This window comes from Mus caroli, unplaced genomic scaffold, assembly GCF_978045245.1.
Source record: "Mus caroli unplaced genomic scaffold, Mus_caroli_1 scaffold_2, whole genome shotgun sequence".
Lineage (NCBI taxonomy): Eukaryota > Metazoa > Chordata > Mammalia > Rodentia > Muridae > Mus > Mus caroli.
Window position 1 is genome coordinate 66,326,139 of NW_028227257.1, and position 144,179 is coordinate 66,470,317.

General features: G+C 41.2%; 2 protein-coding genes and 1 pseudogene across 3 annotated transcripts; 2 read left to right on the plus strand and 1 right to left on the minus strand.

Moving 5' to 3' along the window:
• The first annotated feature begins 3,525 nt into the window (after positions 1-3,525).
• Znf770 (zinc finger protein 770) lies at positions 3,526-11,767 on the plus strand. 2 transcript variants are annotated; one of them, XM_021154960.2, is made up of 2 exons: positions 3,526-3,611; positions 7,438-11,767. In XM_021154960.2, the coding sequence occupies exon 2, from the start codon at positions 7,479-7,481 to the stop codon at positions 9,594-9,596; it is 2,118 nt and encodes a 705-aa protein (XP_021010619.1). In that variant the 5' UTR covers positions 3,526-3,611; positions 7,438-7,478; the 3' UTR covers positions 9,597-11,767. The 2 variants fall into 2 exon arrangements, with proteins under 2 accessions (XP_021010619.1, XP_029330393.1); XM_029474533.2 differs by lacking the exon at positions 3,526-3,611 and adding an exon at positions 3,621-3,759.
• Positions 11,768-24,404: 12,637 nt separating this feature from the next.
• Aqr (aquarius intron-binding spliceosomal factor) lies at positions 24,405-100,555 on the plus strand. The gene is made up of 35 exons (XM_021182080.3): positions 24,405-24,628; positions 27,002-27,058; positions 29,690-29,730; positions 33,558-33,593; positions 38,287-38,407; positions 40,992-41,132; positions 42,323-42,391; positions 43,494-43,594; positions 44,796-44,872; positions 48,225-48,289; positions 49,341-49,457; positions 50,830-50,943; positions 52,887-52,990; positions 54,143-54,245; positions 56,795-56,915; positions 58,889-59,030; positions 62,860-63,038; positions 65,238-65,405; positions 66,917-67,086; positions 70,720-70,961; positions 73,779-73,925; positions 74,430-74,499; positions 75,473-75,583; positions 80,247-80,356; positions 81,261-81,396; positions 82,405-82,614; positions 84,741-84,878; positions 86,779-86,850; positions 88,034-88,221; positions 88,991-89,162; positions 91,603-91,773; positions 93,492-93,577; positions 95,727-95,901; positions 97,573-97,686; positions 99,974-100,555. The coding sequence occupies exons 1-35, from the start codon at positions 24,554-24,556 to the stop codon at positions 100,283-100,285; spliced, it is 4,455 nt and encodes a 1,484-aa protein (XP_021037739.1). The 5' UTR covers positions 24,405-24,553; the 3' UTR covers positions 100,286-100,555.
• LOC110309437 (ATP synthase F(0) complex subunit C2, mitochondrial pseudogene) lies at positions 68,532-68,953 on the minus strand (annotated as a pseudogene).
• Positions 100,556-144,179: the final 43,624 nt, after the last annotated feature.

Consider the following 144,179-nt stretch of genomic DNA (forward strand, 5'->3'; position numbering starts at 1 on the left):
TGCAATCTCCAGAGTTCAGGACAGGTAGAAAGAATGAATCAGACTTTAAAGGAGGTCTAACCAAATTACCCCTAGAAACTGGTGGTATCTGGGTGTCCTTCCTTCCCTTCACCCACCCCCATGAATCAGGAACACCCCCTACTTAAGGGGAATGACTGCTGATGAGATAATGTTTGAAAGAACTTCTCCAATCCTTCCAAATACTAGAGCAGACCCACTAACAGATATCTCTAATCATGCTATTTTTAAATCAATTGAGGCACTTCAGAAAGTCCAAATTGGTCTCCACACTTAGGTTCAACATTTGCAGAAACTGCCATGGGTCAACCCCCATTGATTCCAACCTGGGACCTGGTCCTATCAAAAGACATCAGAAGGAAGCTTTAACCCCTCACTGGGAAGGGCCTTACATCATGATCCTGACCACACCCGTGGGTGTACAGCTTGGTGGGCTCCAAACTTGGATCCACCAATCCTACTTGAAGTTCAATCCCCGAAAACACTGGAACCCAGAGCATCGATGGATCATCAGGCCACACCCCCGAGGACCCAATAAAGACTAATTGTCAATGGCTCACCTCGATCCTCTTTTCTTGCTTGTTAAATCTGATGTTATGTCAAAACATAAGGCCTATAAAATCAGGAAACTGTAGGCCAAGGATATGGAGACATTCAGACACTAAAACAGGCAAAATTATTGCTGAATGTGACCACCACTCTCACCATGAATCTCCCTGGTGTAAAATAGACATCTGCCATTTATAGCCAGGCCCTGGGATGCCAGGGTCTAGGCTCGCCACTGGGTGTCTATAAAGAGAACATCTTGTATATTACATGGGTGCACCACCTGTCAATTAAAAAGCCTATAGCCTATGGCTTAGGTAGGAAATAGAAGGTGGGACATGGGAGGAGAAAGAATTCTGGGAGAGAAAGAGGCAGGGAGATTCACTGGGGAGAGGTGACAAGTCAGACACATGGTACCTGAGCACAGGTAATCAGCCATGTGGCAAAATATAGGCTAGAATAAATGGGATATTCTAGTCAGGGAAGAGCCTAGCTATATGGCCAAGGTGTTTGTAAATATATTTTGAGTCTGAGTTTTATTTGTGGGCACATGGGATTGGGAAGAAGAACTGGTGCCATTCTTCAACAGTGCCAACCTAGAAACATTGAGGAGGGAAAACTGAGGAAGATCATATTATGCCTGTCCCACTAAGGGAGCTGAGGTACCCTACTGTTTGGATGAAGAAGAGACCTATTGTCTCTTCTGGTCTTGTGTTACTTGGGCTAAGGGCTGGGAGCCCTATAGAGCTGATGAGTACTTAGACACAAATTTTGAAAGAAATCTTAGTTGTAAGATAGCCTGCACTTGCAACCTGGTCACCATCACCTTGAAGAGATGAGACTTGCTTCCCCCTTATGCCTACTGGGGACTTAGAGCATACCTGACAGGCCAAGATCCAGGAACCGTGTTCGCCATTCAAAGGTAAGGCAAAGCATCTCTCTTTAAATCCATAGGACCTTTGGTGGAAATCCCTGAGGCTCCCCTTCCCAACCAGTTTTCTTCTGTACCCCCTGGATCAGGAACCACAAATTTTACTTCCAAGACCCCTTCTGTAGGACACCTCAGACTCCATTCAACACTCAGATTCCTGTCCATAGACACCTTTTTGGCTACCTTTAAGTTCCTAAGCAGTGCCCAGACCAATATGAGAGATGACTGTTGGATCTGCCCAAACCCTAAGCTCCCTACTGTATAAGCATAGCAACAACAGATGCCAGACCATCAAGCTGTTTTCCCTCAACAATAGCATATCATGCCCCTGAGATACTCCCCTCACCTTAGGGTATATAAGGGTAACTGGAATTTATTTTAGGTCAAAAAGATATCCCTATCTACTCGATCTTATTCTCAAGTATGTCATGATCCTGATGTGTGTGCATTTGATAAAGGTCTTTAATACCATCAGGCTAAACGAGAACAATCTCCTGGCTGCACCCAGAGGGTTTTGGGTTGCCTGTACTCCAGGACTTACTCCTTTCTCTCTATTAGCCATTTTGCCATTGAGCAAAAACCTGAATTTTGCATAATGCTACATATTCTACCCCCGATTTCCTATTATGAAAATACTGCAGGATGCAGTCACAAATGTCTCCTGCAACAACTAGGTAGTGCCCCTATTCTGATACCCACACTAGTAAGACTGGGGATAGCAGGCTCTGCTGCACATGATAGGGCAGCTCTAGTCCCAGGATGCCAGCATTTTAAAAATACCTGAGAGTACAAGTTGATAAAGACTTAGCCCAGCTTCGCTCAGCCACCTTCTTCCTACAAAATCAAGAAGACTCCTTAGCTGAAGTAGTCCTACAGAGTCAAAGGGCTCTAAATTTATTGTTCTTAAAAGAAGGGGGGTTATATGTGGCCCTTGGAGAGCAAGGTTGTTTATAAGTTAATCACGCTGGGGTAATCAGGGACACTCTGGCAAAAATTAGAACTAACATCCTTGATAGGGAACAACAGAGAAAGCAGTCAATGAGCTGGTATGAATCCCTTTTGAATTGGTCCCCTGGGTTAACTGCACTCATCACAGCCTTGGTTGCGCCCATCCCCCAGCCCCGGGTGCTTATGTTTGCTAGCTAAACTTTGGGCCCTGCATTATTAATGCCTTGATTTCCTTTATCAAGAACAGAATTTCCCCTCTAGACCTAGTCTATCAGCTTAAAGGTCAGTCAGCTCTGCTTTGTCTAGATAGTCTATATGTTGCAAATGTTGTAAATGCTGCAAATGCACCTATTCCATAGAAAAACTGGTTCTGACGCTTGCCCCCATCACAGATTTGTATTTGGAGTGTGTATTCAATAAATCTTACTGAGATTGATGTCTGAGTCGTTTGTGTGGCTATTCCTGGACCCTAGTAAGGGTTCTATCATTTCACAAAGCTTTTGTATTTGGTATAATGTCGAGTATTTTACATGCATGTTGTCCAAAGACATCTTACATAAATCATCAAAGAAGACCCAAAATGCTGGGCAAAGAGTTTTCTATATTGTAAATGTCCAAAATACATAGAACTAGTGAAATCAGCAAGACCAGCCCTTGGCAAGACAATGGATAGGGCCCCTGAGGGAAGTTGATTCTGTATGCCTTCACCTCTTGGCCGTATTTACAGAAATATGAAATGCTGAGAACAGTCATGATCTAGAATGTACCTAATACTGAGAGTTTTACCAACAGCCCCGAGCTTACAAAAAAATTATGAGTGGGCTTTGAACTCTAATCATGGATTCCAATAAGAGCTGGCGTTTTACAGTCCTTTCTGGGACTTCCACAATGAAGGGTCGGTAACAGTAGGGTAGAAAGTACATGCACCCATTTAGAGTCTTCCTTTTTCTCTCCTTGGAAATAGCAGCACTGGGTGGATAAAAAGCAAGCACGGGCCCAAAGATCGTGAGAGGATGTTTCCGGACGGACCACATTCAGAGCGCGCCTGAACGCCGCGCCTGCGCACTCAGCCAGTCGCCGCGCCGACCCTGCGGACGTGAGCCTGCCTGCGGTCTTGGCGAAACCCAGGCTCTGAGATGCGTCCCTGCCCGGCGTTTGCCAGCTCCGGGTGAGTGAGTGTGGAGGACCCCAGAAGCCTGCGTGCGAGGTGGAACGAATCCCGGAGAGGGTCAGGCCTGCTCAAGTCCCGCCGAGGTTCCTGGGGATCTGAACTGGGTGCCACGACCTCGGCTCCTTGCATGTGCTTCGTCAGAGCGGTAAACTCAAAAGAGCTGAGCCCCACGCCCCATCTCCTGGGGTCGAATCACTTATTTTCCATCTTTCACTCAGCTCTTCCACTGCACCCCATCTTCTGGCTGCAGTTAGTGGAGCTTTCACCCTTGCCCTTCTTTTCTAGGCATAGGATAATCACAGTCCCTGAACTCCGCTCGACCCCTGCAGACTCCTTACTTGCACAGCAGATGAGGCTAAACACGTAGCTTCCGTCTAGGGAAAGGTGATGGATGGATGGTTCAAGGCCAAGAGAATGGGCCATGGACAAAAAAAAAAAAAAAAATAGAAAGAGGCGAAAACTGTTGTAAATGTTACCATAGATAATTCTCCAGTTGGAACTCTACGTTTCTCTACGGTGTTTTATTTCTTTCTTGTAATTTATTTTGTATTTTGTGATTTTCTTTTAAAGAGATATTTGCAAAGACAATGCTACTTTCAACCTTGAAACAACATTGGATTTTATCGATGTCAGTTTTTATAGTTACTTGGCTTAAGGTTGTGTGAGCTCCTATCATGATAATGTCTGGATAGAGTCATTGAGGCACATCCATTGGTTTGTAATGTTTCACTTTAACGTGAAAATTAGCTTTTGTGTAGTTTTTAAAAAGTTTAAAAATCCAATAGAAAGAAAAGAAAATCAGGTGAATGGGATTTAAACCTCTAAGTCCACAGGGGGCATTGTGCTTGGAGTGTGGAAATCCCTGACCTTTTACTTATAAATAGGAAGTGAGATCACCACTTGCCACAAATGATTCTGACAAGGTAGGGCTCGCAGTAAGTGCTTTCCCAAAGCAAGTGACAGGCGTATCCAATCCTAATACTAGTGATAGCTACTTGACCACAGACCCTTTTGAGTACAGGAGCTAGAGGTAGCCAGTGCCTGTTATTTATAATCATATAGTGGCCTTGTGTCGTTTTAGTGCGAGACTTTTTGTTTTTTGAGAGAGGGTGGTATTCTGTAGTAAGTGAAAGGAGAAGTATACAAAAAGATTGGAGAAGTTCTTGAGTTCTCCACACTCAAACCCTATAGTTTGACCTTTGGCAGTTACAAGGTTTTGCCCACCAGCTTCCTGGGGAGGAGCTGCCTTCCCATTGCATACTTAGTATGGAGTCAGTGCAGTACAGAGGTTTTTTTCTCCCTTTAGTCCTTCACCAACCCTCTCCTGGCACATTAGCCCATAGGAAAAAGGGAAAGCCCTTTGTTAGAAGCTTTCCTCTTGTGCACTTTATCCATTAACACTCGGTGTCTGTCTGTTTAAGAGAACACTGTTGCAACAAGTGAAGGAAGTTTGATGATTTAAGCTTGGCTCCTTGTCCTGATTGACGACCATCTTGACAGTTGTGGCTCAGCAGGAATTCGATGAATTGCCTGACAAGAATTAAATACATTTCTGAATTCTTTGCAGTCTGCTGGGTTTATGATCATTTTAATCCTCCTAGCGCTTAACTCTTTGCCAACAAGTTTGCATGTTTCATTTTTAGGTTTTTTGTTGTTGTTGTTGTTGTTGTTTGGGTTTTGTTGCTTTGTTTTGTTTTTCAAAGCTGAGAGAAATAGAAATACCCATAACCCCAACAGGTGTTTGTTGCTGGGTTATATGATATATTTTATAAATTAGTAGAGTGTTTTATGGTCTAATTGTTTTATTTCATTATGTAAATGAATTTTTTCATTTGACTACTAATAAGATAATTTTGCATGCATATTTTAAAATAATTGAACCAATGGGAAGAAAACAGGACTCTCTTGTGTTCCTTAGAGCTCTTGCCTGGGGGCCCTTACTACATGGTATATATATTCTGGTACTTCATTATCTATTAAACCAATTGACCTGACTGATCCATTGAGTTGACTTTACAGCTAATAATGAGGATGGACCTGTATGTCGGAAAACACTGTTAAAAGCAACTAGTACAAAATAGTCTCTCAAATTGTATTTGTTTCTATTCAGATGCACAATGCGTGTATTTGGTTTTGTGTTTAAAGTGTCGCCTAGGAGAGATAATAACCGTATAGGTTGACTGTTTGCCAAGGTGGTAGACAAAAGAAGTCTTAGTTTCTTGTATAGTTAGACATTCCGTATACAAGAATGAAAGAAGAGGCGTAGCTTCGGTTAGTTTGGTTTTTATTTTAATTGCTGGCTTATTTAAGGCTAGTAAAATAGTAATGGAGAAGAACCTTGTCTTTTCTGGGTGATCATGAGAATTGTGAAATGTTTGCTAAGTTTTAGTTTGTCTCAAAGATACAAGTAATGAGTACATCTTAGACCAGAATGACCTATTTTGAATATTGCCTGACAAAGGAACCACATTCAACAGTCTGTTCTTTGTTCATAAATACACATGTGAGTGTGCAGGATGTCAGCCTCGTTCTTTTGTACTTGTTTTTGTCAGGAAGTCTTCAACAAAGCAGAAGGGAGAAAAGAACTACATTTTGTGTGTCTGTCTAAGGAACCTAAAATATTAATACAGAGATAAGAGTCACAACATAAAATTTGGCCTCTCCTATTTCTGTGTTGCTTCAGGATTTCCTGACATGTGCACATACGTTATTGCCATTCATGTGTACAGCATTGCTCCCAGTTTAAAGAATCAAAATTTGGCCTCTCCTATTTCTGTGTTGCTTCAGGATTTCCTGACATGTGCACATACGTTATTGCCATTCATGTGTACAGCATTGCTCCCAGTTTAAAGAATCTCAAATTCCCCTTTCTTCCTGACACACGAACTATACAGGAAAAAAAAAAAATCTAGGATTAAAACTCAGGTCTTCTGGGAATATTCTCCTTGTTGATCTTAAATATTTGAGGAGAGAGAAGGAGAGTGCTTTGTGGGTTTTTATTTTTTTGTTTTTTGTTTGTTTGTTAGTTTGTTTGTTTTTGGAGACAGGATCTCATTTTATAGCTGTGGCTGTCTTGGAACTCTGTAAAGCAGGATAGACTTGAACGCACAGAGATCTACTTGCCTCTGCCTGCCAACTGCTGAGTTCAAAGGCATGTGCCATCAAGCCCATTGAGAATAGTTTTAATGTTGTGTCAACCATCTAAATCTAATTAAATGAAACGGTTTATGGTCAGAGCATGTCTGCAGTATTGCTGTAATTCAATGGTAATGTCTTGTTCTTAGTATTTTATATTTTTACCTTTTTATAATCAATTTACAAATATTTATTTATTGTTAGGGCAGGAGTCTCACTAGCCTGAGCCTGGCCTGAAATTGCTGAATAGCCCATATTGACCTCAAATTCATGGTCTTTCTTGTGTTTAACTTATGATGGGTAGCTTTAGAGGTGCACCACAATAACAGGGTTTTTTGTTTTTTGTTTTTATAATGACAAAGCAACTTATTGGCATATCTAATAATGAAGAAAGTTGGAACTGAAAGGGTTATTGAATGTTAAAAGTTTGGTCATTTTTCAGTCTAGCTTATCAAGTAAAAAAGTACTTTAAAAACATGTTGAATTTTAGATATTTTTAAGACTTAAATCTGTCTAAAATTAGTTCTATGATTCTAAAGAATTCATCTAAGATGGTTGTTATAGTACTTGAAAACACAAGAAAAGTACAAATTCTCCCATACTTTTAATCTTTAGCCTAAGGAAATTACTTGCTTTTATACAAATCTTAAAATTAATACTTCGTTGTTTTTGTTTGTTTAATTTTTAGAACTCTGTGGAACTTAAGAATGCCATGGAACTCATCAGGATATGCCACTGAGGAATGTGATGGCTGAAAACAACTTTAAAATGCTGAAGATTCAGCAATGTGTAGCCAACAAACTACCTAGGAACAGGCCATATATTTGCAATATCTGCTTCAAGCACTTTGAAACACCATCAAAATTAGCTAGGCATTATCTCATTCATACCGGTCAAAAGCCATTTGAATGTGATGTGTGCCATAAAAACTTTAGACAACTCGTTCATCTGGAGAGGCACCAGTTAACTCACAATCTGCCTTTTAGTTGTAATATTTGCCAACGCCACTTTAAAAATCTGAAGACATTTGTGAAGCATCAACAGCTTCACAATGAATCCTACCATAATGATGTTAAAGTCAGAAGACTGCTTGAGACCAAGCAAGAGAAGCCGGTATATGGAATGTGTAATACTTTTACTGCAGATGAGAGACGGGCACTACACCCATGCTCTAAGCCTGATGCCACATACAGCACCACGAAGAGAAGAAAGAATATTCACGCGTGTACGATCTGTGGCAAAATGTTTCCATCACAATCAAAACTTGATAGGCACTCACTTATTCACACCGGGCAGAGGCCTTTTAAATGTGTCCTGTGCAGTAAATCTTTCCGACAGTCAACCCACTTAAAAATCCACCAACTCACACATTCAGAAGAAAGACCTTTTCAATGTTGTTTTTGTCAAAAAGGATTTAAGATTCAAAGCAAACTTCTGAAGCATAAACAAATCCACACTAGGAATAAGACTTTTCAGAATCTTCCTTTAAAAGTAAAAAGTCCTGAATCATGTCCCCTACCTAATAAATTAAATGCAAAGCAGGATGCTTTTGAAAGTGGTGATATGGGTGACTCTGAGGAGAATAATCCTCTTGATGTCCACTCAATTTATATTGTCCCTTTTCAGTGTTCGGAGTGTGAAGAATGTTTTGAGTCAGAGCAGATTCTCAATGGACACAAGTGTCTTCCTGCCAGAGGTGGCAGAGGTCCAAGCAGACTCAAAAGAGGCTGTAACTATAAGACCATTGTTAAAAAGCTCTTGGCTAAACTTAAACGTGCTGGGGGTAAAAAATCAGATAACCTTCAATCAGAGAAAAGAACATTTAAAAGCAACTACTTGAAAAATTGCGAACATTCTTCTGGTAAGCCGAACATAGAACAAACTCAGAGAACATTTGTGGGTTCTCTTAGCAGACATGGTTCATACAAGACAGTTAGCAAAAAAAAGAAGAAAACACTGGCTTTGCCATTTTCTTGGCAAAAGCAATTCCAGAGCCAAAATACGGGTAAGAGTTTGCAAGGCATCCTTACAACGGGAAGCATATTATCTATGGATGGTTCAGTCAATAATAAAGACTTGTCAATCTATGGTTCGTCAGGTGAGGAATACTTTAATAACTGTGACATGCTTCAGTGTGGTTTTTCAGATTCAAGTGAAAATGTAAATACTGGACATAAGATGTGTCCCTGTGATAAATGTGACAAAGTGTTTCCTTCTATTTCTAAGCTACAAAGGCACTATTTAATTCATACTGGACAGAGACCTTTCGACTGTAATGTTTGTGGAAAATCTTTCAGACAGTCAGCTCACTTAAAAAGGCATAAACTAACTCATATTGAAAAGATTCCTTATAGTTCTTTTTGGCAAGTAGACTTTGGAAATGTGAACCAACTTTTCATCCATCCAAGTGATGATGTTAGCTACAATGCCTCCCAACAGTGTGAGGGGCTTGGTTCCCAAAGCTGTGAAAGTTCAGAGTCCAGTCAGGTATCAGAAATTGAAGTCAAGGTAGAACCAGAGGATTTTCTTCTTGGTTCCCACTGTAGGAGCAGGCAGTCTTACCTTGCCAATGCACTGGTGGAGTCAGAGCAGAGCCATCATTGTTACAGTTACTTAGGCCGTCCTGAAAGAAGTGACGGACTCCTTTACCAGTGCAGTGTTTGTTGTAAACATTTCCGATCTCCGTCCAAACTAGAAAGACACTATTTAATTCATGCAGGGCAGAAGCCATTTGAGTGCTCAGTCTGTGGCAAAACATTTAGACAAGCACCTCATTGGAAGAGACATCAGCTCACTCACTTTAAGGAGCGACCTCAAGAGAAAGTGGTTCTAGATTCAACTGTGTAACGGAAAACCACTAATGTGATATAATACCCCATATGGCATTTTTGCCAAAGGCCTACATTAGGTGACTTCATAGGCAATTGCTTGTCATGCATAATCAGGAGTAAGATAAATAAAATCGGTGTTTTAGACACAGTTGAATGACTTGAGAAGGAATAGCATGGCCTGATGCCATCCATAGGACTCTAAGGTTGTCAGCATATAACTCTGGTTGTATGAAAAGCTAGGGATCCATCATGTCCAATTTGGCCTCATGTGTTGAATTACTCAAGACCTTGTGTGTCTTTGGTTTTATGCGTATCTCCCAGAAGGAGGCCAGAATTGCCATTCAGCTGCATCTAACCACCCTGCCCTATTTTCTTCTACATGGAAGCGCACATTTTATTGCAAAACGGTTTTCTTACAAATTAAAAGAGTAATAGATACGGAAATAGGTTGGAGAAATTATAGCATTTTTACTTTTCCATAGTGGTTTCTCCCCTCCCCCCCCCCCCTTTTTTGAGACTGGTGATTTTACCTTCTAAGACAAAAGTTTTACCACCACCCCCCCATCCCAATCTAGGCTACTATTTTCCCTAAGGAATTTTAAAGTAGCAAGAAGCTGGGTTGTACCCATGTGTGTTTACCATCCACTAATGTTTACATTTGCATGGTGCTTTCCAAGGGCCATGAATCTTTCATCTATGTCTGCAGTTGTATCTTTTTAGTTAAATGCAGTGCACCTGTTTGCTTATTAGTGGTTGACAGCAGACAGCAGTGGCCAGGGGCAAGATTTTGCTTTAACAACTCTTTGGCCATAAGACTTAAATCTCTTATGCTAAATTCAATCAAATGGCAATAGCTATGTAGTTTCAGACTTCACTCTTCTGTGAAAGACACTAATGTTACAGTATTTTTTTTTGACCTTTGTTGTTCCTTCAGTTAGTAAAAATGTTGTCCCTATATAGGAATATGGTGCTTAGGGAGCTCAAGGCAGTATTTGTTTCTAAACCGTATTGTCATGACTTGACAAAAATATTTCATTTAATCCTAATATGAAAGAAATGACCTAGTCACGAGTCCTTCACATTTGTGGCAGTTTGTAAAATCTTTGACTAACATATTCTCGCAATAAAAAGGTTAACTGTTGTTTCTAAGGTGAAAAGAAACAGGTGGATATTTCACATGCTTAAATATAGTGAAAAGCCCTCTGTTGGCAGTATGGGCAATGGAGTAATTGTAAGTTTTGATCATGGTGTAAGAGCTGTACTTTGTGAGGGGAAGGAAGGAGGAAAGCTTTCAGCCCAAGTGAGCCTTAAGAAACTTGGATATAATTTACACAGATAAAATGTGATGGTATGAGTAAAATAATCCAGATGATAAATAAATGTGCCTATTCTGAAGTAGAGAATCTGTCTAAAGAGGAGAGCCGCATGCTCCAAGGAATAGCTTCTGTTTCTTTAAGACTTGAGGTGTGTGTTTCCTGCACAAACAAGTTGTGGCTCACAGAACTGACTTTGCACAGAACTCTTAAAGGATGTGTCTGTTGGTTAAAAGCAAATCGTTCATGTTTTCCAAGAGTAAAAGTTCAAGAGTTACTTAGTGTGTGAAATTGTGGATTTGGGCATTTCTTTAAGTAATTTATATAATTTTATTTGAAAAGAAATGCCTGATGTGTTTCTTTCCCACCTAAACAGGGAAAGTTCTGAATGTTGTGCTTGTATGACCATGAGTCTTTGCCTGAATGATAAGATACTTTTTTTTTTTTTTTGGCTCATGCCTTTTGAAGCTGTTTCATATTGAAAGTTGAAATATTGTAAAAATTTTGTCAAGAGATGTATTGTAGTGCTATTTGAAGTACCTGTAACAAAAAAACTTACCTTTATTACCATTGCAAGCTTCTTATGGGAATTGTAGGAGTGGAAATAAAATAAGAATTTATGTTAAGATAAACATGTTAAATGATGGTTTGCTGCATGCTAGAACTGTACTTACTGAGTCAATTATTTTGATTTTTTTTAAATAAACTTTATAAATATCTTTTAAGAGAACTAGAGATTTTGTTTGGTGATTCCAGGTTTTGATTAGCTAAGTTAGGACAATTTACTATCCATGTTTCATGCTGCAACAGTGTCTGATTTAATATATATATTATATGTTAATGGAAAGTAGATGATGGTTAACATTCTTGAAAGTCTCACATTGCAGAATAAAGTTTCAAATTACACAGTTTGCATTTTTTTAAAGGACAAGAAAATCACATAATATTTGAATAAGCTACCAGTGCCAAGCACTTTATACACTGAGCTTACATGCCTATCTAGACATACAGTTCATTACTCAAAGATTTCTTCTTAGTTGTGTATATATCTGTATGTGGGTTTGTGCCTGTGAGTGCAGGTAAACATGGAGGACAGGACAGGGCATTAGGCCCTCTGGAGCTGGATTTCCGGTAGTGTGGTCTTAGCTCCTCCACCATCTCTCCAGCCTCATATCTATTATTTGTGATCTCTCTTTATCACTTCTGAAAGAATGGTATTCCATTGCTTGTCCTATGATCTACCTGTTCTTTGACTTTGTCATATGACTCTACACTTCTCTTTGACTTTGTACTAATAGAATTGCCTTTTTCAGTATAATACCACGATTCTTCCTGCATCTGCCTTGTCTGTCCAGTGTTAGCTTAAATTAGATACATATTCACTCTCCTCAAAGAAACAGCTGAGTCAGGCTTTATTCCTTTCTATTTCCTTAACAGTTGTTGGGTGGGGGGGCCTAAAATTAATGCAGGAAAATGTAGATTCTATTATGTGTTATGTAAAACAGCACATCAGAATGAAAGATCCTTTAGGGCAGATCAACAGGCTTTAGGCTTTGAAGTAAAGGGATCTTACAAGAATACTTTGTTAGAAATACTTGCAGGATCTGTTTTATGATGTTGAATCATGTCTACCTTTAGAAGCTGCAGGAAGAGAGAACAGTTAATCCCTATCTTGTGATTTCTTGTCAGTTAGAAGAGCTTTGAATTTCCATACTACGTGGAATTCTCTTCACACTGGGGGAAACAAGAAAACAACCAGAAAGAACAGTGGAGCAATGGTATTAAATAGGATACAGGCTGGCGAGCTGCTGCTCAAAGATGAGCTTGGTTTCCCTGGGAGCCTTTTTGATTTACCCAGGCTTTCCAGTCTCTGTGCTTCGACTGCTTACGCGGCATGTTAACTCTCTGTTACTGTTAATACGTGCCTGAAATTAACACCTTTAAAAAAGGACAAGTTAACTGTGGCCCTGAGTCTTGGAAGCTTTAGCCCTGTGTAGTGTGGTCAGTTAGTTGCTTGTCTTTGGGCCTGTGAGAAGGTGATAGATAATAACAGGAAGAATGTGGTTGAACAAATGTCTCACCCTTGGACGGGTGCAAAGTAAAACAGAGTAAGCACAAGAGACACTGTCCTACACTTGTTCAAAGGCCCAACTCAACCTTAAATGTCATATTAAACCCCATCTCTTGAAGGTTCCCATCACCTAATGGTACCAAGCTGAGGACCTGTTGTTAATATTAGGCCCTGGGGCAATATTCCAGATATAGATCGTTGTCACTGTTAGTAGTCACTACAGTTGCCAGGCTTCATGTGCATTGGTCTTGTTAGCGATGGCTGCCCTGTAGGTCAGGATTTCTGATTCACTAGATTTGATCCCAAGATACATTTACATAGGTTAGCTGTTGCTGTCTTGAGACTGTATTTTAGAAATACAGAGGTGAACTGCTTGCTTCTGGAAAGAAAAAAGGAATATCTTTTTAATGCTTAATACAGTATCTGGAAAACACATTCTCTAATGCAACTAGAGTGTGTAAGATGGCAGTTAGGGAAGAATCTACCTCAAGCATGTATCTCTAGATAGTTTGATTTATCTTTTTACTGAAAAGGCACCTATAATACACAATCCAAGCAGCACAGAGATTTCTAAAGCAAGTCAAGTCTCAAAAGGAAAAATGTCTACATATATTTATATATACTCACACAAGACATCCTTGGTGGAGAAGAAAAGGCCGACCTGTGCAGTTCATTTTGGGAAACCCACGGTGGAAATTGAAGAAGAGGAACTGGGAGAACACTGGCTCCTCTTGTAGTCTTGGTTCCCTTCCCTTGGGTTTGCAAATGCTTTGACAGTCTTCAGATAGAATTAGTGGGGTGTGCTCACCAACTGGAGGAAACAGGGTAGGCAAATGGCAGGATGAAAGCTGCTGCCCCACCTACCTCCACACTGCTGCCCCAGCCTTTGGCCGCATACTGCAGCTCAGCCTGTGTGAGCCTGTGTATGCACATGCTGCAGCCAGCCCCAAAGGAAACAGTGCTTGATCTGGCCAAACAATGGCCAGATAAATTCTCTCTGGATCTGTAGCCTCATTTAGACCTTTTGCTATACTTTCACAGGATGAATTTGCCTTTGATTGTTTTGAGATCAAAGCCAAATCATGCAGTCCATACTGTGCACTCACAAATGTCTCTACTCTTTCTGTCATCTTTCTCAGAATGTTCCTTCACCTCTGCCTCACCCTCTTTTAGAATCTTCAGTTGTTCCCTTTTTCTTGATGTCTAGTTTTTTACTTCTCCATTGGTTCTTTTTAACTTTTATTTTTTTACAGTCCACGGATTACCCCACTCCTGATCCTCCCTCCCTCAGCTCCTCATCCCATTTCTCTTTCCCCATCTCCAAGAGGATGTGCTCCCCAACCCCCCACCAGGCCTTCCCACTATATGAGGCCTCAAATCTCTCGATTAGGGTTAGGCGCAGTCTTCTCCCACTGAGGCCAGACCAGGCAGTCCTCTGCTGTATATGTGGGGGGGGGGGGGGGCAGGTGCCTTGGACCAGCATGCAGCCTGTATGCTGCCTGATTGGTGGATCAGTGTCTGAGAGATGTCAAGGGACTGGGTCGATTGAGACTGATAGTCTTCCTATGGAGTTTCCCTCCTCAGCTTCCTCCAGCCTTTCCCAAACTCAACCACAGGGGTCCCCCCACCCCCACCCCCAGTCCATTGGTTGAATGTAAGTATCTGTGTCTGTCATAGTCAGCTGCTTGTTGGGCCTCTCAGAAGACAACCATGCTAGGCTCATGTCTGCAAGCACACCATAGCATCAGTAATAGTGTCAGGTCTTAGAGCCTCTCCTTGAGATGGATCCCAAGTTGGGCCAGTTCTTTTACCTCTAGATAACAGACTTTTTTATTTGGTTTTTGGTTTTTTCGAGACAGGATTTCTCTGTATCACCTGGCTGTCCTGGAACTCACTCTGTAGACCAGGCTGGCCTCGAACTCAGAAATCCACCTGCCTCTGCCTCCCGAGTGCTGGGATGAAAGGCGTGCGCCACCATAACCCGCTAATAACATTCTTGAATCAGTTCTGCTTTCTTCTCTCTGCTCTGCCTTTCATGGTGACAGACTATTTTCCTTGTAATTTTAGAATGCTTTGTAATATACCTCAGCTCCTTCATGGTAGGGAGAGTAAGGTAGGATATGAGCGATCGATCTTCCTCACAAGAGCAAAGTACAACTTTCTGAGAATCACAGCATACATTACTTCTGCCATCTGCCTCCAGGCATGTATATGAATCAACCACAGACACAGAAAGACCTGGCAGGTAGGATTGCCTCCGTTTGTATTATCATTGCATATATTAGGATGATATGGGAACTGGTGAGATTTGAAGGTGTATTTGGAGAAAGAAAATTTGGACAATCAGCATCATCCTTGTTCCTAGCTTTAAAAGAGGTTGTGGGGATGGGGAAACAGTCCACTGGATAAAAGATGGATAAAAGGATTAGCTAAGCAAGCCCAAGTATCTGAATTTGGATCCCAAGCAGCCACAAAAGCTGGACATACACACCTGTGTAGCCTCCAGCACTGAGGTGTGGAGATGGCTGCATCCTGGGGACTAAATCGGTGTCCAGCCAGTGCAGTTCAAATAACAATCTCCATATTAAGTAAGAGATCCTGTTTCAAAAACTATGGAAGAGCATGATAGAGAAAGATACCTGATGTTGATGTCTTCACATGCACCTGTATGGTCACAGCATGCACCCTCACATGCATAGTATACATTGCATACATGCAAACATGCAAGGGGGAACCAGGTTATGGAGATGTCATTTTTCTAGCTACTGTCATACTTCTCTTTTCCCACTTATGATTAGAACTGGAATGTATCCCATCCTTACTGCCTCCTGGGCGTCCTCACTCACTCATTCACTGATTAGTCTTAGATTGCCTGCTATCTCCCATCCCCACTACATTACTTGTGATCTGTCCTCTCAGTAGCTATTGAGTAGGTATTGTTATTTACAATGACATCCTCTCCTGCACTGTGATCTGGGGCAAACTGTGACTGATGCAGCACATCAATCAGGCATGATTTCTCCAAACCTGTTCGCTTATTCTGTCACTCATTTGAGTCACACAAATTGACTCGGGTAAACCCTGACCTAAGGAGGTGATCAGAGTAGATGCTGGTACTTCATTCAGATTGAACACAGTATGCACAGAGATTCTCCACGTTACTGTTGTGAACTAAAGTTCTGTGAACTGGTTAGTAAGTCAAAACAGAATTGGAAGAGGCCAAATCAAAGAGTCATGGAGAAATGGAAGCAGAACCTTCATAAACCAAGCACCTGATACCTACGTTGACACTAGTCTTTTTATTCATTCTGAAGATGTCATTTTTCTAGCTACTGCCATACTTTTCTCTTCCCACTTTATGATTAGGTCAACTTTAATTTTATTTTTTCTACAACAAAATTTCCCAACATATGTTGATCTCTAAAATTCTTTTTTTTTTTTTAAGATTTATTTATTGATTATATGTAAGTACACTGTAGCTGTCTTCAGACACTCCAGAAGAGGGAGTCAGATCTCGTTACGGATGGTTGTGAGCCACCATGTGGTTGCTGGGATTTGAACTCCGGATGTTCGGAAGAGCAGTCGGGTGCTCTTACCCACTGAGCCATCTCACCAGCCCCCTCTAAAATTCTTTATCACCCAGTTGGTGGTCTTTGTGAAATTCTTGTCATATTATTTCACTGAAGCATTTAATACCAATGACATTTTTGCCTTCTTTCCTTCTTTGTGCTTCTTTCCTGATTTTTTTTTTTGAGAACGTGTTATAGAAAACTTGTAAAGCAAAGGAAAAGATTTATTATACATTACATATTATCTCAACCTTTCTGTCAAAATTTAGACAAGTGAGACTGAACAAGGAGAGCTAAAGATGGCTCCGCAGTTAAAAGCCCTTGCTGCTCTACCGAAAGACTTGAGTTTGAATTCCAGCACCATCACAGATGTTTCCCAACCCTCCAACTCCAGGGAATCTGACTCCCCTTCTAGCTTCAACAGGCAACTGCATACACATTCTTATACACATACATACATATGTACATACATAAATATATCAGTATAATTTTTTTTACTGTTGACTTTCTATTAAGTTATTTATTTACATTACATCTAATTCTCAGCTTCACCTCTAACCCTTCCTCTCAGTCTCTCCCTCTCACCAACCCTCCTCCCCTTCTCAGAAAAGGGGAGTCCTCCTATGGATATTAATCAGCCTTGGCTTATCAAGTTCCAGTAAGATTAGGCTCATCTTCTATTGAGGCTAAACAAGGCAACCCAGTTAGAGGAAAGGATCCAGTGGTAGGCAATTTAGTCAGAGGCAGCCCTTGCCCTGCTGTTCCACATGAATACCCAGCTGTACAACTGTTACATACATGTGCAGAGGGCCACTCATGTTCTCTGGTTGGCAGTTCAGTCTCTGAGCCCCTGTTGACCCAGGTTAGTTGATTCTGTAGGTTTTCTTGTGGTGTCCTTGACCCTCTGGCTCCTTCAATTCATCCTTCCCACTCTTCCACAGGATTTCCCAAGTTCCACCAAATGTTTGGCATTGTGTTTTTGCATCAGTTTCCATCAGTTGCTAGGCAAAGCCTCTCTGATAACATTTATGCTAGGCTCCCATCAGCAAGTATAGCAGAATATGTTTAATAGTATAAGGAGTGGGCTCCCTCTCGTGACTTGGGTCTTAAGATGGGTCAGTCACTGGTTAGTCCTTCCTTCCAATGCTGCTCCACCTTTTACCCCTGCACATCTTGTAGGCAGGACAAATTGGGAGTCTAAGGTTTTGTGACTGAGTTGGTGCCCCAATCTTTCCACTGGAAGTCTTGCCTGGTTACAGGATATGGCCAGTTCAGGCTCCATATCCCCCATTGGTAGGAGTCTTAGGGTTACTTTCTCTTAGATTCCTGGGAGTTTCCACTGTCTTAGGTTTCTAGCTCATCCCAGAGATGCATTCCCCAATCCAGTTGTCCCTCATCCAGTATACTCTCCCCTCCACCCTCCCTCCATTTCATTCCTCCTGCTCCTGTCCCCATTCTCTCTTCCACCCATTTCCCTCCTTCCATCCACCCCAATGTCTAATCTATTTCCAGTCTTAGTGAGAAATTCAAGCATTCCATTCTTGGGCCCTCTTGTTACTTAGCTTATTTGGGTCTGTAGTTTGTAGCATGGTTATCTTATATGTTATGACTGATATCTACTTATAAGTGAGTACATACCATTTTTATCTCTCTGGGTCTGTGTTACCTCACTCAGTGTTGATATTTTCAAGTTCCATCCATTTGCCTGCAAAATTTATGATGTCATTGTTTTTAATGGCTGACTAATACTCCACTGTGTAAATGAATCACATTTCCTTTATCCATTCTTCAGTTGAGGGGCATCTAGGTTGTTTCTAGTTTCTGGCTATTACAAATAAAGCTGCTATGGACATAGTTGAACAAATGTCCTTGGAATATGGTGGAGCTTCTTTTGGGTATATGCCCAGGAGTAGTATAGCTGGGTCTTGAGGTAGATCTATTCCCACTTTACTGAGAAACTGCCAAATTGGTTTCGAAAGTGGCTATACAAGTTTGCACTCTCAACCAGCAGTGGAGGAGTGTTTCTGTGCTCCACATCCTTGCCAGCATGAGCTGTTGTTTAACTTTTTGATCTTAGCCATTCTGATGGGTATAAGATGGTGTCTTAGTCGGGGTTTCTATTCCTGCGCAAACATCATGACCAAGAAGCAAGTTGGGGAGGAAAGGGTTTATTCAGCTTACATTTCCACATTGCTGTTCATCACTGAAAGAAGTCAGGACTGGAACTCAAGCAGGTCAGGGAGCAGGAGCTGATGCAGAGGCCATGGAGGGATGTTCTTTACTGGCTTGCTTCCCCTGGACTTGCTCAGCCTGCTCTCTTATAGAACCCAAGACTACCAGCCCAGAGATGGTCCCACCCACAAGGGGCCTTTCCCCTTGATCACTAATTGAGAACATGCCTTACAATTGGATCTCATGGAGGCATTTCCTCAACTGAGGCTCCTTTCTCTGTGATAACTCCAGCTGTGTCAAATTGACACACAAAACCAGCCAGTACAATTGACCCCTTGTCAACTTGACACACAAACACATCACTATCAAGCCTCAACCCTTACATTCTTATTCATCCCCAAAGTCCAAATAACTTTAAACATCCCACAGTCTTTACATATTCTTAAATTTTCATTTTCTTTCCTTTTACAATTAAAAGTCTCTTAACTGTGGGCTCCACTAAAATAGTTTCTTCCTTCAAGAGGGAAATTATCAGGGCACAATCACAATCAAAAGCAAAAATCAATCTCCAACCATCCAATGTCGGGGATCCAACTCACAATCTTCTGGGCTCCAACAAGGGCTTGGGTCACTTCTCCAGCCATGCCCTTTATAGAACACTTGCCATCCTCTAGGCTTCAGGTGCCTGTACTCCACTGCTGCTACTGCTCTTGGTGGTCATCTCATGGTACTAGCATCTCTAAAACACTGCATGACCCCTTCAGTCCTGGGCCGTCAATTGCAACTGAGGCTGTACCTTCATCAATGGCCTTCCATGGCCTCTCACAGTGCCAAGCCTCAGCTGCTCTTCATGACCCCTTCATGCCTTCAAAACCAGTACCACCTGGGTGACTCTTACACATTACCAAGTCTGCTGCAGCACAAAGTAGAACCTTGGTTATCTCTGGAACACAGCCTCTTTGTGTTCTCAGAAAACACTTCCCAGAAGAAGTCACCTCAATGATGCTGCTCTCTTCTTAATCACCGCTAATTTCTTAGCTTCAGCTAACCAGCATCAATAGTCCCAGTAATACAAAGATTGCACTTTACTAGTTCTGGTATCTTGTTAATCACAGCTGATTCTTCAGCCCCAGCTAACCAGAACCACAGAATCTTCACAAAGTAACAATGGCCCTGAAAAGAGTCTTTAATTTTCCCTCTGAAATTTCACAAGCCAGGCCTCCATTTTCTGCACTGTTCTCAACATTATCTTCCAAACTCCTACACAACATCTGACAGAGCTCTTAACACGGAATGGATCTTCCGGCCCAAAGTTCCAAAGTCCTTCCACAGTCCTCCCCAAAAACATGGTCAGATTTTCACAGGAATACCCCACTATGCTGGTACCAATTTGTCTTCGTCAGGGTTTCTATTCCTGCACAAACATCATGACCAAGAAGCAAGTTGGGGAGGAAAGGGTTTATTCAGCTTACATTTCCACATTGCTGTTCATCACTGAAAGAAGTCAGGACTGGAACTCAAGCAGGTCAGGGAGCAGGAGCTGATGCAGAGGCCATAGAGGGATGTTCTTTACTGGCTTGCTTCCCCTGGCTTGCTCAGCCTGCTCTCTTATAGAACCCAAGACTACCAGCCCAGAGATGGTCCCACCCACAAGGGGCCTTTCCCCCTGGATCACTGATTGAAAACATGCCTTACAATTGTATCTCATGGAGGCATTTCCTCAACTGAAGCTCCTTTCTCTGTGATAACTCCAGCTGTGTCAAGGTGACACACAAAACCAGCCAGTACAGATGGATTCTCAAAGTCGTATTGATTTGTGTTTCCCTAATGACTAAGGACGTTGAGCATTTCTTGAAGTGTGTCTTACCATTAGAGACTCCTCTGTTGAGAATTCTGTTTAGATTTGTACCCAGATTTTTAATTGGATTATTTGGTTTGTTGACATCTAGTTTCTAGGTTTCTTTATATATTTTGTATGTCAGCCCTCTTTCAGATGTGGAGTTGGTAGAAATCTTTCCCCATCTTGTCCTTTTGATGTTGTCCTTTGCCTCATAGAAGCTTTTCAGTTTCGTGAGATTACATTTATTAATGGTTGATCTTAGTGCCTGAGCTGTTGGTGTTCTGTTTAGCAACTTACCTCCTATGTTATTGTATTCAAAGCTATTTCCCACTTTCTCCCCTATCAGATTTAGTGTTTCCAGTTTTATGTTAAGGTCTTTGAGTCACTTGGACTTGAGTTTTGTGCAGGGTGTTAAAGATGGGTCTATTTGCATTCCTCATTCTTTTTCCATTGTATAGTTTTGGCTTCTTTCTCAAAAATCAAGTTCCATGGGTGTGTAGGTTTACTTCTGGTTCTGAGAAGGCTAGGCTGAGTCCATGACAGACTTCAAATTGGCATTCAAGGAGACAAATTGCCTAAAAACTGGGTAAGTCCAGGCAAGCCTAGGCAAGTCAAATACTAACAGAAAAAATATCCCAGGCTCCAGCCTTTATGCCCAGGTAATGGAATGCCCCAGCCATTTGGCCTAAAGCAAGGACAATGGGACAGCAACAGTTTCCAGACTTCCTCAGTTACTTCCTCAGTAACAGTTCCCAGACCTCCCCAGCAAGTTTCCAGCCCCCACATCCTAGTAATGGAATGCCCGTAGAGAGGGACCCAACAGATTAACATAGAGGTCACCTACTCCCGAATTCCCATGCTTTAATCAGGCCTGCAAGCTCACTTGGGTGTCTCTCTGTCTTGGAAATGAGGCAACCCCAGGATGCTGGAAGAAAACACTCTTTGTGTTTACATACTGTTTGAGTCCAGGGTGTCATTCTTCCATGAATCACAGACCTTTACAGCTCCTAGATTCAATTCCATTCCATTGATCAACCTGTCTGTTTTTATGCCAGTACTGTGGCATTTTTATTCTTATTGCTCTGTAGCTAGAAATCAGGGATGGTGATGCCCCCGGTGTTGGCACAGTTCTGCTTCAGCAATGCAGCTTGTCTGGGCAGGTGTTTCAGACAGGGATCTTTGCAGGAACTTGTTTGTCTTGAGCTAGGGGAGGTGGAGGACAGGGACTAGAGGTGGGGCTTGGGGGAGGGGACATGATGACACAATTTCACTGAGACAATTTTCAGTGTTACAGCTCTCTTAATTTGGGGATAGTGGGGTCTATGTAAGACCCTGGGGAGTGAGTAGGGGTTTTTGGGGTGAGTGCACATTACTGGCTGGGGCTGAGGTCTTGGCAATTCTTCATTTACATAAAAGGGAATCCTTATAGGGAGAGAGGAAGTTAAACCTGTAATTTTCCCATCAGGCTACGTGACCTACTACCTCAAGAATGGTGGAGGTGGGGGTATTAGGTCTATGTGTCCCAAGCTTGCAAGGCCAGATCAGGGCAGAGATTTGGGGTGTTGCTGTATATTGCCTTTATAATGTTTAGATACACACCTGTATCCCTGATCTCTCCAAGACTTTTAACATGAAAGGGTGTTGGATTTTGTCAAAGGCTTTTTCAGCATCTAATGATAGCTACCTCAGATCTATTTTCTATTCAATGGAACCATTTTCCCCCTTAAAACTCAGCCTATTTCTGTATTTTTTGATTTGTGGTTCTTTACACCTTTTAACTACTTAGAATAGATTTATGTCTTTTCTGTTTGCCGAGTGTCTTCACTGTTTGTTTCTTTCGTTACATCGGTCCTGCCAGAGCTCATCCTTGGCTCTTTTGACCCTTTCATTTTGGTACTTCAGCAGAAATCCCCACCTCTGTGTTACCTACTCCAACCTCTCTAATACACCACTCAAAAGGTGTCATCCCCAAATAACCTCCAACCGCTGTTTCCACACTGTCTTTACAAGGTCTTCCCTCAAGATTTAAAGACTCAGGAACTCAAGTCTCATTCCTAATTCCTAATGTCCTTCCACCATGACCTGCATTCAAGGCCTGATGGGTAGTTTTGGTGAAGTACAAAAATAACAATTTCGGCATCTTAAGATTCATCATCAAAGCCATTTGAAAGCCTACCCTACTGTTTTCTAGATGCCATAGTTGGCAAAAACATGTCAGTGGTAATTATATATTCAGAATGCTTTACATTTAAAATTGTAATTGAGCAAATTTTTATCTATATGTCTACAAACCATAAAAGATCGAGGGACAAAAGCTACATGTATATACTTGATGGCCAGACCTACAACTATTTTCTTTCACAGTCCTCATTTTGGGCAGATGGGTATATATCACAAAATTAAGAGAGAGAATGGTGTACCAGTCTACTGCCTATATTCCTCTAGAAAGGACTTACTAGAGATAACTGTTTAACCTATGTATGAGTTTGTAAATGGTAGGGGTGTGCTAACCCAAGAATTATGAAATAAGTGACCAAATAAGAACCAGGCAAAAGTTTTAAACAGTTATTTCCCTAGTGAGGATATAAGCATAAAACTCACAAAAAGTTGTGAGTTCAACATTATTAACCATTGGAGGAACATGAATTATACCTATAATGTGATGTACCACATACCTATTATGCCTAAAACAACTGTGAAAACTATCCATATTAAAAGTCAGTAAGGGAAAGAAGACAACACAAGTCTCAAATGCTAGCAAGGTACAACTGCTTTGGAAAGACAGATATTTCTTAAAATGGCAAACACACACCACATATGACTGAGCCATTGAATGTGTTGCTTCAGAGGGAATGTATGTCTACATAATGACTTAGAATCGCCTGTAGAGGATTTTCTTGTAGTAATCAGCAACTAGAAACAATCTAAACGCCTATCAACATATTACTAAATTTATGGATTGTAGTATGTCTGAAAAGTTGGCTATTATTTTGCAATACAACTGAATCAGTGACTGATACGACCAACAACACAGATGCATCTCAAAATAATTTTGAGTGACCAAAAAAGAACATATTCTAAAATGTATGTAAAATAGTTTCTTTTTAAATTTTATTTTTACTTTTATTTCATGTGCATTGGTGTTTTGTGTGCGTGTATGTCTGTGTGAGGGTGTCAGAGCCTCTGGACCTGGAGTTACAGACAATTGAGAGCTGCCATGTGACTTCTGGGAATTGAACCCAGGTCATTTGGAAGAGCGCCTGGTGCTCTTATCCGCTGAGCAATCTCTCGTTTATTCCTCTGGAAATTTGCATAAAGTTTATATAAAATTCTGTAGTTAACAGTGACCCAGAGAATCCATGGTAGTAGAAGACTGTGTGAGAAAAAGGGGTGATAGGCAGAAGGCAGAAGGACACATAGTAACTTTTAGTGGCTTTGGGTAATCTCATTGCCATGATTCTGATGATACAATAATAGATAGACAACTATTTCAAAGTGTATTAAGTTTTACACTTGGTGTATGTTTAGTATATGGCAATCAGTACTTCCAGGCAGCTTTTGAAGTCACACGGTGCCTTAAATTCTAAGAGTATGGGTTTTGCTTTTTTACTATATTTTTCTTTAGCGTTCAAATAAAGTCGACATCCTATTCTTCCAACTCCCACCTTTATTAATCACATTCAACACCATCTTTCAGCCCCCTCTCTCCCTGTGACCTAATTCTACACGCTGTATGTTATCTCTCTTCCTTCCATTAGGGGGCAATAAAGAGATAGGTAAAGGCAGCCTACTTTCTAGCTCAAGATTATCTCTTGCCTTGACTTCCGGGCCCACTAGTTCTGCTTCCGGGGAACGCCGGGACTTCTCAGGTTCCGGGAGGAACCGTGGGAGCCCAGCGTGTCTGTGCCGGGCGCTTTGGCACCTCGGGGCTGGGTCGCCGCCGCTGCTTGAAAGCTTACGAGAGTCGCCGCTACGAGCCTCTCGACAGCTTCAGTGGCGATCGCTGCGATGGCTGCTCCTGCGCAGCCCAAGAAAATCGTGGCCCCCACGGTGTCCCAGATCAACGCGGAGTTTGTCACCCAGGTGAGCCCCGGCGTGCCCGCTTGTGTAAGGAGGGATGCCGAGGACCTAAAGCCCGGCGTTGGGATTGACTTTGATATCTTGTGTACGTGCAAGTTGCTAGTTAAACATTGGAAAAGCTGCAGTGAAAGAGGCCGCTCCGCGTTAGACCACAAAGCGTGCTTCTGAATTGTATTACTCTGACAACACTGTCTACAAGTAGATCGCTCTATGGCAGTTAATTGTCATTATATAAACTTTCATTTAGGAGACAACAGAGCCAATTCCGGGCCTATAGCCTTTCACATCATTGTTAATTCTTTGGAAATTATTGAGAGTGTAAGTGCGGGAAAATTTAAGCCCTCCCGCGCCTCTTCTGGCTCCGCAGATTTGTCAGGGCAGAAGCCTAGAAACTGTTTCCATTCGCTTAGCCCCAGCATATCTACACAGTGTTTGTCCGTATTTCTGGACCTCTCTCGCCCAAAGATGCCTTCCCCACTAAGACTTATTGATCTGCCATATTTCCTCCTGCCCTCCTGCAGCCTGTTCTCAGATTGCTCCAGAGTGCTCACTGGTGCAAACCTGCTCACATTACTTGTCTTCCTACAGTGTCCCGTAAACAGTTCTGATTGTCCCTGGGATAATGACTGGAATCTTTGAAAGAGCCGTGATCTGGCCTATGCTTTTACCCAAAGTGCTCAATATCTTTCCCTTCCTTCCTTCTTTCCTCCCTTCCTTTCTCTCTGTGCCTGCCTGCCTATCTGTCTGTCTCTCCCTCCCTTCCCCCCTAATTTTATGCTTTTATGGCTATAGCTGCAGTTACTTGAATATGCCATGGTAACTAAAAAGTGGATCCACTTAACTTGGTTTTCTTTATTCTCATCCTTTTATACAATATTAGAGAGGGTATTCCGACTTCTTAAACTGCATTAAAGCTAAATGCTGATAAACTGACAGTTTGAGAAAGAACACAAAAACAGTCCAGGCAAGTGCTGATACCTTAAAGTTTGAATGTAAAGAAAGAGCTAGAATGACAGGAACACATGAACAGAGAGGGAAAGTGGTGGAGGAGAGATAGTGCCTGTCTTTCATTCCCAGCATGTGGGATGTGAAGACAGTGGGGAATGGATTCAAGGCTACCCTTGTTTGTTTTGAGGCCAGCATAGGGTTCACAAGAAAGTTTTCACATTGTAGAAGGTCTCTTATAAAGTCTGCTGACTGTAAGGATTGAGCTGTAAATGAAAAGAACACACAGGTACCATCTTCTGTGTTTCACTTCAATGAGGGTGAATAATTAATGAAATGATTATAATACAGAAATATAAGAATATATTGAAACTGTTTATAAACTGAAAGACAGAAGCGTTAGTTGTCCGTTAGTGTTGCAGAAGCTTTTTGGAAGAGTTAACACTTCAGACTTGGCTTCATTTGTCCGCTCATCTTTCCATCTGTGTGTCTGTCTAGTGATACACCAAGCATTGAAGTCTACCAGACAGTGCCGTTACCTATTAAAAAATGTGCTCCCTAGAGTTTCTGGTTTTTTAAAAAGAGATTTTGTTTTGTTTTTAAAAATCAGTAAGAACTATTTTGTTTTTCAATTTTAATTTTTAATTATGTGTTTGGGGTGGGGTGGTATGTGCTGGTGAGTGCAGTTACCTGTGGAGGACAGAAGAGGCTGTCAGCTCCCTAGAACTGCAGTTGGAGAGAGTTGTAAGTCACTCAGGATAGTACGAAGAATACAGTCAGGCCCTCTGGAAGACTAAGTACACTTAACTGCTGAGCCACTTCTTCACTCCCAGTCTATGTTTCTTGACAGTTGTATAGTCCACTTCAAATTCTGGAGGGATTTTATATATATGTATTTAAATTTCTAAGCGAAGCTTGACCTGCTAAAATATACAACACCAACTTCTATATTCTTTGTTATAATCAGCCTTTATACTCCATTTCTTAATGATTTTTGTCTATTTATGTCTGGGTATAGTAGTCATTTAAACGCTTATTTCTTTACATATTAACATTAATGAATATTTTGAAACTTTTTAAATATTTAGTCAGCTGATGACTAACTAACCATGGGCAGCTTACTAAATCTCTTGAGCTCTGGATTTCCTTATGACTGAACCAAAAAATGGTTTACTCTGATTATAAACAAGCCAGGGGCTTGGGGTGTTTGGGTGTTTTGACCATCATGGTGGCCAGTTACCACACTAAGCATCACTGGTATTTATTGGATTGTGGCCAAGGACGATAACTAAATGGTATGCCTGTATGGTACCTTTAAAATTGCCCAGTTAGTTCTCCAGTCCTAGGTCTGCTTTAAGAAGCAGCTTCGCATGTCTAGGTGGTGCAGTGTTGTGAGCCTGGAACTTACATTTATGCTGTTTACTTTTGCAGCTAGCATGTAAATACTGGGCTCCTCATATCAAGAAGAAATCACCTTTTGATATAAAAGTAAGTAGCTTTGTTTTACAATATATTTGCAAACAGCTGCGTTCTTGGTATTGTTTTAAAAATTAATTCAACAAAAGCTTTCAATACATTTTTTTTTTAATTTATTCACTTTACATCCCACTTACTGCCCCTCCTTCCAGTGACCTGCTCCAAAACTCTCCCCTCTTCCCCCACTTTCTCCTTTGAGAGGTTGGAGTTCATCTTGGGTATTTCCCAACTCTTGTACATCAAGTCTCTTCAGGGCTGGGTATGTCCTTTCCCACTGAGGCCAGACAAGGCAGCCCAGCTAGAAGAGCATATCCCATCTACAGGCAACAGCTTTTAAGATAGCTTCCACTCCAGTTGTTCAGGACCCACATGGAGACCAAGCTGCACATCTGCTACATAGCTTCAGGGTCCAGCCTGTGTTTGCTCTGTGGTTGGTGGTTCAGTCTCTGAGAGCCCTGGGGTTCCAGGTTTGTTAATTCCCTTGGTCTTCCTGTGGAGTTCCTATCTCCTTCTGAGTCCACAATCCTTTGCCCAGCTCTTTCATAAGAGTCCTCAAGCTCCATCCACTGTTTGGCTCTGGATCTCTGCATCCCTCCGAGTCAGCCGCTGGGTGGAGGTTCTCAGAGGACAGCCGTGCGTAGTCTCCTGTCTGGAAGTATAACAGAGTATCATTAGTAGTGTTAGGGATTGGTGCTTGCCCATGGGTCTCAAGTTGGGCCGGTTGTTGATTGGCTGTTCCCTCAGTCTCTGCTTCATCACCCATCCCCGCATTTCTGTAGACAGGATAAATTTTGGGTCGAAAGTTTTGTGGGTGGGTAGGTATCTCTATTGTTCCACTGTGATTCCTGCCTGGCTACAGGAGGTGGCCTCTTCAAGTTCCATATCCCCAATACTTTGAGTCCTAGCTAAGGTCACCCACATTGATTCTTTGTGAGCCTCCCTTATCCCAGGTCTCTGTCACATCCTGGAGATGTCCTCCCCCTCCCCAACCTCGTCAGTTGCAGATTTCCATTCATTCTTATAGCCATCTGGCCATCTTTCTGTCCCTCCCCAGACCTGATCCTGAGTCTCCCCCCCCCCCCATTCCCTATCCCCTCTCCCACTCAGTTCCCTCCCTCCATCTGCTTCCTGTGACTATTTTATTCCCCCTTCTAAGTGAGATTCAATCATCCTTGCTTAGGCCTTACTCCTGTTTAGCTTCTTTTAAAAAATCGAAAACTGTTTTTCATTACCAAACTAATAATTTCTTATGTCAGAAAATGTGGAATCTTTAGAAGTTACACATAAGAACATAAAAATCATTACCTAGAGATGACGTACATTGTCATTTTGTTTTATTTCTTTTAATCCTTTCCAAAAGATGTGTGTGTGTGTGTGTGCAACAATTTCCCCTCCGTGGATTCTTAGATTATCTTAAATATTGTATTATTACAGATGAGCATTCAACAAATATTCCTATTAATATATGGACATTTTTTATATAAGAGTTTTGGCTGTTCATTACAAATAGAATCTTTTGTTTCCTGATTGACCTTAGGTTGCTAGCCTGAGGAAAAGAGTGGAAAGACTGGAAACTGTTTGGGGTAGAATAGATGAAAAGACGAATATTCAGTGGTCTGAGGGGTTCATCAAAGCAGTTGTCAAACGAGTATATGACAGGCTTCTGCCTGGAAGAGTCTTAGAGGGCTAGGCAGGCCTTGCTGCAGAGTGAATGCTGACGCTGCAGAGGGCTGAATGGGTAAGTGATGGAGACTCAGACCTTCTGCTCTGCCGGTGTGCAGAGTTGGATGCTTTAGGTGGCTTTGCTAAAGCTGCACAGAGTGAGTTTTGCCTCTGCCTCCCGAGTGCTGGAATTAAAGGTGTCTGCTACCACATCTGGCCTCCTGGTCAAACCATATCTTAAATGAGGAAACCAACATTAGAAAGGTCAGACACTTGTAGCAGGGTCACAGCCTGCCACAGTGATGGTTTGAAGCAGTCTTCCACTCGAGAGGCCAATTTCTATGTACCCTAGATCAACTGAACAGAAAGCATGACGTTATATTCATTTGGATATAGCAGTTATCCTTTGTTTCTGTAATATCCTCACACTTTTAATTTATTGTTTGCCTGGCTTTTGGAATGATTATTAGAGTCTAATAGCATTTAAAATAATTTAAAATTAATTTTTGAAAATATGACTTATGAAGTTTGCTTGTATAGAAATGTTATAAGCACATCTTGTTTAAAGAGTGGATTAAAGAATATTGATGATTAGGTTTTTTTTTTTTTTTTTTTTTTTTTTTTGGTTTTTCGAGACAGGGTTTCTCTGTGTAGCCCTGGCTGTCCTGGCACTCACTTTGTAGACCAGGCTGGCCTCGAACTCAGAAATCCGCCTGCCTCTGCCTCCCGAGTGCTGGGATTAAAGGCGTGCGCCACCACGCCCGGCATATTGATTAGTTTTTATGTGAACGGATTTATTACCTCTGCTACTTTATTTTCTGTTATTCTATACGTGAGACATATAATGTCATTACTAAAAAATCTCCTGTTAGGATAGTTGATCTTTCTTATTTTATGTAATCTCTGTAATTGAAAACTTTCAGTTTAGATTGGAAATCAAGGTGATTAACATATTAAACATTTTTATACTTTTGGCAACAGGTAATTGAAGAAATATATGAAAAAGAGATCGTCAAATCACGGTAGGAGTGACTTTAATTGTGGTACCTTGGGATTATATAGACCATGTGGGTGTGTCTGAATGTCTGGATCTGGTCTTAGCTTGAAAGGATCTTTTTGTTTTCTATTCAAAGTTACAGAGATTGTTTTGATTATTGCATAGTTTCTCTGTGTCTTCTAGTTTCAGAGTCAGATCAGAGGGATTAAACCCACATGCCTTATTTGGTTCGTGAAGAACCAAGATATAGATAGGTAGTTAGATAGATAGAAGATAGATAGATAGATAGATAGATAGATAGATAGGTAGGTAGGTAGGTGATAGAACAGAGCAAGCATACGTTTATTTCAAGTTAACTAATAATTTTCTTACTATTTCTGGTAAATCTTCTAAAACACTCTTAAAATTACAAAACCAAGATACAAAATATCTATATCTATATATTGCATAAAACCAAGACATATTTTTAGTAATGTACATAAAGGAGTAACTTAAAGGCTCTGCCAGCGTCTGACTAATATAGATTTGAATGCTCATAGCCAACCATCAAACTGAACATGGTGACCCCAAGGGGGAAGAACTAAAGGAGCTGAGGGGGTTTGCAACCCCATAGGAAGAACAACAATATCAACCAACCAGACCCTCCCTACCCCCCAGAGCTCCCAGGGACTATACACGTGGAGGGACCCATGGCTCCAGCCGTATATGTAGCGAAGGGTGGCCTTATCTGCCATCAATGGGAGGAGATGCTTATGGTCCTGTGGAGGCTTGATGCCCTAGCATAGGGGGATGCTAAGGCAGTGAGGTGGAAGTGGGTGTGTCGGTGGGTGAGTACCCTCATAGAGGCAGGAAAGAGGGGATGGGATAGGGGGTTTGTGGAGCAGAAACCAGGAATGGGGACAACATTTGAAATGTAAATAAATAAAATAATCAGAAAAAAAAAACCTCACCCCCAAACAAACAAATAAAACCAAAAACCCCTTCCCTGTTCCTAGTCATCAGGGTGTCCATCTTCATATGGAGTTTTTATCTTCCCTTGCCTACCTCACATGGAAGGGTTTAGGCCCTCATTCTGTCATGAGATGCCTTAAAAGAAATTAATGTGTATTGGTCATCATTTAATGTATTTACTTGTAGATAATGTATGGCCAGTTAATATTTTTCAATGATATTTGTTTAAATGTTGTAATTCTATAATTATTTTTGAGATAAAGTCTTACAGAGCTCAAGACTGGCCTTGATTCCTCCTGCCTTTTAGCCTCTTAGGTGCTAGGATTACATGTGTGTACCACCATGCAAGCTCAAGCTTTGTAGAGTCCTTTGCTTGGTATTTTAATGTGCTAAATCTTTAAGAAGTAAATTTTCTAAATAATTTGAAGGCAAAATAAGGTAGTTGGTTGCGCACACCTTTAATCTCAGCACTCAGGAGGCAGAGAAATGCAGATCTCTATGATATCAAGGTCAGCCTGGTCTACATAGTGAGTTCTAGAACAGCCAGGGCTGTTACACAGATAAACCCTTGCTCAAAAAAACATGATGATGAAGAAGAGGAGGAGGAGGAATAGGAGGAAGAGGAGGAAGAAGAGGCAGGGTCAAAATAGGGAGGTGACCCCAACGTTTAATGGTTGGTTTGTGCGGCTGCTAAGAGTTTTTATAACAAAAATTGCCATCTACATTAAAAGCTTTAATCAACAGTGTTTTAGACTAGTGCCTGAGGAAATTATTTTGCTGAGCAATGTGCCATCTTCAGTATCTAGGGAATGGCTTGATGTAATATTTATTAAATGGTTATAATATACTCCCAAAATAAGCTGTTTTAAAGTCCTGAGAGACTTTTAATATCACAGTACTCATTTATTCAGATCTTAATATACTTGTGGTATAAAAATAGATACTTCTAGGATCTCAAAATTAATTCTTAAAAGACTTTTTTGCCTAGTCAAGTGGGTAGTGTGTCATGTTACATAATTTGTTCATTTTCATTATTTCTTGCAATGTCAGTTTTGGAAAGCTTCCCTTACTGCATTTTTATGCAACTTTCATTTAAAATCGGAGTTGTTACTGTCTGTTTCCTGTGTGCTGGCTTTGCTCTAAGCATTTTGCATACAGTAGTTCATGTACCCCTCCCCTAGGATTTTGAGATACTCTTACTGCATATGGTCTAGGAACTTGATTCAGGCACTGCTCAGTAGTGAGGTACTGGTCTATTCCCTTGGCTCTTGTCTACTACTTAGTTTATTATCAGGAATGGCCTCCGTTTTCTTACAGGACTTACTAACTTATACCCTTTGAATTATTCTTAATCCTGTTGTGAATCCATCAGGTGAGTTTTATGGTAGAAAAATAAAACAGTGACTTATAAAATACTGTATCTTGCTACTTTGTGTTTCTGTCTATTTGACACTGAAAGGGTGCGGTAGCCCTTACAGGTTAGAATGCTGTATCTGGTTCGAAACAAAGGGAACTTGGATTTTGTCTGCATACCAGAGGCTGCTGCTTGTTGCTTCCTCTAACATCTTAATTCATAAGTGAAAACTAAAGGAGATGAAAAGTAAATATGATAGGCTCACATGATTTTTGGACGTTAAATAAGCAGGCAGGCCAGCCAGACACCTCACCAGGTAAAACACTTGCCTCCCAGTCCTGGAGGTTCAGCCTTCTGACTTCCACACACACTGTGCTGTGTGTGTGTCCACACATATCATGTATTCATAAAGACATGGCCCTGTTTAGCATTTGAAAATGCTTTTTTCTCCTTATACAGTTTTCAGTGTGGGTGTGAGGGTGATGTACAACTCCAGTTCCCATGTTTTTGCACAACTACATCCTGGGAAGTTGTATGGTAGCATAGCAACTTACATATCTGCCTCCTGATTTTATCAGCTTTGGGGATGTGGATGCCGGTAGAGTTGGTGCACCTAGGTATTATACACAAATTGCCCACCTTTCGATGAATGAATGAAACCTGTGTTAGGTTATGAGCACAGTGTCATGCTTAATGCATGTTGTCAGTCAATATTGGCATCTTAGGAAAGCATAAAGACTGCTTCCGACATTTATAGTTGTGGTTGTTATTTGTAGCTATTCATCTCTCCAGAACTCTTCAGTGCGAGGACAGTTGCTGGGTGGTTGCTCTATCTTACACTCGCCCTTTAGTAAAGCTGCTGCCCAGAGTATCACTCAAGCTGTCAGATCCACTCTGTAGCCTTGCTGAACTGTGGGAGCGGATGTTTGTCATTGTTCTTTCAGACTTCTGCTTTTATAGTAAAAGCATTCATTTCATCCTTGTGAAAGTTCTGTGACAGTGTGCGCTTGGTGAAACTGTTTAAGAGATGAGAAAGCAGTGGGGTAGGACTTTGACAGGGTAATGATCTCCTGAGGAGTGGTAAGTGTGATTTTCGAATCTGGAAACTATTACCTATGGCAGTGTTCAGGTCAGGCTACTATTTTTCCCAACTTAGAAAGTAATTAAGAGAAAATTAGCCATTTGAACTGACTTTGGAGATATATCTCATTGGTAAAGCTTTGTTTATTCATATAAAGCCACCTCTATTATAAAGGAACAGTGTAACAAAAGAAATATCTAGTATTTTCCACAATCAAGACTCAAAAGCATGAGACACATTGGATGTCTGCATTTGGGATGTAGGCAGCCCCTGTGCCCTGTGACGATGAGAGCCTTAGAGCTTTCCAAACTGCCCTAGGCCGGCTTTTAGCACCTGTGATCTGATGTTATAAAGTTTGATTTGTCTTTTTTAATTTGTTTACAGAAGACTCCAAATGAGTGAGAATTACGGTCTCTGAAATGTTTCTATTTTCTATTCAAAGTTGTTTTGATTTTTATGTTTTTAGGTTTGCCATCAGGAAAATAATGCTGCTGGAATTTAGGTGAGTGACATCATTGCAAGGGTGGTGATGAGGATGCCCATGAGTCAAGTGTTCATTTCCAATCAGAGCAGAGTTCTGTAGGCTTCAGGAACAGCTATGGATACAGGTTGCATTTATTTAGTTGTTTTTCACTACTTATAAGTGGTCTATGGGAATAAATCCGGGTATACTCTATATCTATTTTTCTTCCTTCTTAGCTAAATTTTTGTTACTAAGACATCATTGTTCCAACCTAGTTATAAACCTAAATGTTTTATACAGAAGAAAGTGTAATATTCTTCCCGAGGCCATTACACACGTTAGGCATATGCCACCCCTCTGACCTTTATCTCCAGCCGGAGAACAGGGGGGGCTTTTTGGTGGTGGTAGTGGTGTTGAATTTTGTTTTTCGTTGTTGTTGTCGTTATTGAGTTTGTTTGTTTGCTTGTTTGCTTGAGGAAACATTTCTCTATGATGCTTTGGCTGGCCTGAAACTCACTGTATAGACCAAGATGACCAGGAACTCAGAGATTCACCTGCCTCTGTTCCTGAGTGCTGGCATGAAAGGTATATACCATCATGCCTTGTTCACACACAACTTTTAATTATAAAGGTAGAAGAGACCATGCCACGTCCAGGTTTATCTAGCTTATAAAAATAGAAATAGTAATACTGTTCAGCATAGACTGAACATGTCTTAATCAATGTTAAGTGCTTTGTATACATAGCACACCTAGCCACCCTGAAATAGAGGTATTATCCACTCTAATTACTGAACAAACAGAACTCACAGACATTAGGTAATTTTTTTCAAGATGGTGCAGCAAAGTTATTGGTACAGTATTTGCTGCCAAAGCTCAAAGCCTTTCTGTGTTTTTATACTTCCTTGAATTCTGGTCTGCATCAGAGATAAGAGCCTCTGTGTTAATTCCTTATTCCCTACTCTATGCCTTTCATGCCAGACTCGGGAACAGACACAGGTTAGGCTGCCAGCACCAGGTCAAACCTTGGCTTCCTTTACACTACAGCTTCTGTGTGCAGAGCTTGAGCAAACCCTTCCCAAAAGGTTTCACCTTAGTGATGCCGGTCTCTTCTTAGTCCCAGCTCCTTTCCTGGCTCTAGGAAATCAGCATCAATTATCCTGATTAAGCAAAGCTTTTACTTCAGTGGTGATGGTCTCTTGTTAATTACAGCTGATTCTTCAGCTCTATATGACCAGAGCCATAGGTTATTAATTAAAAACATTAAATGGCCCCCGTCCTCCATCGTGTTCATAGCTCTCAGCATTAACCTTTAATCTTTCAAATTCTCACAACAGCTCACTAAGCTTCGAATACTCAGTGGCTTTTCTAGTATAAAGTTCCAAAGTCCTTCCACAGTCCTCCTCAGAACCTGGTCAGGTCTGTCCTGAAAATACCTCGCTCCAGGTATCAGCTTATGTATTAGTTGGGGTTACTATGACTGTAATGAAAAGCCATGAGCAAAAGCAAGTTGTGTTGGAGAGGATTTATTTTGCTTATACTTTCATATCACTGTTCATCACTGAAGAGGTCGGGGGGGACTCAGACAGGGTGGGAACCTGGAAGCAAGAACTGAAGCCATGAACAAGTGCTGCTTACTGGCTCGCTCCTCATGAATTCTTCAGCCTGCTTTCTCACAGCACCTGGGCCACCAACCCAGGAATGGTACCATCCACAGCGAGCTGGGCCGGCCCGATACTGGTCATCAATTACAAAACTGCACTACAGCCTTGTCCTTAGGCCAATCTAGTGGGGCATTTTCTCAGTTGAGATCCTCTCTTCCAAAATGGTTGTCACTTGTGTCAAATTGTCAGGGAACTACATAGGACACCGATGTAAACTAATTCAATCTTCATTAAAAACATGACATTAACTAACTGATCGTTTTTTAGAAGGAAATTGTAAAGTTTATGGTTGTAAATTAGCTAGGATACCCTAAGGAGTCAGTTTTATTCTCACAATAATCTTAGAAAGATCTTTCTGGATTATTGTGCAGAAAACTGAATCTGGGAAAGAGTCCTTTCTTGTCGTGGGATAAGTACATATTTTCTACTATAGCAGACCACTTTTCAAGCAGAACATTAGGTTGTCATTACCATAACAACATACCTGAAGTAGTCAGAAAAGCTTTGTTTTGGCTAGTGGTTTCAGAGGGATCTGCCAGTGGTAATTTCAGCTTGTTGTTTTAGGCTTGCAATAGCACAGTGTATCATGGTGAGAACTGTGTTCATCTCATGGCAGCCAAAAGCAAAGAAAATTCAGGAAGGGCTAGAATTCCTTTCAGGTGCATATACCTAGGGACTTCTCTTCTACTAGTCTCCACTTCCTGATGGCTCTTCTGCCTTGCAGTAGCACAACCAGCCAGGGATCAGGCCTTTAGTTCATCATCCTCTGGGTGACCCTCACGATCCAAACTCTGGCAAAGACATAAAAAAGAAGATGTTGGTATGCAGTTAAGGTGAATTGAGTCTTCTTAGTGTCAAGAAACCAAAATGTTTTAATGACTGCATTAAGGATAGTGAAACATTTTTAGTTACTGAAAAGTGTTAATTGACAGTGTGATAGGATCTAGAGTCACCTGGGAGATACGCCGCTGGGTTTCCTGTGAGGGCTTGTCCTGACCAGGATTAGCTCTGGGAATGTCTTCCAGAGATTCTCTTGAGCAGGTGTCAGTTAGTGTGGGAAGAACCCTCTTACCCATTGGCAGGGCCAGATGTGGAAGACGGAGAAGCACTTGCATTCATCATCTCCTGATTGTGACAATGAGTTTAAGATATTTTATCTGAGGAAATTAATTAGAAAATAGTAAACATGGGAAATAAGAAAGTAGGAAATACAGTGTCTAGAATGTCAAAGCCTGATGGGACATTTAGGAGGTATGGATAGAAAATGGGAAAGGGGCAGTACCCCAGACAGACTCTTTCAGTTTTCAAGAAGTGCACAGCTTCATTAAATTCCAGAAACACAACAAATAACAGTGCCGCTACCAAAAACTAAAATAGAACAAAGATTTAAAATCTGCCAGAGCAAAAGTCAGCGGGACCTAGAATTCTACACCGAGCTAAACTGTCAAGAAGTAAATGTCAGCTAAAGAATGATCCTCACCACATTATAGCTGACAGAAACTCTAAGACATGATTTAAGAAGAAAATATTCACATAAGAGATAAAACAAATCCTCGCTCATGGACTGGATAACAGTCTGGTCTCTGACTTGATTCTTTTAACTAGCGTTTGTTTAAAATCTCATCGGGCTTCCTAAGTTATTGCAAATTAACCAAGAAGGAATTCTAGAACTGGGCTCATGGAGATAAATACCAGCTCTGGTGAACTCCTAAGGCACAGACGAACATAGAAGTAGAAGAGTATAACACACACACACACACACACACACACACACACACACACACGCGCGTGTGTGTGTGTGGAAATTTATAGCTGCAGTCGTTTAACATGCAGGAGCACAGAGTTCTTCTGTTTTCATGAATGCTTGACAGTATCTTGTAGCCCAATACAATTTGTGTTCTGTTTTCTTTAATAAATAGTAACTTATGTTTAGAAGGTCAGAAATACTTAAATTTCATATGTTCACATTTCTGTAAGTCTAAATTAAGACTTTTAGTATCCAGAGGGGAATTATCAGTTACCTAGAAAATTATGTTGAATTACCTTTTTTTTTAAAAAAAGATTTATTTATTTATTATATGTAAGTACACCGTAGCTGTCCTCGGATATTCCAGAAGAGGGCATCAGATTTCATTACGGATGGTTGTGAGCCACCATGTGGTTGCTGGGATTTGAACTCAGGACCTTCAGAAGAGAGAGCAGTTGGTGCTCTTAACTACTGAGCCATCTCACCAGCCCCGTTGAATTACCTTTTAAGCTGAGTTGTAAAGCCTCTTTTTGATGGTTACAATATGTTATAAGTCTTTTTTTTTTCTGATAAGAACTAGTGCAAATATCTGAGTTATATTTGTTTGTTAAAATGCCTATGATATCATTTTGGTTTAAAGTTAATGTTTGTTAAATGATTTTATTTTTACTCCTGTGTGCCTTCAGGTCAGAGAATATTCAGAGGTAGAGACTTTGTATGTTAGTGGATTAGTGGCTTCTCTTGTTGCTGTGATAAAGTACTTGTCATTTAAGGACAGAAAGGTCTGGTTGGGGTCACAGTTGAGGGTACAGTTGTCCATATGATGGTAGAACCAGTGTGAAGTTAGAGCAGCTGGAGTTGTGGCAGCAGAAACCAAGATGACTGGTCACATCATCTCCTGTCAGGTCATGGAGAGCCATGAGGACTGCTCAGCTGCCCCTGTACTGTCTCCCTTTTCCTTCACTCCAGGATGTCTGCATTCAGGGTTAGAAGTCCTTCCTCACTTAAATATCTCACGGACACACCCAGGGTTATGTCTCCTAGGTGATTAAACTCACCTTACCCGTAAAGATCTGACCCTAACCCTCCTTTGATAGCGTCTTGCTTGGAAGTGTGGCTGTGTCATTCTCTGAGCCATGGTTTCTACATCTAAGGGTCCAGCGGCAGCACTGGGGCAGAGCACAGGGAAATCCAGGGAAGAAGACATGTCAGTCATAAGTAAGGATTTTAGAAAATAGAAATACTTCTCTTTCAGGTGAGTGAGGCAGTACAGTGTCTGGTGATAACTAATGAAATATTCTATTTTTAAAAATCCTTTACAGCCAATATCTTGAAAATTATCTTTGGATGAATTATTCTCCAGAAGTTTCCAGCAAGGCCTATTTAATGTCCATCTGCTGTATGGTGAATGAGAAGTTCAGAGAAAATGTCCCAGCCTGGGAGGTAAAAACAACTAAACTACTTCACAGTTCTCATGATGGTCCTTCTTAAGGCGTTACAGAGTAGCAGGATCTTTTCCTGGTAGCAGTGTCCTCTTACTGCCAACACTTACGCAAGGGTGAATAGAGTACTGTGAAACAAAGTATGGCTGTGTAAAAGGTAGTGGGAGTTTTCTTTTGATTGTATTACTTCCAACTGATTTGCTAGGACCTAAGTAATATGAATGTAGAGTTATTTTTCTCTGTTGTGAGTGAAAAAAGGGCTAATATGGATTATAATGACTTACATTTAGAATTGGCAGAGTAAAGGTTACATTGATAACTATAAGAGGTAATATGTGAGCCTTGACTGGTGCTTATACTGTACTTGCAGGTCCATATCTTTTTTTCCCCTTTCAATTTGGGACTGCTTTTGCCATTTGAAAATTTCTAATGAACTGAAGGTTTCTTTAGAGTCAACAGAGCCTTCCTCACAGTGTGGTGCCCTCCATAGATGGCCAGTTCACTAAGAGTTTCCTTAAGTCATGAAAAAGCATCGTAATGGCCATCTTTTTGATGAAGTGGTTTACAACGTGATAAAGTGTTGAAGATAGAGTTTAGAGCTGTCGAGATTAAAGCATGGGCATTTCACTCAGATACTAAGTGACTGTCATCTCAGGGCACATTAGAGCTCAGGTAAAACTATGGACCATAAACCTTACTGAGACATCCTAGGGCTCTCCGGAAGTTGCTTCAAGCCATTATAGAGAGTAAGAGGGATTTATTTTAAAGCCAGGTAATACTTTCATCAACTCATTTATTATAGAGACCACTTTAGTAATTAGGATTTGAAACAGAGGAGTGACAATGCAGGGATCCCCCATTTTGTACAGGGATACATTCTAAGACCCCAGTAGGTAGCCATATATGTGTGTGTTACTCCATAGTAATATATACAGTATATATGTTCATAAATTATGTGTTCATGTATATCCTTTCCTATAAGCATTAGCATTAAGTTCTATGTAAGTTGGGCAGTGTGACAGATAACAGTGATTAATAATAAAATAGAATTATACTATACTGGACATGAATTGTCAGGAGTACTTTTCTTGTATTGTGGAGTGATTATTATGGAAAATTAAAGTTAAATCAGCCTGCTGGCTGAGATGAAGAGTCTAGATGGCAAACAGGTTATATAGACTGGATACTAGGGTGTGATTGATATGCTGAGATCCTAGGGTGCCATTGATACCCCAGGCCAAATCAAACATGGTTTCAGCACACTCCTCAAAACCCTGTGCAGTTGAAAACACAGGAGTTGTTTCTTTCTAGAATTTTTCCTTTCATAATTTTAGACTAGTTGGTGCAGGTAACTGAAATTACAGAAAGCAAAATTATGGATAAAGTGCAGCTATCATAGATTCAGAGGACAATATAAGATTTTAAAATAAACAACTGACTGGATTTGATCATTGAAGTGGCGTTAGGGAAATGTATTATTTTCAATAGCTTACTAGATGTAGGCAACTAAAAATATTAGGTGACGGTGCCGTTTACCATAAAGGTAAGAAGAGAGGAGGAGTGGAGGAACTCATGAAAGGCTTTTTGTTTAGGCTTGAAGTTTAAATTGCCTTGTGATGAGAGGTAAAACGGACAAACGCAAGGACCAGGTGCTAAGGACCCGGGCTGGAGGTGCATCTTCAGAGTCATTAGCATCGGAAGAACAGTGGGCCAGAGCCTTAGAACAAACTGCCTCTAAGTAACAAGTAACTGTGATAACAAGCAGCTGGGCTAGGATGCGGTTCAGTGAACACTTTCTTAGCAGGAAAAGAAAGAAATGAGAGGGTGCGGGTCCTGTAGGCTTGGCTGCCGTTAGTGTCATGGGGATGTTGTTGGTAGAGGCTGATTTAGAGAGTTGAGTGGAAACACATACTGTAATCCATACATCTCCTTCACTTGTCTGCAGGGCCTTAAAAAAAAAAAAAAAATATATATATATATATATATATATATATATATATTTACATTGTAAGAGTCACGAGCAGAATTGAGCAGGAGAAGCTGTCTTGAGATTAATTACAGCATGAAAACTATAGATTTTGCTGGAAATATAGTTGTTTTGTTTAAATTAAAGGAATTAAGATACTCCAAAATCTTAATAAGAAAACAGAGCTTTATCTAAATAAAGTATAACTGGACAAACACAAGAACAAGTAAGAGAATTGAAGCCTCTATTCTTGAGCTTGAGGTCTCTCATAGTCCTGTCAGGAGCTTCCTGACTTACTGTCAGTGATGAGAGGTCTGCAGGGTTTCTTTTATCACATACACACATCACATGAAATGACTTGTGTTAATCTATTCCTAAAACCCCCACCAGGGATTCTAATAAAGAAAATGCAAGCAAGACTCAAAGTGAATTTTTTGTTGCTTGTTTGTTTCTGTTCTTTGAAACAGGATGTACCACTGGCTGTCCAGGAACTCATGCTGTAGACCAGGCTGGCCTCAAACTCAGAGATCTGCTTGCCTCTGCCTCCTGTGGTGCTGGGATTAAAGGCATGCACCACCACCTCCTGGCTCAAAATGATTTATTTTTTTATCCTTTGCAGACCTTTAAGAAGAGACCAGACCACTTTCCATTCTTTTTTAAGTGCATCTTGAAAGCGGCATTAGCTGAGACTGACGGCGAGTTCTCCCTCCACGAGCAGACAGTGCTCCTGCTTTTCCTGGATCACTGCTTCAATAGCTTGGTAATTTTACTCTGTGCTCACATTTTCAGAGTGAGATTAGAGGAGCACCTGACGGCTGCCACTTCCTGCGTAGTAGTAGTAGAGAGCAAAGCGGATGCTGGGAACTTTCAGTTCAGCATCTCTGCCAGAGATCGATAAGCTTTGTTGCCTTTAGAAGTTTGGACTTGATTCCTCCTCTGTTACTGAACTTAAAAAATGAAAATGAGAGGAAGAAGGGAGAGCATGAATGTGAGGGGGAGCCAAGGGCCTGGTTAATAAATACTTTGAACAATGAAGTCTGCACAGTGTTCATGCTAACATACAGTCTTCCTTTGTGTGGTGTGTCATGTGCAGGCTAGCTAGTCAGCGGGAGAGCTGTGCTGGTCAGCGGGCGAGCTATGCTGTAATTACATTGATTGACTGGATGATCTTTGCGATGTCTTGTTTTGTTGTGATACATTTTCATCCTTCATGAAATCATCTTGTAAAAAAGGAAATGAAATATTTTTAGTAACTAATATTTTACCCCAGCTTTCTCCCTACGCATATCTGAAAGTGTATACATACTTGTTCAAAGACAGATGCTTCTGAATCAATCACCCCTTAGACGTGTGCAGGAAATGTAGTCCATTCTTAACCTGAAGACAAGATACTGTTAGATGAGTGGTTACTAGGCTTCTATCTGCTCCCTGATGGCTTGGCCCTTATAAAGACATAGAAGAAAGTCTATGATGTGTTGTGCTCTCTATGATTACTACAGGGAGTATTAATTTGGAGGTTACAAATACAATTTGTGAATAAGTGATTTTTTTAAAGCTGAAAATAATGAAAACTGCCGTTTTAAATGTGAAAAATTTTAAAAGACTGATTTCTGTGTGTGTGTTTATGTATATGTGTGTGTGTGTACCAGCAGAAGGCAGAGAGGATGTCAGATTCCTAGAGTTGGAGTTACACACTGTTGTGGTCCTCACAAGGTTCATGCTTGGAACCAAACCCTGGCCCTCTCTAAAAGAGCAAATGCTCTTAACCATTGTTACCACTGAACCATCTCTAGTCCCTTGTTGAACTTGTAAATAGTAAAATATCACCAATTTTAAAGTACTGATGACCTCTTTTTCTCCCAGGACTCTAATAAAAGGAAATCAACTATGTATGTAGGAACTTGGAAATGTATATCAACTATAAACGTGTTTTCTTTGTGCTTTAAACAGGAAGTGGACTTGATAAGGAGTCAGGTGCAGCAGCTTATCTCCCTCCCTATGTGGATGGGCTTGCAGCCTGTGAGTACCCATTTCAGAGCATCTCCATGCAGCTGATAGATACAGTTTCTGACTGATGGTGTTAACATGAACTCAAGTGTGTCAGCTGACATATACTTCCTCTGTAGGAGTCTACTTTGTAATAACTTCCTATAAACGGAGCTTTGACATCTGTAAGGGTTGTTTGCATCCTAATGTACTTAATTTTAGTACTGTAAGGTGAAATGAGGGATTTTATTTTCCTGGCTGTGTATGCAGCTGTAGATGGTCTGGATCATACTTAATATTAATCACTTCTGTTTTTCTATTCTCTTTATTAAATGCTATGTGCATAATAGATTAACATATTTCCTGTGTCAACTAAACATGACCACTTTTCAGCGTAATGCTTTGTTTAGCATTCTGCTTCCTACTCTTGTTTCTTCACACACCCAGATGTGCAGACCAGTCAGTCATTGGTACAGGTTGGCTGAGTGAGACACATATAAACAATACTAATGAGAAAGTGACAGGTAGAGAGGAGAAAGTGTGCTGGTGTGAGCACCTTTTGTTTCTTTTGTGTGTTTGATGAGATGGGATCTTGTGCAGCCTAGACTGGCCTGGAACTTGCATTTCTTTATCAGACTGAACATATGGGCACGCCCCTTGCTCAGACAACTACTCCTTATTTTGGCAGAAGTTTCTCCCTCCCCCCTTCCACCTCCCACCCCAGTTCTAGGGATTGAACCTAGAAATTTGTCATGCTTAGCAGAGCATGTATCACTAAACTCCAGGCCCAGCCTTGACAATTATTTTAATGTTTATTGTTGGAGACTCAGGTTTTTTTTTTTATTTCAGTAATAATGCTTGTAAACATTTATGCTATTTTTCAGATTTTTAAGTTTAAAATGTTAATTTTAGAAATAAATTATTAGCTTATAATAATGATTATTAAAGGTAGTTTATTCCACTTTATTTTTATTAAAATATAGAATAGTGTTTTTAGAATTCCATAGTTTTCATACTTTGTCTTATTGTTTTCAGATTATCATAGGCCATATATCTAAAGAGACTAGCTAATGTTCACTCTCTGCATCACATCTGTTAGTGTTACTGATTGCTGTGTATCATACTTCTCTTTTAGGCACGATTGGAATTAGAATTGAAAAAGACACCAAAGCTAAGAAAATTCTGGAACCTGATTAAAAAGAATGATGAAAAGATGGACCCAGAAGCAAGAGAGCAGTATGTGGGCAAAGCTTTCTTCCACCTTAGGCTTTGGGTCGTGACACTGTGGTTTATTGCTTCCTTTTATGTAGTGCTAAATCCAAATAAATTACCAGCAGACGCTTTCTCTTAGATTAATACGAGTATTTTACAGAGATCTGCAGTGTGTGCTTGGAGGCCAGAGATCAGTGTCGGCTGTCTTTCTCTAGTGCTCTCTCCCTTGGTTTTTCAGTTGGTTTTTGACTGTGTAGCCTCCGCCCCCTGGTTCCTCCTGTGCCTCCTGTGTCTGGTACGACAGAGAGATGCACAGCCCCATGCCAGGCTTTTGACACGGCTGCTAGGGAACAAGCTCAGGTCTTCGAGCTTGTTGTACAAGTGCTCCACTGCCCACTGATGCACCTCTCTAGCCCCCAAGTAGATTTTGGTCACTCACCGTGCTTTGTATTTCTAGCAGGGTTTATTTTACATGATCATTTGCAGCTATCTATTGGTCATGTTTTATTAATTGATGGTTAAATCAGGGAGCAGGAATTGACTTTTAAACTGATGTTTAAGTCTCTAGCCATTATAATCCTCTCCCTGTATTTGCTACCTACCTTAACCACATTAGGGATTTGTTTTTTAGGATAGTCTCACTCTGTAGACCAGGCTGGCCTTGAACTCACAGAGTCCCTCATGCTTGTGCTTTCCAAGTACAGAGATTAAAGGCACCTGCCACTGTGCCTAGTTAAACTTGAGATTTTTAAAATGTTACTTGTGTGGGGGTATTTTGCCTGTATGGGTAGAAGTATACCACATGCGTGTATTGTCGTGAAGGCCTGAGGAGTGCATCCCATCTCCTGGAGCTGGAGTTACAGATGGTTGTGAACCACCACGTAGGTTCTTGGAACTGAACTCCAGTCCTCTGGAAGAGCAGCAAGTGCTCTTAACTGCTGAGCCACCTCTCCAGTCCTTAAACATTAGACTTTTAAGGCTAGTAACAGTATAGATAAAATTTTGAAATGTCCGATGCCGCCCTGACCCCAGAATTTAGGTAGAAACTTATAGTAACTGGAGGAGGTCCTTAGTAGGGAAATGGGGCCAGTGATGAGGCTGCTCCTTTCTTCCTGTGAATGTATGAGGAGGACACTGTATCAACGACAGCATTTGAACAGCTCAGTGTTTACATTTGCCTTTTATAGCTACTTCAGAAATAATTGGGTTATTGTTTGATCCTTAGGGCCTACCAAGAAAGAAGGTTTCTCTCCCAGCTCATCCAGAAGTTCATCTCCGTGTTGAAGTCCATCCCGCTTTCTGGTAACCAGCTGCCTTTCCTCCACTCGCTGTGTGTTATTACGTAGTTGCCCTCCTGGACTTCACTTTTGTCTACTCTAAACACCGCTCCTAGAATGATTTAAAACTCTAATAACAGGCGTGTGTCCTTTCCATTTCCTGTATATTGCCGGCCTGAGAGTTGGTTCTGCCTGGGAGGGTTATTAAAGCACCAAACACAGTTATTGAAATGTTTGTTTCGTTAGTAAGTGTTTGTATTTGCTTACCAGGTCTGAGTTCTCTGCAGGAGGCTGGGGACAATAGTACATTAGGTGTTTATGATCTCATTTGCTACTTTATAATACAGCACTGAATAGTGTTGTCACGTGATAGGAGTTGGGTGGGAGGACCAGCAGTGTTTTTAAGATAGTTAGCTGCAACATAAGATGGGGGAAGCTCATCTTTCTTCATATACCATCTGTCTTTATAGATCCTGTTTTTAAGTTAGCATACTAAGTAATGGGTCTCATGGACTGTTTGTTTATACTTTATTCTCATTCTTCTCCCTCCCTCATCACTGCCCTCTCTCATTCCATCCCTCATTCCTCCTGTCCCTAGCTTCTGATCCATCTTCCTCCCGACAAGTACCTTCCCTTCAGATTTCATGTCCTGTGTATTCAGTTGGCTACCCCTCCAAAGATCTTTTCTCTTCTCAAGGTCACCTTTTTAGTCTCATGACCTAAGCACACATAAGACTCATGGTCACATGTATGCACATACACTTGTCTGTCTGTCTGTATGTATGTATGTACGTAAGTTTAAGCTTAGGTTCTGCATATGATAGAAAACATGGTAGTTGTCCTCCTTGTCTTTCTGCATCTGGCTTATTTCCCATAAGAACTTCTAGTTTTTTTCCATTTTCTTGCAGATGTTGTGACTGCATTTTTCCTTATGCCCAAATACATTTCTTTTATGCATATTATTACCATTTTCTTCATCTATTCATCTGTTGATGGATATCATTGATTGTGTTTCTTAGCTTTTGTGAACAGTGCAGCTGTAACATCCACTTGTAAGTGTCTCAGCAGTAGGACTTACAAGTCCTTTGGATATGTGTTCAGGGCTGGCTGAGTTAGGGTACTTCTCTTTGCAGTCTTGAGAAACCTCCAAGTGACTTCCATAGTGGCTGTAGCCCTGTACATGTTCTCTAAGTAGTGTAAACATACACTTGTCTGTCTGTCTGTTTGGTACCATGTCCAGCATGGCGTTAGGGACTAACGTGACTGGGGTGGCAAGGGAATGAAGAAAAGACAGACATATGGAGACACAGTAAAGCTGGAGTCAGGTGGAGAAGCCACAGTACCCAGAAGCGCGGTGTATTTTTGTATACAGTTGAACAAGGAGATGGGTTATGGTGGATAATTGAATCGAGGAGGCAGGTTTAGTTCATCTCAGTAGGAGCAGTCTCAGGAGGGGTGCAGTCTTTAGGTTGTCGTCATCCAGAAGGTAAAGACCTGAGGAAAGCTTAACCATGCTTCTGAGCTTCACCAGGAGGACTTCGCAACTTCCGTGAAGTTGAGGCGTGGGAGTCCTTGATGTGGCTGTGCCTTTGGCAACAGTACACACCCACTGGCATCTTATTTTGTGTATTTATATAGTTAGTTATTCATTAATCTTGTGTATTTAAGTATTTATTTGTTTATTGTAGATTAGATCTTTCTGTATAGAACATAGTGGCCTAGAACTCGCTATCTAGCCCAGGCTAGCCCTGAACTTGTGCTTCTCCCAGCGTGCTGAGAGTGTATGAGCTGACCTACCTGGTTTCATTTGTAATAGCCTTTGGCCTAGGATAAGGTTAGAAAACCAAGTTCTAATTCTCCATCCTTGGCTCCTTGCTTTCTCTTTCCCTCAGTTTATCTCTTAGAAAATGAATTTCTAGAAGAGACATTTAGTGCCAGCAGGTATGCCAGCTGGAAAAGTCTGTGAGGAAAACTATAGATAACATTGTCATACAGTAGAGAGAAACTTTCAGATTTTTGTAACATTTGACCTCCATTTTCCTGCAAATTACAGATAAATAAATGCATTCTAAAGCATTTGTGGGGTGGCTGTTATAGATATGGTACTGGGTTAGTCACTGTTAGAGTCTTAGCTAAGCAATGGATAAAAAAAGTTGTGTGTCAATTGAAACAATGTTGACACCATGATTTTAGGGGGTAAGTGGTAGGCCATTTCCTGACATTAAAAAAAAAAACAAACCAAAAACTTACACCCTAAAAGTATTTTATTTCACAAGACTGTAGTTATTTTAAAGTAAATTAAAATAAATAGTACATTGTGTTCATGAATACCATAAATCAGTGTTAGGATTCTTTAAAAATTTGTATTTTTCAATATATCATTGAAAGTCAATGTTCATACACTCTTCTAAATCAATATAATCCACCCCCCCACCCCCCCACCCCCGCCTTTTAAGTTTTTTTTTTTTTTTTTTTTTCGAGACAGGGTTTCCCTGTGTAGCCCTAGTCATCTGGCTGTCCTGGAACTCACTCTGTAGTCCAGGCTGGCCTCGAACTCAGAAATCTGCCTGCCTCTGCCTCCCAATTGCTGGGATTAAGGGCGTGCACCACCACTGCCCAGTATAATCATAATCTCCTTTTAAGATTAAAAAAATCGATCAAGGGACAGTGGAAGAATTCTTTCTTTGGTGTATATATTTACTACTTCAAAGTTAGCTATAAACATTGTGTGTGTGTGTGTGTGTGTGTGTGTGTGTGTCTATCATGAATAAGCACAATCATATGTAGGCATTCACATGTGTTTGTTTATTCATGAGAATATTTAGGAGTTTGGTATATCATGATGCTGAAAAAAGCAAATAAACTCTGGATAGAAAACTGCCTTTCGTTAAAAAGAAAACTACCTTGGATTTTTAAAAACACTATTTTTTAAGACTGAAGAGATGGCTCAATATTTAGGACACTTGCAGCTCTTGGCAAAGGACCCAGATTGTGTTCCTAATACATACATGGCAGTTTATTTTCTATAACTGGGCCTAGAGGATCTGGTGTCTTCTGTCCTCTGCAGGCCATAGTAGACATACATACATGTACACTCATACACACAAAATAAATCTAACCCTATAAAATAATTTATTCATCATTTTTTGTGCATCAAATTAATAAAACACACTTCTGACCCAGTCTAAGTACTTTATAATAGTAGAGCTAAATAATGATGACCTGCCTTTGAGAAAATATGAGATCTTACTCTGAATGATAGTCCCGCTAGAAAGAACAAGACAGAATTTTGTCTAGATTATTAAATAGCTGTCAATCTTAAGAACTAGCACATAAAATGGCTTGGTAAAATTCTGACATGTTTCTCTCACGTTTAGAGCCTGTCACCATGGACAAAGTTCATTACTGTGAAAGATTCATCGAACTGATGATTGATCTAGAGGTAAGAAATATGTGATGGCTTGCTGTATATTCAACAGTAAGATGAAGCTGTTGACTACATCTGAAATACTTACCTGAGATGTCCCTTGGTCTGCTTCTACTTCAAGCTTTTATAGACAAGCAGGCCTGGGTTTGATTCCTTGAGGGTTTGTACTAACTATCCTATTGGCATGGGTCATTATTGCCTTTTAGAATTATGGTTTTTAAAGAAAATTCCATATAGTTAGGTGCAAGATTCTTATGGAAGTTCAGATCTAAAATTGATGTAGTTCAGAGTAATCCATTTCCTTCTCCCTGATAGAGGAAATTGAAAGAATCTGTCCTTTGTCTTCAAGTGAGTGTTAAAACTATTAGACTAACAATCATTCATGAGAATTTTGTTCATGTATTTACTCTACCAGGTGACTAGTTTATATGCTCTCACCATGTCAAACCTGAGAGACTTTGTCTATTAGATGATGTCATTGATTAGATAAGTAATTATCCAGCCATCAGTCTCAGTTTCTCCTCACTGTCTGTCTTATTGCCATCAGGGAATTGGGGACAGGAAATGGAAAAGATCTTTGCTTTTACAGTTAAACATGGAACATGTACTGGCATTCCATGCAGATTTTATGTAAAAACTACAAAATGAAGACAGGCAGTGAGTGATAGCACATGCCTTTAGTTCCACCACTCAGAAGACAGAGGCAGGCTGATCTCTGAGCGCCAGCCTTGTCTACAGAGGGAATTCCAGGGCTTCTAGGTCTACACAGAGAAAATCTGCCTTGAAAAACCAAACTAAGCAAGCAAACAAACAAAAAACCCAACTACTAGAAGAGATGGTCTGTGAGGCTCTTCTGTATCATCCTTTGTAAAAGGGAAAACATTGCCATTGGATGTTTCTTGTTTTCATTTGTTTTACAGCATGGATGACACCCTTTGTTCTCTATACCATGTGTCTGGGCAGGTGGGAGGGTATTTTGTGATGTCCACTTTGTGTGAAGTAGTCAGTTTATCTCTGGCTTCAGGGAGTACGTGGAAAATGAGCGCTTTGTGCTTCCCCTTGCCAGGCTCTACTCCCCACGAGGCGCTGGTTTAACACCATCCTGGATGACTCCCACCTTCTGGTTCACTGCTACCTCTCCAGTCTTGTTCACAGAGAAGAGGACGGCCATCTGTTTTCCCAAGTAAGCGGAGAGGATCAGACACATTTAATGTTGAAATCTCTTAAGTTGCTTGTTACTTAAGCCTTATAGCTGGGAGGACCAAGGCTTAAGCCAAAGTCAAAGTCTTAAATATTGACCTGGATACTATAAATTTCTGGTTATTTTAAAGTAAAACCAGAATGTACAAACCGAATACATACTTGAATGCGCCTATACAAATATAGTAATTACCTAACTTGTATGTTAACTGCATGTTCCTTTATTATCGAGCTAAATTATGACTTTGGAAGTGTAGTCCCGTGTGTTCACATATTTCACTTGTGTGCATAACCACTGTGGGATATAACCGGTATAAGCATTGACTGTGAGTGAACTGTACCCCTGTGCCATGGCTTGCTCCTGTCTGTGACAGCAGTGACAGGTAGTTGAGAGTATGGAACTTAGAGTAGGAAGGCAAATGTACTTTATTGATTTGGAAAGGAAAGGAATGTGTTTATTTCAGACTTCCTGTATTGTCAAGTGAAAGAAAATGTAGTGAGAATAAATTGGAGATTCAGGTCTCACGTGTATGACATACTCTTATCTTATCTTACTACGGACTTTTTTTGTTTTCATTCAGAAAAAAATTCTGCCAAGTGACTGGCCACATATATTAACTCCTAGTAATTGACTATAATGTATCACAGATTAGGACTAAAAATAATAAATATTTAAGTGACTGCAGCCAGAATATTCCATGTGCAGAAATCAAGGCCTCTTCCTACATGAGCTAAGCTTAAGAGAGGTGGGTGGCGTGGAGTATCGTAAGAGGGAGAAACAGTACACTCCTGTACTGCGCTTTTCTGTTGCTGTGATGTTACACTCTGATGAGAGCAGCTTGGGGTGGAAAGCATCTGTTTGGCTTAAACTTTCAAGTCACAGTCCATACTCAGAGGCAAAGCCAGAGCTTAAGTAGGAAATCAAAGTGGAGCCACGGTGGGAAAGGCTTGGTAGATTGCTTTTTGGTTCATGCTTAGCTTTTTGAAAGAGCGTAGACCCATCTTCCTAGGGATGTCAATCACCAGCCAGAACAGTCTGTCACAGACTGGGCCACAGGACAGTCTAATGTGGAAAATTCCTCTATTGTTTTGGGATTGTAGTTTATATTCTCTATAGCAGTGGACTATGTATATCGCATATAGGCTTAATAACTTACTTATAAAATACATATTTTATTTTCATGAAACTTAAATATGTTTGGATATGCTCTCAAGTATTTGCTGTATAATGCTGAATTCTAAAATTTTCAACCCCTGAGATACACATAGATCTTTTATTATTTTTAATAAATAGTGCTGTATACTTTCTTGGCCTCATGCTCACATGGTTTATTAATTTAAATGAATCCTTCCAGCTTTTAGACATGCTGAAGTTCTATACTGGCTTTGAGATTAATGACCAGACTGGAAATGCTCTGACAGAGAACGAGATGACCACGATTCACTATGACAGAATTACATCTCTGCAGGTAAATGAGTGCAGTGTACCCAGTATGCCGTTCCTCATGCTGCTTGTTGACTCAGCCTGGAACTTCAGTTGTGTAATATGCAAATAAGAATAGTATTTGTGTTAGGGTTTTACTGCTGTGAAGAGACACCATGACCAGGGCAACTCTTATAAGGACAACATTTAATTGGGGCTGGCTTACAGGTTCAGAGGTTCATTCCATTAACATCAAGGCGGGAGTGTGGTAACATCCAGGCAGGCATGGTACAGGCAGAGGCTGCTAGCAGAATATTGGCCTCCAGGCAGCTAGGACAAAGGTATTAAAGTCCACACCTACAAGGCTACATCTACTCCAACAAGGCCACACCTCCCAACAGTGCCACTCCTGGGCCAAGCATATTCAAACCATCACAGTGTTCATATTGTTTCATCCTCACCTGTTTAAATGTTTTTTATTTTGATGAATTTATGAAAAAAAGTGACTTTCATGGTCCATCTGAAACCTGTGAATCTATCTGCTGGAATTTTATTTCATGGTATTTATTTATATTAGAGGGCATGAGGTCCTTGTATTCACAGAGTGGCTGTCTTTTCATTTACTCTCATTTGGTTAGATGAGATTGATTCCAGAGGATTACAGAGATCCAAACAAGAGTAGAGCAGGAATGTGCCATATTTTCAGCTTCCTCCTCTGTACACTCTCCAGTGCTGTGCCCCTTGGGGGTTTCCTTTAGTATTCTTCGGCTAGCTTTTAGTAATAAAATGATATTTGGGGTGTAGGGGGGTTGTTTTTTGTATTTTTCCATTCATGCCAAGAAAGCTGCATACATGCCATTTTCATATCAACATTGTGGGGGCCGCAGAAACCTGGGCTGTAGCTCTGACAGTGTTTCCTTATCATAGACAAAGCCCTGGGTTCAATCCCCAGCAGCGGCAGGGAGGGGGCACTAACCAGATTCTGTTGTCGCTTTCCTGCTGTAAGACCCCCGAAGCTTGGCCTCTGCTCAAGTCCCGGGATGAACTAGCCTCAATGACCCAAGAGAAACCACACCTGATGCAAACTGCAAGAGGTTTTATTATCAGCTAGCTGAGGACGAACTCCTTCCACCTTGCAGGGCAGGGGAGTTCAACCCCAAGCGGTGACAGTAGGGGGCTTTTAACTGCTAGCTGAGGAATTGGGAGGAGTTGGGAAGAGTTAGGAGGAGTTGGGAGGAGAGTTCTTCTCTTCCGAGTGTCCTTGGTAAAATTTACAAGGCAGGAGTGGGGAGTGAGTTCTTTCTGAATTTTTATTTCCGTGTCCTCAGCACAGGAAGCTGGGCAAGTGCCTGGCTGGGTCTTTTACAATTATTGCATCTCTGGTTGTAAAGTATAGAAACAAAAAGGCTTTTTGCTGGCTATAGAGAACAAAGAGCTTCTTTCTGGCTGTATTTTTAGAGATCAGGGAAAACAAGCTTGGGGAACGCCCAGGGGCTTTACGTTCCAGGGAGAAACGCTCTAAGTCGGGGTCTCACACTGCCAGAACAATTTCTTCCTTCCCTATTGCATGATACGCCTCCAGTTTAATGAGGCGGGGAGCACGTGGGAGATAAACGTAAGAATGAGTGGGAAATATTTATTCATTTATTTGCTTACTATTGAAGTCACAGGTCAAAGGCATTTAACAGATGTCTATAAAGTATTCATCCAAACACTACAGTTCACATGTTTGTTTCAGCAGCTCATGGAACTGGTTCCCAAATAGTTCACATATTAAGAAAAAAAAGCCAGCCCCAATGAATGTATGTGAAAGTGAAATAATACAATGTGTTTTATCTGGCCACAATGGGATAAAGCCAGCCAGCAGCAGCAAGAGAAATGAAAGTACGCAAACTCGTGGAGACTAAACAGCACACGGGTGAGCGCATGTGCCCTGTGTGGCCTTGGAGCTCCAGGGGCACAGACGTTAACTCTGCTTTGCTTTCCCAGAGGGCCGCCTTTGCACACTTCCCCGAGCTCTATGACTTTGCCCTCTCCAATGTGGCAGAAGTAGATGCCCGAGATTCCTTGGTCAAGTTTTTTGGGCCTCTCAGGTAAGACATGGGAAGAACAGCATTGTCTCCTAGGCTTCGCTGTGGGCTTTTCTTTCTTCTCTGGCGCTGCGGACTGCGGGCTGCAGGCTGGCCCTTTGCTAACTTCACCTGGGGCTCATCTCTAGCAGTTTGGGATTCTTGACTCACTTAAACATAACTACCCATCTTTTTCTCGGGAAGTGATGAAAGGATGTTTAATAACTTAAACATTGTTCTTTGAGTAGAACACTAACCTGGCCAAATCTCACTAGCCATAAACAGCATATAACAGAAACCAGTAAAGCTCATGTTTGATGTTAGAGATATGACTTACAAAAATATTGTGCTCTTAAGATAGATCAATAATAATATCTGTTACGTATCTACTAGACTATTTTGGGGGAAACAGTAGTAGTTAGTAGCTTATTTGCCTTTTGTTTTATTCTGTACTTCCATGAGCCATGGCTCTTCAGAGTCTGCACAGGCTACGTTGGTGCCCACTGTGCTGCCTTTGGGTGGCTTTCCTATTGAGTTGTCAGTGCATTACACAGTCAATGTCAAAAGCTGTTTCTTTGGCCTGGAAAAAACAAAAAAGTCGAAAATAGATTAGCAGTTCTGGGGTTCAGAATAGAAAAGAGGGGTTTTAGAGAAAGACAAAACATTTGTGTTGTGAAAGAAAAATGTTACTAATAAAAGACAAAAAGAAGCATAATTTATTCTTTCACATAGCAAATTATATGCAAAATGCATACTTCACATTTTGTTATATTCTTTTTAAAAATGTCTCTTTGAGAGTCTGGTGTTGGTAACTTTTTCAGTAGAAACATTTTCTGTTTCATTAATGTTGTTCTTAAATGAACCTGGCTTTGGATAGTCTGCATGTGGGAGTGAGGAGGGACTCCAGGAGCTGCTGGGCCTCGGCCTGGGTCTGCAGTGGTAGCTTCAGTGGTAGAAGGTCACTGCTATCTGTCAGTGGATTCAGGTACCATGAAAAGTTTAGCAGAAAATACTTCAAAAATTCTAATTCCTGTTTTTAATTTTTGTTGTCATTGGGGTTTTGTTCATTTGTGTGCCTGTGCGGTAGGGCTATCTTTACTTTTTAAGATAATCAATAGGAAAACAGGGTTCAAGAGGAAAGGTGATTGACCCGAATGAATCTTCTCCATTCTGCAGTTCAAACACACTCCACCAGGTGGCATCATACCTCTGCCTCTTGCCAACGCTCCCTAAAAATGAAGACACAACTTTTGATAAAGAGTTTCTTCTAGAATTGCTGGTAAACATTAATATTTAACTGTCTTATCATTTCTCCTGTGGCTTTTCCCACCTTTCTGAGTCACTCAGTGATATAAGCAGTACTGACTGCTAGAGTTTGGGCTTAGTACTTTGCCTCTTGTGTTTGGAGTTAATTAAATTGGGGGTTTGGGGGGCCAGGCCTCAGGCTTGTTTTTTTCACGTCTGTGGTTTCTTTTCTCACACCTCTCAAACGTTTTAGCTCCGTTACAGCAGGAAGTCGCTGTGGCACTGAGCAGCTTCTGTGTCACCCTGCACTTATGCTCTGGAGATTCAAGGAGACCACAGCTAGTCACAGTGCATGTTAATAACCGTGGCCATGTGTTATTTTAAAGGCAGTTATTCTGAAATTCTGTATTCAGTATGAGGTCACAGCGTTGATACTGTGAGTTCAGTAACTTAGAAATACAGTAAATGATTTCTAAGTGGCTTAAGAATTCTAAGCAATTCTTCAATCAGCTTTGTAATGAGAGGCTTTATTTTCTAAACTAGTTTTTTTGTTGTTGTGGTGGTGGTTGGGTATGGTGACTTTTTACTGTTGTTGCTGTGGCTGTTGTCTGGGTTTTGGGGTGGGGCTTGGCTTACCCTGTACATAGCGCACCACTGCACAGTCGTTCAAATCAGGGAATGAAGAACTCATGCAGTGGGCTTCTCCTGTTGCCAGGAGGCAGCACGGTAGACTCTTCACCTGCACCCTTCTGGAGCTCTCAGAAGACTTCTTGGACCTATTAAATTATGTGACTATTAGCTAGTCATTTTATTAATGTGAAGGTAGACATATAGCACAGTGGTAGAGAGGGCTTACTTATACAATATAGTGACTACTATACGTTGATTCCCAGCACCACAGGACGAAAGGATTCAAGTAATTCCATAACTTCTTAAAAACTCTTTTTAGTATTTTATTTCATTTCACCTTGTTTGGAGATGTAGTCCACTGCGTAGTGTCGGGACACCTTCTTCTTTTCAGTACAACATTTTCTGAAACAGATGACTATTTATGTCAAATATTTAGCCATGTCACTAACTAATGGCTCCTTAAGTGTTGACAGTTTTCACCTTTACAGATAACGTGTGTGTGTGTGTGTGTGTGTGTGTGTGTGTGTGTGTGTGCGTGTGCACCCATATCTGAACATTTAACCAAAACCAGGAACTGGTTATTTCACCATGTGTGCTTATGGCTGCCGGGTTAACCTCCAAAACCAACACTCTGATGAGCGTGCACTGCCTTCACACCAGCCATGGTTTTGCTCAATCTTCCTGCTTTTCCAGTAAAACAAAACAAAAGGATTTAAAATGTTAGTTTTTCTGTTATAAGATTAAGTAGCTTTTCATCTATTTCAGACATTTTCATTGCTGAGCAAAACAAATAAGAACTAACTAAATAACTAGGCATATGTGTCTGTTGATTTTTCTTACATATTGAACCGTATTAGGCATGCCGTTCCGGGCTTTACTTTCCAAGCTTGTACTTGTACCGCGATAGAGAGCATAATCCCTCCCTGTAGGAAGATGATGGTAATATGCTAAATGTGGAGAGCAGAGACAAAGCATTTGTAACAGGTGTTTAAGGCCCAGTGACAGGTGTTTGAGTGTCATTTGGGGAGCAAGCCTTGGGGAGCATTTCAGATTAGTTCCAGAATGGAAACTACTTTTTTCTTTGCATGTTTGCTCTGAGCATGTGCCTTAGATGTCTATCTTTGCCTGTCCTCCTACAAGTCACTTGTCACTGTCTGTAACTGCAAACACTTCTAAAAATTCCCTGAGCTCTTTTCTGACAAGAAAATCTCTTTCAAGTCAGGCTGTTGGTATCAATACGAAGTTTTTATGAACAGAAGAAATACAAACCTTTCCCAGGGATGTTTCCCATAGAAAAGCTATGCGCCATTCTGGCCTTGTTAATTAGAAATCACAGTTTCTGTGTGAGATGCACTGCTGGGAGATCAAGCGTGCATAGATATCATTAATGAGAGGGAGTACAGCTCAGCCAGTCTCTCATTTACAGTAGAGAAGCCTCAGACCGGGGATTAAGGAGCTTTCTCAGATCATGGGAGAGTCTTAGAAGGAACATGAAAACAAAGTCCAGGGCTCATAACTTCTGTTTGGGGAGTTTGTTAGGTTTTTACATAGATGCTACAGTTCTTAAACTCTTGGCATGTGCCAGGGAGTTTGATGCAATTTTATAGTATTCCTTCTTGTCACCATGGAACCCTGGTTAGAGACCGATACTTCAGCAGTTTTAGGAAAAGGAAACAGATTAAGAAGCGTATAGTAACTTCCTTATAAATGGAGGAGCTGGGATCCAGCTCGAGTTCATTTGGTTAATTCCTTGTTGTTGGGTTTTTTTTTTATGATTTCTGAGGGAAAACAGAAAGGGGAAAAATCAAGTCTTATCAAACTGCCACAGAGACTGAAGCCCAGGAATATCTCACTCCATGTCTAATGGCAGTGAAGATAAGCTCTCTCCTGCTGGTTCTGATGATCCTGGTGTCACTCATGTTCTACTGTAACTCCACTGTTTCCTTCCCTTAGGTGTCTCGCCACGAACGCCGCATCTCTCAAATTCAGCAATTGAATCAGATGCCTTTGTATCCAACTGAGAAAATTATATGGGATGAGAACATCGTCCCTACTGAGTACTATTCTGGGGAAGGTAGGCAAGGGAATACCGAGCTCATGTGTAACGTGAATTTAGGTTCATCACACATAGCTAAAATGCACAGACACACACATACACACACACACACACACACACACACGTCTCCTCTATACAGTAGATTACTGTTCTGTGGACTTAGAAGCTAGAAGAGAGTGAGGATTAAAAGAGTGAAGCTAAAAAAGAGTGAATACTTAGCAAAAGGACTTATTATCCTAGGATGTATTTCTCTCTATAAAATATAATTATTAAACCACAATGCTGTTTTTGAGTAGGCTTAAGAGTAAAGAAAGTGTAGCTTTCATTGATCACTGTGATACACTGTTTGATAGACATGCCCTTCAAAAGCTCTGCTAGAGCCTTTTTAAAATTCTTTATGAAGCCAGGTACTGAGGACCAAAAACAAAAAAACCCAATCGCCAGCAGTTGATAACAGATGCTTAGGGGTACCTCCCAAGTGTCTGTACTAGCTATTGAGCCTGCACCTTTGATTGAAAAGTACCTGTTTTTGCAGATGAGAACTTGGCTTAAATGTACCAGTAGTATGGCACTAGTGGTGTCTTTAAAGTAGTCACAATTATTTTGATGGCTACTGTTCCAAGAGTTTCCTAGAATTTCTCCTGAAATCCACCCGCAGAAAGTGTGTGCAGTTGGAAACCATTGTGTTAAACAGCATAAGCCAGAGTCAGAAGGACAAGCATGGCTTATTCTTTTCCGTATCCAGAACACGGAAATTAAATTATATGTAGCTGTGTCTGTTGTATCTGTGTGTGTGTGTATGTGTAGGACAAGTTGTTGTATCTGTGTGTGTGTGTGTGTGTGTGTGTGTGTGTGTGTAGGACAAGACAGCAGAGGTCAGGAGACTGGAGGAAGAGATTTTACGGAAGGTGAGAAATAGGTTAGTTGAATTCATGCAGTAAAGCCGAGGTTGGTCTAACAGGGGAAGGAGGAGAACTAGCTGGCCAGGAAGGACAACTAGGGAGACAAAGGGAGGGCACCTAATGGAAACACGGTATGAACCTTTACATGAAGATGCCATGAGAAACCCAGTCCTGTCTATGTAGCCTCATTCAAGTGAGGGTTGCAAGGTACTAACAGGTTTTTGTTTTTTAATGAAAATGAAGTACCTTTCCTTCAGCCTATGCCTGCGAGACAGTGACTCAGAGTGAAGTCAGTGTGTACGAATATAAACAATGTGAATATTTGGTGCACCATGTCTTGTCTTTCAGTTCTCTTATTGCAGTGGCACTAGAGATAATGTATAGAAATGTGATCTGTCAGGTCAATGTACTGTGGCTTTGATAGTGCTGTTGAGTACTTGATCTCTAAATAATGCTAAGACTGCTCAGTCACAGAAGAGATGAGCTGGAGTGACATAAAGACAACGCCTTTGATCCCAGCACTAGGGAGGCAGAGGCAGGCGGATTTCTGAGGTCAAGGCCAGCCTGGTCTACAAAGTGAGTTCCAGGACAGCCGGGGCTGCACAGAGAAACCCTGTCTTGAAAAAAAACAAAACAAACAAAAAAAACCAATGCCTTGACCCCTAAAGCCTAGCAAAAAGCATGTTTGGAGTTCTCTTTAGACAACGTAGCATCATCATATTTACTTTCTTGTGCTATGTTTTGCCACAGGGTGAGCTTATGCTCGTGTTAGGCACGTCAGGTTTTGGATGGCTTGAATTGGGTACAAGAAGCTACTAACATCTGTATTAGTGTTAAATGTCTTTGGAAACATTTAAGAAGCATGCTGGCCTGTGAAATGCTGCTATTTGATTCATGGAATGAATAGTTGTATCCTTACATCAGTTCTCACAAGATAGCCTGTGTAGTCCGTGCAAATGGAAAATGTGGAGATGTGTCTGCTCCACAGACCTCAGTAGCTGCTTCTCCAGCTGCTAGTGTGTTTTTGGATATAGACCAGATGGTTGATTAAAAGAATAATGCAGCCATTGATGCTGTTTTCCTTTCCAGGCTGTCTTGCTCTCCCCAAGTTGAATTTGCAGTTTTTAACTCTACACGACTATCTCCTGAGGAACTTTAATCTCTTCCGCTTAGAATCAACTTACGAAATTAGACAAGACATCGAGGACAGTGTCAGCAGAATGAAGCCGTGGTCAGTACATTGATGCCATCTGTAATGAAGAAGTGTGTGTGCAGTGTCTGATACAGCGTGGTAGGAAAATCAGTATGTTAGCAGTGTGAAGATATCTGCCAAAGATGCCCCCTATTTGAGAATGTTTACAATGTGAATTTTCTTCAGAAGGGCTAACGTATAAGATACGTATTTTAGTACCTTGGAGGTGTGGCAGGGGTCCTGGGGAGAAGGGAGAAGAGGTCATGTTAGTCAGGGAAGCAGAAAAATCAGTAGTGATCAATAACAGGGTAAAGAGGGCTCAGCAGTCCTGGACTAGGGCAGGTTAGACTCTGTTGGTCTTGGGCGAAGTTTAGCAGCCAGGAGTGCTGCTCTCCCACTGTTGTTCCTGTGACTGTAGCCAGAAGTGTGAGCTGGAGGACCGAGCCTGGTGTGGAACACTCTATGAGCAGCACATTGCAACTCAACTGCATTGGCAGGATTCACTTATTCACTTTACTTGAGAACTTTTTCCGTTTAAACTTGACTCTCACCGTCCTGGCTTTATCTGAAGCGTTTCTTTAAGAAAATCCCTTTGTTCTAACTGTGGCAGACGGGGTTGCATTATGAGATTTGTGAAGGTTAATTTTGGAGTTTTATCCATTGAGTGACTTTGGGTAAATTCTTTTTATTCACTGTTTCTAAGTAGATGGTTTCAAAAATTTTCAAGTGATTACAAATGAGCAAACTTTATTTGTGAAGTGAATCATTACCTTTCAGGCATAGTGGAGATACACACGTGATACTGACTTTGTACGGAAAGTCGGACAGTCTCTGGAGTCTGAACCTCCTTAGGTGTCCCTAGCCATAGAGAGCGACCACAGGCTCTGTGGTAATGATCTATTTTTCACTTCCATATTTTACTTTATAGTCAGTTCTATTTTTTAAATTACTATGTGAGAAGTTATTCTGGATGAGACTATAAAACCCAACACAAAGTATTTTTGACTTAATAATTAGTTGAGTCAGTAAGTAGGCTAGGATTGTGAAATTTGTATAGCCACTGGCTGCTCATCCCTGCCCACAGCCTTGCTGACAGGATTGCCCATTGTTCGGACCCTGTGGGAGCACTTGATCCAGAAACTCCTTTACAATTTATGGTTACCTTGCACTTAGATGTCTAGATTTAGAGCCTAATTTTGGCCATTTTGCAAAATAGGGATTTATTAACTAGTACTTAAGTAAATAGAATTCACTTGTACATTTAATTTAAATGTCAAGCACACATGCAAAGAAAACAAACAATTACTCATGGTTTTTATTCTCTATTAATAGAGGATTTTATTTTAATTACTTTTTGGGGGGGGGAAGATGAAAGGAAATGTTAACTTTTGGAGTTAATCTGTTCATATGTGAAATAATAAACCCTTCTAAAGTTTTTGCACTGATGCCCCTGAAGGGATTTCTGTAGGTGTGGGTCCACACCACAAGAGCGGGAAAGAAGCCCAAGCACTCTTACGTGTTACATGTTTTGGGTCACGATTCCAGTTGTGTTTCCCATGGCTGAAGCCACTGGGACAGCAGTAAAACATGATGTGCTTCCACGGGGCAGAAGCCTGTCCTTGATGGGTCATGTTTCAGTCTGTAAGAAAACAAGAAGTGAAGGGACCAGAGTAGAGGCTGCCTGGGGTCATGGGAGATGGACTGCTGTTAGAAGTCTTTCTTCAGGAACAAAGCAGATGTTCTAAAGGCGGACTGTGGTGGTACATGCATATCTAATACTAATCCTCCTGAATTGTACATTTGCAGTGACTGAGTTCCCAGGACAGTAGGAGCTGTCCTAGGGTAAGGTGATTAGAGTGGAGGAAGTGCCAGGACTCCTTTTCGAGGGAGGGTTCAGCACACTGTCATGCCACCCGAAGCTTGCTAAGCAAGTCCTGCACTGTAGGACTTTTACTCTTAGTTTTGCCTTGATGTCATAAAATTGGACAGTTCTTAGTGATAGCACAGAATCTTTATATTACAGGTAATTTAAAGCTTTTGGAATGTCGGTTTTGGAATTAACTTTAAGTTTCAAAGTGCTGCCTTAGTTTATGTTCCAAATAAACCATTTCATGTAAAAAAAATAATAAAGTTAATCTTTAATGCAAATTGAAGTAACTTAAATAAGAATGCCTCTCTGGGCGTAGTCACTACTTGTTAATTTCCCCTCTGACCTTTTTTAAGTGATAAGATATTTTAAGGGATTTAAGGTAGTATATAGTTCAATGAGGAGTCTTGCATGCTTTTTAAAAGTTTTTAAAATAATAGCTTGTTCTAGAAATGTATTTTAAGTGTAACCTAAGAGCACAAAGAACAAAAGAGAAAATGTTAGTGGTTGAAATTATTTAAGAGAGAAAAAGGATAAAATAAACGTAAGTAGGACTGTCCTTGAAAATGGAGGAGATGCCATAGGAGCAGACCCTTCTCTTCTGTAAGAGAAGCAAAGAGCAGTTCTCCAAGCAGTGGGGATTCCGATCAGTAAATGAGCGAGAGAGCAGCTGAAGCAGTTTCTGTTGGAGACGGTGAAACTAGAGACATTGCATTTCCTGATTTCAAATTACAAATTCAAATTTCATCACAAAGCTACTGTGATGAAGACAGAGTTCAGTAGACATAAAAACAAGGACACAGATCAATGGTGGTGTGTGCCTTAAATACCAACCCTCTGGAGGCAGAGGCAGGTGGATCTCTCATTCAAGACCAGCCTGGTCAACTATAAAGTGAGTTCCAGGACAGCCAGGGCTACACAAAGAAACCCTCTCTTGAAAAACCAAGAAAAGAGAAAGAAAAGCACCCCCCCACACACACCGGGATAAACACAAATAGGCAGCAGAAAGGCCAGGAAGAAAGCTGTGCAGAGAAGCCACAGAGAAGCAAGAAATGTTTTCAGTGAGGAAAGCTAGATCTGCCTGCAAAATCACTGCCTGATAGTAAAACATGAATTCAAGCAGATTAAACTAAGTCTTGAGACATGACATTTTTGGAAGAAAGCAGAGGAAAAGCTATCATGACATTGCTCTTAGCACTCTTTTGTTTTGCTTTTGGTTTTTGTCTTAGATTTTGACACCAAAATAGAGGAAACAAAGAGAAAAATACAGTCATAGGGACTAGAAGTGCATGAAAGTGGCAAGCCTCTGTACAGCTGTGCCATGCAAGGAAACACTGTGACATGTGTCAGTTAAACTTAAGGGCCAGAGGTATAAGGACACAGACAACACAAAAAATAATGTGAAAAAAAATCAAACATCCTAAATGGACATGCTTGTAATGAGGATGTAAAGGCAGCCAGCAGATAAAAACAAGCGGTGCTCAGGCCTGTAATCATCTGGGAAATGGAGATCCAGCCACTAGCTAGTCAACCATCGTGCTAAGAAGGAAGATAAGTATTGGCAAGGTTATTTAAGAAAATAAAAGCTTTATGCATTTTTGTTGAGTATATGATTTTACAGCCATTATAGAAGACAGCACAGACATTCCCCAAATTAAAAAGAGAATCATGTGCAGTAATCCTACTTACGGATATATGTTAATAGGAACTAAAATCACTGTCTTGAAAGAAATACTTGTACTTCATGCTCAGAGCAGCACTGTTGTTGACAGCCAAGATAGAGAAACAACCTGTGACAATGTAGAGATGAACAAGTAAAGAAAATGTGGGTCACGTATACAATATAGCATACTATTCAGCCTTGACGAAGAAACGACCCTTATCAAGGATAGCCAGTGCTAGCAAGACTTCACTGTGAGCTAAACATGTACTCTCCCACGCTGTCCTGTGTAAAGCTGTAAAGTTCTTGTTTGTGTAATCATGCACTGCTTTGGATTTCAGGCAGTCTGAGTATGGTGGCGTAGTGTTCGGTGGTTGGGCACGGATGGCCCAGCCCATTGTGGCTTTCACCGTAGTCGAGGTTGCCAAACCCAACATTGGTGAAAACTGGCCAACCCGCGTTCGTGCAGATGTCACCATCAATCTGAATGTCAGAGACCACATCAAGGATGAGTGGGAAGGTAACTTGGCAGTTCAAAAGTGATGCCATCTTTTGCCTCTGTGATTTATAGCTTTTCATTTAGAGCATTGGTTGAGTACTTTTACTAAATACTATCCTTATTCCATTTTATTCTTAAAATTTAATTGAAAGCACTGTAGTAGTCTTTGTAATTACATGTAAATACTAAGAATTGAGCCAGAGTATTTTAAGTATCTCAATACCTATAACACTGTCAGAGTATTCTAAAGATTGCGGTTTGCAAAGCAAACTAAGAAGAAACTGTTAGATTAGTAGAGCGCTTGCTAGATTTGTAGATCAACATAAAGACATCAGTGTGCCCTAGAGGAGAATCATATATAACTTATACACACTTGCAGTGTAAATGGAGATAGTCATATTCTGAAAAGACGAGAGCAGCCAGAGTAGAAAAGAGATGCATGCGCGTCACGGAGAATGCATGGAGAATCTGGTGAGGAGACGCAGAGTGAAGCCGCTCCGGAGGACAGTTTGCCTTACCATAAGAAGGAAGGTGGATGGGATCACTGAAACTAGATTTCCTTGAGATTGGATGATAATTGACAAGAAAGTAAACCAGTTGTTTTCCTTGGGTTTTTCCTTACTGCCTAAGTTTTTAGCAATGACAGTTGTGCATCATAATTAGCTTTTTGAGAAGCAATGTTCTAAAGTGCTAAGTGAGAAAGAGTTAAAACTTGGCTAACATCTGTGTAAGAGCTGGCTCTGGACCAACCTGCAGTGGGCACTTTGCATCATTACATACACACTCACACACACACACACACACACACACACACACACACACCACACCGTTCCCAGCTGTCTAAGGGACTGTTCTCCCTTGCTGCCGTGTGGTGAGAGATACAGCCAGGATATTTAATCTCCTGCCACCTTCTTCAAATGCCAGAAGGAAAGGGATCAGTTTTCAGAAATAATAGCTCCCCGCATAGCAGTAACCATGAGGAGCATGTGTTAGACTTAAAAGGGAATTCTAAAGGAACCCAGCAATGAAATTGGCCAAGTGTTTGTCAAATGGCTGCTTTGGTGGGTATCATTTGTGACAGATTGTTTTGAGTCCTTTATGGCTTCTATGTGCTCCAGTCTGTTGCCTTCTACGCTTAGAGCATTGTGCGCCTTTCTGATCGCTGCACCTTGAGAAGTCATTGATTGCTAGGGAGGGTATTGTATTTATTACTCCTAGAAACTTACGTATACTCACTACAGAGAGCCATGATGTCTCCAATCCTATTAGCCACACACTGACATTGGTGTCTTAATCTAGCTGTGTATTCTTTTTCCAATATTATAAGCAGACAGACTATATAAATTTCATTTCTGTAACATAATGGTAAAAATAGCTTGGGAAGAAACAAGGATGAAGCTTCCATGAGGTAAGTGTCACTAACACTTTAATTTCTGTGTCAGTGTTACTGAGGAAGCTAGAAAGCCAGAGCAGCTTTGGGTTCTGACACCAGTATCTTGCCCCTTGACGTTCACTCAGAAAGATTTTGCTGACTGAAACATATGCTGAGCCATATTCCGTGGGTGAACATCTGTGGCTAACACTCCTGTGCTTTGATGAGTTATTCTTGGGCTAACCTGTTTTAGGACAGTGCACTCAGGCTGTTTGGGATGACACTGATAGATAACCTAAACGATGGTAGAAACTTGATGACTATGAGTTATATGCCAGCCATATTTTCAGTTATTTAATAAGAATTAAAAATAAGAATGGTGATGAACGTCCAATTTTGGATCAGTAACATGACTTGAAAGTCTTACTCAGTAATTAATTCATGATACAGGCTTCTAATTTTAATATAAGAATATCTTCCTTTTAATTACTGCTATGAAATATTGACTATTAAAAACTATAGGAAGCCGGGCGTGGTGGCGCACGCCTTTAATCCCAGCACTTGAGAGGCAGAGGCAGGCGGATTTCTGAGTTCGAGGCCAGCCTGGTCTACAAAGTGAGTGCCAGGACAGCCAGGGCTACACAGAGAAACCCTGTCTCGGAAAACCAAAAAAAAAAAAAACTATAGGAAGCATAATTATGTTCTAATACAAAATATATTATTGGTCATCTCTTTTATTTTTAATGTTTTTTAAAATCTCCTCTCCTTTAAAAAAGTTAAGAATTTGCCAGCCAAAGATCAAAAACAATGTAATTCTACTAAGTAAAAATGTCTTTATGTTTTACTAGGTCTTCGCAAGCACGATGTATGCTTTTTAATTACTGTGCGTCCCACGAAACCTTACGGCACTAAGTTTGACAGGAGGAGACCTTTTATTGAGCAAGTTGGTCTGGTGTATGTCAGAGGCTGTGAAATCCAGGGCATGCTGGATGACAAAGGGCGAGTCATCGAAGACGGTACGGTGACCCACCCGTGTGTGAGAGAATGACACGTTTCTGTGCTGGCGTACTTGGTAAAACTTTGGGTTGTTTTATGTAGTAAACACAGACAATCATGTGTAAGGTACTTACTTTACAGCTGTAGACTAGCTGATATCTACGGTGATAGGGCACTGGCCGGACATGTGCAGTGTACCTACACCTTAGGTTTGACTCCCCAGCACTGAAAAAGAAAAGGAAAACAAAAAACTGTTAAATGTATTGAATTTTCCAAGACAAGATTTTTAATATTTCTAAGCATGCCAGGCATGGTAGCAAACACACATATAATCCTTCTGGCATACATACATACATACATACACATATACACATACTCCTAACATGCCCATATACACACACATATACAACATAGAGCATACCAACAAATGAATAGCTTTAAAAGCTGTTTCGTGGGGTCAGTTTACTCTTCTTGGTATTACTGGGATATCTGCAATTATTGGTCTGTCTTGACTCTTTTACAGAGCACACACTATCTCGTTGGCACTCCTGATGGCTCATGCTTCTTTCACAGTTTGGTGACTGGATTTCCCTTAAAACTTGAATTCACTTCACTTGTAATTTTGAGCTCAGGCTATTGTTAGACTGCTGATACTTAATTCAGCTATTCAATTGTAGTGTTTAAGGAAACAGAAGGAAATGAAGGCTAGGGGGGATAAGCATTGTGCCACAAAATGAGACCCAAGTTAGACCGCAGCAAAGGAAGGGAGGGAAGGAGGCAGGCAGGCAGACAGACAGACAGAGAGACAGACAGCTGAGGCCGCTGAGCTTCCCAGTGTTCCTCCTCTCACATTTCCTGTATGTGAAATCCTTTCCAACTGCTGATGTTAGGTAGAAACTGGAATGTTGAGAAAAGTAATAAACCCACCGTCCAATTAAGAAATAGAAAGGCTACTTCTTAATTCCTAAAATAAGACACACATCTGCTGCACAACTCATGTGTGCTTAGTCTAAAAAATACTTGATGTGTGCTCACACGTGAGTCACTAATAGGGACTGGGAGAAAGGGCATTTGACCACCAAGCATGCCTGCCATAGGAGCATCAGCATTGGTTACATTGTGTGCAATTTTATCAGCATAGGACAGAGTTGTAAGAAATGATAAGCCAGGCAGTGGTGGTGCACGCCTTTAATCTCCGCATTTGGGAGGCAGAGGCAGGTGGATTTCTAAGTTTGAGGCCAGCCTGGTCTACAAACTGAGTTCCAGGACACCCAGGGCTATACAAAAAAAACAAAAGAAAGAAAAGAAAAAAGAAAAGAAGAGAAAAAAAGAATTTAGGAAAGCAGGAATATACTTTTAACTTTGAGTCTGAAGTGTCTAAGTATAGGACAGTTCAGTCATGGGGGTATTGGAAGTGAGTTGAGTTCAGTGGCTTGCCGTTTCTATGAAGGAAAAACTTTTAACTTGCTTTTATAGTTAGTTAAAAAAAAAAATACATGTTTCACTTAACAAATTCTTTAAAAATATTTAGGACCTGAACCCAGACCCAATCTTAGAGGAGAGTCAAGGACATTTCGAGTATTTTTGGATCCAAACCAGTATCAACAGGATATGACCAATACTATACAAAACGGAGCCGAAGATGTGTATGACACTTTCAATGTCATAATGAGGAGGAAACCGAAGGAGAATAACTTCAAGGTGATGTTCAGTTCTGCAGCTAAAACTCCTTATACCCTAGAAATGAAATCCAAAAGAGGACCATATACGTGCTGGGGAGAGGGGTTGCAGTGAATATTAACTTCAGTCTTAAATTCATAGCATACTGATTACATATGACACTTAAAACCAGCTGCGGAATCTGTTCTGGCTTTTGAAGAAATTAGAAATTCATGGATGAATTCAGGTTCTGCTTTGACGGTCAGCGCCTTTGTACAGGGCTTTTTAAAGCCCAGAGCGAGCTGAGGAAGAGTACTGCTCTTTCACTTACTGGCTCTTCTTTTGTAAGTCAAATGTAGGTGCACTCCGGACGTCTTTAGAAGGCAGATTCATCATGCTGAATGATTGATCCTCTGATGCAGTGAATGTATTGACACACTTCTCTCAGGGACACACTGGGGCTTCTAGTGTTGCCCTTCATAGAAGAAGTGTTTTTGTAAAGGTAGATCTGACAGTACCTGTCCTGTGGTCACATACGAGGCTCATGGGGGACTACGAGCAGCACTATTATTTGAAGTTGTCTTAACATTGGGGACACCTCCTTTTTGCAGGGTGCCTTTCTTTGCTTTTCCCCATGCCACATCATTTATCCAGTCCTATCCCTTGCATTTCCATGCTGTTGCTGTGTATGAGAAATTAGAAGCTCTCAGAAACAGGAGTTTACTGTCCGTCTCTTGTCTTACTGAAGACAAGTGCAATGGAGGAGTCCCTGACTTCTTTCCCTCCCACTCACGAGTATGTGTCAGTACCAAGTGGCTCGCCACCACCGCCCGCGCCACACTGAGACACCCTCATTTCTTGCCCCTGCTTCCCTTCCTCTGTGCTCCTACTGTGCATTACTCTCTCTATAGCCTCCGTGCCGTTCTTTCAAGATGTCCATTGTCTTTCGGTGCCCCCGTTCTACACTCTTTAATGGTTTCTCTTCACATGGAAGAGTGTTTAAGTATCTGAGACACTGTTGTTATGTTATCATCTGCCATGGTATTCCTATCATGGCCTCCATTTCCTTCCTCACCTCACTGTAGCCACATTGGTCACACACCCTGTTCTTTTTTTTCTTTTTCTTTTTTTCTTTTTTTTAAGATTTATTTTTTTTTATTATTATATGTAAGTACACTGTATTGTAGCTGTCTTCAGACACTCCAGAAGAGGGAGTCAGATCTCATTATGGATGGTTGTGAGCCACCATGTGGTTGCTGGGATTTGAACTTCGGACCTTCGGAAGAGCAGTCGGGTGCTCTTACCCACTGAGCCATCTCACCAGCCCTTTTTTCTTTTTCTTATTAATACAGTATGTATTTGTCTTCTCTCTGTCAAACCCTGAGCCATGCACTTTATCCAGACTTCTTGGGAAGGTAAGGAAAAGAACCATACAGGGCAGACAAGACACGAAAGAACCATGGGAGGTGGAAGTGGAGACGACTGCTTCACATGGCGAAGAGGATGAGAAAGGCCACCATTAGGCAAAGAGCCCCTTGGCCTCTGAGAGAGTAAAGCCCAGAATCACGTAAATGAGTTGTTGCTTCAGAGAAGGGTTCCTGGTACAGCCTATGATGAGACTCCCCAAAACAGTCCCCATCCCTGCTGCAGAGCCAGCCACCCCAACTGTAGCACCTGCAGCTCCAGTGAACTTGGCAGCTGGGTCAATGTCCCTTGAAATGATGCTGTTTTGGAAGCTGTGACTAGGGATAAGAGAGGTCAGAGGCCACCGGGCCAAGCTGCTGAGGCCCTCATCTGTTGGCATCCGTGGTTTCTTCAGCTCCACTGCAGACAGTGGATGGCTCAGCAGCTGAGAGGTGCTCCTGATCTGGGAGCAGGTAGAGATGAACTTGGAACAGACATCCATTTTAAGGGGTGAGAGGCCAAGGCAGGAGAGCTGCTCCCAGGGGAGAGAAGACAGAGAGGCCACCTTGTTCTTTAGATTAGACTTTACACTATTCCTCTAAATGTTTTTCCTCAGGTATATTTATGGTTTGTTCCTCCACTTGACACAAGCAACTCAGTTTAAGTGTCACTTCAGAGAGCTCTGTTTCCAGGTTGTACAGGAGCTAGGCTGGTCTCACAGTTACTTTTCAATAAATGACTCTTGGGCACATAACTGAAGTCTACAGAGGATTCCTTTCTTTGCCATTCTAATCACTGTCTCTGTTGTGAGTGAGTGATGCTGTGCTTAGTTATCTGGGAGTTGTAGAGGTGAGTAAGACACAGTTTATACCTAAACGTTAATCAAGAACGAAATAGAAATAATTACCATCAAAGGTTAGCAGGTGCCAAACATGACTTTTTAAGGGAATTAAAGGAGGCATTCAGGTCCTGGTGTAGAGAGCAGGAGCTGCCCGTACTGTGTGTTTGCTGTTTCTTGGTAGAATCCTCACTTGTTCCCCTGCTGCAGTTGTATTTCCAGGTAGTGCAGCGGTTCTAACCTGGATCTTCCAGTTCTTGCCTGGACCGTTGGGGTGGCTACCTTTCTCTACTGTCTTCACAGTCCTGTTGATAGATATTTTCTAATTCTCTTGAACACTGATGCTTTTATTCTGCTACTTAGAACATTTCCAAAACTACCCATTAATGATTAAATAAATCGGAAATTCTTTGTTGCACTAAAGTAAAATGCCACCTTCCTCCTTGAAGCTTTTCCTAATATCAAGTCCATCCCCCACTGCTCACACCTCCTCTGGTGGAGTCCACTGAATTGTGTAAAATTCTTTACTAATTGTCACATTCTGCTGCTTCTTGTCATGGTCTGTGCCTTCCTTCACCTCTACGTGGTTTATATAAGATTCCCTTCCATCCAGAGCTCTCCTCTTCTTCATTTGTGTTCCGTGGATGTGCTTGTCCGTCTGTCAATCACTCACCTATCCCTTACTTCAATTGTGCTAGGATCCTGAGTTTTAGAAACATTGATTTGGTTGCTGTGTTCTTTGAGATTAGGCCTTGCCTCCTAGTTTACATGTTAGGATTTGTTACTTTATCAGAATGGTTTTTGAATATTCTTAAAAAATTGTTCTCGGCTCTGTTAATTCCTTTTGGCAGAAATGTGCTAACTCCTATAGAATCCGTTCATTGTAGAACCAGTTCTTCTCTATATTGTTTGACACTCTTATCAATGTGTTTGCTTGTTTATTTCTTTCTACCCATGCTGACTTTTATAAATTTATAAATTGTACTGCATTTCACCAAACAGCTATAGCTATACACTATGTATGCAGAGAGAAAAACTCGAGTTTATAAGGAAGCATTTGTTTTTCAGGGCCTGTTTTGTAACTTTCTTTATCTTTTTTTTTTTTTTTTTTGGTATTGGGTTGACATGAATCTTATTTTTATCCTGTTCAATAGGAGTCAAGTGGCAAGCTTATTTATGTCATTCTATCTAAACGAATTCTTAGTGGATAAACTGTGCTTACTAACTTAGTTCTTTTGTTTGACTCAGTCTATGGTATCAACTGAAAATATAGCTGTTGGTTCAGTTTTGCCAAGCACCTGTCAGCAGAAAATAGCTTCTTGCCTTGAAACACATGGGCATTCCGGATCAGTGCCGTCAGCTCTGCATTCCAGGGAAGTGCCAGTGTCCGAGATGTCTACTGACACGATACTTTTCTGTCTCTTTACTGCCAGGCTGTGTTGGAGACTATTCGGAATCTGATGAATACTGACTGCGTGGTACCGGACTGGCTGCATGACATCATTTTGGGCTATGGGGACCCAAGTAGTGCCCATTATTCAAAAATGCCCAATCAGATTGCCACCCTGGATTTCAATGACACTTTTCTCTCCATTGAACATTTAAAGGCCAGCTTTCCTGGTCATAATGTCAAAGTGACTGTGAGTGACCCAGCCCTCCAAATCCCCCCTTTCAGGTAAAGTCAGAATGGATCTGCTCTTGGCAGCCAGGCTTAGTCTGTCTGTCCTAGAATCAGCACTGGTGACTAAGTGAGTTTTAAGCATTGTGTCTGGATTTCATTTTGGCAGTCCTTAGCTTTGCTGTAATAATCACTGGGATAAGACTATTATATTTGAATCTATTCCTGACTCTTATTGCAGAAGCTATTTTTAAGACTACATTAAAAGTAGCTTCATGTCTCAAAAGAGATCAGTAAGTGTCTGTGATTTGGAAAGAACTGTGTAAATATAGTAGCTGACTAAGGAAATATGCCTGTACATCTCACACGTAGTCTAGTGTGTTCCCAAACTACCACCATACAGGCATGTGAGGTGGAACTTCATTTTGATTTTAAGAAGCTAAAAGTTTTCTTTCAACTCTGCCTGCCTCATACAGGTTTTAAATACAGGTTGAGTACCCTTTGTTTAAAATGTTTGCTACCAGAGATATTGTAAGTTTGGAGGTTTTTTTTGGATTTTGAAATATTTCCACAGATATCACCAGTTGGATATTCCTAATCTGAAAGTCCGAAAGCCAAAATGTTCCAAAATTCAAAATGTTTTGAGAATTGTTTGAGTATCGCAAATGTTTAAGATTGTAGAGTATTTTCAATTTCATGTTTCAAATTGTGGATATGCAGTATGAATTCAAAACAGTTATGTTAATGTCAAGTGGCTTTAGCTCTTAAGTAGGAGTAAAGTGAGGTGCGTGGAGCCATTGGCTGCTTCCAGAGTTTGTTCATAAGCCTCGGAAGCTGTACACCAAGATGCCCTTGGGCGAGTTCAGATCTTCCTTCTTTAGCTGGAAGCCAGAGCACGCACCTTCCACAGACCCATTAAATCCATGCAGTGACTTAGTATGCTTCCAACATAGTTTTCATAATAGCCACACCTCGTCTTCCTCCTTTCATCTCTAATTCTGTTTATTACAAAAGCACTCTTGTCTCCTGGGTTTTCTGTGTCTGTATTGTCATAACTCTTCAGCAGCATAGACTCTTCTAAGAACAGTCTTTGTCCCTCCTAATTACTGCTCCTCTAGGCCCTTAGGTTTCTTTTGTTTGTTTTGGTTTTTTATTTAATCGTTTATTTATTTTAAACTCCAGCTTTTATTCCCCCCCACCCACCCTCCAACTGTTCTACATCCCACACCTCCTCCCCACCCCCACCCCCGTCTCCACGAGAATGTCCACCCCCCACCCAACCAGACCTCTAAACTCCCTGTCTTTCAAGGGTTAGGTGTATCATCTCTGATTGAGCACAGACCCAGCAGTCCTCTGCTGTATGCGTATAGGGGGCCTCATATCAGCTGGTGTATGCTGCCTGGTTGGTGGTCCAGTGGTTGAGAGATCTCAGGGGTCCAGGTTAGAGACTGCTGGTCCTCCTACAGGGTCCCCCTCCTCCTCAGCTTCTTCCAGCTTTTCCCTGATTCAATCACAGGGGTCAACAGCTCTGTCCATTAGTTGGGTGCAAATATCTGCATCTGACTCTTTTCAGCTACTTATTGGAGTGTGGTCATGCTAAGTCCCTTTTTGTGAGCGCTTCATAGCCTCGGTAGTACTGTCAGGCCTTGGGACCTCCCCTTGAGCTGGATCCCACTTTTGGGCCTGTCGCTGGACCTTTTTAGGTTTCTATGGTGGTATATTTTTTGAACTCTCAGATGCTTTTGCTAGATAGAGCCATTTACTCCCTAGCTTGAGAAGTGCGTGCTTCTGCCTACGAGTAAGGGAGCTTCCTCACCACTTTAGTTCTAGGCAACTTTTGGCTCTGTCTATACTTTAAGAATGGGAAAGAAGATTGGGAAAAGTACACAGAAAGAGAGTTAACTTTTTTGGCTTAATTTTAGGAAATTTATTGAAAACCCCAGACTAAGAACCTCTTGCCTGCATTGCCACACACGACTTCAGAGTGTCTGTCTCTCCTTTTCTCGGTTGTCTCTGTGTCTGCCTTGGCTGTTTGTATGTGGACTCTGCGGTTCCTTATTTCTTTGGGGAAGGCTTTTCTCTCTGGCTGTGTTCTTTGAAACCTGTCTCCTGAAGTCTTCTTACTAAATGAGAATGAATAAAGCACTTTACATTGCATATGACAGATACTTAATGTTTCTTTGATTTATCCATTAGTTGGATGGCGTTTTCCCCCAGAGGGAAGACTTAACACCCATTTTAGTAATTGTAAATGTACTTTTATTTCAAAGTTTATATAGAGATAAATCACAAATATTTCTTACTCATCTGTTCGCCACACAATTTCATACACGAGATAGTAGTTCTTTCTTTTTTATTGAAAGTTAAATTTTTCTTGCAATTTGCTCTGCTCACATTCTCCCTTCCCTCATCTTCTCCAGAGCCTCCCTACCCTTCTAGCTCTATGCCTCCTCTCTCCCTACCTACCTTGAAAAAACAAATAAAAAAAAAGGAAAAAGCATGAAATACATCACACACATATGTGCGTGCACATCTCATAAAAACACAAAATCAGAATCATATGTAAAAGCAAAAGACCAATAAATTAAAAAAAAAAAAGCCCAAAATAAAGCATTATGAGAAAAGAAATCCCCAGAATTATCATTGAATTTGTTTTGTAGAGACCATCCACTGCTGGGTGAGTCAGGTTTCTATCTATACCCAGTGGGACTCAGTTGGAGAAAACTGATTTTTCCTTTTGAAGTGGTTGACAATTGGAGATAACTTGTAGGTTAGGGATGGGACCTCATGTCCATTCCCCTTCCCTGCTCCAGTACCCGATGTGGTCTGGTCCATTTCTTATTTTAAAAATAAATGGGGGTTTTGCTTTTGTAGAATAACGTTCCCAGTAAGAAGTGGAAAGGGGAAGAAAAGAAAAGATGCAGACGGGGAAGAAGATGACACAGAAGAAGCGAAGACCTTAATTGTGGAACCTCATGTTATTCCTAATAGAGGCCCTTATCCTTACAACCAGCCCAAACGGTAATGTGACTGCCTCCCTTAGCTACAAACTTGGTTTTAAATTCTCTTAGTCTTTTAAAGCCTTGGGATGGTCTTTTTCCCTTTGGTTTATCAATTGTCTGAATAGTTGGGAAACTTTAGGTTGCTCTATAGTTGCATTCCAAAAGGAAATGTTTCCTGGCACGGAAAAGTCCACATTACACAGCTACTGGCACATAGGCATGGAGCTCCTGGGTAACTGTGGCCTTTGTTTGAGTGTGTGGGACTACAGGGGCAGTGCATTTGGGACTAGAACTTCTGCTGGCTGCATAGGCCTAAAATATAGACTAAGTGTATTGGGAACACTGCTCTCTCCATAAGCCTCATTCTGTGTTTGAGACATGGATGGGAACCGCAGGGTGAATGTAGCAGAGGGCTGTGGAATGAGTACCCATGGATGTTTGAGCTGGTCGTGGCTACGTGAGTCTGCACTGGATGCCATCTTACTGCATTTCTAACCGTCTTGTATTTAACCGTCTATTGCAGTAATACAATCCAGTTCACTCATACACAGATAGAGGCGATCCGGGCCGGAATGCAGCCTGGACTCACTATGGTAAGCAAAACCAACTGTATGCTTTGTGGCTCTTTAAGTGATTGCAGCGCTGTGTGTATGAGGAGATAGAGCTGCTCATCGAAGTTCAGACACTCAGCAGTAAGCTGTGGCCATTAGTTATGCCACCTGTCCCCCTTTTGCTGTAGCCACAGAAGTATTTGCAGCAGATTTTTGGCTAGCAAAGTCTATAATGTTTACTCACTGACCCTCTACAGAGAAAGTTCTGCCTTGAACCTGTTTAATTTCCAAGTTCGTGGAAATGTTTCTCTTACTTTCAGTTGTTTTCTTGAGTCTAAATCTGTTAGAGTCCAAGACTATGTATATACTAAAGAGTACATATATGAAGATGTATATGCTGGAGAGTCTACATCGGAGTACACACAAACTGAAGCGTATACAAATGAATATGCACACACTGAAGAGTACACATACAAGAGTACGCATACGAGTATGCACACATAGAAGAGTATAAATACGAGTACACACATACCGAAGAGTAGACATGTGAGGATACATACACTGAAGAGTATTCATATAAGTACGTATACACTGAAGAGTATGCCTACAGGCACACATATACTGAAGAGTATAGATACAAGGATAGATACTGAAGAGTACATACGAGTATGCGATATTTCTTTTTCATCATTTCAACTTTGCTTGTTTTTTTTGTTTGTTTGTTTGTTTTTTTAATGATTTTGTTTTGTTTGTCTGAAGTGAGTTTTTTTCTGAAGAGGATTTTTGAGACTTACCTGTTTCAGCCTTTAATCACTTTTTCTGTGCACGTTTTTTTCTCAGAAGTCGATGACATGACTTCTTGGTGTTCTTCCATAGATGTATGAGTTTCTGAGATTGGGTTCTCTGTCCTGTTTGTTACATTACTGCGTCCACTTATTTTTTTTCCTAAGTTTTTTATTTCTATTTTCTAATAACATAATAGCTTAGTGTTTGATACGTGTTTGTCGTTTTATAGGTTGTGGGCCCACCTGGTACAGGAAAAACAGATGTTGCAGTCCAGATCATATCCAACATTTACCACAATTTCCCAGAACAGAGGACTTTAATTGTTACTCATTCCAATCAGGTAATTGACGCTTTGTCTGTGTCTGTCTGTCTGTCTCTCTGTCTGTGTGCATTCACATGCCCATACCCAGAACTTTGTATTTTGAGATTAAAAGCATTAACACTTCTCAGTAATTTCCTTATTCAGTAGATTGGGTCTACTCAGACACAGAGATCTAACATACATTAGTACCTTATTGGGTTTACATACCTGTAAGGCTACATGTAAATCTGTTTATAAAGGATCATTGTGTGCTGTGTTAATCCTTCTGAGGGTGGCAGAAACACTGAAGAGTGAGTATGCTTTCTTAGCTCTGGCATAAAATGTGACCAGTAACTCTCAGAGCGTCCCAACTCATGGTAAAATTGCTCTCCTCTAAACCTGGAGAAAGATTCTCAGAATCTACCAATGATCTTTAGAAATCTTGGTTTACCATGCACTACAGTTTTTATATTGTAAGTCATTTTGTTATTTTTTTTTAATTTAACTTTATTTGTAATTCATTTTTTACACTCCATATTCTATTCCCCGCCCCTCCTCTCCCACCTTGCAACTGCTCCACATCCCACACCTCCTCCCCACCACACCCGGTCTCCATGGATGCCCCCACTCTCCATCCCATCTGACCTCTAAACTCCCTGGGGCCTCCAGTCTCTTGAGGGTTAGGTGCATCATTTCTGAATGAACAAAGACTCAGAAGTCCTCCACTGTATGTGTGTTGGGGGCCTCAGATCAGCTGGTGTATGCTGTCTGTTTGGTGGTCCAGTGTTTGAGAGATCTTGGGGGTCCAGATTAATTAAGACTCCTGGTCCTCCTGCAGGATCGCACTTCTCCTCAGTTTCTTTCAGCCTTCCCTAATTCAACAACAGGGGTCAGCTAATTCTGTCCATTGGTTGGGTGCAAATATCTGCATCTGACTCTTTCAGCTGCTTGTTGGGTCTTTTGGAGGGCAGTCATGCTAGGTCCCTTTTTGTGAGTGCCCCATAGCCTCAGTAATAGTGTCAGGCCTTGGGACCTCTTCCTTGACCTGGATCCCACTTTAGGCCTGTCACTGAATCTTCTTTTCCTCTGGCTTCTCTCTTTTTCCATCCCTGTAGCTCTTTCAGACAGGAACAATTGTGGGTCAGAGGTGTGACTGTGGCATGGCAACCCCATCCCTCACTTTATGTCCTGTCTTCCTGCTGGAGGTGGGCTCTATAAGTTCCCTATCCCTACTGTCTGGCATTTCATCAAAGGTCCCTCCCTGTCTCTCACCTCCCAGGTCTCTGGTGTACTCTGGGGGTGGGGGTCCCCCCAACCTCCTATTTCCTGAGGTTGTTTGTTTACATTCTTTCTGCTGGCCCTCAGAGCTTCAGTCCTTTTCCCTCACCCAATAAATACCAGATCAGGACCCCGCATCCTGCACCCCCCCAACCACTTTTCCTCCCAAGTCCCTCTCTCCCTCCCCACTTGTGATTGCTTTCTTCTCTCTCCCAAGTGGGACTGAGGCACCCTCACTTGGGCTCTTCAGCTTGTTGAGCCTTTTGAATTCTGTGGCCTGTATCTTGTGTGTTCTGTATATGGTTTTTTTTTGTTTGTTTGTTTTATTTTGTTGTTGTTGTTTTGGCTTTTTTTTTTGGCTAATATCCACTTATTAGTGAGTACATACCATGCATGTCCGCATGTCCTTTTGGGTCTGAGTTACCTCACTCAGGATGATATTTTCTAGTTCCATCCATTTGCCTGCAAAAGTCAGGATGTCCTCATTCTTAATAGCTGAGTAGTATTCCGATGTATAAATGAACTACGTTTTCTGTATCCATTCTTCTGTCTCGGGACATCTAGGTTGTTTCCAGCTTCTGGCTATCACAAATAAGACTGCTATGAACATAGTGGAACACATGCCCCTGTGGCATGGAGGGCCATCTTTTGGGTATATTTCCAAGAGTGGTATAGTTGGGTCTTCAGGTAGATCTGTTTCCAATTTTCTGAGGAACCTCCAGATTAATTTGCAGCTTTATTTATTTTTAGTAGTACTACAGTTTATTCTTCTGGAATGGTTTAACAGTGGTTTTGGAATTTATAAATAGTGGTAGCTTGTACAATATGCCAAATATTTGTTGACCTATTGATTTGGGAAGAATGTTAATTTGTTCTTCCCTTGAATAAATGCAATAAAACAAAGTGCTAGAACCATTTTTCCTCTTTCTAATTAATGAAGTTTACTGTATAGTCAAAGCTAATAGTTAGCTTTTAAGATGCACGATCTGTAAGCCATGCGTTATCTCCCAGGCTCTGGCTGAGTCTTGTCCCATACCTTGACAGGACCTGTTCAGTGCATACCACTTAGGGTGGGATTGTGCAGCAGTCCTAGAGAAGCCCTGTCACAGAAATAGCCATAGAAGGCCTTGTTGCTGAAGCTCATGTCGCCTTTGACATTCAGATGACCCTCAATTCTGTCAGTGTGGTGACAGTGTGGAGTTGCAGTCACACAGCCTGTTTTCATTTGACTTGTTAACTGCTTTGTTTCTCAGGTTGTCACTTGACTGTCCTGTCTAAGTACGCCCCCAACAACTTTTCCATCTCAAAAGAAAATATGGATGATATTCTGACTTTACAACATAAATTTTCTGCCTTAATTTTTAGTACAGATAGTAAATAATACTATGCAGTCCAATTGATGGGTCCTGAGTGTTGAATAGTGTGAAAAGCTAAATAATGAGAAATTTAAATTAAAAAAAAAAAGTAATGCCTTCCATTTCTTAAAGCTGCTAGAATGTTGGCAGCAAAGGGTGCATGGAACATTATGGAGCCTGGATGTGTACGCTAGCTTAGGGCAGGGCGGGACTGTGAGCGGTGAGAAAGGATGCTGACCAACCAGGGGGTAAATATTGTAAATAAGTGGTGCCTTTATTTAGTGTTATCTTCCCAAGTTGTGAAACTTTTACTTTTACTTTTTTTTTTTCTTCAAAATTTTTGCCTTTCTACAAAACATTTTCCTAACCACAGAGGTTGAAGAGTAAATATTAGAATTTGAGAGAACAGTTAAGATGGACATTTCAGCAGTAGAAAGAAGTGAGCTCCAAATGGTTTCTGTCAGAGCATGCTGTGGCAACAAATGCTGCCTGCTCACTGGAGAGAGAGCCGGACTTTGGGCCTGAGAGCTGAGGATGCTCTTTCTTTCTTTCTTTCTTTCTTTCTTTCTTTCTTTCTTTCTTTCTTTCTTTCTTTCTTTTTCTTTCTTAATGGGATTTTCTTTATTTACATTACAAATGTTAGCCCCTTTCCTGGTTTCTCCCCCTCTCAGAAACCCCCTATCCCATCCTCCCTCCCCCTGCTTCTATGAGGGTGTTCCTCCATTCACCCACCCACCCACTCCCACCTTCCCACCCTCAAGTCACCTACACTGGAACATCTATCTCGAGCTTTCATAGGACCAAGAACCTCTCCTCCCATTGATACATGACAAGGCTACATATGCAGCTGGAGCCATGTGTACTCCTTTGTTGATAGCTTAGTTTCTGGGAGGTCTGGTTGGTTGATATTGTTGTTCTTCCTATGGGGTTGCAAAGCCCTTCAACTCCTTTAGTCCTTTCCCTAACTCCTCTATTGGGGACCCCATACTCAGTCCAGTGGTTGGCTGTGAGCATCCACCACTGTATTTATAAGGCTCTGACAGGGCCTCTCAGGAGACAGCCATATCAGGCTCCTTTCAGCATGCACTTCTTGGCATCCGCAATAGTGTCTGGGTTTGTACTCCTGGGCATATACCCAGAAGATGCTCCAACATGTAATAAGAACAGATGCTCCACTATGTTCATAGCAGCCTTATTTATAATAGCCAGGAGCCGGAAAGAACTCAGATGTCCTTTAACAGAGGAATGGATACAGAAAATGTGGTACATTTACACAATGGAGTACTACTTAGCTATTAAAAACGATGAATTCATGAAATTCTTAGGCAAATGGATAGAACTAGAAAATATCATCTTGAGTGAGGTAACCCAGTCGCAAAAGAACACACATGGTATGCACTCACTGATAAGTAGATATTAGCCCAGAAGCTTGGAATACCCAAGATACAATTCACAAACCACACGAAACTCAAGAAGAAGGAAGACAAAAATGTGGGTGCTTCAGTTTTAGAAAGAGAACAAAATACTCACAGGAGCAAATATGGAGATACAGTGTAGAGCAGAGACTGAAGGAAAAGCCATCCAGAGGATGCTCTGTCTCTTTCTCAGGCCCTCTCTATGAATCTACGCTCGCACTCATGTTCTGTGCTCAGCTATCTCGCTGCCGTTTGCAGTTGCTGGATTGTTTCCCATTCTCTCCAGCCCTTGGAATACGGCTGGGTGAAGTGAACCTCAGCACAGTTTATAATCTTAGGAACCATCGCCACTTGGAGAAACTAGCCCTGGAACCAATGCCTTGCAGTCTATAAATTAGACAGAGACATTTAAGGTAGTGATGGTTTTATAGTTTTCAGATAGTCTTGGGCAAGAATACATAATGCAAATGCAAGCAGTCAATATTAAATATAATCTTGGTAAAGTTTCTAAAAGGCTGAATGTTAAACCTGCTTTCTTCTGACTGTTTTATATCTACGTATTAGTCTATCTACCTAGGGACTAGTCTTTGTTCTATTTCAAAGAATTTAATATGTCTTTTAGACTCATTGCCATCTGTTTGCCTTACTGACCAGGCTCTGAACCAGTTGTTTGAAAAAATCATGGCTTTAGACATTGATGAGCGCCATCTCCTGCGTCTGGGTCATGGAGAAGAAGAGCTAGAGACAGAGAAAGACTTTAGCAGGTAAGACAGCAGTGGTAATGATGGCACACGCACAAAAGAACTTTTAGCCTTTTGCCTCTTATTAGGTAAATACCAAAAAAAGAGGCATGGATAATCAAATTTCCTTCGGACAGTTCTGGTGTCCCCTGCTCAGTCTGTTGAACTGAAAGTGCAGGCATGGTGTGCTTATTACAGAAATCACCAAGTATATAAGAAGCTAGCGTGTTACACAGAGAGAACAGCACGGTGTCAGCCAGTGAGGCTGTAGTTTCTTGGGTTGGATGGCCTGGTGATAGCTGTGAACTCTTCCCATAGGGTTTCCTCTAATAAGGCCGCTGATGAGCATGGAGCAGTGGAGGTGGGGCGCTGGTGGCTCCCACTTACAGATGCAAACTTCTGTTCTCTCTCACCCAGCAGGATTTCTGATCCTGCTAGGTTTGAGTTCTAGACCCCACACTAGAAACTGCAGATAACATAGAGTGCATTTTCAGACTTTGAAACATTCTGCTCTTATGACACTTTGAGCAGGACAGTACTGTACAGAGTACCCCACCTGTCCACTCTGTGTTCTAGCCTACTGGTCTGCTCCAGAATATACTGTAACATATGGGAAGTTTTATATGTACAAAAAACTGACTGCTTGCTTGCTTGACTTTTCTTTCTACTCAGACTGCTAACATGTTTGCATACAAGCACTTTGCCTTCAGTTATACTTTAAATAACTTTTTTGTGATGTGGCCCAAAATATACTACTTATAGTTTACTTATCAACCACTCATAATTAAATTGGTCTTCCTGCTTTTTTCTTTCTCTGTGGTCATTTAGAGTTTCGATTATGCTCTCTTAAATTCTGTCTTTGATAGATAGATTTTTTTCAAAGCCTTTTCACTACAGATTTGCCTTCTTACCTGTCTGACAATTCTAGGTATGGAAGAGTTAATTATGTCCTAGCTCGAAGAATCGAACTTTTAGAAGAAGTCAAACGGTTACAAAAGAGTCTGGGGGTTCCCGGAGATGCTTCGTATACCTGTGAAACTGCGGGCTATTTCTTCTTGTATCAGGTACGCCTAGAGGGCTTTAAAGGAGACTTCATGGTACTTGTCTTAGAAGGAGAGTAGTTCGCGTCCTAGAGATCGCTCTTGAAAGGTTATTGTTGTTTTCATACTTTAAAATATTTGGCATTTCCAAAACTATTATGAATACCCTTTGTTTTTATTATTACTTCAGCGGTTGCAGCCTTTTCCTGTTTACTTTGTGTGTGCAGACAGCTTTGTGGAGTTGGTTCTCCCTTTTCACACTGTGGACTCCAGCAATTCAGCCCGGGTCGCAGGCTTGGTGACAAGCACCTTTACCCTGAGCCATCTCACCAGGCCCTGTGGTTTGGTTTTATGGTTCTGTTTTCTTTGTAAACAACTCCAAGCTAAATCCAAGATTGCTGCCTTTGAAGTCATTTTCCTTACTCCTTACTATTTGTATATCCCTCCCCCTCACTCATTATAGGAATGTAACTAAATATTCTACCTACTCAGTCATAGCAAAATACAAAGACAGAATTCTATGATGTCATTTATCAACTAACAAGGGAAAGCATATTGTTCTCTCTAGTACCCATAAATAAAGTATCTCTTAGAATTAATTTACAGCTGTGACTTTGTTAAGATTACTTTTCTAAGCATGAAAACTATTGAGAAGCAGGAAACCACATAAATGAATAAATGGCAAGTCCTTTGCATTATTAATTAAGTGAATTAGGAATAATCAAATAGTGTAGGCTTCATGTAACTTGTTCTCATTGGAGTAAGGCTGTTTGTATATTTTTGAAATGATCTAAACTTGAAATTTTTAATGAATTTGAGAGAATGGGATTAATCTTATCAGTGGCTGCACAGAGCGCTCAAGTGCATGCAAAATGAGATTTTATGGGGTTTGTGAAGCAAACAAGACATGCACTGTCTTGCAAAGTAGTCCACTTTAGATTCAGCCTGTTGAGCTCATTTTCTCTAGATTCCCTGTAGCTTTATTTAAAGCATAATCCAGCCAGGAAGGTACAGCCTGAGTTGTTCCTGCAGGTGATGTCCCGTTGGGAAGAATACATGAGCAGAGTGAAGAACTCTGGGAGTGCCTGCCCGGACGCTGCAGAGGTCGCCACGTTCTTCCCCTTCCATGAGTATTTTGCCAATGCTCCTCAGCCCATCTTTAAAGGCAGATCTTATGAAGAAGACATGGAAATCGCTGAAGGGTGCTTCAGGCACATTAAGAAAATCTTCACCCAGCTTGAGGTAAAGGTTTTCAATTTGTTTTCATCTTTCTTTAAACGTTTCTGGTTTATCTTTTTAATGAGGTAAATTAAATAGTAAGATATTGCAAATCAAATTGTTAATTTAAGAAAAAGTTTTGAAAATATTTACTGTATGTGTGTGTGAGAGAGAGAGGCAAACAGATAGATAGATAGATAGATAGATAGATAGATAGATAGATAGATAGATAGATAGATATTTGTGAGAGAGAGAGAGGCAAACAGATAGATAGATAGATAGATAGATAGATAGATAGATAGATAGATAGATAGATAGATAGATAGATAGATAGACAGACAGACTGACTGACTGACTGACTGACTGACTGACTGCACAGTATTACTTTGTTAGACCTAGCTTTCTGCATGACCCAGGTGAGCTTAAACTCACAGAAGTCTTCCCACTTCTGCCTTCTAAGTACTGGCATGCACTATCACACACAGCCAGATACAGTTTTTAGTTAAGAAATAAGCAAGAATTAAAATGAGTCATATCCGATACTACAATTTAAGAAAATAGTGTCCTTTTTATACCAAATTCATTGTGTAACTGAACATGACCTTAGGCCTCTGCTCCCTGCCTCTTGAGTAGTGGAATGGCAGGTGTATGCAGGTGTACACCACCACACCAGCTCATACAGCAGTAAGGCTCCACCCCCAGGCTTTGTGCGCAGTCGGCAAGCACTCTGCCAACAGAGGTACACCTCTAGTTCTCTGTCAGGAAACTCAGCAATAGTTCTTTGAATGGGAATTTGAGATAATTGTTTCTTAGTTGATCAGTAGACACAAAGTAAGGGTCCTGTATTAACCAGGATGCTTGATCCTGATATGAAAGTGAACTAAAGAGAGATAGAGAAGGCTCTGCTGCAGATCCAGGAGGGAGCCCCAGGACAAACATTCATTGCAGCAGGCTTGTAAGCCACCATCTTCAGGCTTGTTTCCTTAGTAAGAGTATGGAGAAGTGTCGCTCTAGGTACACAGAAGAGGGACTTTGTATCTTTTCTATCCCCTACATATGCTTCCAGCCCATCCCCTAGTATCTAGCACATAGTTGATAAATATTGATAACTTACGGATAGGTAGATGACTCAATAGGATAATGATGATTTTATAACTGAAAATTATAGTATCAAAATTATACTACTCAATGTATAGTAGCAGCTGCCTTCTTGGGGAGTACAGAGAGGAGGTACATACTATCTAACTTGAATCAGTTAAATTATTTGCTTAGATCATTTGAGAAACACAGCAAAGTGTTAAGAAAAAATAAATAAAGTGGGTGTGTGTCATTTTCAAGTCTGGGGAAAGCTGATATCGTCGTACCAGTCCATCCTCCGCCACAGCTGAGCTTCAGACTGGTCCTTGCAGATTCAATATTCTATGTCAGCTGACTTTTAGCTGAATTAAGCAGATCCTGAGAGATATGGTAGGAGTTGAGAAGAGACAAACCAGAGTTTAGCAAAGCAGAGTTCATTCTGCTTTGGTTTTATCTCCGCTGTTCCTCTAGCTCCTGTTAGACGGGCCGAGTCCCTGATGGGGTAACCCAAGTCTCTGGGCTCTGCCAACACCATGGCTCCTTCTGATCCTTCCTAGTAGGAGTGACAGTGACTTTCTTGTTGTTGCCAGTGTCTACATTGGCTCATCCCCTGGCTGACATTTTAGGCTTTGTCATTTGTACAACCAGTTGTTTACTATTTGATAGGAATATATGAGATAGTTTTTCTTTTCTTACAGGGACAATATAATAATGCAACTATATTGCTGGTTGGTATTTTATTCAGTGCTCTTTTTTTTTAATAATGAAAATAGTTTATATACAAAAAAGTCCAGATTGTAGTTTGAATATGACCTCTTATCTGAACTCACAGGGTACCAATAACAAAAAGAATTGTAAATCACTAGCCTTAGCTTTTAGTATTAGTATTTTCTTATGGTTCATTAGGTTTGGCTTATGTTTATGTATTATATCAGTAATGCATAATTACATAATAAATAATTATGTAATATATTGTGTATATATGTTCTCAAGAATTGTCTGACTGGGCAGATTGTGCCTGGATACACATAAACTTTATAATGCTAAAGTTGTCTCTGGGCCTCACTTTGTAGGAGTTCAGAGCCTCGGAGCTGCTTCGCAGTGGACTGGACAGATCTAAATACCTCTTGGTGAAAGAAGCCAAAATCATTGCTATGACATGTACTCATGCTGCCTTGAAACGACACGACTTGGTCAAGTTGGGTTTCAAGGTAAAGATGTAAATCCTTAGTTCATGTCCTCATTAGGTTTCTGTTTCTTGACTTCTTTCTTTTTGTCATGATCTAGATTGGTTCACTTCTTATGAAAGGTCTCATGTATAATTAATTGCTTTAATGGTCTCTTTAAAAGTAGATGGTAATGTAACATTTATATGATTAATGAAGTTAAATCTAATTTAATTTTTGAGTAATATGTCCATCAATTAATATCAATCACTTGATGGTCTTACCAGACCATCATTCTTAAGGTTTTATCTTTACTGAGTATCACTTGTTTAAACAGATATAAAAGCTATGAAAGTAATATTTCACAGTCCTATGCACCCTAGACATTTATCTATAAACATTATTCACAAAGTAAACATGCATCCAGTTCCCATCGTCTGTCTGTTGTAGAATGATTTTATTTATGCCATCAAGTGAGATATTAAAATAACTTAATATCTAATAAATATGAGCAGGATTGATGTTTATGACTCAGTTAAAGTTGAGCATAACAATTGAGTAATAAGTTTGAATTTTCAGTCTTTGGCACTATTAACCAGTAACTAACCAAAACTCTCCCCAGAGTACAGATCTGTAAACGTGTACCCGGTTGGTATGTTGTTGGAGAAAGAGTTGTGTACAGGTTTGAACGCCATGACAGCAGTTCATTTGTTGAGGAAAGTAGCTAACAACTTTAAGATACATAAACTCACTGAAAGATAGGACCAAGTAATTGCAAGGTGATAGAATGCTTGTTATCTTAGAGAGAAGGTTTCCCAGCTGTAGGGCAGGGCAGATACACTATCTGAGTAATGCGTAGTGCAAACTTACCCAAGTGTGACCTTGTCAGTTCTGCAAAATACTCGTGAGAATTTTCACCTGAATATTTTCTTCTTGGGACTAATATATATCTGTGGGTATATAAAATTTGATATTAAATTATATGAATTTAATAGCAAAAGATATCAGTATAGTCAATACTAGAATTTGTAGCTTGTTTTGTGTATAGCTTTGTATGAGGTCTAAAAATATTGCTTATCAAAATTTTGCTGATCTTTTCCAATACTTAAAGTGATAAGCTCTAAAGTTATTCCATGCAGGTACGTTTTTTTTTTTTTTTTTTAATATTTTAAATTTTGGTTTGTTTGTTGAGACAAGGTCTTGCTATGTCGCCTTGGCTGGCCTGGAACTTGCTATGTACACACCAGGCTAATCTCAAAGTCATAGAGATTCACCTGTCTCTGTCTCCAGAATACTGGAATTAAAGCTGTGTGCTGCAATGCCTCGCCTTAAGTTTTAAGTTTTAAAACTTAAAACTTTTAAATCTTATAAATAGATGTACTTTAGAAAAACCACAACTTCTTTGAGTAGGTCATGTCTAAGGATCTTTTTTTTCCATAAAAGAATTTGAAGAGTTGAAACAACATGATAATCTTTTGACTGTCAGTGGCTTAGAGCAGGAAGGGAATGGTGGAGATTCCCCAGCCCTTAGTAATGGTGGCTCTAGAGAGTGGACCCTAGAGAATAAACTCAGAGCCAGCTTGAAGGTAATATGATAGACTCTGGCAGTGTCTGAGATCCAAGTTTGAGGTGGAAGTGGATTATTGTGGTAATAAGACTAAGGAAAATGACCATGTGTACAGTCGATCTGACTAGCCTGTAAAGAATGTGGAGAACTAAACTGGAAAGAACCAATGTGAAACTGCCATGAGCTCCTCTTGCCATAGATGATGTTGGGACTCTTGAGGTTAAGGACATCAACTGGAAATTAATCAGGCTGCGAACTTATTTGCAGAGTTCATTGCTGTCTTAGTACAAAATTACTAAGGCTTTTTGACCACTATTTTGCTTAAGGTGATAATTGCTTGGCTTTTTAGCTACTCTTTGACAAGGTTTTCTTTTTCAGTATGACAACATTTTAATGGAAGAGGCTGCTCAGATTCTGGAGATAGAAACCTTTATCCCTCTACTTCTGCAGGTAAGAAATAAAGGGGAGAGAAATCATTAAGAATCCATGGGCATCCTGGCTACACTTAGGGTACTGATTGTCCTGATTCCATGCTCTCCTGACTCACTGTTTGCTGTTCCATTTGCAGCCTGAAAAAGCTTCCTCGGATCTATGCATGGCTCTGTATTCCCTTTGGGCACACTATTTAAACATTCATGGTTTAAGCCAGGCATAGTTGCTTTAATTCCAGAACTCAGGAGGCCAAAGTAGTTGGAACTCTGTGAGTTCAAGACCAGCCTGATCTACAAAGTGAGTTCCAGGACAGTCAGAGCTACATAGTGAGACCCTGTCTCAAAAAAAAAAAAAAGTAAAAATAAAAAAATCCATGGTTTATATCTACAACATAGTTTTAAAAAGATGACTTTCAAATAGGAAAATTATATTATTAGGTAATTTGGGAGGAAGATGAGTTCTTTTGTCTTTTGTTAGAGTTGTTTCTACAGATATTTCTAGTGTTCCATGCATACATTGCTTTTTGTAATTATGTGACTAAATTTTAAAACCAAGTAGTGTTATTTTAAGAATGTTTCTTGTTATACAACATTCTTTACTATTGAAGCATTACAAACAAAATATGGAATTATCAATACAAGACTCAAGCCCACTTAATCTACAGATAAGTTTAGTTATCAAACTTGCCTTTATAAGCTATCATATAAAAGTTAATGTGTATTATATCCAATGTAAGATAGAGTTCCTGGACAAGGGGTCATGTAGAGTAAGGAACTGAAGTTAGTATATGAAGCTCTTGATGGTTTTTACTCTCGAGCTCCCCCTCAGAACTTCTTGGCATACTTGTAATACCAGTGTTCACTTTGGCATCTTCCCACTTCTGTCCCTGGCCTTGCTTCTTCCTGCTTACATTTTGCTTAAGGGTGACCGTCACCTTCAAGGTGTCTTCTGATTGTCCTGATTGTCCTGTTAAAGGCCTTCACCCAGTCCTGCTTTTCACTCAGTCAGGAGCACTGGCACCCTTGCTTCAGTACCAGCCCATTGTGTAAATTCAGTGGGCTTCTTTACAGAGCTGCTGAAGGTTGGGAATCTGTAAGTTCATGATGTCGTCTGATGAACAGTTCTTGTGTGTGGTGAGCTAGAAACCGTCCCTAATGTATTAATTAAACTACTTTGGTGCTTCCTCCCATTTCGTTTCTAGAATCCTCAAGACGGATTCAGCCGATTGAAACGGTGGATTATGATTGGTGATCACCACCAATTGCCCCCCGTCATTAAGAACATGGCCTTTCAGAAGTATTCCAATATGGAGCAGTCTCTTTTCACTCGCTTCGTCCGGGTTGGAGTTCCTACTGTGGACCTTGATGCTCAAGGGAGAGCCAGGGCAAGGTGAGGAGTTACTCCAAGTCAAGAGTATAGGTTCCCTGAAAGATCTGTTACATAAAGTTTTAGCCTCCTCTACAAACCTAGGCACTTTTCTCTACAAATCTGTATACTGACCAAATGAATTGTTTTCTTCATTAAATTGATATTAAGTGACTGAAAAGGATTCGCTTTATCCTCTCTTCAAGACACAACGGAACGTAATGATAAAACCTAAAGCAAAAGTGAACAAGGGGAAGACACTGACTCTTTTTTTTTTTTTAAAGATTTATTTATTTATTATATGTAAGTACACTGTAGCTGTCTTCAGACACACCAGAAGAGCGAGTCAGATCTCATTATGGATGGTTGTGAGCCACCATGTGGTTGCTGGGATTTGAACTAAGGACCTTTGGAAGAGCAGTCGGGTGCTCTTACCTGCTGAGCCATCTCACCAGCCCCCAAGACACTGATTCTTAATGTTATAAGGAAAGCCAGCCACTTCACAAGTCCTCCTGTGTCTCCGCTTACAGGCCTTCCTGGCTCTGTAGTTTATGACGTAGCAGTAGTTTACACGGGAGCACAGGAGAGCTGTCAGCTTTGGAACATCTTCAATCCCCTATCTTTTGATTACTTGGAGCAAGGAGCCTAAAGTTTCCAAAGTATTAATCATCGTATTTAGGGACTAAGTTTGGCCACTAAAACTGAAACAGTGTGGTTCCTTGGAATGTCCTTGTGTATACTGAAGGGTCCCATCTTGTTAATCTTTGTGTTTGGGGTCTTTGTCTTGGGGCAGCTTGTGTAATCTCTACAACTGGCGCTACAAAAACCTAGGGAATTTGCCCCATGTGCAGCTCCTGCCAGAGTTCAGCACAGCCAACGCAGGCCTGCTGTATGACTTCCAGCTCATCAACGTGGAAGACTTTCAGGGCGTGGGAGAGTCGGAGCCTAACCCTTACTTCTACCAGGTAAGACAGCATGCGGCTTTGGAGTTTATCTTGTATATGCCTGGCTGAAGTACTATGGAATTCAGCAGTGCTGAGCCATGTGATCAGCTACCAGGAAAAAGAAAGATTGCAGCCTTTCCTCACGACTCAAAAGCCATCATTTTCAGGTGGATCAAAGAGACACAGAGAATAACTAAACTCAGTAGAAAGTAGGAAAAGCAAATATTGTCAAGTTTGTAATAAGGTAAGGAAGGGCTTCCTTGTTGAATCAAAAATAATTTTAAAAAAACTTAATTTGAGAAAAAATATATAAATAAAAAACAATATACTGAAAAGTCTTACTAAAATCTATATAGAGAACTCAGTTGCTTTAAAAAAAAGAGTATTCCAGAGAGATGGCTCAGCAGTTAGATGCACTTGCTGATCTTGCAGAGGACCAGGCCACCCACAAGACAGCTGAACAGTGGAACATAATATTAATTCCAGAGGATCTGGTGACTTCTTCTAGGCTCTATGAGTAAATTTAAACTATTAACCCAGCAGAAAAACACAATAAAGGAAAATACTTCACCTAGAGAAAAATGAGTGACTTCCTAGCAGTAGTAAATCACTAAATCAGACAGAACTTGATGGTGAAGCAGATGTGGGGAGAATAGACTCCTGGGTTCCTGCAGTTCTAGTAGGAAAATAATTTCCGCATTAATTGTCATATGTACTCAAAGCACTGTTCTCACTCCTAGTATCAAACAAGAAGTTGGATGAGTTTGTAAAGACATTATACTGAAATATTTTCACTACACATTATTTTAGAGGTAATTTAAATAGCTATCAGATTAAATTTTTCCTGTTATATTTCAAATATTTAAGTTACTCTCTCATATACTTGCAGCCTAGAAACAAATATGACCTTTAAATGGTAAGTCATTTAGAGTCTTATTCAACATAGACACACATTTCCTGATAGCTGCCTTTGAGGGTAGTTTGGGAGTTGGTTTATTGACTCCTGATGGCTTCATTACTTAATGTTTCCGAGTACCTGCCTGATCTACATGACAGTGTTGCCCTGAAACATTATCCAAGTTACTCATCTATTTCCTTATTTGTTGATTCTGTCTCTGGGTGAGGTTTCAGTATGTCAAGAAATAAGGGCATTCTCAATGATTATTGTTTTTGTTAAATGTATTTCTGAAGTATTAAAATCTTATCTGTCCAAATGTGACCACTGTATGTTTAAGTAATACATGTTTAAAAATTAGTGTCTGAGAGGAGAATAGATGGGATGTTACTAAAAGTCCCTAAGTTGAAGCAACCATGACTGATGTGGCCCAGCTTCTAAAGTATTTATCAAAATACGCTTTTTACTGTTAAACTTCACACCAGACTCAGGCAGCACCCCGAATTAACCAGTCTTCATTGCTCACATAAGACTGGTTTCTATTTGCTGAGAACTCAGTACATTAATCTTGCCCAAAATACCTGAATCCTCAAAACTGGATTTAATTCAGCCTTAGCATTTATTATATAAGGTCATTTTCATGGTCCCTGGTTTGTTCTTTTATCTATATTAGAGCTGATCCTTGGATAAATGTGTTTTGCTACCAATATAGAAAATGGAGATTTACACAGTCATGTGACTTCTCTTGTCTCCTGTCTTCCAAAGAACTAGAGAATTTAAATGAAAGAGAAAATTGAGACTGTCTGTCATCAGGAACCTGGATATAAATGGTGTCTCTGAAGTCCATCCAGTAATTTTCCTCTTGCCTTTGCCTAGCTTCTTATCTTTGTATTTTGCTTTCCATCATGTGCTGTGTTCTTGCTTTACTTTCCCATCTCCTGGCTGAACTCAGTCTCCACGGAGCTGGATTAAATAGCTCGGCATCAGATTTCTTACTTTGAAGTTCAGCAAAGCCCTTGCTTTTGTGCTTTCTGTCACCCATCTTTAACCAGAATTTCTCATTTAGCAGTAGGCCAGATTACCAGTTTGAGAGCACATCTTCTCACCTAGGTGAGTCCAGTGCAGGTGGCAACAGGAAGACAAAGAAACAAAGTCACAGAAAGATCAGGAAGCATGAGAGGCTAGGAAAGCCTCTGCACAGTGCGGTCAGCTGTAACACTGCTAGATCTTCAGCCAGTTAGACTGGATACTGTACAGGCTCCTTTGATGGTTTACCCCTTCATATTATATTGGTTGGAACAGCTGCAGTTATAGTACATTATAGGGACTATATATCCTGATGATTGTGGCCTCTTATTTGATAACTGTATGTCTCATATTACAAACATCAAGGTTTTATCAATATTAACCTAGAATAAGACTACCCTTCAACTTATCAGAAATATCCACCTATTAAGTTTTCACTTAAGGTATACTCAAAATAAGTAATTGATGGATAGGTAAGCCACTTTACGAAGTAGAACCAAAGGGGAGTTAATGTATTCTGTGGCTGTGTTTGCATTACAGAACCTTGGAGAGGCAGAGTATGTTGTGGCACTCTTCATGTACATGTGCTTGCTTGGTTACCCTGCAGACAAGATCAGTATTCTGACAACCTACAATGGACAGAAGCACCTGATTCGGGACATCATCAATAGGCGCTGTGGAAATAATCCACTGATTGGAAGGCCAAACAAGGTAGGTTTATGAATGTATATGTTTTCATAGTCATCTTTTTGTCAAGGAAAAGTTTGCAGTTTGCATTTACCCTATGTTGTTTATATTGCTCCACTTTGTCTGACAGACAAACTTTCTAGAAGGTCCAGGATGGCAGTATCTGTACAGGAGAACCAGAGACTTAATTCAGAATGTCAGTTTTTATGATTGTAGAAGGCTGTGTTAGGTAAGACAGACTAATATCAAATGAGCAAGTGAATTGGACATCTTTCATACAAGACCTACAAGTAGTCAATAAAGCATCCCTTTCCTGTAATTTTGTCTTCCCCATCATTAGCTGTCAGGAAGCTGTAAATGGAAACAGAGTAAGGGAGGGGGATGCAGTTCAGTCTAGAGTGCTTGCTTAGTCTGCGTTAGGTCCTGGGTGCCATGCTCAGCACCACTTAAACTCAGCGCTGTGGTGCATGCCTGTAAGCCCAACTCAGGTAAGGAGGAGGCAAGAAGATCAGAAGTTAAAGGCATTCCCCAGTTATATAGCAAATTTGATGCAGCTTGGGCTATATGAGATCCTGAATAAAAAATAAAATAATTTTTTTTAAAAAAATGCAGTATGATAGTTCTGCACATCAAGAGAATGGGTAAAATTGTAAAAATGTCAGGCAATGCAGCAGCTGGAACTTGGGGACTGGAGTATCACTGGTGAGTATATAAATTGAATCAGAAACTTTGTAAAGTAGTTTAACAGCTCATGAAGTCATGCATACACGAACAAAGCCCCACAGTTCTGCTTTCTGCAATGAAAACATGTCCACAAACAATATTGCAGCCAGTATTCAATGCAGCTTTATTTTAAATACCCCTAGAGTAAACGGACATCTAGTGTCCATTAACAGGCACATTCATTGATGGGAGCCTGGCTGCTGAGCAGCAGGACAGAGCAACCATCTCTGTACAACATGGAAAAGCCACGGAAGCCTCATGCTATTGACAGAAACTGCCTTTAAGACTTTATGGTTCTACGTTTGTGTGTGTGCAGAGCCTGCAGGAAATAAGGAAAGTAGATGAGGCACTGCCTGGAGCTGGAGGTTGCCTGCTTGGACACAACAAGGCATGAGGTGGTAGGCATTGTGGATGTAGTGGTTGTGTGGGAGTATATGGGAGTATATGTTGTCAGAACTCATTGTACATAAATTATACCTCTGTGAAGCCCACTTCCAAAGAAGTGTTTTCTAGACTTCCTTAAATCAGAGGCACCATAAATGGTGACTTATGTCATGGAAGCAGTAAGCTTTGTTGAATTCATAGAGCAGGGATGAAGACCTAAGAGTTAAAATTAGTGGCTAGAATCTTAATGAACCTCCCTTCATAGTAAAAAGTGCTATGAAGTTTGTTTGTTTTTTTGTTCGTTTTTCACTTTGACAAGAATGCTATGGACAAATGGTAGGGACACACATTGATTAATATGTGAGCATATTCTGCTATATTTTTGAGTATTTGGAACTCCACTCAATAAGCTGAACATAGCCTGCCTTCTGAGTCTGTAACATGAGTGGGAGTTGCAGGAGGACATGGTCCAGGATGCTTACCTTGCTTTAGCGACACTCACTGACTTGTTAGAGTTGATAGGGTTGGGTTTCTTCTGAGATCTTTTAAAGCAGAGATGCTTACCTCTCATACTTTGTTAGGATAATGCCTTACTATGCTTTTGAAAATCTACCACATCCTGCTTCGTTCCCTAGGTGACAACGGTTGATAGATTCCAGGGTCAGCAGAATGATTATATCCTCCTTTCGCTAGTGCGGACCAGGGCCGTGGGTCATCTGAGGTACGTGGGATACAGTCTGTGTGTGCTTACTAAAGCTTACTGTCTGCTTCTGTTGTGAGCTTCAGTGACAAAGTAGCTCTAGACTGGTTTGATTCATTGCTATAGTTAATCATTATGGCAGCTTGTAGTACTTTTTGTAGGAATAACACCAGACCCCTTATGTGGTTTATCACTGCTCTTACTACTGCAGGTTTGACTCATACTGTAATAAGTGTAGCTACTGTTCACATTCAGTGACGTGCAGAGAGAACTTTATGCCAGAGGATCTTGATTGTCTTGGATCTGTTAGAAACAGTGTTCGAATCAAAGGAGCTAGAGAGGAAGGGGCCTCTTATGGGACATGTTTCAGTGCGTAAGGCTTCTGGCTTTCCTCTCCACACGGTCTTTCCACTTCACAAGAGGATAAAGGAGCCCTTTGTTCTCCCAGGATTAAGAATGGTCCAAACAAACAATAACCTATTTTTATCATTTTTGTGATGTATTTATGTTCTAGAGATTTATGGGAGTAATATCTTCTTATTACAAAGCAGCCGTTGGTTTTATATAAATCTTCATCTCATGTGACTGACTAGCAAAACTCAGGCGAGCCAGAGTTCATTGTCTTAATTTATTCGATGGGTATAAAGAGAAGGTTCTCCAAGCGCTCATAAATTGTCATTAAGTCTAGATCTCTTCGGAGTTTAGGTCAGATTCTATTAGACTGATAGTCTTTATGTAAGAGGAACCAAAGACAAAAGTGTTTTAAGAAATTGTTGCAAAATGATAGCAGTTAGTTATCTTATTCTTGCTTATTAACATCTCAGACATACTGTTAGGTCTTTCCCTAACCGACGTAACCACTGTCTGAGTGGCCATTACTGCTGACCTTAGACCTCTCAGCTCCAAGTGTGCATGCTTGAATGTTATGTCCTCTTCTTCCTCTGCAGGTACCAGGTCTACATTTAGATGCATTCAGACAAAGCACCCATACATATGTACAAGGAAAATACACCTTTTTAAAAAAATTCAGTAACTTGAATTCTGTAGTGATCTCTGCCTAAGTCTCTGTAAACTAAAAATGCTTATGACTAGGTGGTGACTCAAAAGGTGACTTCAGTATGCCACGCATCAACAGCTTTCCTAATCCCACACACCCTTATCCTTCTATTATTTATCAATGTGCGAGCTTCTGGATATGCAGGAATCAATTCAGCTTCCACAGTCTCCACCGGTGAGTTTGGAGCCCAGTGTGAGGCACATTCAAGTAATTTAGGAAGATGCCTTTACCCAAATATACCCAAAAGGTCAATTCCACTCTTCTCCTGGGCTATGGGGACCACACTTGTAAAAACCTGTTAGCCATTACAATACCAGAGACTATGGTAAATGTCTGTTCACAAGGACCTGGACAGTGCTATTTGCTTGAGATAGAGATAGAGCTGGAGCCTCTTGGATGTGAGGAAACCACACAGTGGGAAAGTGATTTGTCAAGAACAGCTAAAGGCACTTCCTTCTTCCACCGATCCGCTCCGTTGTTTCCTAGACAGCACTGTTTACATGTTCTGTTCTATTTCTGTGGAAGAACTAATGCTAAGGAATTCTAGCACTTACCAGCTAGAAACATACATATATATATATATATATATATACACACATACATGTACACACACACATCCAGAAGCTAACACACTGCCAGTTGGGATCTTTGCATAACTCTACATTAGGAATTTGAAAAGAAGCAAAAGAAATTTCTACTATATATAAAACTGGTAAATTTTCTAAGAAGGAAATTTTTCCTTGATAGAGCCTGGGAATTTGTTGGCAGAAAAGTGAAAGCAGTTGACTGTTACAGTGAAGATAACTATGCAGTCATCAGTTGCTGGACCTGAGCCGTATGATTCTGCTAGGGCTCCTTGGATCTTTTAAACCCGTGCATTGGTTGTTATTTTGTCTCCTATGTGGGCACGCATGCCCAATAACTAACAAGGTGTTAGCAAAGAAGCACTCACTTGGTTTACTGATCAATATATTGGTTTGCTTTATTGTTATTACGTTCTCAAGGATTTTATTACAATAGTTTAATGAGACTATTCACTAGATTATAAAAAACAAGGAAAGGGGCTACATATGTACATTACTAATTTTAACCTAATTACTTTGTTTCCTAAAGGGATGTGCGTCGCTTGGTGGTAGCCATGTCAAGAGCCAGGCTTGGCCTTTACATCTTCGCTCGAGTGTCCCTCTTCCAGAACTGCTTTGAACTGACTCCTGCTTTCAGCCAGCTCACTGCCCGCCCACTGCATTTGCATATCATTCCAACAGAACCCTTCCCAACCTCCAGAAAGGTAGGCCTTTGTCACTGGGTAGAGCAATATGCCCCAGAGGGACAGTGGGTTCTCATCCACTTGACCACTTTAGGGAGAATACCCAGTCACTAATATGAAATGCTCTGTACACCAAAGAACCAAATTATATAAAAGTATATATCTGGAGTCAGCTGCGCACATCCATTATCTCATTAGATCTCAGCAGCTTTCTGAGGGTAAGAAATGTTAGAATTTGCCATATATCAGGTAGGTAGAAGCAGGCAGTGGAGCAAGGGTCCATGTTCTAATCAGCCCACAGCACCTCCTGTCACCCATCAGCCTGTAACCTGAGTAACCTGACTCAGTTCTTGCATTCTGGGGAGGTGGGGCAGGGAAGACACGTGCAACCTCAGGGCTGCACGCCCTCCCTTCTCTCCCTTCTCACCTGCTTCTTTGCAGGCTCTTCCTTCTCTGACACTTCTCTTGCCAGAGCTGCAGACACTGGATCATGCTCTGAGTGTGGCTGTTTTCTTCCAGCTGCAGACTTCACTGTTCTGCTCTTTTCACTTAATGAAATGTCCCAGAGATCTAGGAAATTCCAATAATCAAACAAACAAACAGTTTTATAAATATACTCAGTAAAACTACTTTTCACTCCTCTAAAATGAACAAAATAAGTTTGATGTGTTTGTTCTATGGTAGTGATGTTAACTATTTCTCTTTAAAGACATTTCTGATTGCTTGTCTGTTTGTTTCATTTTTAAGAAAAGCCATTGAGAGAGAAAGCAGGAGGGAAGGGTGGGAGGGCTGTGGAACAGCATCGCAAAGCTTTGATGCCACTCGGATGCCTCCCGTGCAGCTCTCCCTAGGGTCTTTTATAGACTTAGCATTACATGCCAGCTACTATAAGGTGGGGTCCTTTTTTTCCTGGAAAACTTGTCTTTATATTGATACACTTCCACATCAATCCCTACAGTAAAAAGATTTTATGTATGATCAGTGATTACAAATAGGAAAGTTATCAATTGTCAAGGTGACTGAAAGAGAAGAACAGATCTGTTTCCTTCACTTGCTTTGCTGTTTTACTGCTAGAGAGATCTTTCTCAGCAATTTTAAATCCATGAAAGTCCCCTCATCCCACTGCAGACCACAGAATCTAGCTCTCAGGGTGGTGCAGGTGAGGGGTCTGTGCTGCAACAGTGTCTCAGCAGAACCGGACAGATGCTGCAGAGCTTAAAAACAGGGATTTGAATATTACATCCATGGCTGATAGCTACATGTTAATAATAATAAATGTTAACATCTCATGCTTCAGAAAATATAAATAGGAGAAATGGTTCTTGTATTTTCATTCTGAAACATTGTAGGTCCTCTCTGGATTCTAGACACTGGTGGAAATTGTTGCCTTTAGACCATGCTGATCTAGTTCCTCTACTCGTGAGGTCTCATCTTATTCCTTGATATTAGTTCACATACGAAAATTCTTAGTTTACTTACCAGCCCAAAGATGAATTAAAACCTGATGACTGTGCAGTGTGCTGTCTTTCATTTCTCTGAATTTTATGAGGTAGTTTCTGGGCTCTGGCGTTGGATTTCATGACCTCCATACTCTAGCAGTTGTTACAGATTCAGAAATGGGCTTATGCTGAAATGGCAGCTGTGGTGGGTTTTATTCACTAGACACTTCTCTTTCTCTTTGCTGTCTTCTAGAATGGAGAGAGACCACCCCATGAAGTGCAGGTAATTAAGAACATGCCCCAGATGGCGAACTTTGTGTACAACATGTACATGCATCTGATACAGACTACCCATCATTATCATCAGGTGAGTTCTCTCCAGCTGTCAGAGGAAACTCCTCTGTAGAGTGAATAGTACTACTGATATGTTATAGAGAATCCATAGTTGGATATTATTATTTATGAAGTATTCATATCTTAATGCCTTTATATAAATTGGCATCAAGTACACAAGCTCAAAATGTACAATTTGATGCATTCTGTATTTATCACATGTATGTACTCCTGAAACTATCACCTTAATCTAGATAATGATCATAGCCATTGTCCCTAGTTTTCTGGTGTCACTTTGTGTTTCCTGCCCTTCTCTAAGCCCACTGGGGCTATCTGGTTAGCATAGCAGATCTTAAAATTAGACAGAATGAATGATTTCTGCCATTGTGGACTAGTCTCTGGTTTCTATTTTTTGTTTTGTTTTGTTTTGTTTTGCTTTGCTTTGTTTTTTTTTTCGAGACAGGGTTTCTCTGTGTAGCCTTGGCTGTCTTGGAACTCACTTTGTAGACCAGGCTGGCCTCGAACTCAGAGATCTGCCTGCCTCTGCCTCCCAAGTGCTGGGATTAAAGGCGTGCACCACCACGCCTGGCAAAATGACTATCGTGCCTCCTTGTCGGGGAATCGAACCCTGGTGTCCTGTGTGACAGGTTGGGATACTCACCACTATACTACCGAGGAATTGCACTCTGGTTTCTAGATACTTCACTAATGCCACGCCCAGTGTGTATGCTTACTTTGTCAGTCAGCTGTTACTCAGCCGTTTTTTTAAGTCATTCATATTGTTGCATGCTCTTCTCCAGGTGGTTGGTAGATTGTGACTGTTTCCATTGTGGGGTGTTACAAAGTAATTGTTGTGAAAGGCTTTGTACTTTTACCTCAGCTGAAAGAGTCTGGCTGATCTGTTACATGCACACTTAACTTCCTAAAGCCTAATTTTCAGGGTAGTTTCTCAAATAGAAGGAATTCTCTGTAGGAGTGTGCAAGTGTTCTCGCCCTGCATCCTCGCCCGCACTTGCCACAGGAAGCCTCTTTGTGAGCAGGAACAAGAGAGGAAGCTCAGTGAGCTGCGTGGGCTTTGTTATTGATGATCCGTTTGTATTTTGAGTTCGTTTGTCCTCATTTGAGCATCATTTCTGCTACAAGTTCCTTATCAAACATGTGTTTTACCAATTCTCCTTCCTAAATTGTAAGTTGGCTTTTTAAAAGCAGCTTTAGTAGAATTTTGAATTTTGATGCCTAATATAAGAAATTACTTTCCTTTAACTCATTTCTTGTATGTCCTAAAAATAGTTACTTTATCCCCAGTTGACGAAGACTCCCCTCCTCCAGTTACAGTTTGGGTTGCAGTGTTTACACGTAGAATAGGTTTCAGCTCCTTTCTGGCATGGTTCCATGCAATGTTGTAATTATTTGCCCATATTTGGATCTTCAGTAGTTTGACTGCCATTTCCTCAATAGACTAGTTTACTCTCCTTTAAACTACTAGTTGTGAGCTTAGTAAAGAACCAAACACACACTGTCCGCTGTGGCTGCCTGTCCCTCCATCATCTCCATGCTGCCTGCATTGCAGTGATTAGCATAGCAGATCTTAAAATTAGACAGGATGAATGTTTTATTTCCATTCTTTTTCTACCTAGACTCAGCCAGCCACTTTCCAGCCCTATAAAAGCCCGCTGTGATCCAGACAGAATGACTCCAACAGGGAAATTGTTTGGGGTCAATTTGGGAAAATTAGCACCTTACCAGTTTCAAGTCTGTCCCTTTGTAAACATTGTGTGTCTGCATCTCTTAGCTCTGCTCTGAGAGCCCATTGCTATTCTGAGTGGTACTTTTAAAATATTTTCAAATTTCCAACTAGCTAACAAAGTCCAGGAGGAAAGAAGCTATGGCTCTGCTCCAGGCTCTCAAGGCCAATGTTGAGAACAACTGGAGGCCTGAGCTCCCCTTCTCCTTCCCCGCCATGTCCTGGTCTTAAGATTGACGCTCCTCCCAGCTCCCTCAGTGAAGGTGAACCTTGCGCTGATGTGGCAGTTGATCCTAACCAACCACTGCACTTTCTTGGAAGCACTACCAAAAATTCCTTTAAAACTCATAACTTTTCATGTGGGTTTTTATTGATTTGTGACTTGTAGGCATAGTCTTTGGCATAAGCAGAACCAAGGTCATCGTTTCAAAGGTGCCAAATTGGTCCTATCAGATGGATAGCAGTGTTTGGAAAAGCGTAGCACAAGCAGTGTGTTCACAGCGTGGTGTAATATGAGAGCCTGATCAGCTTCGGGAGCCAGTGTTCTTGACTCACATCCATCTGTATTTTTTATTAGACTTTCTTACAACTGCCACCTGCCATGGTGGAAGAAGGTGAGGAAGGTCAGAGCCAAGAAACAGAAATGGAAGCAGAAGAAGAAACCGTGTCTGCTCAAGGTAACCTCACACCCAGTCCAACGGATGCCAGCCTGAGTCAAGAGACCCCAGCCTCTCAGCCTGACTGCTCCAGTCAGACTGAGGCTGCCTCCAATCAGACAGAAGACACCTCTGCCCCGTGTGACATTGCTACTGCAGCTGAGCCTGTCTCTGCAGCAGCAGAAGCTACCACCCCACAAGATGCAGCGTCTGTTTCCACAGAGACCAAGTAGCCTATCTGCAGCACAGCCTGGGACATCCATTTATAAAATCTAAGTGAGGTTACCTTTTGAATTTCATACTTAGTTACTGTATGGCTTTAATAACACCAGCTAATTTCAGTCCTTGTGGTTTTTAGCTGGTTTCCTTATTTTGTATATTTTTTTATTTGTAAATATTAAAAATAAACTCTAGTTTCATTTGTTCATTCAGAAGAGAAAATGATTTTGATTGCTGAATGTATCTGAGGTAATACCTGCATTAAAATTGTTTTCTATCAAGCATGTAAGGCATACTTGCCCTTTTTTCTTTTCGGGGTTTCATGTAGCTCAAACTGGCCTTAAACTCCCTGTGCAGCTCAAGATGACTTCAAACTCCTAACCTCCTGCTCCCTCCTCACTAATGCTGCTATTGCATGCACTCTGCCAAACTGGATCGTATGCTCTGCTGAGGATCAGACCCAAGCAAGCACTTACAGCAAGTTTCATCCGTGATATACTTCACATCTAGTAAACTTTTCTACAAAAATGGGCATAAGACACTAGAATTTACTCTCAGCGTTCCAGGTGGGGGGGTGGGGGGCACCATCCATAAGACACTAGAATTAACCCTCAGCGTTCCAGGTGGGGGGCACCATCCATAAGACCTAGAATTAACCCTCAGCGTTCCAGGTGGGGAGTGCCACCTTTTCTCCACCCACCCTGTCAGCTTCTCAAGCCTAGTGGCCTCCCCTCCCCCCTCTCTTTCTATAAGGATATAAACAGCCACACGGGAAAGCCCTTTGCAATCTATCCAAGAGCCTGCACATATTTTTTCCTCTGGATCTAAAAGTGATTTAGTCACCCATGTACATGTGGCCCATGGGCAGCGTGCAGCCAAGGACAGCACTTATACAGCCCAATAAAATTTTCAAGTGTTTTGCAATTTTTAAAAAGTATTTGCTTTTTAAGAATTACTTAGCTTCATTTTCTATGTATATGGGTGTTTTGCTTGCATATATGTCTGTGTACCACATGCATAGAAGTCAGAAGAGGGTATCAAATTCCCAGGAACTGGAGTTAACAGATGCTTGTCAGCCCCCATGAGGGTGCTGCAAATTGAACCTTGGCCACCAATACTCTTAACCCCTAAGCCACTTTAGCCCATTTGTGCTGTTCTTAAGTAAGAACTTTGTTACAATGCCAAAAAGTTGGACATGTCTATTTCTTCGTTGGAGTCTTGTGTATTGGTAGGGCCCACTTTAGACCTGAGGAAGTAGAACCTTAGACATAGGGCAGGTTCTCCATGCCACAGTTATCCGATAAGACTAGTGAAACAACTGGGGTTCGCCATCCAACTGAAAGCCAAGACTGTTGCAGCACCCAAGTCTGGGCTGTGATAGTGGTTGAACCTGGCTCCTATGTGCAGTGGAAGCCTGCTAAGGCAGCACTTCTGAGTTCTGTGCCCTGTTGAACTTCCTTGGTCAGATGGACAGATGCCTTAGGACTTTGTTACAGAAGTGTGGGCATCCAGCCAGCAGCTATAGTGGTGTTCTGAAGTTGTTTAGAGAAGTAGAAGTTCAGGCTATCTGTTCATCGAAATCTACAATGCATCTGGGTCCCCTGTTGGCTCCATGCACTTCATGGCTTGAGAGGCTCTCTGCACAGATTACTGTCTGTCCTTGTGAATGTCGCTGTGGTGCTGGAATTAACAATGAATGGGGCTAATGTTTTCTGACAAGCGACCTCTTCTGATGAGGACCCTGAGCATGGTGGCGGGAGTGGAAGACAGGGCTGCATGTGTATCATGGGAAGCAAGAATGGCTGCTATTATTTCCTCCTTCTTGATCTGCCAGAGTTGTAGTGGGGAACATTCACATAGTGTCTCCCCTCTAGTGCCTCTCCCTATAGATTTCACCTTATCCAAAGGACCTTTAAAGACGGAACCACACTGAGATCCCTCTAATCCTGGCAGTGCTAAGAAATGGTGGACTCATAACCCAAAAACTCAAGTCAGTTATATGTTGAATAAATGTCTGTTCAGCTCCCAGGCTACAGAAGCCAATCTCAGCCCACAGTGTGCACCAGAACACTTGTATAAATGTTGAGTGTGGAGAGGAGGAAGGGATGGAAGTGCCCAACATAAAGCCCTGACCTATTTTCTTATCAGAGTGAGGATCAAGCCAGATAGTCCGTTACATAATTCCTCTGATACAAGAGTTTGAAACAGGTGAGGGCATGTGTGTGAGGAGCTGCACTCACGGAATTATTTTCATTTTGAATATACTGTAGCAGGCTCTGCAAGAAGGAAAGCAGCTTTGCTGCATTACGGGGGTTTCCTGGAAAAGATTCTTTCCCGCCACCTGTTACTAGATAGGAATTAAGATACCAGCAATGAAAACAAGCCCAGGTCTGGACTGTCATTGTCTGCCTGCGTGACCATGGTTGGTTTGCTTGGTTTGGGGGGTTTGGGCATTTTTTTGTTTGTTTGTTTTTGTGTGTGTGGGGGGGGGGGTGTTTTCTGGCTCTTTATATCATACTAAAAATCAAAGCAAGGTGGACACTGGCTAAGTATTTAGTCACAGGAAATAAAAGATGATGATGAATTGGAACTGGGGTTTCAATTTTAAATCATTCATTCACCATGAAAGTCAGAGAGATAGAGCTGATAGAGAACAGGGGAGTTTTAGTAGCAGTTGAAAGAGATTTGCCTTTGCCCCACTCCCCTCTCTTTCTTTCCCTCTCTAAGAGTGACTAAACAGCATAGAGAGGCTTGGGAGGCCTACTTGAAGAGAGTGGGTAGATCCAAGTTCAAATCCTAAAGATGTGTTTTGTTTATGTTCTAAAATGAGAATGCATGAGCGATTGCTGCACAAACTCTGGGGTTCCGGTTTGGTTTGGAGTTGGGGCAGACATGAGATCAGTGTTTCCCCATCTCTCCAGACCACGTGTCAGATTTGAACATGTCATGGCTTGGGAATCTGCTTTTAAAAAACGACCTGGAATATGTGTGCCCAGAGAATGATCACGAAACTGAACAGTTAACATAGTGATCTATTGGATTTTTTGGTTTTGTTTTGTTTTTTCCTCACCAAATTCTGAGTTACAAAAGTTCTTTATGACAGCAGAGAATAAAGGCTCCGATTGATTTGGGCAAATGGCTGAAAAGATCTAAACGTTACCAGGGTTTCTAAGTTAGTGTGATGATACAAGTCAAGATGTTTTACTGGATACTGAAACACGATAAATGGCTCCTTTTCAATCTATGAAAAGCAGTTAGTTTATGATTATAGCAAACGTGGGTCATGTAAGACAGACTGGACTCATTGAGAACAGAGTCGGATTTTACGTAGTTGTTTATTAGACATTGGCCTGACCTTAGGCAAATATAATCTCTCTAAGCCCTGATTTTGTTTTGTTTTGTTTTTTGTTTTGTTTTGTTTTAAATCTACCAAACCATGAAAAATTTTCAGGGGTTTCTGTTTGGTTATGTATACTGAATATAAAAATACCTGGTAACCTATATGCTCGGTAAGTGCCACTCACTTGGTAAATGGACTCAAGTTCTCCAAAAACATTGTGACTTGTGGGCTGTTGCCAAGTTAAGCTCTGGCTGCTGCTAGTATCTGAATTCCTGTCCGTGGAGCACAGTACTGAGGTTGGATGATAAGGCAGACACATGGTGACAGTTGACCTTTGAGACTCATCAGAGATATGTCTACTGACTACATACAACAGTGATTCCATCATAACATTCAGGATAGACTGACCTGAAACTAAAATTCTAGTAGCAGAGTATGACCAGAAAGAAGTCAATAGGTCCCACCATACTTCTGATATATGGAGCTTTTGGTCTGGGTAATTACTGTAGATTCTAAGTCTAAAGACAATGTATGGTCCTACCCTTGGAGTGGATTTATTGTTCATTTGCTTTGTGCCTTTCATGTGCTATTTTCTTCTTATCTTGTACTCATCTACATAGTATTTTTAGAGATGTTTGTTCAGTTAAGAGCATAGAAAAAGATTTTAAAAAATTACTAATACTGACCATTTTGCACAAGCCAGAAGAGCACTTAAAGATAACAGTGCCATGCTTCCTGGCAAAGTGCTTGGTGGTTAGCCTTGGTAATTATGAAGCAATCATGTTAATAGATGTTTAAGGAGAATGGAACTGGAGCTGTGCTGAAGCTGAGGATGGAAATGAAGACATGTGAGACTTTTCATCCACTGGTGCTCGTTAGCATCCCAGAAGGGTTTTAATTGGGATCTAGGAGCTTTGGATGCTCTAGTTTTCCTTCCTCAGAAGAAACCCTTAGCCCAGTCCCCCAGAACAAGCCTCAGATCACACCATGATGAAGGCTGGTGTTGTGTCAGCTTTACTCGGCTCTCTGCTGTTTGCCTTATTTCCATGCCCATATATACAGTGATATCTGAACCCACTATTTCTTAGAAAATGCTACCCTTAAATAATACTATGAACAGCATGTTCCATGGTCAAATTCACTCGGGCATCAAAATTAATTATTCCCCCTTTACAGAATCACAATGCATTAGTAGCTAATTATAGGTTCAGAAAAGACCTGCTATAAAGAATCATATTTAACTTCTTCAAGCCTAGCATTTCTCAAGCTTGAGATTAGAGCAAAGGACTTCTGCTTTTGTTTCTTTAATAAGCTACCTTATATAGCTACTTCCTCAATCTATGGCTTGGGAACTGTTATCTCTATATCAGTATGAGCTCGTACTCTCCCATGAGATAATAAAGCCCAAATATATTTTTCAATGAGGAAGTCTGAGGTGAAATGTTTTGTGTAAAATGTTATAATCCAATATCATTGAGTGTCATGTGGCATTACTAGCAGCATCCTGAGTGTGCAATTGTAATGAAAATTTAGCCTATGTGCCATGGCATCTGTTTACATTTTAATTTGGAACTCCAAATTTTCACACCACCCCTTTCCTCCTAATTCCTACCATATAGTAAAAGCTTGTGTTACCAACTTCATTCCTTTTTTCCTTAAAAAGTTTAAATTTCAAAAATGTAAGAATTAATTATTCAACTAGTAGGGTTTAGCACAAAGAAAATTGATGGAGATTCATATAACTTCCTTCCATAAGGATTTTTAACACATAGCATGACATGCTGAAGCCTTGTGGTTGGTAACTCCTCCCATGATGCACTTCTCCGACTGGCTTTACACCATACCTCCTTTGTCTTGCAGTCTAAGCTAAGATGATAGAGGTTTCTCTTTGGAGCTGCCTGTGTGTGCCAGGCAACAATGGCAGAAGCAACTCCAGTGGTTTGTAAATAAGAACCCCAAGGCCTTGAGTGATTTGTTTTTAGGACAGCACAATTAACTTGAGATCTAGGCAAATAGCTCAGTATAGATGCACTTGCTTGAGACAATTCCAAGTAGAAAAGGCCGCACTCAAGCTTTGCACGAATGTCGACAGGACTAAAGCTTTGCTGTCAGGGTGAGCATCTCAGAGGAGCCTGGGTTACAAAGACCAGAAGGAAAGAAAGCATCTGTAGAAAAGACGGTCTGATATTAATAGGTGAACGCCAAATTAGTGTTTGTTTTGGTTTGAAACAGACATGAGACGTACATAATGGGCAGAAACCCTACTAAGCCTTCCTCTGTGCTTCCAACATGCTACTTAATTATGTAGAAGTCACGGTCTGTTTAAGCAGTGGCAGAGCAGGTTACAAAACAAACTAAATGTGAGTTCTGGTAAGGAGGCCGTTAGCACTCACCGAGATCTATGGTTTCATCTACCCTTGTAGGTTTACTGGTTCAGCCGACAGTCAGCATTCAGTCTCAAACCCAATGCCTGTGTATGCTGGCTGAAAAGTATGTCAGTGTGCCTTAAAGCTCCCAAGAGCTTTCTAAAACAATTCTCAGCAAGATGATCTTTCTCAGCTACAAAAATAAGTTCTGAGGCTGCTGCTGCCAATCTGTCTCCCACTCAACTCCTTCCTTTTTGAATCACTCAACTTTGGAGATTGGCTCTTCCTAGATAGTTCCTGGAAGGCAACCGTAGAAGACACTAAAGACCTCTGTAGCCACAATTTTCTGGATGAATGACTTATGCATGTGTAGCTCGTTTTCAGCCTCCCTACTGATTAGAATCAAAAGGAGTGTAGGAGACCTGTCTGGTCCAAGCACTGAATAGGGCAGCCCATGTTTGCAGCAGGCATGTGTTTTCTGGCTCTTCTGACAGCTGATGCCTTGAACCTACTCCTCTTGTCTCCATGTCTCAAGCTCATCTCCAAGTTTCTCTCGGGCTCCTGAAACCCTGTGTTACATCCCAGCTTCTGACAACTCTTCTTGCTTATTTTGGAGTCTACAGATGTTAGCTCTTTTCTGGTGTTGCTGAAAATGGCATCTATGTTTTCATCTTCTAGTTTCTCTGTGGTTTTTTGGATCATTTCCCATAGGAAAAGGATCAAATCCTGACTTTGAGTGATGAAAATAGATGGCCACAATGAACTTGTTTAAAAAGAATTCAGGGGCTGCAGAGATGGCTCAGCAGTTAGGAATATGCTTCCTGCTCTTACAGATCACATGGCAGCTCACAACTTCCTAGAACTCCAGCTCCAGGGCATCTGATGCCCTCTTCTGGCCTCCAGGGTCACCTGCATGCAAATGATGCTCATGAACTCATACAGTCACACACACACACATTAAGGAATTCTGAAGAAAATTCTAGACACTGTTCTTTACATTTCAATATGATTTTCATATGTCACTGTAGATACAAAAAAATGCAACACATAAAACTCCCAGCCATTGAGGTTTATGGGTAACCCTTTAAGATGTGCACATTTGTTCGTTTGTGTTTGCACATGTTCATGGGAGGATGTTCACATGTGTGCTTGTAGAGGTGTGGTTTGAGTGAGAATGACCCTCACAGGCTCATATTTGAATGCTTGGCTACACAGCGTGTGGAACCGTTTGGAAAGTCTTAGGGTTATGGCCCTGTTGGAGGAGGTGTGTTAGTGGCAGTTAGCTTTGGGATTTCAAAAGCCCACACCATTCCCAGCTAGCTCCATCAGACAAGTACTTTACTAACTGAGCCATCTCCCTGTCCCCCCAAAAGTGTGTACATTTTAAATCCCAGTATGATTATAGATTTGTGTTGAGCATTCTGTAGCTATTGTTGGAATCCTAGAACTATAAAAGTATCGTCTCTTCCTAACGGATAGATAGGCTTCCTCTGCTACGTTGTATTCTGCCTTTAATTTAAATGTTCCTTGTCATATAGTAATATACTTACACCATATTTGCTTTTCCCCTGCTGCCTTGATACCCTCCCCATGTCCTTTTGTTGGGACTTGGATTATGAGCAGCACACCCTTCTTCAGCTAATAAGTACTGCATTTCCGGCAGAAGGCAGAAGATTCCCAAGTGGCCAGCAAAGTGTGCTGTGTCATTCACAGCAGAGCAGCATGAGCATCAGTGTTTGAGTCAGTTCTTCTCACTCCCCAGACCCACAGGAATGAGGACAGTAGATCGTGAGAAACAAGGGAATCCCTCCGCTCTTATAGCACAGCACCAAGTCTGTCTGCTCTCTGTCCCCGAGGGAGGCATATCCTCATCCCTCTAGGTTTCCTGCTGCAAATGCAGCCCTCGTGAGAAATGCCTGGGTGGAGAGCAGCTGCTGTTACACACACACACATGCACATACACACACACATACACACACACACACACACACCACGGTGGGGAAGTGGAAGCACAAGCAACGCGTTCAGAGGTCCTCTGTGGTCATGAGAGCATCTGTTTCTCTTTGTAATTTTGTCATTTTTTGCTCTCCTTGTTTTAAGGATGTGTTATGTATATGTACAGATTTCTAATCACAATTCCTTTCCAACGAGAGTGGCGTTTATAATCAGGAAGCGGACTTAACTCTTGCAAGGTTTCTTGTCTCCCTCCAGTGCTTTACTGAGTGCTGATTTAACTCTCCCAGTTTTCCTTCGCTCACGTGCTCCCTGGCATAGCTTTTCACACTCCCTTGGATAATTCTGTATTCTTATATTTGAGCGTTTTCTTCTGAAAGCAGCCCATGTCATCAGACAGTGTTTATATTTCAAATGGATTAGGTCACTTAAATGTAAATACTTTACTATATTTAGGTGTTTTCAATATTTCAATGTTCCCCGGTTTTCCTCTTTCCTTGTTCCCCTTGCATATATAAAGTACTTTTTAAATTTCCCCCTTTCCTTGCCTCACTGCCAACATATTCTTCTACTTATCCCAAAGACTACTAGAGGCATTCTTGACTTACCCCATTCCACTTCCCAGATAATGCTGAGTCCTTATAACACTGACTGCATTGCCCCCCCTTACTATCCATATAAACGTTATCCCTACAAAAATTTCCATGTTTTAATTAAAAATGTAACTATTGTTATTGCTTTCTGAGTTAATTTTCATTTCCCAACCACGCATTTGCCACACTCCTTGCTTCTTCTTTTCTTCCTACACTCTGTGCACCTGACTGAAGTAATTTTCTCTATGAGGAATTAAATCCCTTCATTATTTCCTGTGGTTCATGTATACTCCTGACACTGTCTGTTTTTGTATTTCTGGAGATGTCTTCCTTTCACCTTTGATGTTGAAAAGTGTTTTCACTGCGTCTAGAATTCTATAGGCTTGGTTGTTATTCTTTGAGTGCTGAAAAACATCATTTCAATTTTTTATCCCTTCTCTGTTTCTCCTAGAAAAAGTTGGCATCTCCTCTTCCTGGCTTCCTATAGACGTGGTCTGTTTCTATTGGCTGCTCAATGCTTCACATACCTGATCACACACATTGCTGCCCACCTTCGGCTCTGTTCTATGTGATGACATAACTCATTCTCCATAATTCCCATTCTGGCTTGTTTTTTGTTTTTTTGTTTTTTGTTTTTGTTTTTTTTGTTTTGCTTTGTTTTTAGCAAACTCTAATGCTTGAGTGACACTTGCATCTTGTCATCTATTTTCTTCACATTCTTTGGCATTTCTAGTACCTGGGTGGCCTGTCAGTATTTTTATTCTGTTCATTTTATTTTTTTCAGTCTATAGAAACATAGGTGCCTGGCATTGTATTCAAATGTTGCATGGGATGGACCCTCTTCTCTTGCCACATGGTCGTCAGCACTCTCTGTGTGGGATGGGATGGATGGTCGATCACCTACCTCTTTGGACCATCTTTGCTCATGAGAGTCAATGATTCCATTGAAGCCACTCCTTCTATATTTTAATCACTGTAATTATCAATGAATGCACATCATTCGTATTTAAACCTTATTTTAAAGTGCTTGTGTATCTAGAATCAGAGAAATCTCTGTTGGCATTTATTCTTAATTTGCACTACAATCTATTTAATTTAGAATACAACAGGCCCTGGGCTCATGCTTGTGGCTGACCATTGTGTGATTTATGACCAGAAAGGCCAGTATCCTTCTAGAATGAAAAACAAACCAAGCAGACACTATTTCATCCTAATAGGATGTGTGGTCGCACCAGCATCTCTTGTCTACTCTGCTTATATAATGCAGGAGAACACTTAGCACAGTTTAACAGACTTCTTCTCAGAGAGGGCCCGGGCGTGCAGCACCCTGCCAACTTGCCCATTAGTTATGGAGAAAACCACTTGTATTCTGAAATTGCATATCAAACCAGGCAATCACCACACAGAAATAGCCCCGGTGAAAAGAAAGCGCTGCTATATTTGAAGCCTTAATCATGTGTATTTATAGACCTCGGTTTAGTTCTGTTTGAAAATTTTCACATTATACAGTAGCATTACGATCCTAACCGACCAGAGGGTGAAGGGATGCGACATTTGGTCTACTTAATTTTCTGAGTAAGTTAAACCTAGTCACAAAGAATTTTTCTGGTCACCCCTCTGTACTGGCTATTTTTGTGTCAACTTGACACAGCTGGAGTTATCACAGAGAAAGGAGCTTCAGTTGAGGAAATGCCTCCATGAGATCCAACTGTAAGGCATTTTCTCAATTAGTGATCAAGGGGGAAAGGCCCCTTGTGGGTGGGACCATCCCTGGGCTGGTAGTCTTGGGTTCTATAAGAGAGTAGGCTGAGCAAGCCAGGGGAGGCAAGCCAGTAAAGAACATCCCTCCATGGCCTCTGCATCAGCTCCTGCTTTCTGACCTGCTTGAGTTCCAGTCCTGACTTCCTTTGGTGATGAACAGCAGTATGGAAGTGTAAGCCGAATAAACCCTTTCCTCCCCAACTTGCTTCTTGGTCATGATGTTTGTGCAGGAATAGAAACCCTGACTAAGACAAATTGGTACCAGAAGTGGGGTATTCCTGTGACAACCTGACCATGTTTTGGGAGGACTGTGGAAGGACTTTGGAACTTTGGGCTTGAAGACCCATTTGTTGTTAAGAGCTCTGTCAGATGTTGTGTAGGAGCTTGGAAGATACTGCTGAGAACAGTGCAGAAGATGGAGGCCTGGTTTGTGAAATTTCAGAGGGAAAATTAAAGACTCTCTTCAGGGCCATTGCTGTTTTTATTGTGAAGATTTTGTAGTTCTGGTTAGCTGGGGCTGAAGAATCAGCTGTGATTAACAAGATACCAGAACTACTAAAGCAAAAACTTTGCATTACTGGGACTATTGATGCTGGTTAGCTGGAGCTAAGAAATTAGCGGTGATTAAGAAGAGACCAGCATCGTTGAGGTGACATCTTCTGGGAAGTGTTTTCTGAAAGCACAAAGAGGCTGTGTTCCAGAGATAGGCAAGGTTGTACTCCTTCTGCAGCGGGACTTGGTAATGTGTAAGGGTCACCCAGGTGGTACTGGTTTTGAAGGCATGAAGGGGTCATGCAGAGCAGCTGAGGCTAAGCACTGTGAGAGGCCATGGAAGGCCATTGGTGAAGGTGCAGCCCCAGTTGTAATTGAAGGCCCAGGACTGAAGGGGTCATGCAGTGTTTTGGAGATTCCAGTACCACGAGATGACCACCAAGAGCAGCAGCAGCAGTGGAGTACAGGCATCTGGAGCCCAGAGGACGACGTGTGTGCTACAAAGGGCATGGCTGGAGAAGTGACCCAAGCCCTTGGAGGAGCCCAGAAGATCGTGAGTTGGATCCCAGACGTTGGACGGTTGGAGATTGATTTTTGCTTTGATTGTGACTGTGCCCTGATATTTTCCCTCTCGAAGGAAGAAACTGTTTTAGTGGAGCCCACAGTTAAGAGACTTTGGATTTTAAAAGAGATGGATATTTTAAAGAGATTGAAATTTTAAGAATATGTAAAGACTGTGGGACTTTTAAAGTTATTTAGATCTTGGGGATGAATAAGAATGTAAGGGTTGAGGCTTACTAGTGATGTGTTTGTGTGTCAAGTTGACAAGGGGTCAATTGTACTGGCTATTTTTGTGTCAACTTGACACAGCTGGAGTTATCACAGAGAAAGGAGCTTCAGTTGAGGAAATGCCTCCATGAGATCCAACTGTAAGGCATTTTCTCAATTAGTGATCAAGGGGGAAAGGCCCCTTGTGGGTGGGACCATCCCTGGGCTGGTAGTCTTGGGTTCTATAAGAGAGTAGGCTGAGCAAGCCAGGGGAGGCAAGCCAGTAAAGAACATCCCTCCATGGCCTCTGCATCAGCTCCTGCTTTCTGACCTGCTTGAGTTCCAGTCCTGACTTCCTTTGGTGATGAACAGCAGTATGGAAGTGTAAGCCGAATAAACCCTTTCCTCCCCAACTTGCTTCTTGGTCATGATGTTTGTGCAGGAATAGAAACCCTGACTAAGACACCCCTCCCTTACTGAATGTACTTCAAAAATTGCTTTAGTCATCTCCTAAGTCTATTGCTTATTGGGGGCTGGTGCAATATGGCAATATCGCCAATTCATAAAAGATCGTGTAAAAACATAACCACTAGAGAGTCCACCTATGGCATTGTCTTGGTTTGTTTCTCTATTGCTGTGATAAAATCCTGACCAAAGGTAACTTGGAGAGGAAAGGGTACGTTTGGTATATAGATCCACCATGAAGGGAAGCCTAGACAGGAACCTGGGGGCAGGAACTAAATGAGACCACAGAGGAATTCTACTTACAGGCTTACTGCCAGGCACACCGTTCAGCCATCTGTCTTACATAGCTCGGGCCCACCTGCCTGGAAGTGGCAATGCTCACTGTGTCCTGGGCCCTCCTCCATCAATTAGCAATCCAGAAACTATCCTAACAGACATGTCCACAGCTCAGTCTGACTAGAAGCAATTGCTCAACTGAGATTCCTTCTTCCCAGGTCTATCTAGTTTATGTCAAGTTGACTAGAGCTAACCAGTACAAGCATGCCCTCAACGCTGCCTTTGACGATAGCCACTCTTCCCCATCTTCTAATCACTTATGCTGTCAAGGGAAGGCCCCAGTGAGCAAGCAGGGAAAAGGAGTATACTATGAGTGGGCAGCAGTGTAGGTCCAGATTCAAGACTTGGCCCAGGACATTCAAAGGAATATAGGAGATAGAAGCTGGAGAGGAGGCCAGAGAACTGGACACATATATAAACTGAGAGGTATCTTTTTTTTTTTTTCCTCTGACAGTATCCCATAGCCCAGTTCTCCTCTGAATGTTCTGAGTTCTTTATCAAACTTGTGACCTCTTCCTCAATCCCCAAGCTCAGTTGACTTAGCATGTTTTCCTCTCTGGTATTCCCCTCTACATTACCACGGAAGCCAGTCCCATATCTGCCTGTATCTTTCTTCTCTATACATGCTCAGTGACTTCCATTGTCCAGCACTCTTACACAGAAAAACCTGGCAAAGATGGAATTCTGTGTATGCTGCCTCATGTCCACACATGCAACTGAAATTGTGGCTGGCGGGACTGTGAGAGAAAATTTGAATTTAACGATAGCTAATTCAAACAGCTGCATATAACTAGTGTTACATGCAGTTAGACAACCCATCGTTTCTTTTTTTCTTTCTTTCTTTCTTTTTTTTTTTTTTAAGCCTTTCAGGAAAGCTCTAATTCTTTTGTAGACAATTTCCCATGAAAGATTCATTTTATTTTTAAAAATTCAGCAGTGATATTTCTATGAGAATGCTAAAGTTTGATGGTTCAGTAGAAGCTATCCATGCTTGTTTTCTTAGCCAAGGACCCACAACCTAGAGACTAAAGTCCATTTCCACTCTGGAACTGTGTTGCTCAACACATGGACAATGCCCTAGGCCTCAAACAAGGCTGGATGAGCTGATTGTTCCTAGGTACAGGGACAGTCTGCAGGCATCACTGAGGACCAGGAAAAGTGCCAAGAGTTGGTCCCAGTAGGCAATGCAAAATGTCAAGTGGCATCATGTCAGAGCAAAACCAGACAGAACATGGTGTCAGGGAGGGGGAGGCAGTGTCCTACACACCAAGGTCTACGAATGAGGTGGTGGTGGCAGTAGTTCTGGGACATGTGACATAGGAGTAGAGCACTATTTAAGAAGAATTAGAACTGCATTTCTCAACCTGTGGGTAGTGACCCTTTGTTGGGGGGGGAGATTGAATGACCCTTTCACCTCATGTGGGGTCACCATAACATGAGGAACTATATTAAAGAGTTGTAGCATTAGGAAGGTTGAGAACCGCTGAATTAGAAGGAGTAAGAGGTGGCCTTGGAGTAGGTGCGGTCTTTATCCAAAGAACTATGTTACTGGAGGTGGGGTTTAAGATTTCAAAAGCCCACACCAACCCCAGCATCTTACTCTCTGTGTATGGATCAGGATGTAGCTTTCAGCTACTGCTCCAGTGTCTACCTGAAGGCTGCCGTACTTTTCATCCTAACTGTTTACCGCTCTAGTTAGTGGCATAAACCTGGGGGAGTGGGGCCTAAAAATAAGACATATTAATAGCATCTCATGCAATAGCCAACTTTATTCAGAGCATCTGGCAATTTATACCACGAGGGTTAAGACGAATCATGAGTAAGGTGTTCAATCACAAGGGCAGAACACACTTGGCAAAAACATGTTTTCCATAGAGCCATATAAACAAATAACAATAGCCAAGGGTAATGAATAATCTAAAGTGGAATCACTCCTGTTCGATACATGAAGGGGCATGAAAGAGCATTGCAAGAACAATTTTTTTTTTTGAAGAAACTGAGATCACAAGATCTTGTTTTCTTGGAATTTTTCATAAGCATTCAGAATTCTTAGAGGACTCCATTCTTGGACTGTGTTCTGAAAATGGCAATGAACTAAACCTCTGACACTGTAGGCAAATCCCCAGTTAAATGCTTTCTGTTCTAAGCGTTGCCTTAATCATGGAATCTCTTCACAACAACAGAGCAGTGACTAAGACACTACTTTATTTTCCTCTTCTGTTTAAACCAAATAGAATGAATTTTTCTGAAGTGTCGATCTAAAGACAACATATGTCCAGATGTGAGACTCAATCAGGGTAAAGCCATGTGCACCCTGCTGCTCACATCTAGACCAAGGCAGCACCACAGGGCACTGTGCTCAGATGCTTCTGGATGCTCTTGCCTCCACATTAGATTAGAGTAATTCCACACTTAGAGTAGCTGTCCTGTTTCATGTTTCAAACAGAATAGAAACCACCTTCTATGAAGAAGTAGTGCTAGCTTGGTTTGCCAGTCGGAAAAGTTTTATAAACCCTTTATTTGTCAAAAACAAACACACAAAATTTAGCATGTTCCTGACATAGTAAACCTTGCACTGGGAATGAAGAACAGTGAAATAAATATGCCCTGTCTTTACACCTTCCCGTTGAGTTTTGAAATGTCCTCAAGGCAAAAAACTAATACTGACCACAATATTTCTTTTTAGTCCTAACAATATCCAAATCTGCTTGTGACATGAATATTTTACAGACCAGTATTAGAGAATGGTGTCAGGAAGGAGAAAGACATGGAACAAGTATAATTTGAGTGAAGAAAGACCACAGATGATGATGAAAATGATGATGGTGGTGGTGGTGGTGGTGGTGGTGGTGTGATGATGACATAGGCTATGATGATGTGGTAGTGGATGACATGATGGTAGTGGTGATGACATGGATGGTATTTCCTGATCTCTTAGGCAGGATTGCATACTGTGGCCTGTATTTCACATAGATGATCACATTCAATTCTCACTGGAATTTCATGACCCTGTGATAGCACCTGTTATACACATGACAACATTGAAGTGTAAAGAAACATGCCATGGCCTGCACAACCAATAAAGAATAGACTCAGCCTTGTAACAGAATCACTGAGCACAACACCTACTCTGAGACCTCGTCTCACATTGTGATCATTCCCAGAAAGGTGTAGACTAGACAGAGTGACTGATGTGTATAATTTTGTGCAAAAACCACATGTCAGCTCTATGAGTGTGGAAATGTGACTACTGTGACAACACATGATATAGAATCCATGCTAAACTGTCACCCAATGTGTTTGGTGAGTGAGCTGACTTACTCTTGCCTCTTAGATAAGTAAACATGCTCCTTTGGCTTCTGGAGACACATTTTCAGTGGATTTCCAGATGTGACAGCACCTGACACACCTCCACCAGGTGACCCCTAGCTGCTCTCTGCCACCACTGGTGACAGCAACACTGATGTTATGTAAATCCAGCACTCTGAAGACCTGGCTGCTGCATTAGTAAAATAAATAATGGGTTCACCCAACATGAGTTCTGAAGGGGAAGAAACCCCAGCCTCTCCTCCTTGATTGTCTGAGGCATGACTTGGCATCAGAAAGAATGAATGACTGCCCAGTGCTGACTCACCACTCACTCAGCTGTGACTGCCACCAGCCAAGAGGGAGGCAAGGCAGGCATCTGCATCAAGGCTTCCTCCTGGTAAGATGATAGTTGCAGGATTCTGACTGCTCAAAGGCCTCTCATGCTTCTGGTTTGTGACCCAGACTCTCTGTGCATTCCGTTCTGTTAGCTGTCACCAATACTTAGTGTACAACCTAAGCACAGAGGTTTTCAGCTTCTCCCTGCCCATCCCAGAGCCACCCCAAGCCCTCCTTTGTCTTCAATAACCCTTTTCTCCCTCATTAAACTGCTCCTGCATTCCTGGAATGGGACAACCTGCTGTTTCTCATCACTTCCACCTCCCAAATGAGATGTTTTCTTCTTTCATATTGTAAGGGTCCATGATTCGCCCAAAGAATGATACCCTGGACACAAATAGTATGTAAACACAAAGAAGTCCAGCATGCTGAAGTCTCCCATTACCAAGATAGACAACAAAGTGAGCTCACAGGCCTGATTTACAGCACATCAGGGGACTCCAGGGTAGATGACCTTTGTCTTGCTCCATCTCTAGGGACATTCCATTGCCAGGTATGGGGGCTTGAAGCTGTTGCTGGGGAAGTCTGAAAACCTCTGCTGACCCATTGTCCTTGCCTCAGGCCAGGTGGTGGGACAATTTCTGATCTTTGGACTTGCCCAGTTCTTGGAAGCAGAGATTTAGGTCTCATCTCCTGACCTACCTATTTTGAACTTGAACCAGACCATTTGGGATTTGTTGTTATGGAGACAAGGTCTCCCTGTGTATCTTAGGCTGGCCTGGAACTTACACAGACCCACCTGCCTCTGACAAATACTGGTTTTAAGGACATGAACTGCTATCCCTGGTTCCAGCACAGACTTTTAAGGGCTCTTTCAGTTCTAAGTTGCTATGGTTAACTCTTCCTGGAGTGCTTGGAGGCTAACTTATACAATCAACATTTGACCACTGAGAGAAGAGCATACTGTACCTATATGGAAAAGATACTGTAATGTAGAGGGGACTGATAGAAAGCTCAAAAGCTAAGGCCATCTTCTTGGTGTTGTGGCCCACTTCCCAAGGTATTGTCACCTGCATTTCTTTTTGTCTTGTTTGGTTTGGTTTTGGTATTGTTGGTTACTTTGTCTTTTAAAAAATAATATGACTTAATTGTAAAGCTTAGCATATGCCAGCATCGAGACTGGCATAGAATCAAAGTAGCAGGGATACCTGGTTAACCCCACAGTGTCTCATGGTGAAGAAGATGAAGAGGATGGCCATCAAACAGAAGAGCCCATGGCCTCAGACAAGGCAAATCCCAGAATGGCAGAGAAAATCTACTACTTGAGAGACCAGTTCCTGGCATACTTGATACAAGCTACCAAACAGTGTTCCGGTGCCAGCCCCTGATCCAGCCACACCAATTGCAGAGGCACCAGCATCAATAAACTTAGCTTCCATGTCAATGTCCTGCATCTTTTCCATCTCCCAGCTCTCACCCTTCTCACCTGCCTGTCTTCTCTGAACATCTTAGAAGCTTAACAAGCTCCAGTTAACACCTCTCCAGGGACAGTTAACCCATCACATTCCTGTGTCAGAGCACCTGCTGGATGTTGTTCTGAAGTTTTATGTGCTACACAGGGTTGACATCAATTGGTACCTAGTATTGAGTTTCTCTTGCTATAACTGAATGACACCACAGAATGCAATTTTCTTGCAATCTGGGGTCTGGGAATTCTGAGGCATCTGGTGAGGGGCTTCTTCCTGGTGGGGATTCCGTAGGTTCTGAAGGTGGAAAGAGATATCATATACATGAGACAGACACAAACTGGATTTTATAGTAATCCCAATCTTATAATAATTCATTTACCCCTTAATTGACTAGTTCATCATCCATAAACAGATGAACCCATACAGGAAGAGAACACTCACTAATCACCCTGACTAGCCACGCTTGAGACTGGCTGGGAATATAACCCAGGGGGAGACCCGCTTCCTGGTAGATACCTTGACTTCAATCTTCAATACAACAAAGGAAATTACACCTGGTGTTTGACTCCTCAATAGAGATGCAAACTCAACATAAGTTTCAGTGGCAACAATAAAACTGTGTCATTGACTGATCCCCAAACACACACATCAAATATAGACAGGGACATGATGCCTGGATACCATAGCTTCTCTCAGGTGATTTGTTTTCATTTGTTCATTAATTCACTCATTCATTCATTCATTCATTCACTCACTCATTCATTTATTCTCATGTCTGGAGAGTTAAAAAAAATAAGATTTCTAAAATACAATCACCTTTAAAAGGGGGTGGGGGGAGAGAAAACCACCTGTTTCATAATGTGCCCCCTTCTCCCACTGACTATGATAACTCCCACAGCTTTGGAAGTAAATCAACTAAATAGATGTTGTGTAAAGGAGACAGGAGAATATCATATAGATGTTCCTTAAGATGGAGAGACTTCTACAAAGAAAATTGGTGTTAAAGCCTTTTCATCTCTTTGTCTCATTAGAATGGAATGAAGTATATGACATCCTCAGCTTCAAAGAAAGAACCAGATACAAGAGCCGTTGAAGACAAGAAGCTGCTAGCATGTAAAATGTCTTTGAAGATACCATTTAAATAAATGCATACCAAGAGACCAAATCTTTTAAAATTTTTTACTTATTCATGTGTTTTAGGTATATTATCTCTCTGTCTTCATGAACATCAGAAGTGGGAATCAGATCCCATTACTGACAGATATGAACCACCATGTGGCTGCTGGGAATAGAACTTAGGACCTCAGGAAGAACAGACAGAGGGCTTAACCACTGAGCCACCTCTCCAGCCCCAAGAAACCACATCTTGAAAATACGATGCCTGAGGTAAACAGGAAAGGAGACCTGAGCAGCGATGGCTTGTACCATGAAGGTGAAGCCAGTATAACATAACTTCTGTCACTCATGCAACAAATGATCCATTACTGACAGTTTTGCAAAGAAGCAAAGAGTGAGGCTGGTACCAAATTTTTCTTGATTACCTTCAAAGTTGAAATGTGGGTTCTCATGCTCAGAAAAGTTACTTCACTGCTATCTTTAAATCTCCCCAGAATTAATAAATGCGTTTTGGCCGAGTTAAGGGTGAATGCAGAACCTCCTCCTTTGTAAACCCTGAATAATGTTGTGCCTCCAAAGTTATTACATTGACATTTAATGTCCAGTGAAGTCGTCTAGAGCAGGCTGGTGGGAGGTGATGAGATCATGAAGAATCGGCCTTCATAGCATGTTTAATGCTTTAAAAAAAAAAAAGGAATCAGAATGAGCATCCTAGCCTGGAGGATGCACAAAAACCACCATTTATGGATCAGATGCTCTTTAGACATTGAGCCTATTGGGTCGAACTTGATCTTGTATTTCTCCAGGACTGTGAAAATGAAGTTTCTATTACTTATAGACTATCCCATCTATTTTGTTATATTGCCTAACTATATATAGACCATCTATCTTGTCTTAGGTTTCTGTTGTTGTGGTAAAAAAAAAAAAAACATGAGTAACATGAGGAAAACAAAAATACAGATGCTATCAATAATAATAATAATAATAATAATAATAATAATAATAATGATATCAAAACCAGTAAGGAAAAATGTCACTTAGGTGCTTAGTTACTGTCATAGGTAACCTTTTCAAGAACAGCTACTCTGTTGTCCACATTCTGCAGGTCTGTTTACCCCTTTTTTCCAGCACCTGTGGATTGCTGTCTCTAGAAGAGACTACCATTAACTGTATTAAAGGATGTGCCGCCTTGTCCTATTTGATGTCGATAGTCTGGCACTTCACTAAAGACAAACTGAAAGTCATCCTGCATATTGTCGGCTAGAACCAAACATCTTCACTTCCTCTAGGGCCTTGGTCGACAGAAGCTTTTAACTTGCTTCCGAACAGTAGGCATTATAGAAGAAAAACATCTGTGTTTTTTTCATCATGTGGAGATTCTCATTATAACACCTGTGTTTTAAAAAACATTGTTTAAAATCTGTAAGTAAACAGGCCAAGTTATATAAAAGAGGTATGTAACTATTATCAGTTGATGTCCTAATCCTGTATCTAAGTAATGCTAGCTAAGCAACATGCTGCCCAGTAAGGCATTGAAAAAGAAAGCAAACACTGAAATGAAAACTAGTGTGTCCTCTGGGAGGCTGACAGATGGCTATGCCATCTTCCATTCCTGTTTATCCTTTGTCTTCTGCCTCACAGTTTTCTCTTGTGGTTAGCATCCATGTTGAATTCTTCTCAGAATGTTAGATTTACCTTGTTTGTTGCATTTTTTTTTTGAATGCTTTGGTCCTAAATAATTAAAATTAGAAGAGCCAACCTGAAAAGGATCCAAGTTAATTTATGAGATGACTTAAACGTGATTGAAGACGAGGAAAATCAGAGTTAGAACCCACTACTATTTATATTTAGCAGTCTTGTTGTGCACATGCGATGTTTAGGAGTTCTTTATCTACTTTGGGAATTTCCTGACTGTTGTAAATTTAAACTTCCCATGATATCATCACACTAAGATTCTCATTTGCACATACATATTTAAGGGAGAGAAAATGGCACCCAAGCTGTGAAAGTCACATCTCTTATGTGAGAGGTGAGCTTCTGTGGATGACATGTGTGAATCGGGAAGTGACACTGCAGTCTCCTTACTGTAACAGAGGTTTCCCACACAGACGACAGAGAACGGAAAATATGCTGTGTGTGTCTGTCTTAGGGCTACTACTGCTGTGATGAAACACCATGGCCAAAAGCAACTTGGGGAAGAAAGGGTTTATTTGGCTTACACCTCTACATTGTAGTTTGTCATTAAACAAAGCCAGGACAGAAATTCAAACAGGGCAGGACCTGAAGGCAGAAGCTGTTGTAGAGGCCATGGAGGGATGCTCCTTACAGTTTGCACTACTGGCTTGCTCAGCCTGCTTTCTTATAGAACCCAGGACCACCGTCCCAGCAGTGGCCCCACTCACAATAGGTGGGCCTCCTTCATGGAACACTTAACAGAATGTTGTCCAGGCTTTCCTAGGGCCCAGTTTTATGGAGCCATTTCTCTTTGTTTTTAACTTTTTATTTTTATTTTTTTATGAATTTCATATTGTGCACCCCAAGCCCACTCACCTCCCTGTCTCTTTGTACCTGCCCTCCACCTTTTCAACTCCCCCACAGAAGAAAGAAAAATATTGTGGAAGCTGTATTGTGTCACAGTGTGCTACATAGTATGCCCTTTTATTCACATTTCTTTACTTACAAATGTTCTTTGCAATGAGCCATTGGTCTGCTTTGAGCCCTCTGGCTTTTGCTACACTATCAATACTAGATCCTCACTGGTTCTTCTCTTGGATAGCCTATTGCCTGTGTCATGAAATCCTGAAGCTTTGAATCTGTAGGACTGGCCCATCACATGATCCAGTAGTTCATCAATGGGGTAGATGTTGGGGTAGGCCAACTCAAAGCCCTGGATCTGAGCCTAACTGGTATCTGAGCTGGTTATCCCACTAGTTCTCCTGCACCCATACTACCAGGGTGAGCTCTCCAGCACTGTCCCACTAGCTCACCTAAGGCATGGGGCTTATTCTCATGTTCTTGAGCTGACTCACCTGTGTCCACACCACCAGAGCCAGCTCTATTGTGCTGCCCATGGGAGGTAAAGGGCTCACTCTCCTGAGTACTGCAGCAGGAAAGGGGCTGGGCCTGCTTAAAAGCTAAGAGTTACCTCTTTATTAGGTTTTGAAGATATGGGTTGGATTTAATGGTTTGACTTAGATTACACTAGAGAACACACACTTAGTTCTTCTGTTGTGATAAAACCCACCACGACCAAGGCAACTTATAAGAGAGGTTAGTGTATCTTACAGTTTCAGAAGGTTAAGAGTTCATAGCCACTGTAGCAAGGAGCATGGCAGCAGGCAGGCAGGCATGGCAATGGGGCAGTAGCTGAGATCTCATGCTTTGAGACACAGTCATGTAGCAGAGAGAAACACTGGAATGGCACACATCTTTTGAGACCTCAAATCCCACTCCAGTGATACACCTCTTCCAATAAGACCTTGCATCCTAATCCTTCCCAAATAGTTCCACTAACTGGAGTCCATGTATACAAACAAATGGGAGCTATTCTTTTTTGTTTGTTTGTTTTGGTTGTTTGTTTTTTGTTTTTTCAAGACAGGGTTTCTTTGTGTAGCCCTGGCTGTCCTGGAACTCACTCTGTAGACCAGGCTGGCCTCAAACTCAGAAATCCGCCTGCCTCTGCCTCCCGAGTGCTGGGATTAAAGGCGTGCGCGCCACCACGCCCAGCTATGGGAGCCATTCTTACTCAAACCACCACACACGCCTTTGTAAACAGGAAATGGTGAGCAGATGTAGGCAAATTGTTTCTGTTGCTTCTAATAGTCATTTGGCTCTTTGTAGGGAATTTCACAACCCATTTTCTTTTATTTACTATTATGATGAAAACTACCACATTTAGGTATAAAATAGTAAGGTTTGAAGCTAAGTTGCTTTACCATATGATATTATTTCTAGTATGCTAATTTTGGTAGATATTTTGGGCAGTTAGTGCTAAAAACTGAAGTAATAAAAGCCACCACCTACACGCCACTACAGTTATATTTTTTACTTAATGTTGGTGCTTTAAATTGACTAGACATTATCTTAACAATATTTTATTTTCTCTTATCTTATTGATTCTTCATTGAATCTATTTCTGAAATTAGTATTAAAAATCAATCATGGATAGTGAACTCAGACTGAATAATCAGTGTGTTTTAACTAAAGGGGAGAAATGAATATTGAGAAAGGAGGTCAAATCTCATGTTTTGCAAATACAGTATTCAGACTTCATTCATTCCAGAATTTTCAACTCTGTCTGCCTATTAGTGTCATGGTCATTGGTGTGAAGCAAAGATTTTAAAAAACAACAATAACAATAACAACAACAAACATGTTACATTTCATAGGCATACGAGGCATATTTTTAACCTTGCATACTGGAGTTTTTATACATTGAAATTATCTTCTCCTTTGACAGAGAAATAGAGTGTACTGAAAATTATAATCATGGTGGGCCGGAAAGATAGCTCAAAGTTTATAAAAGTGGGTAATGCTTTTTCAGAGGATAGAAGTTCAATTCCAAGTACCCCTGATGGGCCATTTGTCTCTACCTGCAGCTCTAGCTCCAGAAAAATCCAGTGCTTCTGACCCCTACAGGTAATTGCAGTCACATGAAAATCCTTAGACATAGACAGACAATCACCATACACATGATTAAAAACAATAGAAATAAATCTTTGAAAACTGTAATCATTAAATAAATGTTTAGATGTCAACTATATGTAAGACACTGTGCAAGATGAGCAAAAGTTCAGTTTGTTTTCCTGAGTTGTCAATTTGAGTTCTTCATTTCTACATTTCCTGATGGAGGCTTTAGGGTTTTTTCTGTATAAACTCATATCATCTGTGACTAAGGATACTTCTTTCCTCTTTGTATCCCCTTGATCTCCTTCTGTTGTCTTAGTGTTCTAGCTATGACCTCAAGCACTATATTGAGTTGATACAGAGCGAATGGACAACCTTCTCTTGTCCTTGATTTCAGTAGAAAGCCTAGAATTTCTCTCCATTTCATTCTACTTAGGGGGCAGGCCACTGAGAGTTTGACCATACCCCAGTGAGTACATAGATAACACAAGTCCGACTTGTTTTGCTTTGCTTTTTTTTAATTTTAATTTTTATTGTTATTTTGGGGGCCATCATGGAAAGACTGGGAAATGAGTGTGATCAGGGTATATGATGTGAAATTCCCAGAAAATAAATAATAAAAAAAGGAATGATGCCTTTGAGCATATTTTAAATTGCCTTGTTGTGTTGAGATATGCCCTCCCCTGCCTGGTCTCTCCAGAATGTTTACAATGAAGGGTTATTGGACTTTGTCAAATGCGTCTCTGAGATGATCCTGCTGTCTCTGTTCTTTCGGTCTGTTTATGTGGTGGATTACATTTATTGATTTACGTAGGTTGAATTAGTTCTGCATCTCTAGGATAAAGCAAATTGGATTGTAGAGGATAACAGTTTTGATATCTTCTTGAGTCAGTTTGTAAATATTTTCTTGAGAACTATGCATCTATGTTCAATAAGGGATATTAGCCCCTAATTTTCTATTTGTTGAGTCTTTGTTTAGCTTTGGTGTCAGTAATAGTTGCCTCATGTTTAAAAAACCAAAAATGTTTCTTCAGTTCCTATTACACAGAATAATTCTCTCCCCTTTGATCACTGTCATATGTTCTAATTATGAATTTCATTCCATGATATCTAGATTGTTCCAAATTTAATTTACATCATACTAATATGTAAGAATAAGATTGCTCTAAGGGAAAAAAATCTTTTTAAAGAGCCATCCTAATGAGAAAAGAAAATGGAGCTTATTTGTTCCGATGTGATGAGAAGCGAGAGTATCCAGGATCGTAGTCAAAGGCAAGTGCAGGACTTCAGAAGCTTCCTAGAATAGCAAAGAAAGGCATGAGGTGTGCCCTGTGTGGAGGCTACTGCACGGGAGGCTCAGGCTGGGCTCACAGACACAGGGGATTTTTTTTTTTAACTTATTCACTTTGCATTTTGCTTACTGCATTCCCTCCCAGTCACTCCCTCCCACAATCCTTCTCCTCAACCTCCCTTCCCCTTCTCCTCTGAGTGGGTGAGGTCTCCCTGCATACACCCCCTCTACTCCCTGCACATCAAGTCTCTGTGAGGTTAGGCATATCCTCTCCCACTGAGACCAGATAATGCAGCTTAGCTAGAAGAACATATCCCAAAAAACAGGCAACAGCTTTTGGGATAGCTCCACTCCAGTTCTGGAACCACAGGAAGGCCAAGCTGCACATCTGCTACATCTGTGCAGGGAGGCCTAGGTCCAGCTTGTGTATGTTCTTTTGTTTGTGGTTCAGTCTCTGAGAGCACGAAGGGTCCAGGCTAATTGACTCTGTTGGTCTTCCTGTGGAATTCTTATCCAACACAGGGGGATCTTATGTGATTGATTTGAAAGTATTTGGTCTTCCTTGGTTGATTTTGAGTTGGAAAGAGGAATTAAAGAAAAGTATGTAACCTGACAGTCATTGACTAATTCTCTACCATTCTGGGATTACTGCTGGAAGCTCAGGTTCTTTTTCTAAGATTAGTTGCTGAAGAACTAGGTCAGGAATTTTATGGCCACATATGCGCTGGCTACTGGCTACTTATATATTCCGTCTTTCAGGAGTGAAAAAGTTAAATTTGTAGCAGCCTGAAACATACTTGAGGATGGGCTGAAAACTGGGTGGATTCACTGGGCTGTTAGCCTAAGAACTGTGCTGCCTCCAGGCAGATACACACAGGAGACAAAACCAAACTGCTGTGAGTAAAGAAGTAGGCGGAAGGAGCCCAAGGATTCCTTCAATCCCAAGCTTCTCAGATCCCTTAGTGAGGTCACACAAATGAACCTTAGATCCAGAAACCTTCCTCTTATCAATGCTAAGAGTTTTCATAGTTTGGCTTATCACTTGTGTAGGAATATTATTCCCTGCATTCTTATATACTCTTATTATATGCTCTTTTGCTCTTTCTAGCCCATACCCCACAATGGCACTGGCTTTCAGCAGCAGAGAACTGGGTCTTTCACTTAAAGTGTGGGAGGAGTACTTGTAGACGGATCATCACCCTGCATCAGCTGTTGGTGTGGGAGTGGACTCCTACTGCTGAAGCTGATCTGGCTGGGTATCTCCTGTATATGAATAAAGCATTGATCCATCCACTGCCTGTGTGAGTTTTGTCTTTCTTGGTGACCTTGGACCATGGAGTGGGTTGACATGCTGATACCGCGGTTCCTAGAAAAGCAAGACTCCACCTCTGCTGGTAGTAACAAAATTTTCTCCCTTGACAGTTATCATCAAGGAAATCTGTCTTCAAAAAGAGGAGATGGGTATAAGAATATGAGCCAAGAAGTGATCTCATTTGTTTATTATTTATTTACTTTTTAACTTTCTATTTATTTAGTTTTTGTTTTGTTTTGAGACAACGTTTCTCTGTATATCCCTGGCAGTCCTGGAACTCACTCTGTAGTTCAGACTGGCATCAAACTCAGATATCTGCCTGCCTCTGCCTCTGGAGTGCTGGAACTAAAGGCGTGCTCCACCACCACCTAGCCCAAGAAGAGATCGATTTTAAAACCAGGTTGCTAGAATACTATCAGACACCGAGTAGATGCATGACCAAATGGAGGCATTGAGGTGGCAAGTCAGAGAGAGGACAATCCCATCCTGAAAGTTAGGAAGACAAGATCCCCACTCCTGGGGCTGGGCTACATACTTTCAAGAATCAAGGTTGAAGCCGGGCGTGGTGGCGCACGCCTTTAATCCCAGCACTTGGGAGGCAGAGGCAGGCGGATTTCTGAGTTCGAGGCCAGCCTGGTCTACAGAGTGAGTTCCAGGACAGCCAGGGCTATACAGAGAAACCCTGTCTCGAAAAAAAAAAACCAAAAAAAAAAAAAAAAAAAAAAAAAAAGAATCAAGGTTGGAATTTTGCACTATTACTAGAATAAAAGATATAAAGTTTTATTTGTTGCTGGCTTAAAATAAATCCTTCTTCATGTGGGAGCTAGTGAGGTGATTCAATGGGTAAGGATGCTTGCTACTAAGCCTCATGACCCGAGTTTTATCCCAGAAATCTATATAAAAGTGGAAATTGTCTTCTGACTTACATATGTGTGACTTGGCATAGAAATACCCCCCCCACACACACACACACACCTTTGACTCTTCCCAAAGTCTTCCTGTGCCTTCAAGAGAATGTCATAGTTCTTTTGTTCCCTAGACCTCTTATTTTGATCCATGCCTCTGATTCTCTTTAGCACTAGCTCTCTTCCTAATATCCCCCTAAAGTCTGTTTGCACCAGCCCATCTAAGCATGCACTTCTTTCCAGGTCAGATTCTTAAAGCCTTCCATCTGTCTGTCTATCTATCTATCTATCTATCTATCTATCTATCTATCTATCTATCTATCTATCATCACCTAGTAAATATTTATAGATATGTATAAATGGTAAATTTATATATATGTATAGGTGGTACATACTTCTCACAGGATACTGAGGTAGACTCTGGGGTATAGCAGTAAGAAAGCAAGCAAGCAGGAAGGGAGGGAGGGAAGGAGGGAAGCAGGAAAGAAAGAAGGAAAGAGAGAGAGAGAGAGAGGGAGAGGGAGAGGGAGAGAGAGAGAGAGAGAGAGAGAGAGAGAGAGAGAGAGAGAGAGAATGTGGTACTTTTTCTTCTATCACAGGTACACTCAAACTTTAATGTTTCCTGGAATCACCCTAAAAACTGGTTAAATCTGTAAATGCTAGGCCCACCCCCAGAAAATCCTGTTCAGTGTGAATGGAGAACTTGCATCACTACCAAGTTCCCGGCTAATGTTTCTGCTTTTGTTCTGGGTACCACACTGAAAACCTCTGCTTCCAGCAGGACATTGAGTAAAATGGAACGAATCAAGCCTTATATTATCACAAAAAAATTATGTATTGTTTACTTAAAATAACATAACCACAATAGTCTATTTTAGCAAAAGTTATATTTGAGTTTTCCTTGAGCCGGGCCTTGGGGATAAACTAGAATGGGAGGAAGAAAAAAATAGAATAGAGTAAAGATTCTCCGTAGAAGACTTTGTGAGACCCAGGAGTAAGAGGGCCAGATGCATTGGGAAATTAATGAATACCTTGGCAGAAGGACAGGGAAAGGTTGAGAACATGGCCTCGGGCAAAGCTGGACTCTTCCTTTCTACCTAACAGGTGGTGTTTGCTGCTAGCACAAACTGACTCTGAACTCAAAGAATTCATCTTAGACTCTTCTGAGGCTGTATAAAAATGTCAATGCTCAGAAATGCAGATTTAATTGAACAGAGGTGGATTTTAAATTTTGTTAAATTAAAAAAAAAAATCTTCCCAGGTAACTCTATTTGGCTTTTGGGTTGGAAATCTGTGAAGGTTGGCCAATTCCATGTTTTATAAAGGTTATATATGTAGCATTGTGTGTGTGTGTGTGTGTGTGTGTGTGTGTGTGTGTGTGTGTGTAAGGATGGTGTGCATGTGTGTGACGGCCAAAGGTTGCCATTGAGTCTCCTCCACTGTGACTTTCCACTTTATATGTTTTGAGGCAGGATGTCTTAGTGAACCCAGAGCTCATTAATTGCATAAAATGTCTGGCCAGTGAACCTCGGGGAATTTCTATTTCAGAGTGAATTTTTACTGAATGGTCTCACATAAAGTAGGATATCTTGTTATTTTTTATTTGTTTGCTTGTTGGCTTCATGTCTGTGGAATTGTTAATATCAAGAGGGAATGACTATGTCTATATGATTTGATATTTCAGCAACAGTAAGGAGCTAATGTAGAAATGGTCTTCATTCTGTGTCTTTATTCCTGCAGACCTGTCAGCTCCAGGTCTTTCTTGTTGAAGTTTGGTCTCTTGCTATGTGTTATAATGCCAACAAATGCCCTTTGCAATGGGTACCCAGGCATTATCGTTGACAGTGGCTGCCTCAGGGATGAGAGAATCCTCCCAGACACCAAGTGACACTGTGTGGCCTTGCTCCTTAATTTAAAACCATTGGTTGAATAAAGATGCTGACAGCCTATACCTGGGTTGAAGAGAGATAGTGGGGTTTCAGCTCCAGGACTTGAGGTCTGAGGAGGACGACGAGTAGGAAGAGAGGAGGTGGAGAGAGGAGAAAATGCAATGTGTAAGTGATCATAAGAATTGGCCATTTGTACTGGTCAGTCAGAGTGGCCCAGATGAACATGCCAAGTCATAGCTTGGGGTTATTGATAGAGAAGTAGATACTAATAACATAGAAGGTAGTTATCTGCCCAGCTCCAGTGATGATCAAGGCTTATAATAATGATGATGGTTTTGTGTCTTTTATCTAGGAATGGAATGATCAAAGGTAAGGTAGAAATCCCCAATTGAGATTAAATCATTACTACAACACTTTCCCATTACCGTGCTTTAAGGAAGGCAGTGATAGTCCACACTCTACTCATACCATCAATGGAGTAAACCAGTCTGCATCAGGAGAAGGGAAAGAAAACCAACAGAGGGCAGTGGACAAGGCGAAAGCATCCACAGCAAAGAATAATCTCATGGCCTCAGGAGATCTGTCCAAAGGGAGGATGAGAGACACCCCTGCGTCAGCACTCCCACACTCCTGTACAGAATTCACTTTCTCTTTGTTGTCACAATAGCCCTTTGCAATGGGTACCCAGGCATTATCGTTGACAGTGGTCCATGAGGAAGCCACGAGTCAAAGAGCTTATGGAACTTCCTTAAGCTGTGTCTGAACAGTTTTGCTCTCTACATTAAAATGTTATTAAGTTTTTTCCATGAATTATTTCACCAACTCTTACAAGTGTTTCAGGTGTTTGGCAGCACTGTTCCCTTTTGAGCAAAAAACTGCTTTCAGGAGGCAACATACCCTACCTGAAAGCACATGCCTGAGAAGTGAACATGATATTGGAAGTGTGGCAGGATCATCTCTGGGCTCTTGATATTGTTCTTTTTGCATGCTGAACAGGACTGAGCTTGTCTCTAGAAGACTCAAAGCTGCTGGCTTTTCTGCTGGCACCCTGAAAAAAAAAAAAAAGAAAAGGCTGCAGCACAAGGAATGGAGTAGCATCAGTCAGGGAAGGATTTAGGGAGGAACAGGAAAGACCAGCCTCTAGAGGAGTCAGGCTGGGATTCATGTGTGCTATCTTTCTGAGGTGACTTATGCAGGTTCCACACCTGGCTAGGAGCGGAGGAGGGGGGAGATGGTGAGAAGAGTCACAACTGCTGTGCTTAAAGCCTTGAGGATAGAAGAAGCTATTATGTGCATGAGAACACAAATAGGAAAATGACACCATATAAATAGAGTCAATTAAAGATGCATATATGCCAAAGGAACTGGGTAAACTGGATTGAGGACCCAGGAGCAGTCAACCTAGGAGGTGGACATGATCAGGGAATAGAGGGGGCTGTGGGAAAAAGGATGTGAGCATGAGAAAGGTTTTGGTGGCCCTGGGTGAGGAGCATGGGGTGGAAGTTTACCTTGCTAGAATGGATACGGTCCTGTATTTTAACCAAGTTATGGCAACGAAGTCCGGTAAAAGGCTGGCTAGCTTAATCAGAATTTTCAGTTGTTAAGTGGAGATATCAAGACTTACACAACATCTTAGCAAATTGATAATTTGTACAGTGTTGGCAACCATGGCCTCCAGCCAGAATCTAATCTGATGATTACACTCAGAGTGTCAGCCTTGGATCAGCACTGTACACACACACACACACACACACACACACACACACACACACACACACACAGCTAGGAACCTGATGAAAAGGTAAACTCCACATTATTGTCCCCTACCTGCCTCCGTAATTAGGATCCCAAAATAATTGTACATATACTTAAGTTATCTGTGAATTGGTGTAGAGTGCATCTCATGGAGAGTGCACAGAAGTTATTCAAAAGAGCTGGACATTTGCGCATCTGTTTATAACATTACCCTGCTAAAGTACTTGGCTTCATGGGTGCTGGAAGTAAAGCATGAAATGGTAAAATATACAGGCTAGCATCCTGCAGTTCTAATAGGAGTACTTTAACCTCTCTCTCTCTCTCTCTCTCTCTCTCTCTCTCTCTCTCTCTCTCTTTCTCTCTCTCTCTCTCTCTCTGGTTTTTTTTTTGGGGGGGTTCTTAAAATTTATGTCTTATATGTAATATAAATCCATGGGCATATGTATGCATTTCTCCATAATAAAATGCATATACACACAATATACACACATTTATTTACATGAATATTATGCTGTTAGAGAAGACAAATAAAGCTGACTTTCCATCACTGAAAGAACAAAATGAGTATAGATAGACATGCATAAAAATTACATTTGCCTATGAAAAATGAAGACATTTCAACTATATTAATTTCCTGTCAAATAAAGAACTATTTCTTTTTTTTTAATATTTATTACGTATTTTCCTCAATTACATTTCCAATGCTATCCCAAAAGTCCCCCATTACCCCCCCCCACTTCCCTACCCACCCATTCCCATTCTTTTGGCCCTGGCATTCCCCTGTATCGGGGCATATAAAGTTTGCAAGTCCAATGGGCCTCTCTTTCCAGTGATGGCCGACTAGGCCATCTTTCAATACATATGCAGCTAGAGACAAGAGCTCCGGGGTAGTGGTTAGTTCATCATGTTGTTCCCCCTATAGGGTTGCAGATCCCTTTAACTCCTTGGGTACTTTCTCTAGCTTCTCCATTGGGAGCCCTGTGATCCATCCAATAGCTGACTGTGAGCATCCACTTCTGTGTTTGCTAGGCCCCGGCATAGTCTCACAAGAGACAGCTATATCTGGGTCCTTTCAGCAAAATCTTGCTAGTGTATGCAATGGTGTCAGCGTTTGGAAGCTGATTATGGGATGGATCCCTGGATATGGCAGTCTCTAGATGGTCCATCCTTTCATCACAGCTCCAAACTTTGTCTCTGTAACTCCTTCCATGGGTGTTTTGTTCCCAATTCTAAGAAGGGGCACAGTGTCCACACTTTGGTCTTCATTCTTCTTGAGTTTCATGCGTTTAGCAAATTGTATCTTATATCTTGGGTATCCTAAGTTTTGGGCTAATATCCACTTATCAGTGAATACATATTGTGTGAGTTCCTTTGTGATTGTGTTACCTCACTCAAGATAATGCCCTCCAGGTCCATCCATTTGGCTAGGAATTTCATAAATTCATTCTTTTTAATAGCTGATTAGTACTCCATTGTGTAAATGTACCATAATTTCTGTATCCATTCCTCTGTTGAGGGGCATCTGGGTTCTTTCCAGCTTCTGGCTATTATAAATAAGGCTGCTATGAACATAGTGGAGCATGTGTCCTTTTTACCGGTTGGGACATCTTCTGGATATATGCCCAGGAGAGGTATTGCTGGATCCTCCGGTAGTACTATGTCCAATTTTCTGAGGAACCGCCAGACTGATTTCCAGAGTGGTTGTACAAGCTTGCAATCCCACCAACAATGGAGGAGTGTTCCTCTTTCTCCACATCCTCGCCAGCATCTGCTGTCACCTGAATTTTTGATCTTGGCCATTCTGACAGGTGTGAGGTGGAATCTCAGGGTTGTTTTGATTTGCATTTCCCTGATGATTAAGGATGATGAACATTTTTTCAGGTGCTTCTCTGCCATTCGGTATTCCTCAGGTGAGAATTCTTTGTTCAGTTCTGAGCCCCATTTTTTAACGGGGTTATTTGGCTGGGTATAGTAGCCTGGACTGGAAATTGTGTTCTCTTAGTTTCTGTATAACATCTGTCCAGGCCCTTCTGGCTTTCATAGTCTCTGGTGAAAAATCCGGTGTAATTCTGATAGGCTTGCCTTTATATGTTACTTGACCTTTTTCCCTTACTGCTTTTAGTATTCTATCTTATTTAGTGCATTTGTTGTTCTGATTATTATGTGTCGGAAGAAATTTCTTTTCTGGTCCAGTCTATTTGGAGTTCTGTAAGCTTCTTGTATGTTCATGGGCATCTCTTTCTTTAGGTTTGGGAAGTTTTCTTCTATAATTTTGTTGAATATATTTGCTGGTCCTTTGAGTTGAAAATCTTCATTCTCATCTACTCCTATTATCCATAGGTTTGGTCTTCTCATTTTGTCCTGGATTTCCTGGATATTTTGAGTTAGGATCTTTTTGGATTTTGTATTTTCTTTGATTGTCATGCGGATGTTCTCTATGGAGTCTTCTGCACCTGAGATTCTCTCTTCCATCTCTTGTATTCTGTTGCTGATGCTCGTATCTATGGTTCCAGATTTCTTTCCTAGTGTTTCTATCTCCAGTGTTGCCTCAATTTGGGTTTTCTTCATTGTCTCTACTTCCCTTTTTAGGTCTTGGATGGTTTTATTCAATTCCATCACTTGTTTGGTCTGGTTTCCCTGCAATTCTTTAATGGATTTTTGTGCTTCCTCTTTAATGTCTTCTACCTGTTTAGCAGTGTTCTCCTGCAATTCTTTAAGGGATTTTTGTGCTTCCTCTTTAATGTCTTCTACCTGTTTAGCAGTGCTCTCCTGCAATTCTTTAAGGGATTTTTGTGCTTCCTCTTTAATGTCTTCTACCTGTTTACCAGTGTTCTTTTGTATTTCTTTAAGTGTGTTATTAAAGTCCTTCTTGATGTCCTCTACCATCAACATGAGATATGCTTTTAGAACCGGGTCTAGCTTTTCAGGTGTGTTGGAGTGCCCTGGACTGGGCGAAGTGGGAGTGCTGGGTTCTGATGATGGTGAGTGGTCTTGGTTTATGTTAGTAAGATTCTTACGTTTACCTTTCGCCATCTGGTAATCTCTGGGATTAGTTGTTATTGTTGTCACTGTTTAAAGATTGGAGCAGACTCTGTGTTCCACTCACCAGAAGTCTCAAAATCCTGTGGCGGGTGTCATGGGCAGCTGGCGGGTGTCAGCCGACCCTGTGCCCTAGCTACTCCGGTGCTGGTCTGACCGGAAGAGGCTTGTGGCCCTACTCAGGCCAGACCTCTGCCTCCCCAACCAAAGCAGTCTCAGGTCCCGCGTGATTGGACTGGAGCAGAAGCTGTGTTCCACTCACCAGAAGTCTCAAAATCCTGTGGCGGGTGTCGTGGGTAGCTGGAGGGTGTCAGCCGACCCTGCGCTCTAGCTACCCAAGTACTGGTCAGACCGGAAGAGGCTTGTGGCCCTACTCAGGCCGGTTTTCTGCTTCCCTAACTAATGCAGTCTCAGGTCCCGCGCAATTGGATTGGAGCAGAAGCTGTGTTCCACTCACCAGAAGTCTTAAGATCCTGTGGCGGGTGTTGTGGGTAGTTGGCGAGTGTCAGCCGACCCTGCGCCCTAGCTACCCCTGTGCTGGTCTGACCGGAAGAGGCTTGTGGCCCTACTCAGGCCGGATTTCTGCCTCCCCAACCAAAGCAGTCTCAGGTCCCGCGCGATTGGACTGGAGCAGAAGCTGTGTTCCACTCACCAGAAGTCTCAAAATCCTGTGGCGGGTGTCATGGGTAGCTGGCGGGTGTAAGCCGACCCTGCGCTCTAGCTACCCAGGTGCTGGTCCTCTCTCTGGTTTTTTAGTCAACTTACTTTCATGGCTTCAGTCCTATGATGAAAGACAAAATCCTTCCTTACAATGGTCAGAGAATAGGGACTCAGATGAGAGTCGTTTGGGAAATGGGAAAGGAACCTGTTGCAGAGAAGGCAACCAAAAGCTGCTGGGGTCAAGACTTGAGCACTGGTTGTTCAACACTGTAAGCTGGTGATGGCAAGATAATGACCACAGAGAAAATACTCATATCACTGAGACAATAAAACCCACAAACAAGTTGTCCTCAGACAACTCAGTCAGCAGCTGAGGCCAAGGACTGAAGAAGGCTGATGGTGGGTTCTGTCAGTCATGTGGATATTGTGCTTGTTATTGTGGTTGTTATATTTGTACCCAAGCTAGCCTACCCCAAGTCTCAGATTTACTGTTATTTTTCTTTTCTTTGTATGGCCATTTGTAGGTATGTGTGTGTTCATTCATATATGTGGGTACATGCATGTGTAGGGGCATATGTATGTGTTCAATCATAGGTATATATATATGGACATGTGTGCACATGGATGTGTGTGGGCAAGTGTATGTATATGTGTTCATTCATAAGTGTGTATACACAAACATATGTATACATGCATGTATATAGGCATGTGTATGTGTGCTCATTCAATGGTATGTGTACCTGAACATGTGTGCACATGCTTGTGGAGGTCTGCAGCTGACAGTGGATCTCTTCACCAATCTCTCTACACCTTATTTTTTTAGAAAAATTAATCTTAGTTTACATGGATGGTTGTGTTGCTTGTGTGTATGTCAGATCATCATGTATGTGCACTACTCATGGAGACTAGGAGAACATGGTAGATCCCCTGGAGTTGGAATTATAGATACTTGTAAATAGCCATGAGGGCACTGGGAATTGAACCTGAATCCTCTGGAAAATGCATACCAGTGCTTTTCACAGCTGAGCCACCTCTCAAGCCCCTCTACCACATTTCTAGAGGCAAGATCTCTTACAGAACCCAGAGTTCCCCAATTTGGCCAGCAAGCTCCATGGATCTTCTTGTCTGTCTCTTCCCACCTCTGGGATTACAAAGGTGTGATGACTCCACAGGCTCTGGCTATACTTTTAATAATATTATTATTTCTACTTTTAAAATACATTTTCAAGGAGCTAACAAAATACCTCACTGGTGAAGAACACTTGTTCTTCCAAAAAGACCAGAGTTCAGTTCCCAGCATCAATGTTAGGGAGCTTACAATAGCCTCCACTGCCATCTTGTGGCTTCAACAGACAACAGACACTGAGGCACACACACACACACACACACACACACACACACACACACACACAAATTACCAATTGAAGCCAGCTGAGGTCAGGGACCTTCAGATCTGAAAGCACAGCTTTGTGAGCTGAATTAAGACAAAGCATTAGAAACAGTTCCCAATACCTGCCAAGCAATCCATGCCAACAAAAAGGATGAAGTGACTTTGATCAAAATACTCTTTTTTTAGATTGCCAAACTCCATAACACCTAATTTAGATAACCAAGGGTATCCTTATCTCAGGCCTTCTCATTGCAAGGAGGACTTCTTACCTCCTGGTGCATTATGCAGTGTTGAAACTGTATCATATCACACATGGATGCAGCCAGATATCCAGAAGCACTTCTAATTATAAACCTGGTGTTTCTTTCCTGGCATTGTGTCATCTGGGTTTTTTTTTTTCTTCATATTTTTGAAATTGGAGACATCATCTTTGAGAATTTGCTGACACTGTAGTAAAAAGACCTTTGGTTGCTTTATATTTCTGTTCCATTCTATTCCCTAAAATGAGTGTCTCAAAAACTCATCCTGCAGGTTTTATGCACATCCTAGTTTCTGCTGGAGAAAACTCATAAATTATCAAAGGATAAGAGTATGCCCTTAAGTGTTGAGGCAGGGCAGAGTGACAGGCACCCTACTCTCTGATGCCCCTGTGGTTTCCCTCGCTTTTATTATTGTTGTTGTTTGTCTTGTTTTCCTTTGCTTTTATACTAGAGTTAAAATGTTTCCCGTTGTACTATCACAGTGTGACACACAGTTACCTGAAGCCTGTAGCAGAAGCTGTGCCATCTCTCTTTTCCCCTGGTATCCTCATACCAACAATTGTATTTCTTAGTGTAACTGAACAGAAATTGGAGATTCCTCGTCACAGAACAGTAATGATTCTCTTGGTTCAGTCCATTGGCTGACTATCAAGACTGCCAATGCTGTAAATTCAAAATCAGAAACACCAAGGGCAACATAACTCTTAATATTTTTCTCATCCAAACACTCATATTAACTAAAGTGTAGGTTAGTTACATTTCCTTTCAAAAGTAATAAAATAGAGAAAAACCACAGAGTCCTCAAAGGACTGGAGCAATGGCTCAGTGGTTAAGATCACTGGCTGCTCTTCCAGAGGACCTTAATTCTATTCCCAGCACCCATGTGCTTGATCGCAAACCCATGTAAATCTAGTCCTAGGCATGTGTATAGTGCACAGACATACTTGCAGACAAAACATCCATATGCATAAAATATTAAAAGAAAAACATTTTTAAAAGAAAGTATAAGCACAAAACATGTATCACCATCACTTGACAGCCTCACGTGGCTCTGGGCTCCTATATGCAGAGGAAAAGTAATTACTGTTTGTTAACTTGGAAGATGGCTGCTGGAGGTAGCAGTGATTAATACGGATGATGGCCCAGGAAGGAGTCAGACCAGTCTAATGCTAGGAAGATGTTTTGACAGGGAAGGGATACAGTCACTAAAAGGAAATGAGATGTATGACTTGACAGTGGAAATTAGAGATGATGTTTGAGGCAGAGTTCTGGCTGTACAGTGCAGAAGAGGCGAAGGAGAACCTTTGATAAAACCTTTGGCCACTTTACTGGGTCCATATTAACAGCCCAGTCATTTGAGTTGGAATTTTCCCATCTTTACTGAAACCAAGAGCTTTTCGTGTGTTTCTTGGCTGTGTAGACCAATCTCCAACAGAGTAACATCTATTTGGGAGTAAACAGATTGTAGGATGGCAAGCCACGGGACAAGGGAACAAACAGGCATCAATGGCCTCTGCTATGTCCGGAGAATAAAGGAAATCTGGGGGATTTAATTAGGACAGAGGCATCTATGCAGGTTATTTTGAAAGCAGGTTCCCTGGCACTTGGGGCAACCGTGGGAGATTGGCAAAGTGGTTGGCAAGTGTTGGCGATCACTGTGAAAACTAATCTTAAGTCGTAGTTGGCAGTACTATCTCTGTTTGTTAAGTAAAAATAGGGTCTTTTTCCCACCGCCTCCTGAAGCAGGGATCCAGGGACTTCCTCAGTGTTCCTCACCCATACAGAAATGGCTCCCCTTTGAAAGCTGTGTGGGCAGACTCTGGTGTTGTGCCTCTTTGAATCCTTTTGCTTGAATTCTTACAGGCTGTTTTGCTCATGGATTGATAGGACGTCCCTATATCTGTCCACCTATATCTGAGTCCTTTCCTGGATAGTACTACAAACTGTCTTCCCCCATAATGTCACTCACCTTCCAGTCTCCTGGTAGATTCTTGAAGCCAAAGCTTGAAGCCAAATGTCTCATTGTGCAGTTTATCATTTTTCATTTGGGCCTGGGAAGAATTCTCTGCTAAAGAAATCTGTGCATAAGCAATATATTGTTCTGTGCTACATTCTAGAAACTTAACTTTGCAACTTGGTCATTATCTGCATTCACTTAGAATTGATTTATGTAGATAATATTGGCTAGAGTTGATGTAATTTCCATTTTCCCCAAACTATTTGTCCCGTAGACTCAGAACCATTTATTTAAAAGGCCATTATTTCTTCAGTGTTGTTTGAGGAATCAAGCGTTTCAGATCATATATATATATATATATATATATATATATATATATATATATATGGTGTTGTCTATGTCCTCCATTTGTATAATATGGCACCAATATATTTCCTTCTTTTTATTGCTGTATAACAAATCCTAATATCCCATCATTCAACTGTGTGTTATTATTTAAAAGTTATCTGTGTTTTCCTTGCTCCTTTGTGATTCTATGAAGCTTTAGAATCAGCACACACACACACACACACACACACACACACACACACACACACACACACAGTAGCTTGATAACTTGACATCAGGGCTCCTGTCCGCTGGCTTCTTTATGCTTTTAGCTGCAGTAGGTGTGTACCTTTGCTTTCCTCTGAGCTTCTTCACTGTGACTAAATGCTTTTTACAGCTGGTGAGCCAAACAACCATAAACTGAAAAGAAGCATCAGAAAGCACCATCCCAAAGAAACTCTTCCTCTTTTTAAGCTGTTATCTTCAGCTATGGCTACAGAACCCTAACATGATGACACCCTCCTTTTATACTTCATTCTTTCCGTGTGTTGTCCCTTGACACTTTAGGTGTATTTCTAGTAAGCACTTTAGAATTAAGTTGTGTTTAGTATGACAGTGTTTCTTTTTTAATTGGAATATTACTCCACTTACAATAATGTAGCTTTTGTTGCTGGGATTTGAACTCTGGACCTTCGGAAGAGCAGTCGGGTGCTCTTACCCACTGAGCCATCTCACCAGCCCCGGGGATAACTCTTGATCATTGTTTTATTTAGGTTAGCTTTTTGTCACATTGTCTTCTGCTAATAATAGGGCTGGGATTCCGAGAGAATGGCCACACAATCAATAGTATTTCATGAAGCTTCATTACATGAACCTTTGTTCTGTCAATAAAATCTATGTTAGAGAGTTGCAGTTGGACAGCTTTTAGTTGAAGAAAATATAACAAGGAGATCAAATATATAATTTCGTTTCTCTCTAAGATGAAAGACTTTGCTTACTTTGTCATATGACAAAGGTCATGATGGTATGCATTTCAAGCCAGATACCCCATACATTATTTTATTTGTATATTTACAATAATATAAATGGTAGCTAGATTCTTTTTTTCTCAAATCATAGATAATTTTAGTTTGTGTACTCGGCATATTTTATCACAAGTTCATTAGTAGATAACAAGGGGCCACTAAGTCAACCTAAAACAACACAAGAAGATCAACCACAAATTATACTTGTTATGATGAAAACAGAGATAGAGTTAGAAAGGAGTGTGAAGGTTGATGTAAGGTCGGGAACACTAACAATGGGAAACAATTAGGCTCTGCAGCTAGGTATGAGATAGCCAAGCAGTCCAGATGAGAGGGAGAATGCAGGGAACAACTTCTGTACTGGCAGAGCAAAAGGTTCCAGTGTCTTCCTGTGGAACATACACAAAACAGCATCGCCCTTTCACACGTGCTTGCTTTTCCAGTGTATTTAATGATACAGACTGAAAATTTAATATTTTGTTTGTTCTTTGAGGGTTTTATAGATATAGACAATGTATTTTAGTAATAGCCACCCCCAAAACTCCCTCTCATTTCTTCTAGGATCCAACCTCACCTACGTATCTCCTCCTAACTTTGTGTCTTCCCACTAAGTCCAATCTGTGCTGCCCACACACTCATGGGTGTAGAGACATCCACTGAATCCTGGTGAGCCTACAAGGAGCCACGCTTCAAGAAAGCCATTTACTGTCAAGTGCTACTCAGCTAAGGGCGGGGTTCATGGTGTGGTTCCCCCCCCCCATGTAAGTATATAACAATGTCCACCTGCACTAGGACAGAAACCACTCCCGTAGACAGGAAGCCCTGTATGACATACCAAGACAAACAACAGCTATATCTTGGAAGCTGTGAAAGGAGCTTAGCTGTGAAAGGAGTTAGCACCCTGCCATGGTAAAACTACAAGCTAGTAGCAGAGAGAGAACAAAGGGAGTATAGTCCAATTAACAGCTAGCAGATCCTGCCTAGTTCTGAGACCAGCAACACCTTCAAAGTCAGCAGGTAGCAATTCTGGCCAGGGCTAATGACTAGCAAGCAGCTAAGGGCATCAGCTAACAAAACAGAAGTCAAAGGTGGACATAGAGAGGTTTCAACCATTCTCCAAGCCTCCTTAATTAAGCAAGTAGCTCCTGAATGGTGGGTGATCATTTCCCTGCATGGCTCAGGGAGACAAGGGTAGGTCACGTGGGCTCTCTTTGCCTCAGCTTGTGATGTGTTCAGAGAATCAACCACCCTCAATAGAAACGATCTCACTCTTTGGTTTCAGTCTTAAATCCCATAAGAAGCTTCAAACATAGCTCTATAGGTTACTCCTCTCATAGGGCCCCTTCCCATAGGAGAGATGATTTAACCTTTAAGGCTTGCATCCTCTACCCCACCTTTGGTTCCTAGAGCTCTGCTTTCTGCAACAGAACTTCAATCTTCCTTCTTTTAGTTTTCCCTCAACAAAGAAATCTCTTGTTAATTTTGTGTGTGTGTGTGTGTGTGTGTGTGTGCGTGTGTGTGACTGCTTTTGTGTGGAGGTCAGAGAACAACATACAGTATAGTCAGTTCTCTTTCCACCATGTGGGTATTGAGGATCAAACCCAGATTATTGAAGTTGGTGGTAAGCACCTTTACCCACTGAGCCATCCTATCAGCTCTAAAAACTCTCCTTCAAACACATCCTTCTGGTTGTCGGTGAGTTTCATTTTTCAAATGTACAAAGCAAGGACCCAAGCAGCTGCCCTGGTGGAAGCTGTATGTGTCTGTGAGGGTCCTGAGATATGGAACCTCTGCTTGCAATGGCATTTCCTTTCCACAGTTCTGTGGTTACCTTAGATGCCACAAGTCAAGGTTTGGATCTCTCCCCTCTGTGAAATTGTGGGGTTTTGTGGCTGAGATAAGAGGTTGTGAATGATCCCAGTGTAGGAAACTGAAGACACATGCTGGGAAATGCAGGTCCAGATGGTTGAGATCAGATTAGACGCCAATAATTTCCAGCTTACTGTGTCATAGATATATGGAAAATAACAATCTAATCTGGAAATTTTGGAATTCCATGTTCTTTTAATTCTCAGTAGGATTGACACCACGCATCGCTAACAATTGTTGTATTAGTATCATTTCGTAGTGAATTGTATGGCTTTTGGAGTCAGAATGACTGGGTCTAAATTCTCTGCCTGTTCTAGTGTTTCAATTTGAGGTGTTACTTCTCAGAACCCAGTGTCTTAATCTGTAAACAGAACTAATCCTTCACCAGAGAGACTCAGCATTAATTTGACATCATATATAATCCATTTGCTAGTGATAAGCTTTTACTAGTAGGCATAGCAGCAACCTTATGAGTAGATAACACAATTTTTCTTCTTTTGCTCCTTGAGAAATTCAAGTTTCATAAGAGTAAATTAGTCCCAATCACATGGTTGCTCATGACAGAGGCAGCCGGGAGGTTCAGGCTTCAGTGACTCTGTTCATTGGTTCATACTTTTCCTCTCTCCAGATGTTTGCAGCAACCACACTGAGTAGGGAAGAGAGGAGGTAGAAATGGTATCTCAATAAACATGAGCCCTAGAACTAGTCAGAGTGTTCCGCACCCTCTGGGAGCTTTTGGGAAATGGAAACTGTCATACTTCAATTGCAGACGTGTCCAGTGAGAAACTGCAGGGGTGCTCCCACTCTGCTGCCCGCCTCACGCTGCCACAGGTTACCCCAATGTAAGTTTTAATGATGGCATGCCTTAAGGTGAATTTCTTTGTATGTTGACCCATAGTTTCCTGAGATTGTTTTTAGTTCATTCTTTTCTGTTTATATTACATGAACTCTACTGATTTTCTCTTCATTTCACTGACTCTGTTTTCCATGTCTACATCTTCACTAGATTTAATTAGTTTGTTCATTCCAGACAAGTCTCTCTCTCTCTCTCTCTCTCTCTCTCCTCTCTCTCTCTCTCTCTCTCTCTCTCTCTCTCTCCCTCCTCTCTTCTCTCTTCTCTCTCCCTCTCCCCTTTCTCCCTCAATCCACACACACACACACACTCACACACACACACACACACACACACACACACACACACATACACACACATATATAGCTGGCCTGGAACTCATCCTCTAGTCCAGGCTTCCTTGAAATCATGGCAATCCTCCTGTTTCAACTTCTTAGATGCAAAGGTTGTGCACAACCATACCTAGATTCTAATTGTATTTTTTTCTGTTCATTTGGAGTGTAGAAGTAAATGTTCACATATGCATGTTTTGTATAAATATGTGCATGTGTGCAGGTGCTCATGCACACGTGTGTGGAAGCCAGAGGTTGACCACAGATCTCCTCCAGAGATTTCCACTTTAGTTACTGAGACACAGTCTCTCACTCGGTCCCAGGGTTCACTGATTGCACTACCCTGAGTGGCCAGCAAGCTGGAGGAATCCCCCTTCTTATCCCATCTGGATGCTGGCATTACAAGTGGGAGCCACTGTGCTTGGATTTCTTTTGATGTGGATTGGGGGGTCAAGTTCAGGACCTCAAGTTTGTGCTGCAAGCATGCTACTAACTGAGCTATCTTCCCAATGCCTAGTTGTTTGGGAATTTTTATGTATAACAGCTGCTTCTTTGCTACAATTTTCTATTTCTTTAATTAATTTCAAGATAATTTATAATTGCTTATTGAAATATTTTTAAGAATGGCTGCTTTAAAATTCTTGTTTGAGCCAGATGCTGGTGGCAGCTCCCAGTACTCAAAAGGTTCAGGCAGATGGGATCTCAGGAGTTCAAGGCCAGCCTGGTCTACAGCCCAAATCCCAGGACAGCCCAGGCTACACAGAGAAACCCTGTCTCGAAAAAGAAAAACCAACAAAATTCTTGTTTGATATTCCCAACATCCAATTTGTATTGATGTTGGTTGCCTATTGTTTATCTTTTCTCTTTATGTTTTTTTTTTTTTCCTTGTAGTGCTGGAGGCTTAACTCAGGGCCTTAATGACAGGGATACACTTTACCACAGAGCTATATTCCCAATCCTATGCTGAATTTCTAAAATTACATCCTGACAATTTTGACATTGTTTCATGACACCTTTATTTTATTAGGAGGAAATCCTCTAGTTGAGTTAAAGAGAACTGGGTCAGTGTACATGTTTAGATTTCATGTTCTATTTTGGCAAGAGTAGAATGCCTCCTCATACTACCTCAATGAAGAAAATGGGTGGGAGAAAGCTTAGCTCCCCTTGACCTCACTGACAGACACCTTCCTGAGGAAAGATATGCCCTGACTCTTGCAAACCCATTGCCTTCAAAAGGGAATGAAACTTAGTCTCCTGGCAGACTTCATTGTCCAGAGAGGCAGGAAGCAGGGGACTGACCCACACCCACACAGCTCTGCTGCTTCTAGGTGAGAACAGGAGGTCAGCTCTCCCTGCTGCTGAACTTAGGAGAGGGAGAGGAGAGAATTGGCTAGGTTCTGCACCTCGCACCCTTGGTTTGCTTTCTAGAGGTGGGTATGGGCAGTAGAAAGCCAACATCGCTCCTTGGGTTTGTTGCCTGTTAAGTCTCATTGCTGATGGAAGCTCAGCAACCTTCCGGACCCTGCTGATATCACAGGTGAAGAGCTGACTCCAATATGCACAGCTCTGTCTTGGACGGTAGGTGGGCATGAAGGTTCAGGTTGGAGGTTATTGACACTTTACTGTGGGAGAACAGTAACACTATCATTGCCCTAGGCCTTAAACAAGGATCAGCATCCAAGTGAATTCCCCTGCAAGGATATCCAAGCACCGAAACCTAATGCCTCAGTTAGGGAATGTGAGTAGCCCACACCCAAACCCAAACCCACTGAAATTATGGGTGGGGACATAGATTGTCATGAGAAGGGCAATTGTTGCCCAAATGGCTTTCCACCATGGGGCCACCCTTTCCTTGGTCTTTTGATCAGAGTAACAGACTCCTCTTAGAGTTGATTTTGTCTGGTTATTCACGTTCACAACAAGTGAACTAACCCCAGAACTCACTGGCATGTTGTTTCCTAAGCCCCAAGATTCTACACAGTCCACCTTCTTTATACCTTCCTATGTTCCTTCACTGGTGTCCATCACAGTGAGGGGGAGTGCCTGGGAAGGCTGGAATGCTCCCATCTCGGCTGAGCCCACAACTTTGATCTAGACTCGACCTGAAAGAGAAA

What these genes read in the sequence shown, in the direction of transcription:
- Znf770 (XM_021154960.2), top strand. Translation starts at nt 7,479, where the DNA reads ATGCCACTGAGGAATGTGATGGCTGAAAACAACTTTAAAATGCTGAAG.
- Aqr (XM_021182080.3), top strand. Translation starts at nt 24,554, where the DNA reads ATGGCTGCTCCTGCGCAGCCCAAGAAAATCGTGGCCCCCACGGTGTCC. An exon ending in TGTGGATGGGCTTGCAGCCT is followed by an intron (nt 42,392 to 43,493) that starts GTGAGTACCCAT and finishes CTTCTCTTTTAG; the next exon opens with GCACGATTGGAATTAGAATT. An exon ending in GAAGTCCATCCCGCTTTCTG is followed by an intron (nt 44,873 to 48,224) that starts GTAACCAGCTGC and finishes TCTCACGTTTAG; the next exon opens with AGCCTGTCACCATGGACAAA.